The sequence below is a fragment of the Amblyraja radiata genome, chromosome 24, assembly GCF_010909765.2.
Source record: "Amblyraja radiata isolate CabotCenter1 chromosome 24, sAmbRad1.1.pri, whole genome shotgun sequence".
Classification (NCBI taxonomy): Eukaryota; Metazoa; Chordata; class Chondrichthyes; order Rajiformes; family Rajidae; genus Amblyraja; species Amblyraja radiata.
In genome coordinates, this window is record NC_045979.1 from 15,036,213 (window position 1) to 15,180,391 (window position 144,179).

The window sequence follows — 144,179 nt, forward strand, 5'->3', positions numbered from 1 at the left end:
TCCAATGAATTACCTTCACATTTATTCTATTAATTAAAATAAAAAATATGTTGGTCAGGGAAATACAAAATAAAATATCAATGACCAAAAATATGGTGTTTTACTGGTGTTTCTCACACAGATATTCAAACAACACCACTTAATAAATCAATCTTTTATAGTACCTTTAAGTATTAATTGCTATGTGGGCCCACACACTCACTCACACAAGCCGGCAACATGAAAAACAAAACAAGAATACGTTGCAGGCCTGGTCGAAGCTGGAGAGCGTCGCGGCCAAATACAGTTGAAGCCGACAAGTGCACAGTGCAGAAGCTCACAAGATGGCGGGCGAAAGGCACGTTGCTGGTGATGACGGCTGGCGGGCGAAGGGCGAGCTGCTGGCGAGTTGGCTGACCAGAGAGGACCCCATGTGGCAGAAATCTTCCTTCTCCCTCGTTGTCTCCAGGGCTCAGCTAACCGCTGCTCTCACTCTCCCCGTAATCACAAAGTTCAAACAGCGACAGTCTTTAATCCACACCTCCGAGCTGAAGGGGTAGCAGCTAGGCTACGGCTAACTACGCTAATGACGGAAGGCAGCGGCAGAGCAAAAGTCTTTGAGCTCAGCAAGCCGCTGCAGCTCACAGTCCAATTACCACGTTCTCTGTAAAAGTCTTTATCTTACCTCACCGCGAGGAAAGATATTTAAACTGTTTACTGACCGAGTAGGACAGTCAAAACTTATTCTTCTCAGTCTCTGTTCTTCGATTTCTCTCTGCTCCGCCCGAGGACTTCTTCTGGACTTCTTCTGGACTTCTTCTGTTCACCGATTACCCACAATCCCCAGCTCCCACCCCCAAACCAATCACCACACAGGAAAAATGATCTAACTCATTAACAACAAATCAAATGCATTTAAATCCATCCACATAGGTTATATGCTGTTTACCACACATGTTCACCAAGTACACTGCAGAAAACTATTTAAAGGGGCAGTAGTGCATATCAATGTGAACCAGCTAATGACATCAAAACACATATTCACAGCAAAACTTATATAAATCTCTTAATAAGAAAAACTAATGAAATAGTCATGGATATGAAGTTACACAGGGCTACATGTACATTGTGAACGGACCTTTGATGAAGGGTCCTGACTCAAACTGTCACCTATCCATGTTCCCCAGAGATGCTGCCTGACCCGCTGAGTTACTCCAGCACTTTGAGTCCATATGTGACGGGGCCCTTCTTCAGTCTGAAGAAGAGTCCCGTCCCAAAACGATACCTATCCATGCTCCCCAGACATTCCACCTGACTTGCTGAGTTACTCCAGCACATTGTGTCCTTTTGTGTAAAGCAGCATCTGCAGTTCCTCTCCTTCAATGCAAGTGAGAGCTTTTGGCGAGTCGAGACTTTAGGGTGTACGAAAAGTTATTTATTTTAGAACACAAACAATGAGTCACCCGAGTCGAATAACACAGCCAAAAATAATGTTACTTCCACAAGTGTGGGCGTTAGACTGACAGATACTAACAGTTACTGACAGTTACAGCAAAAACAATCTGCCAATAGAACACCCGTGCTCATGAGACTTCTCCAGCCAATCACGAGGGTTTGATTACCCAGAGCCACCACCGGGTGGCGCTAGAAGACCCCCCCCCCCCACAGAACCCGAGGAGCGAAACCTAGCAGGGGGCCGGACAGAGCGACCCAAACATGTGGTAACCGGGGCCAGGGCGGCCGTGAGGACAGGGCCCCGCTTACCGACGCTGGTATCCAGCCCAGTCGGGGGGAGGATGCTCACGATAGCCCCGGAGTCCACCAGGAAATGCAGTCCAGAATGACGGTCGCGCACGTAGAGGCGGTTGTTGTGGCTGATCGTGATAGCCCCCACTACCGATCGGCCGAGGCATTTCCCGAATGTGCAGGCGGGTCGGCATCGGCAGGCCTCAGCGCCCCGGCGGAGGTGATAAAGGCACCACTGGCGCTTACCCCGGCTGGGCATCTCTGTGGGGCGGTTGGAGGGTGTGCGCGTACAACCTGCTGATGGACCCGCCGTCCTGCCGCTTCGTGAGCCACGATTCGTCGGCCCGCGCGGCGAGCTGCATGGGGTCGGCAAAGATGGAGCCGACGAGCAGCAAGCGGATGTCATCTGGCATCCGTTTGAGGAATGCCTGCTCGAAGAAGACAGCCAAAAATAATGTTGCTTCCACAAGTGTGGGCGCTAGACTGACAGTTACTGACAGCAAAAACAAGCTGCCAATAGAACACCCACGCTCATGAGACTCCTCCAGCTTATCACAAGGGTTCAATTACCCAGAGCCACTACCAGGTGGCACTACAAGCTACTCACTATCTCACTTCCCCTCAAATGTGCTTCTGGGTGGCGGATTGTTATTTGTGAAATTATACACCAACTTTCACTACTACCCGAGGCTATTTAACATGCCCATTCGAATATTCTAGAATATCCAGGCTGTTTGAACAAAGAAACATTTACTGTCCAAGCTCACAGGAAATCTACAGGCTTTGTTTTCTCTGCTGCACCCCTTGTGCTACAGTCCCTGTGACCTGTTTTCTTTTCTTGGGTTCTGTCCTCATTGGTTATTCAGATATCTTCCAGAGTGCGGTCCTGAGCTTCCATCTACCTCATTGGAGACCCTTGGACTATCTTTAATCAGAATATACCTGACTCTATCTTGCACTACACGTTATTCCCATTATCCTACATCTGCACACTGTGAACGGCTCGATTGTAATCATGTATGGTCTTTCCGCTGGCTGAGCAGCATGCAACCAAAAGCTTTTCACTGCACCTCGGCACATGTGACAATAAACTAAACTCAAACAAAATGAAACGAAATAAAACTAAACTAAGCACAGCATACTCCCTTGCTCCTTGTAACTTCCAGAATTCCCCAATTTGCCATCACGTTTGTGTCTCCATGCTCTTCTCAAAACATCCACATTTCCCCCTCATAGTCTGAAGCAGGAGACCTGACCCAACAATTCACCCAATCGTGTTCTCCCAGGTGCTGCCCGCCTCTGAGTTACTCCAGCACTTTATATCTCTTTTTTTGCAAACCAGCATCTGCAGTTCCTTGTGTCTCCGAGCTTCCCCCTAAATGTTCAGTGGAAAATGTACTTGATTGGCCTCAAAAAGGACTAGCAGGTAAATTCCCCACCTGCCATGGTGGGTCAGAATCGATCTCGCTTCAGCAATGTTTAATTGTTTGACCAGTGTTATGTAAGGTGAGGCTTGCTGTCAATATTCGAGAATGTCAAAGTTTATAAGCATCAATTATCTATTGATACCATTTCAAACTCCTGTTCATAGACTACAGCTCTGCCTTTAATACCATTATAGCATCCAAGCTCATCACCAAACTCGCGGGACATGGTGTCAACATTCGTCCCTGCAACTAGATCCTCGACTTCCTGACCAACAGACCCCAATCAGTGAGGACGATGATCCTCTACACGGGTACTGCTCTGTAAGGATGTGTTCTCAGCCCTCTTCTTTACTCCTTGTACACCCACCACTGTGCATTCATGTACAAATCTAATTCCATTTTCAAATTTGCAGATGACACTACCACCGGAGGCCGGATATCAAACTATGATGAGACAGAGTACAGGAAGGAGATTTAGAAGCTTGTATCCTGGGGCCGAGACAACAACTTTTCTCTCAACGTCAGCAAGACAAAGGAGATAGTGATTGACTTCAGGAAGTGAAGCGGTACACATATCCATTTGCATTGACGGTGCTGAAGTAGAGATGGTTGAACACTTCAAATTCCCAGGAGTCAATATCACCAACAACTTGTCCTGGACCACGCATATTGACGCAGCGACCAAGAAAGCACACCAACGCCACTACTTCCTTAGGCCTAGGAAATCTGGCATGTCGCCTACACCTCTCACCAACTTCTCCAGATAAAGCATTTTATCAGGATGCATCACTGCTTGGTTTGGGAACAGTTCCATCCATGACCGCAAGAAATTGCAGCAAATTGTGGAGTCAGCCCAGACCATCACACAAACCAACCTTCCTTCTATGGACTCCATTTATACCTCATAGAAACATAGAAAATAGGTGCAGGTGTAGGCCATTCGGCCCTTCGAGCCTGCACCGCCATTCAATATGATCATGGCTGATCATCCAACTCAGTATCCTGTACCTGCCTTCTCTCCATACCCCCTGATCCCTTTAGCCACAAGGGCCACAAGGCCAGCAGCATAATCAAGGATGAGTCGCACCTTGGCCACTACCTCTTCTCTCTCCCATGAGGCAAAAGGTATTGATGTGTGAAAACACACACCTCCAGATTCAGGAATAGTTTCTTTCCAGCTGTTATCAGGCAACTGAATCATCCTACCACAACCAGAGAATAGTGCTGAACTACTATCTACCTCATTGGTGACCCTTGGATTAGCCTATATCGGACTTGCTGGCTTAACCTTGCACTAAACGGTATTCACTTATCATTTATCTATCCACTGTAAATGGCTCAATTATAATCATGTATTGTCTTGCTGCTGACTGGATAGCAAGGAACAAAAGCTTTTCACTGTGGCGCTAGTTTCCGATGGGAATGGTGATGGACGCACCGCACATCTCTGTCCTCCAGCTCCTGCGGACATCCGCCGCTGGAAGTATAGGATTTTGGTGTGTGTGCTTTATCATCATTCCTTAAAATACTATGTACGACGGTGATCGCAACTTCTACTGAAGTGTGGATGGCCGTTGGCTCGCTAGAAGCTCATCCGCCCCTTGACATGTTGTTTCAGGTCCTGCTGGGGGTCCAAAGCCCCCCTCCTCACCTGGCAAACCAGGTGGGGGAGACGGTTTAGTCACTGACTATCCGACCATAGAGCAGGTAGCACAAGATTACATGGTACCCGTGGCGGGGGGGGAACTACCCCCAACCTGACAATAAACTAAACTCAAACTGAAACTACTGTCATTGTGCTTCTAGTCGCTAGATCTTAAGGGCTGAGCAAAAGGGAGAGGTTGTGAAGGCTCAGACTTTAATTTTGGAGCGCAGGAGGCTGAGTGGTGATCTTATAGATATGTATAAAATCATGAGTGGAATAGATTTGGTGAATGCACAGCCATTTTCCCAGGGTAGGGGAATCAGAAAGAAGAGGGCATAGGTTTAATGTGAGGGGGGAAAGATTTAATAGGAACCCAAGGGGTACCTTTTCATACAGCATTTAGAGAAATACAGCAAGGAAATTGACACCTCGGCCCATGGAGTCCACACAGACCCATTGACACTTGTTCTATGCTCTCCCATTTTACCATATACTAGGAGGATTCTATGGCGACTAATTAACTGACAACCCACAAGATTTACAAACCTGTACGTCTTTGGGATGTGCGAGGAACCCGTAGTGATCGGAAGAAAGTGTTCGCAGTGAGAACGTGCAAACTCCACACAGACAGGATTGAACCCAGGTCTCTGGCACTGATGATCAGTCGGTGATTATACTATATTGTGATTATAGATTTGATCATTAGATTTGCTAAATGAGCAAAACACAAAGTGCTGATGTAACTCAGCGAGTCAGGTCACATCTGTGGAGGAAATAGATAGGTGACATATCTGTTTACACTTCTTCAGGGCAAGAAGGGTCCTGGCCAAAACACATCACCTATCCATATTCTCCAGAGATGCTGACTGACCCACTGAGTTACTCCAGCACTTTATGTTCTACGCAAGATTCCAGCATCTGCAGTTCCTTGAGTCTCTATTTTATTGTGAAATAACAAAATGGTCATGTATTTTTCTGATCACTATTTGTAACCATAACAAATATGTTCAATAATTCACCCATGTGAGTACTTACGTATGTTTATAATCAGTACATTAACGCCTGCGTTAATTACATTAATCATATATTGAAACATAATTTTAATTTGTTTATTGTATGTTATCAATGAGTATTGTGTTTACAGGCCAGTTATGCTGTTGCAAATAAGGATATCATTGTTCTATTGTCGGTATGTATGGTAATTAAACCTTCGGCAGCTGTGGCAGGGTCTGAATACAATCACCTCCTACAAGGCAAAACCAGGAGGCAGCTCGAATGCCGGTGTAACATCACTCCCTGACGAGCTCAATGCGTTTTACGCACGCTTTGACAGGGAGAATACTGATGTGCCTTCCCGATCCCCCATTCGCTATGATGGCATTTCAGTCTCAGTCACAGAGGCCGATGTCAGGAAATCCTTCAGAGGGGTGAACCCCCGAAAAGCACCTGGTCCTGATGGTATACCCGGGCGTGTTCTAAAAACCTGTGCGGACCAACTGGCGGGAGTTTTTACGGACATTTTCAACCTCTCACTTCTGAGGTCTGAGGTCCCCACCTGCTTTAAAAGGGCATCAATTATACCGGTGCCCAAGAAGAGTAAGGTGACATGCCTCAATGACTATCGACCAGTGGCACTAACGCCGGTGGTGATGAAGTGCTTTGAGAGGTTGATCATGGAGCAAATCAACTCCTACATCGACAAAAACATGGACCCACTGCAGTTCGCGTACCGCCGCAACAGATCAACGGTGGATGCGATCTCGTTGGCCCTCCACTCCGCACTGGACCACTTGGACAACAAAAACTCATATGTCAGGCTGTTATTCATTGATTACAGCTCGGCATTTAACACAATCATCCCCTCCAAACTGGTTACCAAACTCGCAGAACTGGGTCTCTGCGCATCCCTCTGCAACTGGATCCTTGACTTCCTCGTCCACAGACCACAGTCTGTTCGTATTGGTAGAAATGTGTCAGCCTCGATAACAATCAGCACGGGAGCACCTCAAGGCTGCGTGCTCAGCCCCCTGCTGTACTCACTCTATACCCATGACTGCGTAGCGAACCACAGTGCGAACTCCATCATCAAGTTCGCTGACGACACCACTATTGTGGGACGTATCACTGATGGGGATGAGTCAGAGTACAGAAGAGAGATCGAGCAACTGTCCATATGGTGCCAGCGCAATAACCTGGCCCTCAACACCAGCAAAACCAAGGAACTGATTGTGGACTTTGGAAGGAGTAGGAGGGGGACCCACAGCCCCATTTATATCAACGGGTCGATGGTTGAAAGGGTCAAGAGCTTCAAATTCCTGGGCGTGCACATCTCTGAAGATCCTTCCTGGTCCGAGAACACTAATGCAATCATCAAAAAAGCACATCAGCGCCTCTACTTCCTGAGAAGATTACGGAGAGTCGGATTGTCAAGGAAGACTCTCTCTAACTTCTACAGGTGCACAGTCGAGAGCATGCTGACCGGTTGCATCGTGGCTTGGTTCGGCAATTTGAGCGCCCTGGAAAGGAAAAGACTACAAAAAGTAGTAAACACTGCCCAGTCCATCATCGGCTCTGACCTTCCTTCCATCGAGGGGATTTATCGTAGTCGCTGCCTCAAAAAGGCTGGCAGTATCATCAAAGACCCACACCATCCTGGCCACACACTCATCTCCCTGCTACCTTCAGGTAGAAGGTACAGGAGCCTGAAGACTGGAACAACCAGGTTCAGGAATAGTTACTTCCCCTCAGCCATCAGGCTATTAAACCTGGCTCGGACAAAACTCTGATTATTACCAACCACTTTCTGTTATTTGCACTATCAGTTTATTTATTCATGTGTGTATATATTTATATCATGGTATATGGACACATTTATCTGTTTTGTAGTAAATGCCTACTATTTTCTGTGTGCTTAAGCAAAGCAAGAATTTCATTGTCCTATACAGGGACACATGACAATAAACTCACTTGAACTTCTTGACTTGAAAATGAAGTAGAATTACACAATTCAAGGAACGCACTGTTCTGGAAGTACTGGCCTGTCCCTTCTTGTCTTTATTAAACATGTCTCATCGAAGATTGGGTGTGGCAGGCAGGGATGGGTATTGAAATGTTGCTTGTAATAGTAATTATTTGTAATCATAATTGCTGAACATTAATCAAGTTTAAATCACTCCACAAACTCATTAACAGAACGATTAAAGGATGGATTTCTGAAGATTGTTCTTAAGGGTAAAATGTACACTCTTTCACAATGTCACCATAGTGTTTTGCCCAGAATAGGGGATCGAGAACCATAGGATGATGGACACAAAATGCTGGAGTAACTCAGCGGGACAGGCAGCATCTCTGGAGAGAAGGAATGGGTGATGTTTCGGGAAGAGACCCTTTGTCAGACAGAACCAAAGGACATAGGTTTAAGACATAGGTTTAAGTGTGGGTGGGGGGGGGGGGGGGGGGGGGGGGGGGGGGGGGGGTAAGGCTCGGTGCTGAGACCACAGCTATTTACAATATACATCAATGATTTAGATGAAGGGATTCAAAGTAACATTAGCAAATTTGCAGATGACACAAAGCTGGGTGGCAATGTGAACTGTGAGGAGGATGCTATGAGAATGTAGGGCGACTTGGACAGGTTGGGTGAGTGGGCAGATGCATGGCAGATGCAATTTAATGTGGATAAATGTGAGGTTATCCACTTTGGTATCAAAAACAGGAAGGTAAATTATTATCTAAATGGTATAAACTTGGGAAAAGAGGAAGTACAACGGAATCTGGGGGTTCTTGTTCATCAGTCAATGAAAGTAAGCATGCAGTACAGCAGGCAGTGAAGAAAGCGAATGGCGTGTTGGCCTTCATAACAAGAGGAGTTGAGTATAGGAGCAAAGAGGTCTTTCTGCAGTTGTACAGGGCTCTAGTGAGACAACACCTGGAGTATTGTGTGCAGTTGTGGTCAAATTTAAGTAAGGACATTCTTGCTATTGAGGGAGTGCAGCGTAAGTTCACAAGGTTAATTCCTGGGATGGCGGGAATGTCATATGCTGAGAGAATGGAGTGGCCGGGCTTGTATAACCTGGAATTTAGATGGATGAGAGGGGATCTTGTTGAAACATATAAAATTATGAAGGGTTTGAACACGCTAGAGGCAGGAAACATGTTCCCGATGTTGGGGGAGTCCAGAACCAAGGACCACAGTTTAAGAATAAGGGGTAAGCCATGTAGAACAGAGACGAGGAAACATTTTTTCACACAGGGAATTGTGAGTGTGGAATTCTCTGCCTCAGAGGGCGGTGGAGGCCGGTTCTCTGGAAACTTTCAAGAGAGAGCTAGATAAGGCTCTTAAAGATAGCGGAGTCAGGGGTTATGGGGAGAAGCCAGGAACGGGGTACTGATTGGGGATGTTCAACCATGATCACATTGAATGGCGGTGCTGGCTCGAAGGGCCGAATGGCCTACTCCTGCACCTATTGTCTATTGTCTATTTTCACAGGCTCAACTCGTAATTTAGAACCTTTTGGCTTTGTTGTTTTTGCAACCCGCAAAGGGATTATTTTCCGTGAACTTACTATCAATATCAAGCCATTGCTTTGACTTGCGGAGACATGTTTTCCTTCTCTGGCAGTCAGGATGATCCACCCAGTGATACCATTAAGAACATAGGGAAGGGAAAGACAGAATGGAAATATCAATACCATCCTTGGCATAATGTGGCACAGTGATGGAACGGTAGAGTTGCTGCCATACAGCGCCAGAGACCCGAGTTCGATCCTGACTACGGGCTATGTCAGTACGGAGTTTGTACGTTCTCCCCGTGACCGCGTGGATTTTCTCCGAGATCTTCGGTTTCCTCCCACACTCCAAAGACGTACAGGCTTGTAGATTCATTGACTCGGTATAAGTGTAAATTGTCCCCAGTGTGTGTAGGATAGTGTTAGTGTGCGGGGATCGCTGGTCGGCACGGACTCGTCGGGCTCGTTTCCGTACTAATCTATGTATAGGAAGGAACTGCAGATGATGGTTTAAACCGAAGATAGACACTAAAAGCTGATGTAACTCAGCGGGTCAATCAGCATCTCTGGAGAAAAGAAATAGGTGACGTTTTGTGTTGAGACCCTTCTTCAGACTGAGAGTAAGGGGTAAGGGAAAAACTAAACAAAGTACCAATGATTAGTGGATCAACTTTGCAGGGCAGACTGGTAGAAAACTCCTTATACTTTTCATTCCAGCTCTTCAATGGATTTCACATGGATAGAACATAGAAAACATACAGCACAGAAACAGGACTTTTAGAACATAGGACATGAACGGACCCCTCAGCCCACAATGTCTGCACCGAACATGATGCCAAAGTTAAACAAATCTCATCCACCTGCACATGATCCATATCCCTCTATTCCTTGCACTTCCGTGTGCCTATCTTAAAACCTCTTAAATGCCATTGTCGTATATTTTGGCCCACAATATCTGTGCCAAACATAATGCCAGGTTTATGTAACCTCCTCTGCCTATACATGATCACTCCATTGCTCTGCATATCCAGGAGCCTCTCAAAAAGCCTCTTAACTTATACTATTCTATCTGCCTCCACCATCACCCCTGGAAACGCATTCCGGGCACCCACCACTGTGTAAAAAAAATGCTTCTCACATCTCCTTTAAACTTTATCCCTCTCACCTTAAAGCTATGCCCACTAGTCTTTACAGGAGCATAGCAGATAGAAAAACAACATAGAACTTTTGGCAGTGTTATACCAAATAACAATGAAATGCATAAAACCTATGGATAATATTGAAATAACGCTTCAAATGTAATTGTAGAGAAAATAAATAAACTGTCAGAAAACATAAGGCCATCTTGTTACTTAGGACTACTGCAGCCTCTACTGGTGGCAAAATGTACAGCACCCTCTGAAAAAATATTGGTTTCACTCGCACATATTTACAATGATTCCTCTCAATGCGAGGGAGCAGCTGTGTGTTGGAATTAATATAGATCCAATTTGAAGTTTGCATTCTAATGCTGGGCTTCAATAACAAGTGGTGCCATAAAACAGGATTGCTTTTATACTTTCCAGATACTTCAGTTTACATTAGAGATACAACGATCATCCCATACGCTAGCACGATCTACACACTAGGGATAATTTACAATTTTACCGAAACCAATTAACCTACAAACCTTTTCGTCCTTGGAGTGTTGGAAGAAACTGGAGCACTCAGAGAAAACCTACGTGGTCACGGGGAGAACATACAAAATCCAGTCAGACAAGCACCCAGAGTCAGGATCGAACCCAGGTCTCTGGCGTTGTTAGGCAGTAACTCTACTGCCATGCCACCGTGCTGCCATCGATAATTCCAGACTAACATGTCCATCATATCCAAGGACAATTTGTGCTAATGTATTAGATACAAATGATCTAGCACAAGATTAAACGTTGCTAGAAATCTGAAATTAAAAAGGGAAAATGCTGAAAACTCTCAGGTCAATCAGCATCAGTGATGAGAGAAACCGTTGGTTCAGTTTGAAAATCCTTGTTGGAACTGGGTGCAAAACAGTGTGGCACAGTGGGTAGAGCTGCTGCCTCACAGCGCCAGAGACCTGGGTTTGATTCTGACCTTAGGTGCAGTCTGTGTGGACTTCGCTCATTCTCCCTATGACCGCGTGGGTTTCCTCCAGGTGCTCCGGTTTCCCCCACATCCCAAAGCCGTGCAGGTTTGTGGGTCAATTGGCCTCTGTAACATGTCCCAAATGTGTCAGGAGTGGAGGCCATAGTGGCATAACGCTAAACTAGTGTGAACGGTTGAAAGATGGTCAGCATGGACTCAGTGGTCTGAAAGGCCTGTTTCCATTCTTTCAATCAGAAAATCTCGAAACTCTCAGTGGGTCAGGCTGTATCATTGAAAAGAGTTAATGTTTCAGATTGAAGATCGCTTGTAAGAACTGGGAAAAAGAACTGGAAAAAGTTTACTTGGAATACTCAAGATGGAAATCCAATGAGTTCAAGATTTAGTTTAGTTTATTTTAGAGATACAGCACAGAAATAGACTCCGGCCCATTGAAGCCGCACTGACCAACAATCCCCTGTACCCCAGTTCTGTCCTAATTGCTATGGGCAATTTACAGAGGCAAATTAACCTACAAACGTGCACATCTTTGGGATGGGGGAGGAAACGGGAGCACCTGGAGAATAACCACACGGTCACAGGGAGAATGTGCAAATACAGACAGTACGCATAGTCAGGATTGAGCCCAGGTTTCTGGCGCAGTAAGGCAGCCACTCTACCACTGAACCACTATGCCGCTCTATGGATGCTCCATGAAGTAAAGGTGTGGAACTGCAAGAGCTAGAGTTACCACAGATGATTCTGATAATGTGGCAAATTTACCACGAGCAACAATCCATTACATAAGCAATAACAACATCAAACCATACGACCACCATAGGGATATCAGCTCAAGTTAGTGATGTCTGATTCAGTTGATGAAGGCAAAGGTGTGTTAGTTTGCCCTGCTTTACATCTCCACTGAGAGGCCTGGCACCAAGGCCCCAGAATAGTGATCAGAAGGCTATGGTTGCCTGACCCCTTTGGCATGTAAATATCTGGCAACACCAGTTGCAATAGTGCTCTGTACCTGGCTGGTCACTTTTGGGAGACATGGCAGATAAGAAACAGGCAGAGCTCTGGGTTTTATCAATGTGAATAAATATGGGTGACAAGTTCCATGATGTGCAATTCTATTTTAGCATTTGCCAGTACTTGTATAAAGTGAAGAAATTCCTTTAGGTGAGTTTAGTTTAGTTTAGTTTATAGATACAGTGTGGAAACAAGCTCTTCGGCCCACCGGGTCCGCGCCGACCAGCGATGCGCGCACATTAACACTATCCTACACCCATTTTTACATTTACCGAGCCAATTAACCTACATACCTGTACGTCTTTGGAGTGTGGGAGGAAACCAAAGATCTCGGAGAAAACCCCCGCAGGTCACTGGGAGAACGTATAAACTCCGTAGACAGCACCCGTAGTCGGGATCGTACCCGGGTCTCCGGCGCTGCAAGCACTGTAAGGCAGCAACTCTACCACTGCGCCACCTGATGCTACAAGTATAGATGTTGATTGCAAAAGGAAGTGAATTGAAACGGGTGTCTTTTATTTTCAGTATCATCATTGATTTTAAATCAGTATTCAAAAATCCGGAAAAGCCATCTTAAATTAGTTTAGTTCATTTTTATCACGTGTACCGAGATACAGTGAAAAGCTTTTTGTTGCATACTATCCAGTCAGCGAAAAGACAATACATGATTACAATCAGGTTTATTATTGTCACGTGTACTGGGGTACACTAAAACGTTTTTTGTTGTGTGCTATACAGTTGGCAAAAAGACGATACATGATTACAATCAATCCGTCCAGTGTTAAGATATAGGATAAAAGGAATTAAGTTTCTTGCATGATAAAGTTCAGTAAAGTTTGATTAAAGATAGTCCAACGGGCTCCAATGAAGTAGATAGATGGTTGTTCAGGACTGCTCTCTAGTTGGTGATAGGATGGTTTACCTGATAACAACTGGTTAGAAGCCCCTGAAAGGTACTGGAGGAATTCATCAGGTCTGAAGAATGATCCTGACATGAAACATCACCTGTCCATTCCCTCCCCAGATGCTGCCTGACCTGCTGAGTTCCTCCAACACTTTACATTTTACTCAAGTTTCCGGCATCTCCAGTTCCTTTTTGTCCATCCAAAATTAAGAGAGTAAAGAGTGTTTAATAGTTATATGTACCTAAAACGGAACAATAAAATGTATACTAGAAACAGCACAACTCGTCAGTAAACCAGTCTGTAAACTCATAGATAACATAATAAACAAAAAATAACTAAATAAATAAAAAAACAATATTAATGCAACACTAAAGCCCAAAGTCAAACAAGTAAGTTTGTAGTTCATCCTTTAGTTGTATTTTTCAAGAACTTGGTTGTCGGGAAGAAGCCTCGGAATGAGTAACCTCATGAGTGACTAGACCTCGGCTGTTAACAGCTGATGCCCCACATCGGAACTGCCCAAATAGGACAGTTTATAATGTCAAAGGCCTTTTTACAGATAAAGACACAAAGTGCTGAGGTAATTCAGCGTGTCAGGCAGCATCTCTGGAGAACATGGAGAGGTGATGCTTTGGGTCAGGACTTTACTTCAGACTGTAGAAGGATCCCGACTTGAAACGTCAGCTATCCATGTTCTCCAAAGATGCTACCTGACCCACTGGGTCATTCCAGCACTTATGTCCTTTTTTGTAAACTAGCATCTGTCGTTCATTGTTTCTCCTTTTCAACAGATGCTGAACATCAGAAAATAATTGAAGGGACTTGAAGTAGATGAAAAACAATTAGAAATGACTAAACATAAAAAAATTGTGTTTGATATCATTTAATTGATTAATTTGTTCGCTGTTCAATGTGACTGAGCTCCAATAGAGTTTGTGTGAGGCTGGAAATAAATAACTAGAAACCCACAACCAACCTATTCTGTCTGCAGTTTAATTTAGAGATACAGCACGGAAACAGGCCCTTCGGCCCACCAAACCTGTGCTGACCAGCGATTCCCATGCACTAACACTATCCTACACACGAGGGACAATTTACAATTCTGACTGATGCCAATTAACCGACAAACTTCTACGTCTTTGAAACGAGGGAGGAAACTGGAGCACCTGGAGAAAAGCCACGTGGTCACAGGACGAACGTACAAACTCTGTACAGACAGCACCCGTAGTCAGGATTGAACCCAAATCTCTGGCACTGTAAGGCAGCAACTCCATCGCTGTGCCAGTGTGCCACCCAGGTTAGGGCCAAACAAATGATAAGCCAGGAAGGACATACGGACAGAGGTCAGCAGGGAATTAATACTTCGCCATAAGGGATATGGGGAGAAGGCAGGAACGGGGTACTGATTGGGGATGATCACTTGACTGTCACTTGACTGTCCTAACTTGAAGGGCCTTTAGTTAGGTGTTCAAACAGCATGAAAGTGAATGCATGTCACTGATCTTGAAGAAAGTTGCTCACAAAGGTTCAATGAACGATGCTGTGGATTTCTCCCTTTGCAACGTGTATAATCGACCTCTAGCATTCACCAATCCTCTGGCAGGTTCGCAAGCTTACCCTTGAGTAAAACTGCATCATGATGGATGGCCAACACAGCACCAGGGTTTCAGCCCCTGATTATATTACATCAACTCTCCGGTCAGAGTGAGCACCTCTTCTTCTTCTTCTTCTTTCGTGTGGCGTGCACAGCCTAAAGTTGTGGGACAACTTGTTCTATTTGATCTTCCGTTGATTGCATTAGTCAAAACAGGGCGGACCACCTGAAGGTTGCAATCTTCCACCCCAGAGCGAGCACGCTAGCTGGGGATGGAAGAGAGTGGCAGGACATCATGAAGCAGATGGCACCACTCAACCTCGAGTTGGAATGAAAGAGATAGATAGATAGATAGATAGATAGATAGATAGATAGATAGATAGATAGATAGATAGACAGACAGACAGACAGACAGACAGACAGACAGACAGACAGACAGACAGACAGACAGACAGACAGACAGACAGACAGACAGACAGACAGACAGACAGATAGATAGATAGATAGATAGATAGATAGATAGATAGATAGATAGATAGATAGATAGATAGATAGATAGATAGATAGATTGATAGATTGATAGATTGATAGATTGATAGATAGATAGATAGATAGATAGATAGATAGATAGATAGATAGATAGATAGATAGATAGACAGACAGATAGATAGATAGATAGTTAGATAGATAGAAGTAATGCCACAAATGGCAAACCAGAATGTAAAATGTGCAAGACCTTTAAGAATTTATTGTAAAATAAAATGACAACTAAACAATCTCATGTCAAAGTACCATTATTTAAAGATGAAATATTATAACTTTTTCTTTAAATAAAAAAATTTGTAAATTAATCAGTACTGAAATGATCATACAGTTATACAGCACAGAAACAGGCCCTTCAGCCCAACTTATCCATGCCAACCAAGATGCCTTATCTAAGCTCTCATTTACTCGCATCTATCTATCTATCTATCTATCTATCTATCTATCTATCTATCTATCTATCTATCTATCTATCTATCTATCTATCTATCTATCTATCTATCTATCTATCTATCTATCTATCTATCTATCTATCTATCTATCTATCTCTATAGATTAAAACTGTGTGTGTGTGTGTGTGTGTGTGTTTCTGCCTGACTTGTGGGTGCCAGCCTTTGATTCGTTGCTACACCAACACCAGACCCAGAAACGCCCAGATTTTTTCCATTTCGGTAGAGATTTCACTTTTCATTCCAAGTATCCACTCCTCATTAAATGTTGTCGTGTTTATGTACACATTTTTAATAAAATCCTTATCCCCCCCCCCCCCCCAACTCACTCATTTTGTCGCCTCCTGCTGGCCAGCGACCATAATGGCTGCTGGCGCCAGCCTCTCGCCTCAAAGACGCCATTTAAAAACAGCCGCCCTGCTGAGTGCTGGAATCTTATGTTCGGGAACGGCTTGAGTTCGAGGACCACGTCTCCCGTGGGGGCTACGGGTAGGGAACGGCTGCGTTGGGGGAGCAGACCCAATATTCTTCTAAACCTTTCCAACCCACACACCTGTTAAAAAGTTGTTATTCTACCAGCCTCAACTATCTCCTCTGGTAGCTCATTCCATATACCCCCACCACCCTCTGTGTGAACATTTGCCCCTCGGGCTCCTATTATATCCTTCCCCTCTCACCTTTCTCATTTATGTGGTTATAAATGTGTCAGAGAGGTAGTTAGCCATTAAAAACAATATATCTCAGAGTACAATCTTTCAGAGAACTTTACAGCGAGAACAGTTTGTGCCCCTAGGTTTCCACTGCATGACTATTTCCTACTAATTAGAAGCTGAAGCGTGTCACACAACAGTCTCCTGTTGGAGGAGCTCCCAATCACCCCAAAAAAAATTCCTGAAACTTCGAGTGTAACTCCGCATGTGGGTTTCTCAGTAGCTCCGATCGGATATCCTCCATTAGAGATAAGGAAGACAGCTGCAGTGTTATTTATGACTGCAGGTTCTGAGCCAAAATCAGTGGGAGGTCATCCATTTTAAATTGGTGACTGCCAACATTGCAATAGGCAAACCTAAACCTTTGTGTCTTCAAGCAGGTCAATGTGCCAAGGACTTTACCTAATTGGAAGCATCAAGCGATCACAGCTGTAAGTTGGTCTTTGTGATATTTTTGCCAAAGATTACCATAACAAATTTCACATCACCCCTCGGGAATAGCAAGATATTGGAAAGAGAAATGAGGATATAATATGTCAGGGGAAAATACTATATTTCGGCTGAATGTTGACAGATAACATGAGCCTTCTCACCCAGACTAGGGGATTTTTGAATTACCTTCTCCCCTTCCTAGCTGAGTGGCAGTAAGGTTACAACAAGGGTGGAGACTGTTTGGCAGATGAGTCATTGCTGGCTTCATGCAAGACCAAATCAGCTGGAGGTAGACCCTGTCATCTCTCAAAGCCTGGCATCATTTTTTACCTTACACACTTCCCATTCGAATGCCACCATTGAATCTGCGTCACTCCCCATTCTTGGAAATTTAATTTTAGTTTAGTGCGGCACAGTGCGCAGTGGTAGCTGCCTGACAGCGCCAGAGACCCGGGTTTGATCCTGACTATGGGTTCTGTCTGTGCGGAGTTTGTACATTCTCTGTGACCACATGGGTTCTCTGGGTGCTCCAGTTTTGTCCCAAAGATGTACAGGTTTGTCAATTAATAGGATTCAGTAAAAATTGTAAAATTAACCCTGATGTGTAGGATAGTGTTAGTGTACGGGTGATCGCTGGTCAGTACAGACTCGATGTGCCGAAGGGCTTGTTTCTGCACAGTATCTTTAAAGTCTAAAGTCTAGAGTGTGTAGCGTGGAAACAGACCTTTCGGCCCAGTGAGTCTGCGCCGACCTGTACACTAGTTCGATCCTACACATTTCAGACAATATACAGAAGCCAATTAACCTACAAATCTTTGGAATGTGCTGGGAAACCAGAGTACCTAGAGAAAACCCACGCAGTCACAGGGCGAAGGTACATACTCCATACAGATGGCACTCATAGTCAAGATCAAATCCGGGTAACAGGCGCAGTAAGGCAGCCAGTGGTATGAACGTTGATTTATCTAATTTCAAGTAACTCGTACATTCCACCTCCCCCTCTTCCACCCTAACCATCCTACTAGTCCACTGTTCACATCCTTGTATCCCTGTTGTTAGCACAGACAAAGATATGATATTCCTTTTCTCCAGAGATGTTTCCTGACCCGCTGAGTTACTCCATGAAGGCAGTAACTCTACCACTGCCTCACTGTGACGCTTAGTTCTTCCCATCTCCCTAGAACACACAACATACAATGCTTTTTATCATGGGACTGTGTGTTTTTTTTAAATTGCCACCTTCACTTTATGTCCATTGTCCCTTGACCCACCCACCCACCCACAGGAACTCTGCCCGTTTTGTGTTTTTTCATGATTTTGAAATGTCTTTCTCAGAATCCCTCAACCATTTCCGTTCCTCAAACAACCACAGGCTTTCTAGTCACGTTCATACGTTATACGAGTAGAATTAGGCCATTCAGCCCATCGAGTCCACTCCGCCATCCAATCATGGCTGATCTTGCATCCTGATCCAATTTTCCTGCCTTCTCCCCATAACTCTTGACATGTTCTAATCAAGAATCTATCTATCTCTGCCTTAAAAATCTCCACCGACTTGGCCTCCACAGCCCTCTGGCAATGAGTTCCACAGATTAACTACCCTCTGACTAAAGCAGTTCCTCCTCACCTCCTTTGTAAAAGGACACCCTTTCCATCTATACAACTGCTTGCTCTTCATCCCTGAAAATAACTCTTCTGCCCGCTTCCTCTTCTTTATTTGTCCATCTTGTTACGAATGTTGACCTCGCTGTCATCGCCCTTCCTGAAAAGGAGGCAAGTCTCCGGCGACAATCAGTGGGAGCCGTCACTTGTCGCAATAGATGATGGTGGTAGCAGAATTAGCTCAGGACACTTCCAGTTTCCAGCCCTGCGACGTGGATGTTTCTGCTGTGGGGCCTGCCCGCTCTGTGAGGGCTTCACATATTTCCTGATGTGAGATGCCCAGAACTGGGCACTTAGGGAGGTTCAGAGACATTTCAAAATCATGAAAAATAATAGGTACGGCATCCATCATTGAATGGAACAAAATCATTCAGTTGTAGTCAAATCAGTGCTCTACGAAAGGTCAGCATGACTTTCTTGTATTTTATACCTTTATTTATATATCTGATTTATAGAGCACATAAGCAGTCCCATTGGCCCAACATGTATACACCAATTGTCGAGCATCTGTTTTTCCATTATTCCTACCCTGTTCTCCACTCATTCACATCAACAACCCCCCTATACTGTATATCAGGGGCATTATACAGCAGTTGATCTGCACATTTTTAGGATGCGAGAGAAACCTGAACATAGAACAGTACAGTACTGCAAACTCCACATAGATCGCACTAGCAGTTATGATTGAATCCAGATTACTGGGGCCTTGAGTATCCCATTCCTTAATCTGATATGTTTTTTCGGTGACATTTTCTCAGCCTGGCTTTCCCTAGTTAATGCACATTTTAAGTGAGAATGGGATAAAAAAATAAATTGAAATGCTTCAAGAATGAAATTGAAACATGGCAGATGTCCCGAGCACGTTAACTCTCTTTCCCACTCCTCTGATAGATTTACAGTGCAAAATGTCCTTGTCTCTCCAAACTGATCTAGATTTTAGACATTAGAGATACATCACAGGCCCACCGAGTCCATGCTGTCCAGCGATCACCCTGTACACTAGCACTATCCTATACACCAGACAATTTACAGAAGTCAATTAACCTATAAAGCTGTGTCTTTGTAATGTGGGAGGAAACCAGGGCACCTGGAGAAAACCCGCGTGGTCACAGGGAGAACGTGCAAATTCCATACAGACAGCACATGTGGTCAGGATTGAACCCGGGTCTCTGGTACTGTAAGGTAGCAACTCTACCGCTGTGCCGCCTCTATTAGTTCATCTTTGTCCACTGCTCAATATACTTTCTTAGATTTTAGGTCATAAAATAAAGTTTAGTGTACGTAATTGATTTACATAGCACAGCGTTTTCTATGCTCATGTAATACAAGTCTACAAGATAAATTGTGTCTGAAGACACCAATTGTTCTCTCTGGAGACGCAAGTAACTGCAGATGCCGAAATCATTGAGCTAAAAAACGTGCTGGAAAAACTCAGCATGTCGGGCAGCATCCGTGGAGTGAGTGGACAGACAACATTTTTGGTCGAGACCCCTTTTATAGACTGACTGTCTGAAGGGTCCCGACCTGACCCAAAACACCACCCGTCCCATCTACACTAGCCCCACCTGCCTGTATTTGGCCTATATGCCTCTCAGCCTGTCCTATCTATGTAGCTGTAGGGAGGAACTGCAGATGCTGATTTAAACCAAAGGTAGACACAGAATGCTGGTGTAATTCAGCGGGACAGGCAACATCTCTGGAATGAAGGTGTCAGTGAAGCTTCCATTCGAGGGTGAAGGGTCTCCATCCGAAACGTCACCCATTCCTTCTCTTAAGAGATGCGGCCTGTCCGGCTGAGTTACTCCAGCATTTTGTATCTATCTTCTATCTATGTAGCTGTCTAGTTAGTTCTTAAACGTTGCAATAGTCCCTGCCTCAACTACCTCCTCTATCAGCTCGTTCCATACACCCACCTCCCTTTGTGTGAAACAGTTACCCCTCAGATTCGTATTAAATCTTTCCCCCTTCATTTTAAACCTACGTCCTCTGGTTCTCGATTACCTGTTGTTCTCATCAGGAGAAATAAGGTTGGCAGCCCATAATTTCTTTTAATTATATAACTGTAAAATACAAGCAGGGAAAACACCAGCCCACAGTACAGTACCATGAAACATTACAAAATGATTTTCATATTATATGCAAAAACCTAAGCAGGTCTAGTTATTTTGAACTTTAAATGCAGGTAGGTAAATAAATTATGCATTTACAATTAAGAGAATTAAGTTTATTTAAAATTTAAATACAGAAAAAAACAATTCAATCACTTCTCTTTATCTGTAATTTTATCAGAATGATTAATATAAAATCAAGAGAGCCATCTGTCTTTAAAATAGTTTCTGAGGGTAGTAAATACTTATACAATGTGGGTCATGCACTAACAGAGCTTGTCAACAGACATCTGATTAAATTTAGTTTTGTTTAAGGGCCTGTCCCACTTACGCGATTTTTTCGGCGACAGGGTGATGCCTGTTTGATCATGAGTAGTCGCCATAAGAGTTGTACCTTTTTCTGGTCGCCGCTGGATTTTCAACATGTTGCAAATTTTCATCAACCTGCTGTGACTATGACGGGTGCCGGCAAGCCTCCGAAAATATTGCCTAAGTGGGACAGGCCCTTTAGAGATACAGCGCGGAAACAGGCCCTTCGGCCCACTGAGTCCGCAGCAACCAACGATCCCCGCACATTAACACACACTAGGGACAATTTGCATTTATACCAAGCCAATTAACCTACAAAACGGTTACAGAAGGAACTGCAGATGCTGGAAAATCAAAGGTACACAAAAATGCTGGAGAAACTCAGCGGGTGCAGCAGCATCTATGGAGCGAAGGAGATAGGCAACGTTTCGGGCCAAACCCTTCTTCTTTGGATTGTGGGAGGAAACCGAAGATCTCGGCGAAAACCCACGCAGGTCACGGGGAGAAGGTACAAACTCCGTACAGACAGCATCCATAGTCGGGATTGAACCCAGGCCTCTGGTGCTGCAAGCGCTGTAAAGGCAGCAACTCTACCGCTGATCCACCGTGCACCTGCGGCACCATAAATGATAGATATGCAGTTATATTCCTGCTGTGTGTCGCAACCAGAATGGAAGTATGAATCATCGGCCGCCTCTGGAGTACAAACATATTCACATGGACACCCATACATTCAATCGAGCTCTCATATTACATAAATCCAAAGGTCTGACTTACACACATACTCTTATTCGTACAAGCAGCAGAGCAAATCAATTCACTTTCTCTTCTTTAGATAATTATTCTTTATCAGTTTTATGCACCTTCGATGCCATTTGTTACAATACTTTGAAGACATGGTTACCATAAGATATTTTTTTGTTTATTTTCCAGCATTGTTTCAGTTTGGCTTATCAATACAGCATGGAAACAAGCCCTTCGGCCCACTGAGACAAGTAGACCAACGATCATCCCTGCACTAGTTTTATCCAACACACTAGGGACAATTTTACAGAAGCCAATTAACCTACAAACCTGCACATCCTTGGAATGTGGGAAGAAGCCGGAGTACCTGGAGAAAGCCCACATGGTCACAGGAAGAATGTACAAACTCTGTGCAGACAGCACCCATAGTCAGGATCGAACCCCGGTCTCTGGCGCTGTGAGGCAGCAACTCTACCGCTGTGCCACCCTGTTACTATCAGCTATAAAAATCTAAACCATTTGTCACCCAGCGATGGCCTCTATACAGATCAAAACACAAAGTTTCCTTAACTTCTGCTCACAATTTAAAAAACTCTTAAATAGGGTAGAGCTGATTTTGCTCAGAGCAGAAATTGTTGCAACCTTTTAACGAGGGTTGCTAATGCATTGGTGTTGGGGAGAGGGTGAGGCAGGAGCTGGAGGATGTATATTCTGAGGGCTTGATATATTAGTCAAAGTCTAAAGATGGTGTCAGGTCAGGAGAGCAGATGGGAACTGGAAGTTACAAAGGGTAAAAAAATATTGAACAGTGGTCAAAATAAGTTGAAATGAAGTCCAGCAAGAAAGCTAATACAGTGCATTTTTAAGTTGAAGAGGAACTTTGGCTGTCACTTTACACAAAGCAAATAAAGTGACGGAAACAATAAAAAAAAAATAATGGAATGTCAGCTTTTGGTGGATGGAATGCAACGGAGAGATCTTGCACAAACCCCACCTGGAGTACACTGCACTCAAAGAACAATGTAGTGGCATTAGATGAAGTGTGCGCGCAATTTCATCATGGTAAAGAGGATTCAATTATTTTGGGCTGTTGCATAAATTCCTATCTGAAGGTTAGCTGGAGGATTGAGGAGTTGGTCGAACATAAAATTACAGTGAATATTAAGGAGTAAAAGAAAATTGAAATCAAAAGCAGTATAAATGTCTAAGTTGAGAGATGAAGAACAATGAATGAAAGATATGCAAAAAAGTAACGATGATAAAGGAAACAGGCCATTGTTAGCCGTTTGTAGGATGAAAACGAGAAGCTAGTGCGAGTAGGGTGGACTTGTTTCCCTTATCTCTAACCAGTCTCAAGAAGGAACTCGACCCGAAACGTCACCCATTCCTTCTCTCCAGAGGCTACCTGTCCCGCTGAGTTACTCCAGCTTTTTATATCTATCTTCAGTTAAACCAGCATCTGCAGTTCCTTCTTACACACTAAATGTCTAAGTTGATTTCCTAAACAGATGTGGACACAGGGCCGACTAAAGGGTTTAAAACAGAGATGGATTTTTGTTGAGTAAGTGTTTGCGGAACAAGTATTTTTGTTTTAGAGAGTGGCGAGTGCCTGGAACGCGTTGCCAGGGGTGGTGGTGGATGCACATACGACAGTGATATGTAAGGGGCTTTTAATGAGATGCATGGATATGCAAAGAATGGAGGGATATGGATCGTGTGCAGGCAGCGGAGATTACCTTAACCTGGTATCATATTCAGCACAGACGTTGTGGGGAATGGGGCCTGTTTCTGTCCAGCACTGTTCTATGTTTGATATTCCAAAACCAACATCACAAGCAGCAACTTGTGGGTCATGCAGGCACTCTTCATTGTAAATTCAAATAACTCTGGGTCCGAAACAAAATAAGATTGACAATCAATAAGCACTTAAGGTCACTCAGCATTCGGATTTCCTTTCAAGTGTAGTTTTATCCTCATTTTGTGGCATATGTTTTGCCACTGACTATTTCATTGGCCTGTAAACTCAAAACGAATCCTTGAACTATGAGTGGGATAGTTATGATTTTTATATCTAACCTACACAGTTGTATGTACTTGTCTTCAAACTGCCATTTTCACTCAAATGTGACATATTTACCACTGTGATATAAAAAGACTAGTTCTATTTACAGAGGTGATGGCACATAAATGGAATAATTCATTCTAAACAAATGAACTGAATTAGCTCCATGAGCTTTAACGAGACAAGTCTTTCATACAGTGAAAACAATAGTTGTTTCTCTTAGTTTTTACCTATATTCTTGCCACTTTGTAATGGATTGTGCAAGACATTTAAACTATGCACATAACATCCAGTTGACTCTCACGGTCGACAAATTATAATTGCCAATGCTATTAATTTGGATCTTGAAGCCAGAATCTGTAACGTCCACGGTTTTCACTGTGACTCCAACTGAATCAACGGAACTGATTTCAGCCAAGCTCAGTATGATCACTGGATCCTTCAGTATGCGATGAGGAAAATTTACTTCCCGAATGTGCGGCCAAGCACAATTTTCCAAAGTTTCACAGAAAGTTCTCACTTCTCCTGACAGACCTGTTTCAAAGATAAGTGCTAAACGTTATTTTCAGCCACATAAATGCCATCCCCTCCCCTTCTGTAGTTTAGAGATACAGTGCTGAAACAGAACGTCCAGCCCACCAAGTCCACGCCGACCAGCGAGCCTCGCACGCTAGCACTATCCTACACACAAGGGACAATTTACAATCTTTACCAAAGCTAATTAGCCTACAAACCTGTATGTCTTTGGAGTGTGGGAGGAAACCGGAGCACCTGGGGAAAACCCACGCTGTCACAGGGAGAATGTACAAACTCTGTACAGACAACATCGGTAGTCGGGATCGATCTGGCGTTGTAAGGCAGAAACTCTACCGCTCTGCCACCGTGTTGCCCCAAATGCAAATGTCACTTCATACGCACTATAAAAACCACAATATAATGCTGCAGAAAAGACACAAAATGTTGGAGTATCTCAGCGGGTGAGGCAGCATCCCTGGAGTACATGGAGAGGTGACATTTCAGGTCGCGACCCTTGTTCAGACTGCAAGGGTGAAGAACAAAGTATGGCAGGTCATGAGGAAGAGTGGCGGGGCAGGAGAAAGCATGGCAGCTCCTATGTGTACTCACGCGAGGGAGGTTTTTGATAGGCAGATGTTTAGACAAAGGCCAGAGCTGATCACACACAAGGATTTGAAGTCGCAAATCGTGAAGCTAGAGGATTGATGAGGTACGAATTGTTTAGAATGTAGTTGCAGGGGGAGGGGGCAGAAAGGTGCAAGGTCAGCGAGGAGTCAAGGGAGGTGAAGGAATGGAAGGGAGGTCGGATGGTTCTACATATACAGAAAATTATTTTTTCAAATAAATCTCTGTGCAATTAATTTTGCTTCAAAAAATCTCAATTTTAATTGGTGTTCAGTGTGAATAAGATTGTTTCATTTGAACGCAAATCAAAAATGCAAGCTCCTCCAATGATTGCAGGCATTTAACGGATGAGTAGCTACTTGTCTATGCTCAAAAAGTAATTGATCTGATGCTGTTAAGGCCAGGCTGAAGTTTTTAGTAGTTTCAATTGCCCTCACAATCTGTCTCTGAATCATGCCATAATGTTTAGTTTTTAGAGATACAGCTTTGAAACAGGCCCACTAAGTCCGTGCCAACCAGCGACCACTCAAATACTAATACTACTCTACTTACCAGGAACAACTGACAGAGGCCAATTAACCTACAGACCTGCATGTCTTTGGAATCTGGGAGGAAACCAGAGCACCCAAAAAAAAACCACAGTCACAGGGAGAACATACAAACTCTGTACAAACAACACCTGTAGTCAGGATTGAACCCAGGTTTCCGGTGCTGTAAGGAAGCAACTCCACCGCTACGCTACAGTGCCGCCCAGTGGGAAAGAAAGAACTAGATTTCCACCCCAGTCAGTATCCAGCTAACCCTGTATTTGGTTTTGTGCAAAACTGGAGGGCATGTAAAATAAATGTAACACATAGATTTAAATGTGTCATCAAGGACAAGATACACAGTAACCAAAAAAGATGCAAGGTGCTGGAATAACTCAGCGGGTCAGGCAGCATCTCTGAAGAACATGGATAGGATGTATTTTGGGTTGGGACCCTTCTTCAGAGACCCGCTAAGTTACTCCAGCACTTTGTATCTTTTTCCCCCTTCAAACCAGCACTTGCGGTTCTTTGCGTCTCCACAGAGTAAACACTTTGACAAGGTAGTGGTGGAAAGATAGAACCATGGATCCACTTTGAGGGTGTCAAAGGTTACAGGGAGAAGGTAGGAGAATGGGGTTGAGAGGGAAAAATAGATCAGCCATGATCGAACGGTGGAGTAGACTGGATGGGCTGAATAGCCTTATACTGCTCCTTTGTCTTATGGTCTTGTGTGTGCACTTTTAGCATGAGAGTAAATTAGCAGAGATTTTTAATTAAAATCAAGGTGACATATTGAGATAAATGGATTACTTAAGGCCAGTGGCATTTACTATACCAGTCTGAAGAAGGGTCTCGACCCTGAAACGTCACCCATTCCTTCTCTCCGGAGATGCTGCCTGGCCCGCTGAGTTATTCCAGCATTTTGTGTCTATCTTCGCACTTACTATACCTGTGATCTAGCAATACTTACACTGCTCGACAGAACTCTTGAGATTTGTTTCAATTTTCACCAAACTTTTCTGCAGAGTATGAGATGTTTGATTCAAGGCATCTGCGAGTTGTTTATTTTGATCAGCCCCATTACTTTCAACCTGCAAAGAAACATCATATCCCTGATTCAATACATCTAGTTTGGACATAGAAACAGAGTACGGCACAGCACAAGACCAGGCCCTTTGGCCCACAATGGCCTAACATAATGCCAAGATAAATTAATCTCACAATCCATATGCCTCCATTCCCAGCACGTTTGAAAGCCTCTTTAATGCCACTGTCATATCCGACTCCACCATCACCCCGGGTAGCATGTTTCCAGCACCCACCATTCTCTGTGTAAAAAACGTCCCCCACACATCTCCTTTAAATTTTGCCCCTCTCACCTTAAAAGCTTCGCCCTCTAGTCATAGAGTAATAGATTCACAGGCCCTTTGGCCGAACTTGACCACACCGACCAACATGTCCCATCTACACTAGTCCCACTTGCCTGCGTTTGGCCCATATCCCTCTCGACCTCTCTTGTCCAAGTACCTGTCTAAAGGTTTCTTAAATGTTGCGATAGTTTTCTTGAACGTTGCGATTGTCACCTTTAGTAATGTCTAGTGTTTGACTTTTCCCCCCTGGAAAAAAGGTTCGGACCTTCTACCCTCTCGATACCTCTCATTATTTCATATATATTTCAACCAGGCCTACGCGCAACCTTTGGCTTTCTAGAGCAAACAATCTGTAGGGATTTGTAGGCAGCAATCAACACATACAACCTCGTGCCACTGTTTTCAACTCGCACTTTGAATGAGCTAGCATGATTAAAGGGCAAGATATTATCCATGCGGAGCTAGACATAAATGCTGGATAAACTCAGAGGGTGAGGCAGCATCTATGGAGCAGGATCCATAGGAATAGGCCACGTTTCGGGTCGAGACCCTTCTTCAGGTGGAGCTATACATTTTAAGGCAATGTGACCTTGCTAAGATACAAAAGGTTTTGCTTTGTCATCATAACATGAGTGTGTATGACTTGGAGTGTGTTAGTTATATTGTATATCAGCACAACCTTACAGTCAGTTCAGTTTTCTGTAATGGTTTCCCCTTTAAATATCAACAGTTAATCTTACCTTAATTAACTATTGACAGGCAGGACCTCATTGAAACTTATCAAAAGTGAAAGGCCTAGATAGTGGGTGTAGAGAGGATGTTTCTACTAGTGGGAGAGTCTAGGACCAGAAGCTATAGCCCCAGAATAAAAGGACGTACCTTTAGAAAGGAGATGAGGAGGGATTTCTTTAGTCAGAGGGTGGTGAATCTGCGGAATTCATAGAAAACATAGAAAATAGGTGCAGGAGGAGGCCATCGTCCCTTCGAGCCAGCACCGCCATTCATTGCGATCATGGCTGATCGTGCCCAATCAGTAACCCGTGCCTGCCTTCTCCCCATGTTCCTTGATTCCACTAGCTCCTAGAGCTCTATCTAACTCTCTCTTAAATCCATCCAGTGATTTGGCCTCCACTGCCCTCTGTGGCAGGGAATTCACAAATTCACAACTCTCTGGGTGAAAACGTTTATCCTCACCTCAGTCTTATTCTAAGACTGTGGCCCCTGGTTCTGGACTCGCCCAACATTGGGAACATTTTTCCTGCATCTAGCTTGTCCAGTCCTTTTATAATTTTATGTTTCAAAAAGATCTCCCCTCATCCTTCTAAACTCCAGTGAATACAAGCCTAGTCTTTTCAATCTTTCCTCATATGACAGTCCCGCCATCCCAGGGATCAATCTCGTGAACCTACGCTGCACTGCCTCAATCACAAGGATGTCCTTCCTCAATTTAGGGGACCAAAACTGGACGCAATACTCCAGATGTGGTCTTACCAGAGCCCTATACAACTGCAGAAGAACCTCTCTACTCCAATACTGAAATCCTCTTGTTATGAATTAATTGCCATAGAACTTCCAGTGATAATTGCAATGGGCTCTCAAGTTGCCGAGTGCCACCGCCCCCCCGCCCCCTCCCCCCTGGTCATTCAACCCCCCGTCCCCTCACCCGGGTTATTCATGATTTAAGTTTAAAAAAAACAAAACCACCTTTTAAAACACCAGCTAACAGTGGTGTCACAATACTTGTGCCCCTCAATGGCACAGTGAAACAGAATATTCCACCACCTTCCAGTGACGTCAGGGGGAGGGTATTCATTTCAAAAACAGCTTCATCAGCTCCCCAACGCACACCGTTGGTCTAGTTTATAATAAAAACTCCTGTGTGGGTGAAGTTGTGTGAAACGGGTGCCAAAGAAATTTGAGTGAAATTAAGATTTAGCCAGAGGGTTTTAGCAAAATCAGCAAAGATCATGTGTCTGCAAGTGTTATTCATCTTGTCTCATCTTATTCTGATCTACAATGAAGCAAACCATGATATAACTTGCACAATTCATGGGGAAGATAAAGAAAAATGACAGCTCAGAATGTAGTTGAGTTGGATTTGAATGGAAAATGTTCCACATGTCTGCACAAACACATTTGGACAGAGCCATCTTCATTGTCAGGAGGAACAACCGTGTACTTGGCAGTGAATCGCTGAAATATGCATTAATGTGGAGTCACTGCACAAGACAGTCAAAAAATCCACAAAAAGGAAATTCAATCTGAAAATACAAAGCTTACTGTAATGGTTTATACTGTTTCTAATTGGAGAACTAAAACACACTACTTTTGCTTTGCACTTATAATTTCTGTTGTTTAAGAGTGTGAACTGAAGCCAAACAAACTGTGTCTAACAAATCCACAATGCCAGGTCAGCTCATTCCAAGCGCAGTGTAGAATGCCAGATTTTCTGTTGTGCTGAAGCAAAGCAAGAATTTCATTGTCCTATCAGGGACACATGACAATAAACTCACTTGAACTTGAACTTGAACTACTAAAAATGTAATGTAGTGAATGGATGAATGAACTTGTCCTTGTTATAATTTTATATTACAGCATTAAAGTCAAAAATAAAACTCAAAACAATAAATCACAGTAGATCTCTAATGTCTAAAAATGCTGGACACAAAGTGCTGGAGTAACCCAGCTGGTCTGGCAGCATTTCTGGAGCTACAAGCCTGGCAAAACTAATGGAATGGAGACAAAATTTCAACGAGACACTGGTAGCCAGCAGCCATTTTGCTCAAAGCTACATATTCATTTCAAAATGGGGTGCTGCCAACCAACAATAGTTTGCCATTCTAAGAAGCAAAAAGCACAATCTACTGACATAGTGAAGAATTCCATCCAACAGACGCAATGGGCTCTCCTATCGAAACTACCTTAATGCACTTTGTTCATTGATTTGTGAAGAATCAGGGAGTGAATTTCGATTCCAGCAAGTTTAAAACCAGAAGAATTAAAAAAAAAAAAGATACATTTAGTTTATTTCCGGATACAGCATAGAAACAGGACCTTGACCGAGTACACGCTGACCATCAATAATCCAGCTGGCCACAGACTATTTTTTTAACCAAAAATAATTTAAAATCAAAATGATATGTACAGTACAAAAAATACAAATAAACTCACCCCCATAATACAAAATAAAGCAAATATTCTTAAATATTGCATATTAAATCACTATTTCCCCATCTTTATTGAGGGTACATATGCTGAACACAATAATCTAAATGTGGCCTCACCAATGTCTTAAAATCTTCTCTGCACCCTTTCCAGCTTGCATGCTCCTTGGAAAATAATTCATATTTTGAGAATAACAATAAATTTGAATTTATTTGGGGAATAGGTTGGCCGAATCTGATGAATAAATGCTAACGTGAATGATGTTTAGTGCAAGATAAAGTCTTGTAAAGACTGATCAAAGATAGTCGAGGAGCTCTAATGAGTAGATAGCAAGTGAGGACTGCTCTCTAGTTGTTGGTAGGATGGTTCAGTTGCCTGATAACAGTTGGGAAGAAACTGTCCCTGAATCTGGAGGTGTACATTTTCACACTTCTATATCTTTTGCCCCATGGGAGAGGAGAGGGTGGCCTGGGTGCAACATGTCCTTGATTATGCTGGTGGCCTTGCCGAGGCAGAGGGAGGTATAAATGGAATCAATGAAAGGGAGGTTGGTTTGTATTGCTGGTCTGGACTGCGTCCACAATTCTCTGCAATTTCGTGCGGTCTTGGATGGAGTTGTTCCCAAAATTAGTTCAGCTACTTCAACTGTTTGAAAGGGGTGAAAGATTGCAACCTTCACGTGGTCCACCCTGTTTCGACGAATGCAATCAACCCTGCGTGCACAATCAAATGGAACAAGTTGTCCTACAACTTTAGGCTGTGCATACCCTACGCAAGAAGAAGAACTGTTTGAAATACCTCGGCAAAGTATCGATTTTTGTAATTAAAAACTGGTAATATGTGTTCTAAAATCAACCAGATTTGAGTTACCATGGGAATATATTTTCTCAACTAACTTTTCAGCTTACAAACAGTTCATTAGGTAAACCCGACCTTTCAAGTTGGCATGCACACCTTGTTCTTCAGTCATTGCCCAAACGACTTTAAGAATCAGGTGATGAAATATCTTGATTGGCCCGGTTTCAAAGATAATACTTACTTTGGATTGGAACTTGGATCAAACACCTGTTAATGAAGATCAGTCAATCCAAGAGCAGGAGAAAGAAACCATGTTAACAACTCTGTGAGACGTTTTATCGCAACCGATCAAGCCAAGGGGTCTGAACTTTTACGTGGTGGGAGGGTTGGATTACCTTTGCGACGTGGATCTGCAGGTTGGCTAGTATTTCATCCATTTTACTAGTTCTCTTTTGCAGCTCACTGAGATCATCAACGACCGTGCTTCGAACCGCGCTCTCCAGCTCTTCCATGGAAATCTTCTCCTTCTGCAACCGCTCGCCCATTTTCCTGGAACGGACACAGCAGGGAACATGACATCACCCGAGCAGTGTACACTTTATGCACAGCACAGAATCTCAAATACAGTAAACCCTCCGTATAACGGAATGGTTGGGTTAACATACGATAAGAGAAGAGCCATTGGGTTCAGGTCTTTTCATAGAGCGCTTTTTATAAACTTTTTGGCCACGGCCTTCTTGGGTTTTTCTGATTTTTGCTTTAGAGTCAGTCATACAGTGTGGAAACAGGCCCTTCGGCCCAACTTGTCCACACCGACCCACATGCCCCATCGACCCACACTGCCTGCATCAGGTCCATATCCCTCTACACCTGTCCTATCCATGTACCTAAGAAGGAACTGCAGATGCTGGAATATCGAAGGTACACAAAAATGCTGGAGAAACTCAGCGGGTGTAGCAGCATCTATTGAGCGAAGGTAATAGGCAACGTTTCGGGCCGAAACCCTTCTTCAGTCTGAAGAAGGGTTTCGGCCCGAAACGTTGCCTATTTCCTTCGCTCCATAGATGCTGCTGCACCCGCTGAGTTTCTCCAGCATTTTTGTGTACCTATCCATGTACCTGTCTAATTGTTTCTTAAATGTTAAATTCTACTAGTTCCACAAGTCTACGCAGTCATTCAATCGTGGCTGCTCTATCTTTCCCTCAACCCCATTCTCCTGCATTCTTCACATAACCCCGACATTCTTTTACTAATCTAGAATCTGTGAATCTCCGCCTTAAAAATATCCATTGGCTCGTCTGGGATTTTGTCGACTTCTTGGCTGTCTTCACCTTTTTGACGTGGGGGGGGGGGGGGGGCATGGGCAGCCAGAGGGGGCAATGAGAGATGGGGATGGTGTGGGCAGCAGGGTCTGTAAGCATTAGGGGAGGTGGTGCGAGCTGGGATCGGCATGGGAAGCAGTTGGTAGGGCTGTCCGCCACAACCAAAATCTGTTATAACGAGGGTACACAAAAATGCTGGAGAAACTCAGCGGGTGTAGCAGCACCTATGGAGCGAAGAAAATAGGCAACGTTTCGGGCCGAAACCCTTCTTCAGACCCTTCTGTGAAAACGAGGTCCGTTAAAACGAGGGTTCACTGTATATCAAAAGCATTAAGCAACAGAGCTGTTTTCCTTCTTAAAAACATATTCCCTTTTTGAGTGCATTCAGACACAAATCTCCAAGCCAGCAGTCATAAATATTTTCCAACCTGACATCTTCCAGTTGCTCTTTGCTGGCCAGGTGCTCAACTTGCTGGAATGAAGCATAGTTTTTCAGTTCCGATAATTCGTTGCTCTGCCGTGCTAACTGGGTCTGAATAGCATCAGTTGCCTGGGTTGTCTGGTTAACTTGTTTTGTCAAATCAGTCACACTGTTGGAGAGGGAATGAAGATTATAGTTCATCAGCTCTTTGATTGTGTTGATGTCCTCAACGCTTTGTAGGTCCTGCCTCGCTGCCTCTAGGCTTGCCATCCGACTTGTTAAACTTGTCAAAGAAGCAGACAGCGAGTCTGTGTTCTCCTCAAGTTTGGTAGTTACAACTTTCATACGTGCAACTTGCTGCTCTGCCTGTGCAAGGTCAACTTCCCGAAGAACTTCAACCATATCCTCCAGGCGCTTCAGATCGTTCTTCTTCAGCAAGTCTTTCCTCAGCTCACTCAGGCTGGTGCTCATCTCCAACTGGAGCCCAGTCACCTTACTGTTCAGGTTAGCTGCCTGAATCTGTGCCACAGCCTCCGCTGCCTGATCCAATTTCCTTTTAGAATTAGTCCAAGTAATCTCGAGATCCTGCAACCTTTGTTCGTGAGTTTCTGTGATCAGCAGCTGAAATAAAAGCAGAAATATATTTTTCAGAGCAGATGTAAAAAGATACAAAGTGCTGAAGTAACTCAACGGGTCAGGCAGCATCTCTGGAGAACATGCGTAGGTGACATTTCGGGTCGGGACACTTCATTAAACTGATCATTCTGAAGAAGGGTCCCGACTCAAAATGTCATCTAATTATCTTCTCCAAATAGGCATCTCTGGAGAACATGCCAATGTGACATTTCCAGTTGTGACCCTTCATCAGACTGAGAGGGAGATAGATCAGCCACGATTGAATGGCAGAGTAGACTTGATGGGCTGAATGGCCTAATTCTGCTCCTATGTCTTATGGTCTAATGCTGAGTGTTCACGTTACTTCACTCAACCCATTGGCACTAGTTATTTTTAGTTTAGTTTCAACACACAGCGAGGAAAACATGCCCTTCGGCTCACCAAGTCCGCACCGACTAGCGATCCCTGCATATTAACATTATCCTGCACACTTGCGGCAATTTACATTTATACCAAGCCAATTAACCTGTACATCTTGGGAGAGTGGGAGGAAACCAAAGATCTCGGAGAAAACTCACGCGGTCACGAGGAGAATGTACAAAGTCTGTACAGACAATACCCGTGTAGTAGTGTTTACCATGAAGGTCGGAGAGAATCAGCAGCCAGAAGCAGCGAGAGCGAGTATTGGCTGGAAGTAGGTGAGTCAGAGAGAATGAAGATTTTTAAAAAGAACGCTCAAGGCCAGTTCAAGCACCCGTAGTCAGGATTAAACCTGGGTCTCTGGTGCTGTAAGCGCTGCAAGACAGCAATTCTACCGCTGCAACACCAATGGATCATTGAACGGTGTCTGAGGAAGTTAGAACCTGTATTGGGGGGGGGGGGGGGGGGGGGTGGGAAACAGGTGGTCAAATATAGAAGGAATATTGTCAGTTCAGATGTCAGAGCAGACATGGATGTGACGGTGGTATCCGTCACATCCATGTCTGCTCTGCCATCTGAACTGACAATATTCCTTCTATATTTGACCACCTATTTCCCACCCCCCCATACAGGTTCTAACTTCCTCAGACACCGTTCAATGGCATGAACGTTGAATTCTCCCCGGATGGCATGAACGTTGAATTCTCCCCGGATGGCATGAACGTTGAATTCTCCCTCATATTCCGCCTGGGTTGCTTGCATCCGGATGGCATGAACGTTGAATTCTCCCGTCATATTCCGCCTGGGTTGCTTGCGTCCGGATGGCATAAACGTTGAATTCTCCCTCATATTCCGCCTGGGTTGCTTGCGTCCGGATGGCATGAACGTTGAATTCTCCCAGTTTTGCTAGCCCTTGCTGTCTCCTCCCCTTCCTTAACCCTCGAGCTGTCTCCTCCCATCCCCCCGCCATCGGGCTCCTCCTCCTCCCTTTTCCCTTCCTTCTCCCCCCCACCCCCCATCAGTCTGAAGAAGGGTTTCGGCCCGAAACGTCGCCTATTTCCTTCGCTCCATAGATGCTGCTGCACCCGCTGAGTTTCTCCAGCATTTTTGTGTACCATGGATGTGACGGATTTGTCAGTTAAGATGAGCTCCATTTCCTCCACACAGATGGTACCTGACATGCCGAGGCAGTTGGAGGTTCCCCAAGACACTGCATTCAACATTGTTTGATTTAAACAGAGGATCTATCTGTATGCAAAACTCCAGAAATTACCGACGCTTCGAAAATATATTCCTTGACACTCCCCAACTTATGCAATAGGTGTCTTATGTAAACTCGCACTTATGTAAAACATTCTGTACTCATTCCCTAGCGCAATCAAGGCAGTTTGTAATTTCCACAACACTATACGATCACTCAAGTTTACATCAGAAACAAGCCGGCAATGGTGGCGGTGCTTACCCAGAAGGCCATGCACCACAGAAAGTGCCATGACGGTGAGACTCAGGCTTGCAATGGCGGTGGTGCTAACTAACAAAATAGCACATATTATTCTTTAAAATAAAGATATGGCCCAGACCCATGCCTGTTGTACAAGAATGTTGTCTGAATCATCTTAAGTGGATGGATTAGAGAAATGGGAGCTGAACTCGTTGAAACAGAAGTTACAAAGCTGAACTGATAAATGTATCTAAGATAGTGAAGGATGGATATATGTCTCCTCAGATCCTGGTGAACTTCTACCGCTGCACCATCGAGAGCATCCTTACCAACTGTATCACAGTATGGTATGGCAACTGCTCTGTCTCCGACCGGAAGGCATTGCAGAGGGTGGTGAAAATTGCCCAACGCATCACCGGTTCCTCGCTCCCCTCCATTGAGTCTGTCCAAAGCAAGCGTTGTCTGCGGAGGGCGCTCAGCATAGCCAAGGACTGCTCTCACCCCAACCATGGACTGTTTACCCTCCTACCATCCGGGAGGCGCTACAGGTCTCTCCGTTGCCGGACCAGCAGGTCCAGGAACAGCTTCTTCCCGGCGGCTGTCACTCTACTCAACAACGTACCTCGGTGCCTGCCAATCACCCCCCCCCCCCCCCCCCCCGGACACTCCTCCCACAGGAAAAACACTATGTCTGTATATATGCTAATGTAAATATTTATTCAAATCATATGCTATGTCGCTCTTCCAGGGAGATGCTAAATGCATTTCGTTGTCTCTGTACTGTACACGGACAATGACAATTAAAGTTGAATCTGAATCTGAATCTGATGTATTTAAGATTAGGGAGGAGAGATAGAAGGTAGATAAAGAAACATTATCAGCAGTGGCTGAGTGACCAAGAACTGGGAACCATTGAGTTATTTCTCTAATTTCAACATTGATTTCTCTAATTTCAAATAACCCCTGCATACCTTCGCTTTCCCCCTTATCGCACCCTAGTTGTCCCACTGTTTGCATCCTTGTATCCCTGCATTATCATCTCTTGCCCAGCCAACAATGGGCCATTATGGGCTCCACCCTTCCTTGACCATCTGTTGGTGGTCCTGCTTTGTTCTGGCATTTTCTTACCTCCAGTTTCCTCCCCTCTACTTTTAATGTGAAGGGTCTCAACCTGAAACATCACCCATCCTCTTTCTCCAGAGATGCTGCTGGCCCACTGAGTTACTCCTGCACTTTGTGATGATCTTTGGTATAAACCAGCATCTGCAGTTCCTTTCTACTCATAGTTATGCTGATTGGCAAAAGGGATGATAAGTGATACGAGGAAACTCTTTCTTGTTAAAGGCTCTAGAATATCCTTCTGAACTGTAATGAAGGATGAGGAACAGCTTCTACAATTATACCATCACATTGCTGAACTCGGAGTCCCGCCGATAGATTTCTCCGGTCCCTCCGTCCCCATTGTTTAATTATTCTGTATTTTTGATTATTCTGTATCTTCTTTTTTTTTTAATTTCTATATGCACTACTACTACGGACTGACGCAAAACTGCATTTCGTTGTACCCATACTCAGTATTTGTGCAATGACATTAAAGTTGAATTGAATTGAATTGAATCCCATGACTGCAAAGCTTGAACAGCATCCATGCCTTGCTATATCCAAACACGCCAGTTGCATTACATTATCTGCATCAAATTAGAGTAATAATCATTGAGTCTTACAGTGTGGAAACAGGTCTTTCAGCCAAACTTGTCCACTTTGGCCAATATGTCCCATCCGCACTAGTCCCACCTGGCTGCATGTGGCCCATATCCCTCTAAAGCTGTTCCTGCCTCAACAACCTCCTCCAGCAGCACACTCCATACACCTACCACCCTTTGCGTGAGAAAGTGACCCCTCAGGTTCCTATTAAATCTTTGCCCCCTCACAATGGAGGAGGCCTAGGACAAATGGGTCTGTGTGAGAATGGGAAGGGCAATGAAAGTGTTTAGTAACCAGGAGATCAGGTAGGTCCAGGCGGACTGAGTGAAGGTGTTCTGCGAATCGATCGCCCATTCCCTTCCCATTCCCACACTGACGTTCTGTCCTATGCCGTCAGAGTGAGGCTAAACGCAAATTGGAACAAATTGCATCTCATATTTCGCTTGGGCAGCTTACAACCCAGGGCTATGGTCTATTGATTTCTCTAACTTCAAGTAACCCCTGCATTCCCTCTCTCTCCATCCCCCCCCACACCAGCTTTTCGTTCTCACCTAGCAAACAACTAACAATGACCTGTTCCTTTACCAGTGTTTAAGAAGGAACTGCAGATGCTGGAACATCGAAGGTAGACAACAATGCTGGAGAAACTCAGCGGGTGAAGCAGCATCTATGGAGCGAAGGAAATAGGGTCGACCCGAAACGTTGCCTATTTCCTCCGCTCCGTAGATGCTGCCTCACCCGCTGAGTTTCTCCAGCATTTGTGTTCCTTTACCATTGTTAATTTTTTTCCATATATTTCATTCATTTGTTCTAAATCTCTCTACATCATCGTCTATATCTCTCGTTTCCCTTCCCCGTGAGTCTCAGTCCGAAGAAGGGTCTCAGCTCGAAGTGTCACCTAACCCTTCTCTCCAGAGATGCTGCTGCCTGTCCCGCTGAGTTGCTCCAGCATCTTGTGTCTGTCCAACTTCGGTTTAAACCAGCGTCTGCAGTTCCTTTCTACGCACATCACCTATCCATGTTCTCCAGCGACTCTGCATGCCTGACCTTACTCCAGCATCTTGGTGTCCTATCTCCAGCATTTGGAGCATACCTTCTCGTTCAGCTCACCCACTTGGCCTTGGATCATTTCAAGCTGAGAGAGCTTCTTCTGCAGGATTTGGATGGTGTGATCCAGGTTGTCGATGGTGCTGAGCTGCTGCTGAATGAACCAGCCGCCGATCCCACCGCCGGCCAGAAGCAGGAGGATGAGAATCCACAGCAAGATCCCCCCGGCCGGGCTGGCCGGAGAATCGGACACATCCTTGCTGTCAGCTCGGGGGGAGTTGTCCTCGCCCCGTTGGCCGCTTCTCCCCTTCCGATTTCTCATTGTTGCAAACTTTTGCAAAACTTTTTTTTCTGTTCGCTCCCAAGTTTCGCCCCTCCTGGAGTGGGAATTGATTTGATTGACAGCTGGTCCCCGGGGATAGAGGCGGGGCCACGGCTGTCGGCCAAACACAGGCAAGACGCGGTGCTTGACAGGCGCTTGTGCCATTCACAGGAGGCCACCCGGCTTTACACGAACCAATCTCAAACCTGCACTGTGACACTGAAAGGCATGGAAAATCCTAATGTGCTTTGCATGCATTTTAACTCTTATGCTGCATTAGGAATTGTGGTGGAAAGACTGAGTAAAATACACTTATATAGTCATACAGCGTGGAAACAAGTCTTTCGGCCCAACTTGCCCACACCGGCCAACATGTCCCATCTATTTCCTTCGCTCCATAGATGCTGCTGCACCCGCTGAGTTTCCCCAGCAATTGTGTGTACCTCCCTCCAAACCTAGCCTATCCATGTACCTGTCTAAATGTTTTAAAAACATTGCGATAGTTTTCTTAAATGTTGTATCTGCCTAAATGTTTCTTAAATATTGTGATAGTCCCTGCCTCAACTATCTTCTCCGGCAACTCGTTCTACACACCCACCTCCTTTTGTGTAAAAATGTTACCCTTCAGAATTCTATTAAATCTTTTCCCCTTCACCTAAAAACCTATGCCCTCTGGTTCATGATTCCTCCAACTTTGGGCAAGAGATTCTGTGTAATTACCCGATCTATTTCTCTCACGATTTTATACAGAGTTAAATCAACGTAACAAATATGCTGTATTGCTAACATGGGCTTTGCAATGTTAGAATCAATGCATGAAGAACAGTGTAATCGAGCTATACACTATGGAAACAGACCCTTCGGCCCACCTTATCCACACTAAACAATTTGGCATTCTGAGGGAGATCCATTTGCTTGCATTTGCCCCATATCCCTTTAAACCATTCCAGGTTCAGGAACAGCTTCTTAGTCTGAAGAAGGGTCTCAACCTGAAACATCACCTATTCCTTTTCTCCAGAGATGCTGTCTGATCCGCTGATTTTCTGCAACATTTTATATCTATCTTTGTCCTTTTTCCCTACAGCCATCAGGTCACTAAACCTTACAACCTCCAAATAAGCTCTCAAATATATAGACTTGGGGGAGTTGGTTTCGTCTTTTTGCATCAGGGTGAATGGTTGCACAGTGGAGTTGCTGCCTTACAGCGCTTGCAGTGCCGGAGACCCGGGTTCGATCCTGATTACGGGTGCTGTCTGTATGGAGCTTGCACATTATCCCCATGAGATCTTCGGTTTCCTCCCACACTCCAAAGACGTACAGTTTTGTAGGTTAATTGGCTTGGTATAAGTCTAAATTGTCCCTGGTGTGTGTAGGATGCTGTTAATGTGCAGGGATCGCTGGTCGGCGTGGACCCGGTGGGCTGAAGGGCCTGTTTCCATGCTGTATCTCTAAACTAAACTTACAATGTTTACATATTCTGTTGTGCTGCTGCAAGTAAGAATTCCATTATTCTTATTGGGACAAATGACAATAAAGCACACTTGATTCTTGAACCCTGCCTGTCCATACAGTCTGAAGAAGGGTTTCGGCCCGAAACGTCGCCTATTCCCTTCGCTCCATAGATGCTGCTGCACCCGCTGAGTTTCCCCAGCAATTTTGCGTACCTGTACATATATCTGTCCAGATGTCTTTTGAAAGTTGTGATCAGAATTGTATCTACTTCTCTCACTTCCTCTAGCAGGTCATTCCAGATGCAAACTACACTCTGAGTGAAAAAGTTGCCTCCGAGGTCCCTCTTAATTCTCTTCCCTCTCACCTTAAGCCTACACCCTGTGAATGCTTGAGGACCTGGAAGTTGGATTATAATGTGAGAATGTGAGTCATTTTCTCTAGTCGAAGAAATAGAAAGGCAGAGTAGTTTTTTAACGGTGGGAGATTGCAAAGGAAAGCATAAATCTCTGTATATAAATCACTGAAGCTTAATATGCAGGTAAAACAATTGGAAACACAGATGGTATTTGGCCTTTATTGTAAGAGAATTTAGTACAAAAATAAATATGTCTTACTGCAATTAGATAAGGCACCTGCAATATTGTGTGCAGGTCTGGCTTCCCCACTGCAAGAAAAATAAATTTGCAAAGTGCAAGTGTAATGAAGGATCTCTGGATTGTTTCCTGGAATAATGGCCAGGATTGTCCTTTAAGGAAAGATTAAGCACACTGGGTCTTCTTGCAGTTTAGGAGAAGGAGAGATGATCTCATTGATACTTGTCAAGTGGTTCAGTGGGATGGATGCAGGGTAGTTCCTCCTGGCTCTGGCATTGTGAACCACCAATCACAGTCAAAGTCAGCAATAAATGATGGATGAGAGAGACACAAATCTTCACACAGCCAGTTATGAATCCTTTGATTCTCAACCCAAAGCAGCTGTGGAGACTGATATTGAGTATAGGCAACACAAATATGGATGCATTTTTGCACAGCAATGGAATCAAGGGACATGAGTATAATATCGAAAAATGGCATTGGAATAAAAGATTAGACATGATCTTATTGAATGGATAAGGAAGGACAAGCGAACAATTTGTCCATTCCTGCTTCTGTTTTTATTAATTATATTGCACTTCATGGATTATTTTCAGAAACTGTCATTAACTGTCTTTGAAGCTATAAACATTCTGAGTATCAGGCACAGTCCAGATGCAAGCTGCTCTACCTAAAACGTCACAGTATTACACGATTTGTACCCAAATGTTAACGTAAACTAATGGGCAGCTTACATGTATCATTTTAATATAAAACAATTAGTATTTGTGAAATGTGATACAAATTTAAAATATTGTATGGGTCATGGACATCAAGTAGTTTTAAATGTTTTATTTATATGATTCACCAAAGAGAAATCAAGAACATTACAATTGTAGTGTAACAGCAGAATTTAAATTGAAAGGAATATTTCCTCATCATAATTGCTCTTCGTAGACTTGTTAGAGCAATTTGCACACCACAACTCAACATAAACATATATTTCCCTATAGTCTGAGTACATTTTCACTACTTTGCCTTTTGTATTTATATTTGCCCTCTTCATGCAAATAAAGACAATATCAGTAGTCAACACGGCCCAAGAAAAAGGAACTGCCTTCTTTTTAACTGATGATCTAGTGAGATGAAATGGCTAGTTTATGGCTGAAGGCTAAATTTCCGGCTTTATAAATACAGTGAACTTGAGCATTCAATGTGGCAAAATGTCATTAAGTATTCTCCAGTGTAGGTCTGCATATATTTCTAGTTTGAAAAAACACGATAAATCATGGAAATGGCAGTGCACAGCATAAAGGAAGCATTAGTGAGCAGTAATGACATTTACTTTTGCCAACTTGACACTACTGAAAATGAAATACATGTATCATTTATTGGAATATAGAACAACTCTGAGCAACTCTCTATAAAACAACAAATAATCTATAAATCAAATGATGCCACAACAAAACGCAGAACAAAGTTTGGCAATCAGGTTAAATGCAGACTTAACAATTCTCCCAGGGTAATTTACTTTTGCTCTGCCTATTCTTTGTGTTTTTTTGAAGATGAATCAACATTCAAACTCACAATGCATCTGAAGTGATTCAGTGGTAATGACACGAGCTAATGTTTTTTTTCCATCCAGGTTGCTTATCCATAAATGCAAAAACTCTTTGTAAAGTTGCTTCATTCTGTAAAGCAAAAGTGAAACAATATTTGTTTTTGCGTCTTTATTATTCACCTACATCAGTACCTGTATATTAAAATATTGGTGTATTGAAATAAACCATGTATGATATTGCGTATAGTTTATTGTCACATGTACCGAGGTACAGTGAAAAGCTTTTGTTGCGTGCTAACCAGTCAGCAGAAAGACAACGCATGATTACAATCCAGCCATCCACAATGTACAAATATCATGTATCTGTACACAGTAAATGGCTCAATTGTAATTATGTATTGTCTTTCTGCTGACTGGCTAGCACACAACAAAAGTGTTTCACTGTTCCTCGGTACACGTAACAATAAACTAAACTGAAACTGAACTGATAAAGCAAATAATGTGAATAACGTTTAGTGCAAGATAAAGCCAGTAAAGTCTGATCAAAGATAGTTTGAGGGTCTCCAATGAGGCAGATAGTAGTTTAGGACTGCTATTGGGGTGTTGGTAGAATGGTTTAATTGCCTGATAACAGCTGGGAAGAAACTATGAAAGTGGCAACCAAAACTAATTATTTGGCAAAACTCATAAATCTGCACTGAAATAACGTTCATGTATGATATAATGCCACAGGGTCATAGATTAATGTAGTGCAGACACAGTCATTTCAGCCCAACTTGCCCATTACAACTATGATGCCCCATTTACACTAGTCACACTTCCCCTCACTTGGCCAATATCCGTCTGAGCCTCCGAGGCTGTTATGTTACAGTGTCAGTATATATTATATTGTCTTAACCTAATTATGGGATTATGGCATTCTATTCTGATGGGGAGAATGGAAATGTAATCAAATTATTTCCTCTCCACAGGCTACAACACAAAATAAATGAAGCTCTTAGATTGGCTGGCAATGTGACAGATCAAAGCAGACAATGATCAAGGAAATGTAGAATGGTTCAATGTTGGCTGAGGGGAATGTGGCAATGAAGCAAGCAACCAGTAAAATTAATCAGGACAATGAAACTAGTAGGAGAACTAGGGTGGGGGAGGGATAGAGAGAGAGCAAAAGCAGGGTCACTTGAAGTTAGAGAAATCTGACAGTGGAGGAGGCCCAGGACAGAATGGTCCGTATGAGAATGGGAGGGGGAAGTGTTTGCTCAGTCCGCCTTGGCCTACGTGATCTCCCAGTTGCTAAGCACATCGGGTGCTGTCTGTGTGGAGTTTGCAAGGTTTCCATGTGACCAACTGTGTTTCCTCCAGGTTCAAAGGTGTGCGGGTTTGTAGGTCCACTGGCCTCTGTAAATTGCCGCTAGTGTGGAGGGAGTGGATGAAAAGTGGGATGAATGGGTGATCCATGGTCGGTGTGGACTCAGTGGAATGAAGGGACTGTTTCCAAGCTGTATCTCTGTATATTATCTTCCATGAACTCAAGCCACACACATATGTAATTAAAATGTGAAATCCCTGTGTTTACCTCTGATGGTTAACCTGGTGGAACAGGTAGCTTTCCCAGCAGAATTCTCTGCCATAACCATGTATTCTCCATTTTCTCTTGGGCTTGCATTAAAGATGCAAAGGGAACACACCCCACAGACATTTGTCGACCAGAAGTTTGCATAGTTCCCGATATAAGTATTATTTTTGAACCAGGTCACATTGGGTGGTGGGTGCCCTTTAACAGAGCAGCTCATACAAACATCAGATCCAGGGGTTGCAATGTGCGTCTTCAACTTCACAGTAAATTGAGGGGCACTCATGTTGTTTACGCCCTTCTTGTTTGGGACTTTTAAAGCAATATGATCTGCAAGAAGAAAGAGATCATAAACCTGAACATTTACAAACTCTGCCACTGCTGTAATCATTTCATAGAATCGAAGATCTGGAAATTAGAACATGGAACATAGAAGAGTACAGCAAGAACATAGAACATACTGTAGAACAGTACTGCGCAGGCTTAGGCCCTTCGTCCCACAGTGTCTATGCCATGATGCCAAGTTAAACTAAATTAAACTGGGTGGCACGGTGGTGCAGCGGTAGAGCTACTGCCTTACGGCGCCAGAGACCTGCGTTCAATCATGACTTGACTTGCGTGGGTTTTCGACAGGATCCTCGGTTTCCTCCCACAATCCAAAGACGTACAGTTAATTAGATGTACAGTTAATTGGCTTGGTAAAATTGGATGAATGTAAAATTGTCCCCAGTGTGTGTAGGGTAATGTTAATGTGTGGGTACCGACCAGCGATCCACACACACTTACACTATCCTACACACTAGAGACAATTTTTAATTTTACCAAGCCAATTAACCCACAAACCTGTGTGTATTTGGAATGTGGGAGGAAACCAGTGCTCCTGGAGAAAACCCACCCAGGTCAGGGGGAGAACATACAAACTCCGCACAGACAGCATCCGTAGTCAGGATTGAACCCTGCTCTCTGGCGCTGTAAGGTAGCAACTCTACTGCTGCGCCACCATGCTGCCCAGAAATATGGTACAAAACAGGAAGTAATTCTCTACTGTATTAGATTACGCTAATTTTAGGTAACTAAAACACAAACTCTTGCCCCTCCCTTTTCTCCCACTAGACCCCCTCTTCTCCCTTTCTTCCCCTCCCCTCCCTTGAAACCTGGCTGATCTTACACCACTTTCTCCCCTCCCCCTGCATCCCTTCCAATGGTTACACAATTCACAACTTTCTACACTGGAGTTACACAATTCACACCGCTTTATGTTTTGAGCTGACACCTGTCTTTTCATCCCAGGCTTTTGTCCAACAATCTGCCAATCAACCCCCTCTCCCCCAGCTCACCTAGTACCATGCAGGAAGGAACTGCAGATGCTGGTTTACACCGAAGATAGACACAAAAATGCTGGAGTAACTCAGCGGGACAGGCGGCATCTCTGGATTTCTGAAGAAGGGTCTCCATCAGAAATGTCACCCATTCCCTTCAATCCAGAGATGCTGCCCGCCCAGCTGAGTTACTCCAGCATTTTGTGTCTATCTTTACCTATTACCATCCAGGATCTGTCCTCCGCTCCTCTCTCATAGCCTTCTTTCCCGCTCCCCCACAATCAGTCCAAAGGGTCCCGACCTGAAATATCACCTATCCATGTTCTCCACAGACATTGCCCGACCCGCTGAGTTACTCTGACATGTTTTGTCTTCAAAATGTAAGTCTTTAAAATCATAAGCTTTAAGTGCCGAACAATGTAATTTAAACCTGGCAACTTTGTGTTAGGAGTCCGTTATTACAGCTTGCAACAACCTGAAAAGATCACCCACCTTTCTGCTTTGCAACACACCATGGCTCCTGTGTGTCTGAAGGTTCACTGCAACCCATGTCATTTTTTGCCAGGACCTTGAAGTAGTATTTACGGCCTGGAATAATATTTAAGACTGTAAACTTATTGTTGAAGATGTTATCCCCCACGGTGTGCCACGTTGGTCTGCCTGAATCTCTTTTCATGACGACATAATGCAGATGATCATCAAGAAGCTCATCTGTGGATGATTCCCAAGAAACTGTCACAGTGTTGGGGACATTATCATTCAGTGTCAATGGACCAGGAGGTTTGGGGATCGCTGCAGAATAATGGAAACCGGAGAGTTATTGATGTGCAGAAATAATTTGAGTGTTCTAATCATTCATTTATCCATCCACCCATCCACCCACCCACCCACCCACCCATCCACCCGTCCGTCCGTCCGTCCGTCCATCCGTCCGTCCATCCATCCGTCCATCCATCCATCCATCCATGTTGAGGACCAGGCCATCCATGAGAGCCCTGAATACCTACGAGCGGCTATTACCGTAGTTCTCCGAGTCCGAATCAGGGGAAACTTGGGAGAAATCTTGAATTAGCTCGTAGTGGGACAGGCCCTTAACTCCCATTGTCCCCTGGTGGTCTGTGTCATGTTTTGTTCAGATTGATGCTATATTTCTCAAGTTATTCATAATGTTTAACTTTAGAAATTCAAGTTTAAGACAAATTTAGCACCTAATTCCTTGCTGGCCCAGATTGCAACAAAGTTACAACAAAGTTGCAATCGAGGAACACTCAGTTCTTCCAGCAAGTTTTTAGCAAGTATCAAGTATATTCCTGGCAGCATGGAGGGAGGGTGCATTTTTTCAATATTTTAAAGTCACAGTACACTGAATAAGGCAAAATGAGCAGCCCCTGAGCAGAGGTGGAATATTGTGTTGGGGGAACGGGTTGCCTTGGGGAAATGGGTGAGTGGTGGAATATTGCTTTGGGGAACGCGTTGCATTGTGGGACCAGGCCTCCTGTTGGGGGAACGGGTGAGTGGTGGAATATTGCCTTGGGGAACGGGTTGCGTTGTGGGACCAGGCCTCCCGTGGGGGCTATGGGTGAGTGGTGGAATATTCAGTTGAGGGACCAGGCCTCCAGTGTGACAGGGACCCGCCAGTTGGTCTAGTGTCCAATAAAAATTGGTTTGGTTCAGTTCGGTTTGGTTTGGTGATACAGTGTGGAAACAAGCCCTCGTCCGTCCGCCCCGACCAGCGATCCCTGTACATTAGCACTATCCTACATTCTAGGGAAGAGTTTACAATTTTTACTGAAGCCAATTCAACTACAAACCTGCATGTCTTTGGAGTGTGTGAGGAAAGCGGAGCACCCGGGGAAAAGCCACGCGGTTACGGAGAGAACAGACAAATTCTGTACAGGTTGTATCTCTAACCCTCATTACTAACAGACACAAGAAAGTTAAGATAAGCCCCAATCTATTCTTTTAATTCAAATAAAGTAGCTTAGTGTTATCACAAATTAATATATTTTGTATTGATTGGGAGTATACATTCTATTGATTTTTTAAAATTTTGATAAACAATTCAGAATTATTACCTGCATAACATACAAAAGATTCCTGAATTTTACACACAATTAATTGTTGTCAACCACAACTTATGGATAGGATAGGTTTAGAGGCATATGGGCAGGCAGGTGGGACGTGTATATGGGGTATGTTGGTCAGCACGGGCAAGTTTGGCCGAAGGTCCTGTTTTCGCACTGTCTGGCTGTAACCTATGCTGCATTGGAGTGAAGCCCATGCAAATGGCTAATTCTCCAGGATGAATCAATTAACAATGGAAATGCTCACTAATTGCCCTCATTTGCAGGCCTTGGAGGAGGCTTTCAAATTTAAATGATTTATGTGGATGCAAACACACTAAAAGGTGCTTTCTAACTTCTAAATCTGTGCTTTGCTTTGATGAACCAAGTAACATATTATTGTACTCTAATGCAATTAGAAATAGTTTTGCATTTATGCATGGAGCGGCACAGTGGCGCAACGGTAGGGTTGCTGCTTTACTACGCCAGAGACCCGGGTTCAATCCTCACTATGTGTGCAGTCTGCATGGAGTTTGTACATTCTTCCTGTGACTGCAAGGGTTATTTCCGGGTGCTCAGGTCTCCTCCCACACTGCAAAGACGGACAGGCTTGTAGGTTAATTAGCTTTGATAGGTTGTTTAAAAAATGCAAAATTGTTCCTCGTGTGTGTAGGTTAGTGTACGGGGTAATCGCTGGTTGGTGGGCCGAAGGGCCTGCTTCCACGCTGCATCTCTAGAGTCTAAAATCCCTTTTAAAAATCGAGTTTCTCTGAACCTCTGAATTGACACAATTAGAAAAAAGATTATTTTTTTGCAATACATTATTTGGGCTGCGTTAATTAAACACATGAGTAAACAATTCTATATAAAGGCAGAAAAAGTAACAACATTTTAAGAGAATCAAATTAAAACATTGTCTGATTTTGCTGTGTGGCATGTATGTTGAGGAGGTCCATCACAACCAGGTGGGAGGCAGGAGGGTGGAACAAGTGCAGTGTACATTCTAAAATGGTGCCACCTTGTGAGCAGATTCCTCCAGAAGAATGGCACTTATGGTAGTGAACACCAGGCTTAGTTGGACAAGCTTTTTAACTCCATATCTCCACAATCCCCTTGACAACATCTTTGTACATCCTGCGAAAGTGCCTTGGAATTTTTTTTTTACTAGGTTAAAAGATAAGGGTTTCGGCCCGAAACGTTGCCTATTTCCTTCGCTCCATAGATGCTGCTGCACCCGCTGAGTTTCTCCAGCATTTTTGTGTACCAAGTAAATGCAACTTGTTTTCACTCATCCTGTTAATACATGCTATACCTTTTCATTTAATTTAGAGATACAGCGTGGAAAACGGCACTTCGGCCCCGCGAGACTGCGCCGACCAGCGATCATCCCACACACTAGTTCTATCCTACACACTAGGGACAATTTATAGAAACCAATTAACTTAGAAACCTGCACGTCTTTGGAATGTGGGAGGAAACCGGAGCACCTGGAGAAAACCCATGCGGGCACATGGAAAACCTGCAAACTCCATCCAGTCAGCACCGGTGTCAGGATCGAACCTGGGTCTCTGGCGCTGCAAGGCAGCAACTCTACTGCTGCGCAACAGTGCCAGCCAAACTTTGCTAAAGATAAATTGATTACCGCAATTCCCTAAACAACAATAGCAAACAGGGTTTGAAAGTAGCTATTAGTTACAAAATGGATTGCTACATCTAGAGATTGTGGAATTAACTCTAAAATCATGTTCTATAATTTATTGATGTAAATGGAGGCCCTTTCGTTTTCAAATGTAACAATGAATGTGAACTAAGCTAAATAAATACCTGTAGCTCTTATCTCAAAGCTAAATGAATCTTGTCCAAAAGCATTCTTAAGTATTATGGAATAAATTCCAGAGTCAGATCTTTGGCATGCTGAAATAAAAAGCTGCGTGCCAGCATTGGTATTAGTCACTGTTGCATGTTTTGACAATGGTAATCCATCTTTGACCCAAATTATTTCAGGAAAAGGTGATGCCTAAAATAAACATAAAAGCATCATTAAACCTGCAAATTATGATTAAAATAGAAAGAAATTACATAATTAGGTAAGGTGCGTTCATTATTATAATCAATTATTACATCTCAAATATAAGGAAACCCCATCAATTGCATCTATTTCCTGAGATGGTTGTGGAGATTCGGTATATCAGAGAGGATTCTCTTGAACTTCTACAGGTGTAGATTAGAGAGCATATTGGCTGTTTGCATCATGGCCTGGTTCGGCAACTTGAACGTCCAGGAGGGAAGAACACTGCAAAAAGCAGTGGACACTGCCCAGTCCATCATGGGCAGAGGCGGGAAACCCGGGGGGGGGGGCCAGAGGGGATACGCCCCCCCCATGTTTTGAGAGGTGGGGGACATCCCCCTCAAGTTTTTGTGATCCGGATTATAAAATCTCCGCTTTCCGCGAGACAGTGGAGATGGGACTGCTGATCGAGGGCACCAATTGGATGAGAGAGACGTCGGTCAGCAGGCAATGGGGGCAGGACATGATGATTCAGCGCGATGATTGGAGGAGGGAGGAGTGGGACTGAGGATAGAGTGCGGTGATTGGAGGAGGGAGACGTGGCACAGACCTGCGCCTCATCCTCAGCCAGGATCGATCCCGGCCGGGTCTCCGGCGCTGTCCCGTCCCCACCCGAGTGCCCCCCCCCTCCCTGTGTATCAGTCCGAAGAAGGGTCTCGATCCGAAACGTCACCCATTCCTTCTCCCCAGAGATGCTGCCGTTCCCACTTACTCCAGCATCTTGTGTCTATCTTCTATGTATGTATGTGTGTATGTATGTGTGTATGTATGTATGTGTTTAGACATTCTGTTGTACTGCTGCAAGTAAGAATGTCATTTCATTCATAAAACACTCTTGACGACTCACTTGAAAAGGCATCTGGACTTGAAGTGAGTTTCCTTCTTTGATGATCATAAAACTTTTAAAAGTTTCATCCATTCTAAACTTGGGGGTCACTGAAATATAAGAAAGAGACAAGGTATTAATCCGAGGAATCAAAAGAGATGCCCAAGGAACATTTTACTGACCATTCAGCTTTAAACATCACAATGTAACAGGTAGACTGACTACTTCCTCACAACATTTTCAGTCCAGATGAAGGCTCTCATCCTGAAATGCTAATGGTCCATTTCCCTCCGTAGATACTCTGTAGATGATTTTCACCAGTTGCTCTTCTTGTTTGTAATTAACAGTTGGTCTCTGGTGCATTCAAACAGCAGATATTAATTTTTGTTCTGATCCATCAAGTTAGAAGAATTTAGAATTAGAATTGTTAGAATTACCTTTATTGTCATTCAGACCTTACGGTCTGAACGAAATTTCGTGCCTGCAGTCATACATACAATAATACAATAATAAACAACAATAAACACAAATTAACATCCACCACAGTGAGTCCTCCAAGCACCTCCTCACTGTGGTGGAGGCAAAAATCTTAGGGCTGCAGTCTCTTCCCTCCTCTTCTCCCTCTGCGCTGAGGCGATACCCCACCGGGCGATGGCACAAACAGTCCCGCGGCTCACCGAACCCCGCGAACGGGCCGGCTCAAACACCGCGGCCTGGGGTGGTCGAAGCTGCCGCCCTCCAGTCCAGCGGACGCAGCCGCTGGCCCGCGGCTGAACCCCGGACTCAGGTCACCGCTGTAAAAGGCTTTGTTCCGACACACAAAGTCTCTTACCAAGTATCTCTATTTAGTCACTACACACATTGTGCTCTAGCTGTCCGTGGTCATCACTGGGACTAGAGAGCGAGCTAGAGGCGGGGAAGCTACAATTATACAGGAGACAATGGGGAGTGGTTAGTAGTGGTGAGGTCACTATGTTAAAGGAGCATGCACTGATCTACATCCTTTCTCTTGGAAACAAAGCGACCACGGCTCATACGCTAGAGGCAAACCAGAAACAGTTGGAAAACATTATGAAGCAGACTACTCGCCCACTCCGTACCGGACAGGCGGCTTGACCAAACGCCCAGAGCGGGTGCGCAACCCGCCTTCCCCTTCCACCGCAGGAGCTACAGGAACGGGGGCAGGGACAGAGATAGGGGAACCGGGAGACGAACGCCCAGGGGGAGGAGGAGAACGAGGCGAAGGAACGGGCTCCACAGCAGGTGAAGGAGGAGAAGGGGGACCGTGGGTGCTGGGCACCATGAGCTGAGAGGGAAGGGTTCGTGGCATGCGAGGAGTGACAGGGGCAGGAGGAGTCGCAGGCGGCGGTGAATGGACTGGCGGTGGGGACTGGACAGGCGGCGGGGAATGGACAGGCGGCGAATACGGGTCCGCGGGAGGCGGAGCAGGCTCGTTGACAAGCAGCAGGTGCTGGCGTGTCCGACGGTACACGGTGCCCTCGTAATTAACCAGGTAGGACCGGGGAGAGTCGGCATTGCCAACGACAACGGCCAGCCGGTGATGACCGGAGGTGGACATCATCCGGACAACCTGGCCTGGGAACAGACGGGGAAGTAGTCGGGAAGATTTATCAAAGGAGCGCTTTTGGATGACCTGTTTCTCGATGATGCGCTCCTGGACAGCGGCAGGGCTGCGGACAGCGGGCGTTAGAGATTGCTGAGAAACCGGGAGAGGGGGTCTAGTGGTGCGGGACATGAGGCGCTGGGCAGGCGAACCAAGTGCGGGGTCCCGGGAAATGTTGCGGAGGTTGAGGAGGGCAAGATAGAAGTCCGAATGGGACAGACGACAATGTTCCAGCAGCTCCTAGGCACTGCGGACAGCGCGCTCCGCAAGGCCGTTGCTTTGCGGGTACTCGGGGCTGCTGGTGATGTGGCGAAAGTTCCATAGGGCGGCGAAAGCGGCGAACTCTGCGCTGGAAAACTGTCCGCCGTTGTCGGATTGGAGAGTCACCGGGGAACCAAAGGTAGAAAAGTGGCGGCGAAGCTTCCCGATGACGGCAACAGACGTGAGGGAAGGCAGCTGGTCCACCTCGAACCAGCTGGAGTAGGAGTCCACCAGGACCAGGAAGTGTTTGCCACGCCATTTGAAAATGTCAGTGGCGACAGCCATCCACGGCAGCTCTGGAGCCGGCTGCTGCATGAGTGGTTGGCGTCGTTGATGAGGCAGTAGGCTGTTGCAGGCAGCACAGGCGGAGACCCTGTCACGAATCTCCGGAATCATGCCAGGCCAGAAAAACTGAGCTTGGGCCTGGGACAAAGTGGCCTCCACCCCGGCCGGGGTGACCGCTGTGTGCGGTTTGGTAGTAGTGGTCACGCAGAGCGTCCGGCACCACGACCTTGTGACCCTTCACCACCACGCCGCTGTGCAGCACCAATTCGTCCCGAACCAGGAAGTAGGGCACGGCACCGGCCGGTAGGGAAGAGCGTCGGTCAGGCCAGCCACGGCGGATGACGCCCGCAAGCTGTTGTAGGGCAGGATCAGCGGCAGTGTGTTCGACCAGGGACTGCATCTGCCAAGAGGGAACAATGTTAACGTTCAGTACCATCAGGTCAGACGATTCGTATGGATGGCGGGCAACGGAAGGGAGCGGCGCACGGGACAGTGTGTCGGCCACGAACATCTCCTTGCCCTTGCGGTACACAATGTTGAAAGTAAATCGTTGGAGCTGCAGCATCATCCGCTGCAAACGTGAAGAGGCCACATGGATAGGCTTGTTCAAGATAGAAACCAGCGGCTGGTGGTCAGTTTCAATGGTGAAAGTGTTGCCCAGAATGTAGTCTTTGAATTTGGAGCATGCGAAAACCACGGCAAGGAGCTCCTTCTCGATCTGAGCGTAGCGCTGCTCAGCAGGGGTCATGGTGCGAGAGGCATAGGAAACAGGCAGCTGCCGATCGTCCTGGAGCTGCAGGCAGGCAGCACCGAGTCCGAACCGAGATGCATCGCAGGCGAGGACGATTGGCCTGTTCAGGTCAAAATACGTTAAAGTCGGGGTGCGAGCGAGCCTGGACTTCAGGGCTACGAATGCCGACTGGTGATGCGGTAGCCAGACCCAGGCATTGTCCTTTTTGATTAGCTCCCTCAGAGGGGCACTCAGTTCGCTGAGGTCGGGTATGAACTTACCCCCGTTCATGGTGTCAGCGCGGTAGACTTGCGTCTCCTGTTTATCGGTTTTATTTTATTATTTGTTTCTCCCAGATGTTTCCCCACCATTGCATTTTACTATGGCTAACTCGTGCCGTCGTCCTGACAAGCTCGTGTTTGACGCGGACATCGTGCACCGCTGGACTGTCTTCCAGCGCGACTATGAACATTACATCGCTATCGCTCATCCTGGTGCCACTCCTGTGGTACAGGCTCACCTACTCCTCAACTTGGCTGGTCCGGAGGCTATGGAACATTATGCGGCGTTCGAATTCGTCCCTCCTGAAGACCGCCACGACCCGGTATGTCTCATGACCAAATTTACTGCCCTATGTGACAATCCCACTTCTGACACCATGTAAAAGTTTTGTTCCGACACACAAAGTCTCTTACCAAGTATCTTTATTTAGTCACTACACACATTGTGCTCTAGCTGTCCGTGGTCATCACTGGGACTAGAGAGCGAGCTAGAGGCGGGGAAGCTACAATTATACAGGAGACAATGGGGAGTGGTTAGTAGTGGTGAGGTCACTATGTTAAAGGAGCATGCACTGATCTACAACCGCCGCCAGAACGCCGTCCCAGCCACCGGAGCACCGTTCCAGCCCCGAGCCGGATCGCCCTCACGTGAGTGCCGTTCCTCCCTCGAGCTGGGCCGCTCCGACGGGAGCGCAATTCCACCCTCGAGCTGGGCCGCTCCGACGGGAGCGCCGTACCTCCCTCGAGCTGGGCCGCTCCGACGAGAGCGCCGTTCCACCCTCGAGCTGGGCCGCTCCGAAGGGAGCGCCGTACCTCCTTCGAGCTGGGCCGCTCCGACGGGAGCACCGTACCTCCCTGGAGCTGGGCCGCTCCGACGGGAGCGCCATTCCACCCTCGAGCTGGGCCGCCCCGACGGGAGCGCCACAGCCCTTCATGGGAGAGTCTCAGCCCCGCGCCAGGCCGCCCTCACGGGAGCGTCACAGCCCCTCACGGGAGCGCCGTTCCAGCCCCGAGCCGGACCGCCCTCATGGGAGCGAGCCCAGGGCAAGTCCTGACTGGCTCTGCCTCCGGAGTCTCGAGGTCGCCAGCTCTGCCATTAGGCCTCAGCGCAGACGGAGGCAGAGAAGGGGGATACGACAAAAAAGTCGCATTCCCCCGAAGGGAGAGACAGCAAGCCCCGTTTCAACCCCCCACCACCCCCCCCCCCCCCTCCACATAAACACAACCTAAAAACCAAAAACTTAACTAGACAAAACGAAAAAAAAACAACACAAAAAAGTAAAAACAAACGGACTACAGGCGAGCCGCTGCTGCCAGGACAGCGCCGCCACTTCCGGACCCCGTTTCCGGAAGTTATGATTGATATTTACATGCACCCAAGTCTAGCGACCATGAACATAGAACAGTACAGCACAGGAATGGGCCCTTTGGCCCACAATGTTTGTGCCGAACCTGATGCCAAGTTAATCTGAAGATAGGCACAAAATGCTGGAGTAACTCAGAGGGCCAGACTGCATCTCTGGAAAAAAAAGAATAGGTGATGTTTCGGGTCGAGACCCTTCTTCAGATTCTGGTAATCTTCAGAGTCCAAGTTAATCCGATATCGTCAGCTTTTACCGGATCCATATCCCTCTCTTCCCTGTACTTCCATGTGCCACTTTAAAAGCTTCTCAAAAAACACCATTATATCTGCTACCACCATCACCCTGCTGGCAATGTGATCCAGGCCCACCCTCTGCTCTGTGTAAACGACATGCCCCACACATCTCCCCCTATCATCTCATGGCTATGCCCTCCAGTGTTGGACATTTCCACCCTGGGACTAAAGATCTGATTGTCCACCCTGGATACTTGGTACTTCTAGCAAGAACCATTAATGTAGATATTGAAACAACAAAAGACATATGGAGTGAGTGGAGTAGTTTCCAATGGAAATAAAGTCGATATCTGAATAATTTAACCAACATTGGTGAATGGATCCAAGGAGGTTGGCAGGGATGGAACATTTCAGTTATGAAGAGAAATTGGAAAGGCTGAGTCTGTTTTCACGACAGTAGGACAGGTTAAAATGGGTCGTGATTGTATTTTGTGAAGTTGTGAGGAATACGGCTCGGGTGGACGTTGGAAACTTTTGTTTTTCCCATATCAGAAATAAATAAGACTTTAGTTTCATTTAGTTTATTATCACGTGTACCGAGGTACATTGAAAAGCTTTTTGTTGCATTCTATCCAGTCAGCGGAAAGACCATGATTACAATCGAGCTGTCCACAATGTACAGATACAGGACAAAGGGAATAACGTTTAGTGCAAGATAAAGTCCAGTAACATCTAATTAAGGATAATCTGATGGTCTCCAATGAGGTAGATGGTAGCTCAGGACCGCTTTCTGGTTGGTGATAGGATGGTTCAGTTGCCTAATAAAAACTGGGAAGAAACTGTCCCTGAATCTGGACGTGTGCATTTTTGCACTTCCATACTTCTTGCCAGATGAGAGAGAGGAGAAGACTAGAGGACCTAGTTGTAGGGTAAACTGTAAGAGATTTAGAGGAGGGAGCTTTTACAATTGGTGAGTGGCGAATACCTGGAAGAATACCTGAAAGAATAGAGTCATACAGTGTGGAAACAGGCTCTTTAGCCCAACTTGCCCACACCGACCAACATATCCCACCTACACTAGTCCCACTTGCTTGCGTTGGCCCATATCTCTTTAAACCTGTACTATCCACGTACCAGTCTAATTGATCCTTAAATATTGCGATAGTCCCTGCCTTAACGACCTCCTCCAGCAACTCGTTCCATACACCCACCACCCTTTGCGTGAAAAAGTTAAACCCTAAGATTCCGATAAAATCTTTCCCACTTCACCTTAAACCTATGCCCTCTGGTTCTCGATTCCCCCACTCTGGGCAAGAGTGAATCCACCCAATCTATTCCTCATGATGTTACTGTATACACCTGCATCAGATCACCCCTCATCCTGGAAGTGGAGTTGTTGACAGCATTTAAGAAGTGTCAAGACAAGCACTTAAATGCCTATGGGCCAATTGCTGGAAGACGTTACCGATATGGATGAATGTGGTGGGTGGAAAGGCCTGTTTCCATGCTGTAAGACTTTCAGTAATATCGTGCATACCAAACATGCTTAATAATTCTCGGCACTTATGTGGATTAGAAATATAATTACCTGGTGGCGGCATAGCAAGGACATAATTGTCTAATTCTAAAGGCTCCCCCAATCCTCCATCGTTGACTGCTCTCACACGTAAAAAATACATCCCCATTGCCTTTAGATTTTTCATGGTATATGAAGTTAATCCAACAGGAACAGTGTTGCACCTGGTCCAGGTTGTACTTCCAGAAGATTTCATTTCAACTATGTAACCTTTTGCCGCTTCATTGCCCTGGTATATTGGTGGAGTCCAGGCTAGAGTAATGGTTGAGTGGGTGGAATCTGTCACCTCGAGGTCTCTCACAGCACCAGGCAGCTCTGTACGTGGAAGGAAACATAGAAAGGAGATGAGGAACAATTTTGTTAGTCATGGGGTGGTGACTCTGTAGAATTAATTGCCACAGAAGGCTGTGGAGGCCAAGTCAATGGATATTTTCTTTTAGGGGGAGATTGACAGATTCTTGATTAATACGGGTGTTGGGGGTTATGAAGAGAAGGCAGGTGAATGGACTTGAGAGGGAAAGATAGATCAGCCATGATTGAAAGGTGGAGTAGACTTGATGGGCTGAATGGCCTAATTCTGCTCCTATAACATGAAATAATGAAGGTATAGTTCTAACACAATGAACTCATAAGCATTTAACAACAGTTGCTGCATGCCTGACAAATGTTGAAAATCTAAACGCAAAATAGATTATTTGAATGAATCATTGGTTCTTTATCATCATGTGTGCACTGCACAGTGAAATTCTTTTTGCATAACTCACATATGGTTGAGTTGTCATGTGTTGGCGCCATTTACACAAACCCAAAGTCCAGTCCACGAGCTCGATGAGCTGGAGCTGCTCCCGATCCAAGTAAGGCCCAGGCAGCTGATGGACCTCCTTCGTTGCCCTCAACTGGCTCAGCCCACGAACTGACATCTCTCACCTTACCTAACTGCCTCCGTGTCCTGGGGATGCCTCCTGCAGCCGACCTCAAAGTTGCTGGAGGCAATACCCCGGTCCCTCTCCTATTGGCCTACTCCTCACATCGGTCGTCAACACCAATTTTTCAACATTGTAGTTCCATCTTCCCTGTCCTTACTTCTTTGTAGCCCATCTATATCCTCAAAGCTCCTTTGGATTTTCATCACAATCTATCTGCCCCAGCTTGACATCAGTGCAGCTTGGTGGCAAAGCGGTGGAGTTGCTGCCTTACAGCACTTGCATCATCAGAGACCTGGGTTCGATACCAACCACAGGTGCTGGCTGTACAGAGTTTGTACATTCTCCCCGTGACCGCTCTCCAAGATCTTTGGTTTCCACCCACACTCCAAAGACGTACAGGTTTGTAGGTCAATTGGCTTGGTGTAATTGTAAATTGTCCCTGGTGTGTGTGTAGGATAGTGTTAATGAGCGGGGATCGCTGGTCAGTGCGGACTGGCGGCGCTGGCTTAACAGCTGCGGCCCACCTGCAGTCCGTCTGTTTTTTTCTTTCGTTTTGTTTATTGTCATGTTTTAGTTAATTTTGTTTTATTAAGTTGTGTATGTGTGTGGGTGGGGTGGGAGAAACATGCTTTGGTCTCTTCCTTCGGGGGATGCGACTTTTTCTTCGGTCGTATTCCCCGTCTCCGTCTGCGCCGAGGCCTAATGGCGGAGCTGGCGACATCGGAGCTGTAGCAGCAGCAGCGGCAGCGGAGACCTGACTCGGCCCCGAAACTGTGGCGGCGGCAGCAGCGGCAGCGGAGACCCGGCTCGGCCCTGGAGCTGTAGCAGTGGCAGCAGCGGCAGCGGAGACCGGACTCGTCACCGAAGCTGTGGCGGCGGCAGCAGCGGCAGCGGAGACCCGGCTCGGCCCTGGAGCTGTAGCGGCGGCAGCAGCGGCAGCGGAGACCCGGCTCGGCCCTGGGGCTGTAGCAGCAACAGCAGCGGCAGCGGAGACCCGGCTCGGCCCTGGAGCTGTAGCAGCAACAGCAGCGGCAGCGGAGACCTGACTCGGCCCCGAGGCTGTGGCGGCGGCAGCAGCAGCAGCGGAGACCCGGCTCGGCACAGAAGCTGCGGCGGCAGCAGCAGCAGCAGCGGAGACCTGACTCGGCCCCGAAGCTCTAGCGGCGGCAGCAGCAGCAGCGGAGACCCGGCTCGGCACAGAAGCTGCGGTGGCGGCAGCAGCAGCAGCAGCGGCGGAGACCCGACTCGGCCCTGGAGTTGCGGCGGAGGCAGCAACCACCCGCGGAGTTTGAACCGTCGCCTCGGCGCAGAGGGAGAACAAAGGGGGAAGAGACAGAGACTTTAAGATTTTGCCTTCCACCACAGTGAGGAGGTGTTTGGTGAACTCACTGTGGTGGATGTTAAATTTGTGTTGATTGTGTGTTTTTGCCATTTTTAAAAATTATATGTATGACTGCAGGGAAACAAAATTTCGTTCAGACCGAAAGGTCTGAATGACAATAAAACGAATCTAATCTAATCTAATCTAAACTCTGTAGACTGATGGGCCTGTTTCCATGCTGAATCTCTAAAACTAAAAAAAAAAAAAAATCAGCTGAGGTTGTGCAAGATTTTCAATGCTATTGAAAGTCTCTGACATTCAGGGACATCTAACGTTCTTTTTCTTTAAAAAAAGGGCAACACACCGCCAGAGAACCAGGTTCGATCCTGACTACATGTGCTGTCTATATGGAGTTTATACGTTCTCCCTGTGACCGCATGAGTTTTCACCGAGTGCTCCTGTTTCTTCCCAAATTCCAAAATGGCGTACAGATTTGTAGATTAATTGGCTTCAGTAAAAATGGTAAATTTCCCCTATTGTGTAGGACAGACAGGTTTGTAGGACAGTGCTAGTGCATGGGGTGATCGCTGGTTGGAGCAGACTTCGTGGGACATAAGATGTTTCCACACTGCATTTCTAAAGTCTAAAGTCTAACAACTATTAAAAATTAAATTTCAGGAAATATTTTATTAATATTAATAAATATATTCTACCTATAAAATAAATAGAATAATATTTTCCGAAATGTCAATGAAAATATTCTTAAAGGATTAGAAACATTAAATAAAACACATAATTGAATTGAAAAAGTAGTCGTGGGAGGACTTACTCATGGGCTCTCGAGCAAATACTGAATCGGTTTCACAGCTGGGCTCCCCTAATCCAGAAGAATTCACCGCAGTCACTCGAAATTCATATTCCAGTCCTTCAACAACATCAGTGACCGTCCACTTCTTTTCTGCGTAAAATAGGCCCAAACCGTTTTTAGAATCAGAGCAGCCTTGAGATGTTTTCTTTCCCAATGTTCAGCTCAACTAATAAACTCGATGTACTACTATATGTTGGCTCTTAATTTTTAACTTTTCAGATTCAAAGCATTCAGATAAATGTCCCTGACCTGTTTGTATGCCAGTAGCTTTTGTAACTAGAGTGCAGTCTGAACATTGTGATTTAAACAGAGCATTTAATATTAGATTGTGCCTACAATGGAACTTTAAGTACAAATATGGTTGTATTACCTGCATGCCAAACTGATCCCCTACTATTGGGCACCCTACTTTTGATTCTGGTTCTAGATGTTTCTTTGTATATAGAGAATCATTATTGTTCTGAATTCCTTTTAAATTATGCTAACAATGAAAAGTAAGGCCTTTGTTGCAGTCTTAGACCAAGGTACATTTTGTTCTGACAAAAGAATAAATATGAATATTTTGCCACATTCAAAATTCTTATTGTAGGTAGGGAATTCAACTATCAGCCATTTATGGTACTTCCCTAACAAGATGGCTGGAATAATTTGGAGCATTAAACTTCACTTCATTAATGAAACCATCGACATCAGGCTTAATTTGGTTGAGGTTTAGACTTAATATTGTCGCGTGATCCTGAGGTGCAGTGAGTTTGTTTTGCATGCTATCCAAACAGATCAGATAAGCCATACATAGATACAATCAGTTCAAACTCAAGTACAATAGATAGAGCAAAGAGGAAGATACAGGGTGGAGAATATTGTTCTCAGCATTGTATCTCATCAGTTCCTTGTCTGCGGTCATGTAAAATGGTGAAATTAGTTGAACGTACAGTAAAATGGCTTGTCATGGAAATTAGAAATAAAAAAAGAAAATACTGGAACCACTCTGCAGGTCGGGTAGCATCTGTGGAAAGATAAATAGAATTAACTTTGCCGATCAGATTCTGTTCATTGGGAAAGCAAGCAGTTTCTTTTCCCACAGATGCTGCCTGATCTGCTGAGAGTTTGCACAAATTGTTTTCTATGTGAAATTTATTGTTAGACATTGATGTGTGTTAAATCGTTAATAATTTTAGAGTGATTCTGCAAATGGTGGAAGTCTACATTACCTGTAACTGGAGCGTCGGTGACCACACTCCAGGTGTTACTGCTCTTCTTGCGCTTTTCAACCATGTAGCCAATTACTCTGGAACCTCCGGACTTTTTTGGGGGTGTCCATGTCAACGTGACTGACTTGCTGTTTGCATTGAGGATTTTTGGTATTGGAACAGGTCCCGGAACATCTGGGAAATACATTTATCCAAATGTTATATTTTCTAGCTATCCTCCTGCTTTATTATATAATAAAGGCCAGGACTTGGTTCAACATTACTAAAACCCACCTCTTCTACCGGCGGAAACTGCTTCAGATAACAAGGCTTCACTCGCGCCTTCAGAATTCACTGCCCAAACTTTGAATTTATAATTCTTTCCAGGCTCCATTTTGGTAAAAGAATATGTTGTTTGTGACCCATCCAATTCGCCGACTTTAGTCCATGTATTCCTTCCCACAATTTGTCTTTCAATTATGTAGTTTTCTATAGGTTTCCCGCCATCGTCTTTGGGTGGCTTCCATTTAAAGGAGATGCAGCCTTCGGAACTTTCTAGAACCTCCACAGGCCCCTGAGGTGCTTGTGGTTTATCTGGAAAAGACCATCAATAAAAACTTGAATAATTCGTTTCAAATCGCATAGGATATTTTCCCTGGCATTAAAGTGTAAGGTTTGGTTTATTATTATCACGTGTAGAGTGAAAGGCTTCTTGTTCCGTGCTATTCAGTTAGTCAAAGACTATACATGATTACAATCAAGCTGCCTACATTGTACAGATACAGGATAAAGGGTATAACATTTAATAGTAAGATTAAACGAGAACTTACCAGTTTGAAGTTTGATCTGTATTTTATGAGGAGTTACGATGAGGGATTATTTGAAGAACCCCGCCAGGACGCATGCGTGGCATTCTTCAAAGCAGCGGTGTGAAATCACAGATAACTGTAATGACTAAACATAGTAAGATTAGAGAAGAGATACCAGTTAAGTATATGATCAGGGTGGGAGCGGAGGGCACGTAATCCCTCATCGTAACTCCTCATAAAATACAGATCAAACTTCAAACTGGTAAGTTCTCGTTTAATCTTACTATTTTACTTCGGAGTCACGTGAGTGACTACGTGAAGGTTTTAAAGCTCTGTGATTTCATGCCGTGGAAACGAGTCCATGCATCACATCTGCCTTGACTGTGGGAGGAATTGTGTTAACATAATTTGGACATGAATTCGACATTGAAATCATAAAATTTGTTAACACAAATTTATAACCCCTTTTTATGGGTTTAAATTCATTTACAGAACTTAAAATTGTTTCTGCAAACGTTCCAGGTTTCATTACTGGTTTATTATAAAATAATTGGAATGTTTTCCCCTCCAGACCATCCTGCTGCCTTGAGGATTTGGTCCATTGGTACATCCAACTGTATTGCTGCCGATGTAGCTGCAGCCCTGGTGGAAAGAGATTTTAAAATATTAGTATCCACCCCAGCCTGTGTTAGCACCTGTTTCAGCCATCTTGAGATGGTCTGGACCGTCACTCTTGGTGTGGTTGCTAGTGGCTGACCAAAATGTGCCTTTTCATTGCCTCTTAGGATATTCATTTTCTCCATGTATAACGACAGAAGTCTTACTATACGCAGACGGTCATCTGTTGGGTATGACCTAATTGTATATTGAGGCCTGCTGATCCCTTTCTGTTCTGCTTACTAACTCATAAATATGAAACGTAATATTTTCTGTTGAGGAAGTCATGTTGTCCAGTCTAGTTTTTGCAGTGACTATATCCTCTGTGCCGTGACCATTAGCATGACTGTTTTAATGTCAGTCTGTGTAGGGACAGAACTGTTGCTGGAGACCAATTCCTGAGCATCTTCAGGATTATTCTTACATCCCACATTTGGGAGTATCTGGTTCTTGGGGATAGTATTAAAAATTCCCCTCATAAGTTTTGTACCAGTGGGTGAGTCCCAACAGTGTAATGCTCTGTCCCCTGCCATAGGTAAGTCGATAGTGCACTTCTGGCGCAGTTGATAGCACTGTAACTGAGCCCCTCATCATAGTGGAGGCCTGCCAGATATTCCAGAACAGACTGGATGTTCATGTCTCTGATACCATGTTTGATACCACTGGGAACCATGGTTGTGTAGGCCAATCGGGTGCTACCAATACCAGATGCAGAGTCTTGTTGTATTTCCTTAATACCCGACTGATGAGGCAGGAAAAGGAGGGAATGCATAAATAAAAAATCCCCCCCCCCCCCCCCCCCCCCCCCAATGCAGCGAAAATGCATCTGTCGCCGCTGCCCCAGGGTCTGGTTCCCATGAAACATAATTTGATAACTGGTGGTTAAGTCTGGTTGTGAATAAATCGATATCTGGTGTTCCATATTTGCTGTGATATCAGCAAATACTATTTTATTCAACATCCATTTGGTGTTTTCATTAAATTTGCATGACCTGGTGTCTGCCACTGAATTTAGTCTTCCTGGTAGGTAAGTGGCTGATATCCAAATATCTCTCTGGATACACCATTGCCAAATTGTATAGCCAGATTGTCACATGATGTCGATTTGTTTCCACCCTGTGGTCAATGTATGCTACCACGGTGGTATTGGTATTGGTGGCTCCCCACCCAAGTGCACCTGCATCAGTTTGTAGTACCATGGAAGGGTTACTGACAATGATTGTATTGGAACAAAGCCAGATGTTATCTATCCACCATTTTAGTTCCATTTTAGCTTGATTGGTACTTTCACAGATCTGTCAAAGTGACCTGCATAATTTAGAGTGCTTGTATTTTGCTCTCTGTAAGTTTTGGTAATGTAGAGGTCCAAATTGTGTGGCTGGAAAGGCAGCCATCATTATGCCAATTACTTTTGCTACCAATCTGATGGATGGTTTGCTGATGTCAGTGAGGTTATTGCAAGCCTCTATTAAATCTCTAGCCTTTCCCTTAGGCAGAGTCACCGACATGTGAACTGAGTCAATGGTGAAACCCCAGATAGTCCATAGTAGTGGAAGGCTTTAGTTTAGATTTAACTGGATGAAAAATGAATCCCAGTTTTCCAAATAACTTTTTTGTGGCTGTTACAGTTTGTTTGGCCAATTCCAAAGTTTTGCCCACAATGAGTATGTCATCTAAATATGCCATGACCATGTGTGTACGTTTCCGTAGAAACGCTAGGGCTGGTATCAAAATTTTTGTGAAACAGCCTGGGGCTGATGATAATCCATTTGGCAGTGCTTTATACTGTCAGAGTTGTCCCATCCAGTTGAATTTTAAGTAACATCTATGGTCACCTCGTATAGGCACTGAATAGTAAGCATCTTTTAAATCGATGCTGGCCATTGAAGTAACCTTTGGAAATTAATTGTTAAGCAGTAACAAAGGTATCTATTTTGTCAGATCTATGATGATGCGATAACCATCATCTTTTTTGTTTTTGATAAATATATTGGACACGAATTCTAATGGTTCGTGTTGAGTTTTCTCAATTACATCTTTTATGTAAAGCCGCTTCAGTTCAGCTTGCGCTTTTGATTTTCCTTTATCAGAAGGCACGAACATTCGGTTCAGTATATGTTGAACTGGAGGGCTGTACTTGTGTATAAACTCTATTGTATATCCCTGGATACTGCTTTGGATGTAAGTATCGGTTGTTATCATGCTCCATGCATTCAGAAAAGAGTGTAATCTCCACCCAACCTCCGTGATCCCTGTATATTGTAGGGAACCAGACCCACCTACCTCCATAGTTACCAGTGGCAGGTTTACTTTTTGTAGGTTCTTCGCTACTGTTGTCGCGCTGGGTCTGGATTTTCAGTTTGGTTGGCGTTGGAGGTCCCCGCATCTTCCAAGAAGGCCGGCCTAGGCCATGGCCTAAAAGACTCATGTTTTGGGTACCGGACCTTCGAGCTTTCACCAGTTCTGCTGGTGGGTGCGTAGTGTGCTGTCTTTGGCCGTAGTGGTTCCAGTAGGTTCTCTTGTTCCTGCACCCCCTGCACACTTGTCTTTCCTTCTGCGGACCCCTCTTCCAGGTCAGCCCAGAACTGACCCGCAGTGCTCCCCTCTGATGAGGTAGAAGCACTGTGCAGCCCTTCAAGAGGTACTGCTGTGGGTTTATCATTGGGCCCACAGTGACCCGACTTCCATCTCCCGAAGTCTGTCACATTGGAGCAAAGCTCCATACACCGTTCCATCCGGCTCCAGCGCTCTCGGGCGCTGGCCGCCCGCGGTTGTTCAAAGTCGGACTCCTCTGAGTCCACGACCTTGTTTGTTTTGTGTCTAGCCTTTCCGCCCCGCCACGTGGATTTGGCCGGTGCGGAGGCGACATCGGGCACAGCTGATCCCACTATCGGTGATCCGAGTGCCGCTGGCTGCTGCTGGCTGCCCGCTGCTCCGCGGTCCTCCCTCTCCAGCTTTGTCCTTACTGCCCTTCCGTGGAGTGGATATGGCCGGTGTGGAGGCGACATCGGGTACAGCTGATCCCATCTAGCCCACCAGCTTTGTCGCAGCCCGTTGGTTTCTCCACCTGAAATCAGCATGGTAAAACACAAAAAGACCGCAGCTCTTACCTGCAGGTCCAGGTTAAAATTGTCGCTACGGGTGAACGTCGTTCCACCCCGTCTGCAGCCGTTATTGACTTGTCCAAAAGTCAACGGCCCCATTTAAATAGTCTCCCGCCCGGCCGTGGTGTTCTGGCCGGCGCGGGACCAAAGGTCGGCACAGCTGATCCCTTACGGGACTTGTGCCTTCAGCTGCTGCTGGCTCCCGCAACTTCGCAATCCTCCCAGCCAGCTTCACTCGCAGCACTTGTGGACACTATTTTGTCCAGCTTCCCCCCCTGTGAAACCAGCACGGGGAACATTAGTTTTGCTTCCCTCTCCTGCCCGGCCCGGTGCGGGAGGGAGTCGGGAGCGAAAGTCGGGCACAGCTGTTCCCATTACGGGAGATTAACGTGCCTTTGGCTGCTGCTGCCGGCTGCCCGCAACTCCGCGGTTCTCCCCCGCCAGCTTTCCCGCAGCCTTCATGGATCCGGTCCATTACTCCACCTAAAAGGTAAGTGGAAGGAACGCAGAGTCTTCTTACCTGCTGTTCCCGACTTTCAAATTCTGGAACGCAGAGTCTCCTTACCTGCTGTTCCTGGCTTTCAAATTTTGCTGCTAGGGGAACATCGTTCCCCCTTGCTGTGACTTGTTGCAATGCGTGTAGCGATATGGCACGCATGCGTCCTGGCGGGGTTCTTCACGTAGTCACTCACGTGACTCCGAAGTAAAACGCAAGATAAAGTCCAATAAAGCCCCATTAAAAATTGTTCAATATCTCCAATGAGGTAGACGGTAGTTGTACGAAGGAACTGCAGATGCTGGTTTTAACCAAAAATAGACATAAAATACTGGAGTAACTCTGTGGGGCAGGCAGCACCTCTGGATCGAAGGAATGGGTGATGTTTCGGGTTGAGACCCTTCTTCAGACTCTAGATGCTAGGTCAGGACCGTTCTCTAGCTGCTGAGGACGGTTCAGTCACCTGATAAAAGTTAAAATAGTAAAAGGATAAAGATTTTTTTCTGATGTTTAAAATAGTGCAATTTTTTACTATTTGCACTTTCAAAAGACTATGAAATGTTACAACTACAGATGGTACATTCTGGAAACACTGTAATAGTATTACTTTTTCTTTAACTCACTCAAAACAAAAATATATAGGTACACAATTTCCAGCATCTGCAGTTCCTTTTTAAACAAAAATATATAGGTAATGGCTCTGGAAGTCATGGGTCGTGCTAATGTTATTACTATCGTTTATTTCAGACAGCTCCGTACTATCTAAAGAACTCTGTTTTTTAATGACACTCGAAGATTTAAATGAACAGCATATATTGTCTTTATTTTCAGACAGCTAAGAAATATGAGTGATTTCTGCACAGAATATGTTGCATTAGTATCTGAAATGCGACAAAATGATGCTCAGTTGTAGGTATCTATAATAATATGAATTTCTCATCATTAGTTTGCTTCGTTTGTACAGTATGGATATCGGCACTATGGTTCACCAAATCCACACTGAGTCACACTAGCTCTATGTTATCCCATTTTGTCATCCATTCCCGACACATTGGGAAGCTAATAGAAATATAGAAACATAGAAAATAGGTGCATGAGGCCATTCGGTCCTTCGAGCCAGCACCGCCATTCAATATGATCACGGCTGATCATCCACAATCAGTACCTCGTTCCTGCTTTTTCCCCATATCCCATTGTTCCATTAGCCCGAAGAGCTAGAAGAGCTAATTAACCTACATCTTTCCTAATGTCTCCCAACTCACACTTCTTTGGGATGCATGAGGAACGGAGGAAACACAGGAAGAATGAGAAAACATCACAAAGGCAGCACCCAAGGCCAGGATCGAACCTGCGTATCATGCATTGTGAGGTAGCAGCTCTACCCGCTGCACCGCTGTGGTTCTGATAATGAGAGATAACATTACACAGTAGAATAGCTTGGCATGTCCATACAGGAAAACTAAAGGCACTGTTAGCATTTTCCTGTCTCATCCATGTGGGATAAAGTCTATTTTTTTCCCAGACATGGGTAAAAAAAGCATGAGAAGCATTCGTCTCCACTAGAGCATTGTGCCAGCCACTTATCAGTAGCCAACCTACGCTGAACAACCCCAGGCTGCAAGTAGACAATGGGGAACAATCAGCACACAATAGGCTATTAATAATCTCAATATGATTTGAGGTGTTAACTGGCCTGATATGATTTGAATTTGATATAAATAGGTGACAAAGATGAAGTCAAAAGTATTTCAAAAGGAACAATAAGAAATGGATACAGTACCAGTGACACACAGGCTAATGTTTGCACTTGATGTGCCACTTTCATTCTTCAGTTTAACTGTTAACGTTCCACTGTCCTTCCTATTACAGTTGGAGATAGACAATCGCGTAAAATCTCCAATGTTGTCGATTTTGATTCTGTTGTCGATGAACAGTTCATCTCCATCCTTGCACCAAGACACCTTTATGGGTGGTTTTCCTGTGAATGGCACTTTCACTGCTGCAGACTGACCGGCCTTTACAACAATAGGTTTCTTTCCCAGCTGGTCCAGCACATCCTGATCAAATCCTGGTGGATCTAGACGTTAACCAGTGGCAATGATGAGCATCAAGGTCAATAGCTTACAATAAATGATTACTTAGAAATTTAATTTTCTTGAAATACTATGCACTCCATGTTTTTTATGAAATAGTTATGTTGCCATGATCTACTATGTGCATATATATTATGGTAAAAATGTGCACATATGTTACATATATTAACTATGTATGCAGGATGAACACACTGGATGAGTCTTTTCCCCCAGAGTAAGCGAATCGAGAACCAGATGGCATAGGTTTAATATGAGGGAGAAAAGATTTAATGGGAACCAGAGGGATAACTTTTTTTCACACAAAGGGTAGTCGGTGTATGGAATAAGCTGCCGGAGGAGGTAGTTGAGGCAGGTACTATCGCAACGTTTAAGAAATGTTTAGAGGGATATGGGTCAAAAGCAGGCAGGTGGGACTAGTGCACATGGGGCACACACAAAATGCTGGAGATACTCAGCGGGTGAGGCAGCATCTATGGAGAGAAGGAATTGGCGACGTTTTGGGTCGAGACCCTGCTTCAGACATTCTTTCTTGTACAGGGGGCATGTTGATCAGCATGGGCAAGTTGGGCTGAAGGGCCTGTTTCCACACTGTATGCCTCTATGACACTATGCCTCTATGACACTATGCTGTGAATGATTAATGCTGCTCTACAGGGAAAATGCATTTTGTTGCAATTTATGCTATTTGTATCGTAATTCATTTAGCTTCAAATTGCTGTAGGAGACATATTAATGTGACATAAGGAATCTTTCACCGAACGCATCCAAATGTTGAAACAGTAGAAACAAGGAACTACAGATGTTGTTTTACACAAAAGGACACAAAGTGCTGGAGTAAGTTAACTGGTCAGGCAGCATCTCTGGAGAACATGTATATGTGACGATCCAGGTTTGGAGCCGTCTTCAGGCTGACGTTTTGGGTCAGGGTCCTTCGTCAAACTGGAGAATCTGAAGTAGGATCCTGATCTGACCTATTCATGTTCTCCAGAGATGCTGCCTGACCCACTGAGATACTCCAGCAGTTTGTGTCCTAAATGTTGAAACATCTCCATGTGAAGTTGAAGTACTTAACAGATATAAGGTTGACTTAAATTATCACCATAGATGCTGGCCATCTGGCCAATTAGTCAAATCAATAATTTACAGTGATCAAAAAGGAACAAATTGCACATCCCAGAAAAGCAAAACTCCAGAGTTACTTAGCAAGTGAAGTTTCATTTCTGAAGAGAGAAACCGAGTTTGAATACATAATGGAAAGTTATCAACCTGATATATTAACTCTTGTTTCTCCCTCCACAGATGCTGCTCAACTTGCTGAGTATCTTCTCTCTTCATATCAGTATTTATATGTAGGTAAATCAAAGTGAAATAGTTCAGTAAATTCAAATAATTTAAAAAGCATTTGTAGTGCATTAATATGAGTAATTGCAAATGATATCCTATTAATGAATGGGATAATGGTTTTCTTATAAAGTAATATCATAGTGTATCTGCAAATGGCAAGACAAAACCACCAGGCTCATAATCTCTGAGGCAATAATAAATAAGTATTCATTTGTTACATTATTGAAAGAAAAAAAACAATGTATGACAAACAATGTATGTACAAATAAATTTAGCCACAAGGATCTTGATGAAATCTTGAGCAAAGATGCCCCAGCAAAAATACTGGAATCTTGAGTGTAACACAATGTGCTGGAGGAACTCAACGGGTCAGGCAACATCTGAGGAGCGAATGGATAGATGACATTTTGGATCAGGACCATTCCTCAGACTTCAGTCAAAAGTCATCTGTTCATTGCCTCCACAGATGCTGTCTGATCTGTCGAGTTCATCGAGCTCTTGGTGATTTGGTCAGGAGATTTAGCCACTTTTAAAATCTTATAAAGCTAACAAGTACAGTGGGTGCAAGCCTCCAGGCAATGTGTTTACGCAGTCTTTAAATATTTGACTTAAAGTGCAGTTGTAACATAAAAAAACAATTCGTAAAATAGTGATAACCTGTGGGTGAATTGTGTTAAGTATTATAAAATGCATTGCTAATCTATGAATTATATTACTGAGCAACTTGAGCCCTGAGAAGATTTATAAAGACTGCAGATGCAATTTGTTGGTACTTCTATAATTGTAAATAAACTTGCATAGAAGAAAATTAAATATATCAAGGGAAGGATTTTCATTAACAGATTAGAATACAGTCAATATTTCCTTTATTCTTCTAGAATGCATCGATGTTGGATTTGAATTAAATTTGGTGTCACAAAAGCTACTGGAAACTTCAAAAATATATTTCACTCTACCTTTAACAAAGAGTAAAGCTTCTGTTCTTCCCCCACCAGCCTCAAATGTGTATGTCCCCGAGTCTTCATCCTGTACATGAGCCAAGGTCAATTTGTGTACCGCTCCTTCCTTTGTGATAGCCCTTCCATTTCCAGAGGTAATCTATGAGCACATAAATAGAGATGTACTATCTGCCGATAGAGACAAAATGCTGGAGTAACTCAACAGGACAGACAGCATCTCTGGAGAGAAGGAATGGGTGACGTTGCGTGTCGAGACCCTTCTTCAGACGTATCTGCAAGTTCTATTGTGTTGCTGATGCATAAATAAACAAATAAGGGGGGACCTATAAACAGGAAATTCCTTGCTGAAGGTAATAACTCTCTACCAAATCTCCAGGAACATTACAACAGCAGATCATACAGATAATGACGACTTCATGGTACAGTAATAAGAATACTTTGATGTGCTGGTACACTGTCATTAAAAAATGTGATTGGATGCACAAAATACTCCAGAATTTTACATAGAGCATGTTTATCCTTGGTATAAACCAGCATCTGCAGTTCCTTCCCACACATAGAACAAGTGCAGCGCAGGAACAGACCCTTCAGCCCACAATGATTGCGCTGAATATGATGCTAAGTTTAATTGATCTGCCTGGATATGATCCATATTCCTCTATTCCTTGCACTTCAATGTGCCTATCCAAAAGCCTCTTAAACACCACTATCATATCTGCCTCCACTACCACCCCTGGCAATGTGATCCAGGTCCCCACCTCTCACTATGTATAAAACTTGTCCTGCACATCCCATTAAACTTCCACCTCTCACTTTATAGTTCTATCCACTGTCGGACATTTCTACCCTGGGAAAAAGATTCTGACTGTCTACCCTATCTATGCCTCTCATAATTTTATATACTTCTATCAACTTTTATATACTTCTATATAGTTCTTCCAATATAATTATTTCCATAAAGAGAGTTTCAGAGCTCCACAGTCTGTGTCTTTCTGAATGTAAATTATGATACACCACTAAAGTCTAGAGGTGATAAAATATATCCACAGTGCTTTATTTCCACTAGTAGACATTTTTTTATAATATGTGATAATCTCATGTCTGGTGGGTCTTGGAAAATCGTGGAATTGTCTCCCATTAAAATTGGGAATTAAAAATAGCATTGCAATGGTGTATAATGTATGGTGGCAAAACATCAAAAGCTTTTGGAGAAGCATCCAAGTTCATCAGCGGCATTTTTTCCAACACTGAAGATATAGTTATTTCAGACGCAGAGAAATAAAGTTCTGAAATCAAGCTAGAGGTTACTGATAGATGATATTATAGACCAATGTCTTTTAAAACTTTCCCCTCATACAAAAAATCCACCATACCGGAATTAATCTGGTGAATCTTCTCTACACTCCATTCATACAAGTAAAGTGCACATTGTTGTGTACATTTCGGGGGTCACCAAGTTGTAGAAAATATGTCATTAAGTTGAGATAGGTGCAGAATAGATTCACAAGGGTGTTATTAGGACTGGAAGCCTAAAGTTGTAAGAAGAGATTGGATAAGCTGGGGCTTCTTCCCCGGAGTATAAGAGGCTGAGGGATGACTTTATATATAAATCACGAGGGGCATCGATAAGGTGAATGGTCACGTTTTCTTATCCCCAGCCAAGAGGTGTCTAAAATTATAGGACATAGGTATGAGGTGAGAAGGGAAAGAATTAAAGGAAACCTGAGGGGCAACTTTTTCCACACAGAGGGTTGTGGGTATATGGAACGAGCTGGCAAAGGATGTGGGTGAGATGGGTGCAATTACAATGTTTCAAAGACATTGAAGATAAAGGCATGAAATGTGAAGGCAGAGGAAGGAATAGAGGTAGAAGGTGATGGGGTAGGGTGGAGATAGGGGAAGAGAGGAAATGACTCCAGGTGGGGCTCACAGAAGAGAAGGGAGAGAAAGGATGGGGGGGGGGGGGGGGGGGGTGGGAGGGGGGGTGGGGATGTAGATCAGTTACAATGAAAAACTTATCAAATACTAATTTTGTGTTCTACACAAATATCAATGTCATTTAGCAATCTGAATGGTTAGATCGCAGTTTCACAAACCTCTCCAACCAAGAAGTCCATATTTTAATAACTATAGGCAAAAACTCAGAAGAACAGTTAAAATTAGTTTAAGAAGGAACTGCAGATGCTGGAAAATCGAAGGTAGACAAAAATGCTGGAGAAACTCAGCGGGTGAGGCAGCATCTATGGAGCAAAGGAAATAGGCAACGTTTCCGGTCGAAACCCAAGGTTGTCTATTCCCTTCGCTGCATAGATGCTGCTTCACCCGCTGAGATAAAATTAGTTATTTCATTTATGTGATTTCTGCATGTAAAGCATTGAAATGTTACACGGGTGAATTTCAATGGCCAGAATTGGTTCCCATTTATTCCCAAGAGCTGTGAAATTATTAACTCAAATTGAAAATACATAATTATTTACGTCAAATTACCTGTACTCCATCCTTAAACCAGGAACCTTGTGCTTCCTCATTCTTCATTACGCAACTAAGTTCAGCTGCTGCCCCCTTCTGGGCATCCATGTCTGACAGACCAGTTTTGAAATAGTGAGCTCCTGCTGTATTGCAGAAGAAAATCAGATGTGAATGAACTAGCTGATGCAAGTCAAAAATTAATCCGATCTATGTTTTAAAATAAAGCTTACTATCGCATGGTATAATGTTAATCATTTGAGTCTTAATCAGATTATCTGTACTGGTTAAACATTCATATTTCAGTAATAATAATTTGAGTTATGTTTACAAAGTTAAAACAATATAGATCCTAGTGTGATCAAATATTTCCAATTTTCGTTTAGTTTAGTTTATTGCCATGTGTACCGAGGTACAGTGAAAAGCTTTCATTGAGTGATTTCCAGTCAATGGAAAGACCTTACAAGGGAATAACATTTAGTGCACAGACTTCTTTATGCATTCATAATAACGAATGGAGGATAGGGTGGGGTGCAGAATAGATTCACAAGGGTGTTATCGGATTATTTCAAGTTCCATTCATAAATGCTCTGATATATATATATTTTTTTCTTGTAGCTTAAACATAAGAATGAACATCACACATGTTGAATTATGTAAGGTTCTATCTAAATTAATGATCTAATTTGTTATTATTAAGAAATGTTGAAAGTATTATGGTCTGTATTTTTTTAAACTACAAGTTGTACAAATCACTAAAAAAAGAATCAGTTAATTTTGAATTAGATCGAGCATAATTCATGTTACTATGATCTTTTATCTCCTGCTCTTCTGATTGAAATAATAACCATGGCCATTTTCCACTAACTTGGGGCCTGTGGAACTTATTGAAATTAAACAGTTTTGTGTGGGCAGAAGGACAAAGATGGGTATGCTGCAAAATATTTTAATTAGGGTTTTTGAAATACTAATATATGATCGATGATCAACAAATGTTCTGCAATTTCCATATCGTTTTCACTATTTTAAAATCAGCTTCCTCACTAGGTGGTGTGAGACCATGTAAATGACTAAAATTCTTCGCTTCTCAGATGTATTAGTAAATGGAATATTATGAGGCAATTCTTTAAAAAAATATATTTTAAAGCACTACTTCAAGATAGATTTTAAGTTGGGGATGTCTGAGTTGATGTTTAGGAGGCAAAAATCACTTATGCACTAGGCATAATCTTATAATCTTTCACCAGAGTTGCTGTGTACTCTAAAATAAAGCTCTGTTCTAATTTCAAAAATGTTTTAGTTCAGGAAGGTAGACAAAAATACTGGAGAAACTCAGCGGGTGAGGCAGCATCTATGTAATAAATTTATTTATTTATTTATTTCTTTTAAATAAACAGTTCAGGAAGGAGTCAGATTCTAAAAGTCCATTAAGAAACACATTTTAGAGAAAGATTAGAGATTTGGCCCCTAAGCATCTACCTAAAGGTATAGTTTCGGTGGTAATATAAATCCCATTAACATAGATAACAATTTTACTCCATTATTACAAGATTTATTATTTTCATGATTAGTAAGGGTGTCAGGGGTTATCGGGCGAAGGCAGGAGAATGGGGTTTAGAGGGAAAGATAGATCAGCCATGATTGTGATAGGCTGAATGGCCTAATTCCACTCCTACAACAAATGAACTTATGACCTTCTTTACCTTTGCTCCTGTGTTTCTGGTCTTCTGCAAGGTCACTTTCAGAAAGTTTTCCTTTTCTCTTTCTAGTACTGCTGCTTTGTTGCTCCTGGGACAAATCAGAAGCCAGCAGGTCTTGTTTTCTTCCAGTCATGGATTCACCTTGGATTGACATTTGATTATCTCCCAATAAACCTGCCTTATCGGCCGCCAGTGATGCACGTCCATCTTTTGCAGCTCCAGCACTGCCACTCATGCGTGACAGCGTGCCACCCATACTAGACACATCAATGTCATTCAGATTAACCTGACCTGCACCACCAACCCCAGCAAAGGCAGAGTCACCAGGCCCTGCCAAGCCATTTTGACCTTGATTAGAATCAGTTTCTAAATTATTTTGCATCTCATTCCATCCTGATGTGTTCAATATGTTTTTTCCATCCAAATCTTTCATGCCAGTTATTCCACTGCCATCCAATCTGTCCTTTCCATCCATTCCCATTCCATCCATTTGGGCTTTCCCATCTTTTCCCATTGCATCCCAACTGTCTTTCCCATCCTTTCCCATTCCATCCATTTGGGTTTTCCCATCTTTTCCCATTGCATCCCAACTGTCTTTCCCATCCTTTCCCATTCCATCCATCTGGTCCTTTCCCACCCCATCCCAACTGCCCTTCCCATCTTTTCCCATCTCATCTTTTCCCATCCCTTCCCCACTGCCTTTGCCATTCATCCCTATTCCACCCAGTGTCCCCATTCCATTTAATCCAGCCATACCTTTTCCAATTCCATCTAATCCACCAATGCCATATTTTCCTATTCCATCCAATCCTTCCTTGCCACATTTACCTGATCTTTCTAATCCATTAATTCCATCTTTTCCCATTCCACCCAATCTGCCTTTACCATCAATTCCCATTCCTTCTCTTCCCATTCCATGCAAACTGCCTTTCCCATCTTTGCCCATTCCATCCCAAATATCTGTGCCATCCATTCCACCTAAGTGACCCTTCCCATCCATTCCCATTCCACCCCAACTATCCTTGCCATATTTACCCATTCCATTCACACTGCTCTTCCCGTCTTTTTCCATTCCACCCCAACTGTCAGCTCCATCTACACCCATTCTATCAAAATTGCCCCTCATATCCTTCCCTATTCCATGCCGACTGTCCATCCCACCTTTTCTCAGACCATCCCAACTGCCTTCTCTGTCTTTTCCCAATCCAATTAAATTCCCATCCTTATTCATTCCACCCAAACCACCTTTCCCATCTTTTCCCATTCCACCCAATCTGCCCAGGTGGTCTTTTCCATTGCCATCCAATCTACAAATGTCATCTTGACCCATTCTGCCTAATCCATCAGAACCAACACCACTGCCATCTTTTCCCATTCTGCCATCTTCCCCAATGCCATTTATACTATCTCCGTACGATCCATCTGCTTCAGAGTCCTGTAAACCTCCTCTTCCAAATCTAGATATGGCATCTTCTGAGAGATCATTTCTTCCCTTCGAATCATCCTTTGTCAAATCATTGTCATGCAGTAATCTATCCCCAGTGCCCTTCGAGCCATCTTTCTTCAAGGAATCCAAATCCTGTTCCAATTTAATATCCAAAGAGCCTTTTCCACTTCCTGAACGAGATGAAGTGCCACCGAGGTTTTCTAAAGTGAGAATTAGATTGCATTATTGTTGAATGCTGTGAATTGTATATAATTAAAATAACAGAGTAAAGAAATATTCAAATCAACATAAATTGAAATAATTATCTATACTTAAGGTATGAGAAACAAAATGGAATAATGAATGTAAACAGTGTCTAACACTTTCATGATTAAACATTTTGTATGTTTCACACTATATTGTTGGGTGCCTAAGCAAACCTCTTTGTCAATCACACACACTTATTCACTGATGTTGTTCACAGTTGCTGATATTCTCTCAGAACGAATGGGTATATTTATCTTCCATTCCCTGGTTTACAAATCTTCATTACTCCCTGCGTAGTTTATTTTATTTTAGTATAGAGAGATACAGTGCCTTACACCAAGCCAATTAACCTGCAAATCTGTACGTCTTTGGAGTGTGGGAAGAAACCAAATATCTCGGAGAAAACCCACGCAGATATGGGGAGAATGCACAAACTCTGTACACACAGCACCCGTTGTCCAGCATTTGAGGAGCATTTGAAGGCATTGGGCCTATACTTGCTGCAGTTTAGAATAATGAAGGGGGGGGGGGGGGGAGATCTCACTGAAACTTACCGGATGATGACGGCCTAGATAGAGTGTGTGGGGAAGGATGTTTTCACTAGTGGAAGAGTATAAAACCAGAGGGCCCAGCCTCACAAACAAAAGCCCTACCTTGAGAATGGAGATGAGGAGAAATGTCTTTAACCAGAGGGTGGTGAATCTGTGGAATTCATATGGAGGTTAAGATATTGGGTATTTTTAAAGTGGAGATTGATAGGTTCTTAATTAGGAAAGGGTGTTAAAGGTTACGGGGAGAAGTCAGGGGAGGGGAGTTGATTGGGAAAAATAGATCAGCCATGACTGAATGGCAGAGTAGACCTGATCGGCTGAATGGCCTAATTCTGCTCCCTTGCCTTATGGTCTTATGACCTTCTTGGCTGACCGAGGCAGAGCGAGTTAAAAACAAAGTAACATGGTCTGATAAAATGACTCTCTTACAGGTAGTTATGATAAATTGTAATGTGACTGCTGCTTTTTAAATCTTGCTTCTAATCATCGCACTTTACATGCTTAGGTGCATTGATTGAATGTAATTGAAAGAAACAGCATGAAAACAGGCCCTTTGGCCCACCAAGTCCACACTGACCATCAATCACTCATTTGCTCTAGTTTTATGTTACCCCGCTTTTCTATTCACTCCCTACACACTAGGGGTAATTTTTAGAGGCCATTTCACTTATAAACCCGAACGTCTTTGGGGTGTGGGAGGAAAACGGAGCACCTGGAGGAACCCAAATGATCATTGGGAAAAGGTGCAAATCCCTGTTTCTGAAGATATACTCCTGAAAGATCGATGTTTGCAAGGATTCAAAGGGAGTCAGATCTTGGGATGCATATGTGGCAAGGTCTTATAACAGATTAGACTTACTTCCCACTATAAGGTAAGCACTTGAGGAACCGGCTCCTGCTGTAATCACATACACTCCTTTATCTACAGGCAGAACGCCCTTTACAGTCAGACAATGTGTTAAACCATCTGGTGAGACCGTCATGTGATATTTGTCACTACTTTCCAGTGTCCTCTTTTTGAATGCCCATTCTACGGGGATGGGTACTGAAATGGTGCATTGAAAGACAGCATCTTCTGCTTCATTGCATTTACATTCTTGCAACGGCTGTTTGAAATGAACAGGGATATCTGGAATTACAAAAATGGATGAGCGTTATAATTTAAATGATAATGATAGCATGTTTAGATAGTGCAGGCATTAATTCTGTGAAAGGCAGAAATGCCACTTACGATTGAAATCAACCTCTGTTGCAAAAATAGATGCATCTTCAACATTTATCTTGTACATCCCAACATCGTCAGGCTGGAGATCTTTGATGGAGAAGTTATATTGTTTGCCAACATGGTTAAGATTATGTTTTCCATCATCAGTCATTGAATACGGGATCATTTGGTGATCCTTTAACAAACAGCAAACAGAGCAGAACACACAGAAAATGAAGAACAGTTACTCTTTGAGCTGTAAGTTTACTTTTAGCGCATTCAACAAAACCAAATTTGTTCACATTGTGAATTTGTATGGAGATAAAATTATAGACATTTGATGTGGATGAATTGCACCTGTCACCATTAAATGTCCTTGGTAAGGAAGATTAAAGAGAATCCCAAGGCATTTTATACATACATTAAAATCAAAAGGGTAACTAGTTAGATGGTAGGACTACTCAAAAGACCACTCAAAACTATTATTTCAAAATCAGAATATTCTGATATAATGTCACAGAATTATTGAAGGAAAGACATGAATACGTTATATGGTAAGGTAATATCTGAACAATCAATTTCTGGATGGAAAATTACCTTGTTTATTACCTTCAGGTTGAATGTTCTTGTCGATATCTTAAATGTTTTATATTACTGTTAACATTTCACTGAGAAAAAAAAATTTAGTTACCTTGAATAAGAAAATAGTCAGATTTGGGTTCTTGAGTTCCATATCAAATCCAAAGTTAGCTGAACCATCAGCCTTTGTTTCAATGTGTTTCAAATTGGTAATCGATTTCACATACTAGGAGTAAGATATTAGAAAACATGTGAATTAGAGGTTGCACTAATCAGAAGTACATTTGCTAAAGATATTAAAGTTTCAGCATTTGACAGATTATGTTATTTTCAATAAATAAACTCTTGAAACATTTCTTAAATTCCCCACTCATAGCAAAATGTATTTGCATTCTTTGTGTAACACTATCATCTATTTCAGAGGAAGTTAAAAATTAACTCTGCCAATACTGTTCAGCAGATTTAATGGTAGTGGGAATTAGGTGATGGTGATCCCTTTGAATGTTGAGGGAAGTTGTTTAAACATCGCCATGGTGGCGCAATGGTGGAGTTGCTGCCTTACAGCAACCGAGAACTAGGTTCGATCCTGACCACGGGTGGTGTTTGCTGGGAGTTTGTATGTTCTTCCCGTGACCGAGTGGGTTTTCCCCGGGTGCACCAGTATCCTCCCACATTCAAAAGACGGACATGATGTTTGTAGGTTAATTGGCTTTGGTAAAGATTGTAAATTGTCCCTAGTGTGTAGGATAGTGCTAGTGTATGGGGATCGCAGGTAGGCGCAGACTTGTTGGGCCGAAGGGCCTGTTTCACTAAACTAAACTGAACTAAAATTAATTGTTAAAGGCAATCAATGGTTAGTCCTAGTGTGGTGCAACTGTTACTGACCACATCAGTTCAACCCTGAATGCCATCGACGTCTTGCAACCTGCAGCTGTGAACCATTTAATTATCTAAGATATTCCAAACAACATCAAACATCCCACTTTTGACCTTCGATGCAGGGAAGGTCACTGATGAAGCAGCTGGAAATGTTTAGGTGCCTCTAATCTAGTACTCTGGTCATCTGGCATGACCAATGACCTGGAAATAAGTCATTCATCACTTGTCTTAAACAAGAGATAACAGCACAGTATATTTTTCTCTGAGCCTCATACTGCCTTGAAAGGCCACCAGCATAGTCAAGGATGAGTCTCACCTTGGACACTCCCTCTTCTCCCTGTTCCCATCAGGCAAGAGGTACAGAAGTGTGAAAACTCACACCTCCAGATTCAGGGATAGTTTCTTCCCAGTTGGCAACTGAACCATCTTATCACCAACTAGAGGGGGGTGAGCTACTATTTACCTCATTGGAGACCCTTGGACTATCTTTAATCAGAATTTACTGGATTATACCTTACACTAAACATTATTCCTTCTATCCTATAACTGTACAATGTGAACAGCTTGGTTGTAATCATGTATAGTCCTTCCGCTGACCAGATAGCAGGCAACAAAAGCTTTTCATTGTACCTCGGTATACGTGAAAATAAACTAAACTGAAACTGAAACTGAACTGAAACTGAGCAAATAGAGTATGAAGAAGGGTCTCGATCCAAAATGTCGCCTATTCCTTCAGTCCATAGATGCTGCCTCACCCGCTGAGTTTCTCTAGCATTTTTGTCTATCCTCGATTTTACCCAGCATCTGCAGTTCTTTCTTAAACAAAATAGAGTATCAGTGTATATCCACGAGATGGCTTACAGTATACTCTTGGAAAGTACTGTGAAAGTCAAGACTCTGGCACTTATAGTTGAAGTGGGGCAAAGGATTGAAGTGCAAACTGATGTTTTCATAGTTTGCATAATGATTTGCACCAGTATTGGATCACCAATGCATTACAACGACTGCAAGGCAATTGATCCATTTTGACTGAAAAAAGCTGATAAAGTTATTGGGAACTGAAAGTTTTCATTGTCATACCAATTGTGTGGAATCATGTACCAGGCTATTTGGTTGTATGTTGTACATTTGTTGATAAGAAGGATCACAAATTGGTCGTCAATTCTACAGCCACGTTTCAAGTGTGAGTTGTCATTTTGTGAAGGGCGCCAGTGTATCCACTGCCCTTTCTGAAAGTGTGGAGAGAACGTCTATTAAGATAGTCTTAAATGTTTCTGAAGTTAGATGTCTATTCAGTAACATTGTAGATGATGTTTGATTGATAATTGATTTCTTTTGGCTTTTGCAATGATTCCTGATGCTTGTTAGAGCTTTTTAAGGTGAAGAGAAAAAAGGGGTGGCCAGGAATATTAAGAGTTGCAGGTTTCTGAACAGATTTATCACTCCCAGATGTGGGATTATTGTACTATTGTCCACTTGGATAACAACACGTGGAAGAATGAAAATTAGGTGAACAGAGTGAATAGAAGAGGCAGAGGTTCTATCCTTAGCCCTGTCTATCTTAGATGCTGAAAGAGAAATTCTACCTAACCTTCAGTGATGAAAGGTCCTTGAGGTGCCTACGCCTCTGCAAGGACATCTGTGCTGACGTCTGCTGTAGTCTTGGAGCAGGGTGAAGACTGCCATGCCATGGGGCTGTCAAGGTCACTGTGACCATTAACGTTTGCGCGCTGGGTTGCTTCCAGGCTATTTGCAACAAATAGAGATCGCATTCCATGGAAGGATGTTGATGCCGATTTAGAGAGGCGTTTATGTTTTATTTCCCTCGTGCCAGGGAGCAGCAGGTTAAGAAGCACATGGCTCCTTCATAATGCCGGGCACCATTGATTGAGCACCTCGCCTTTGGTGATGTACATCAATACTGAAATGTACTGCAAGCAAAATGGATTACATGCCCTTTACATCAGAGTCGTGTGACCCTGGGTGTCATGTTGTGTTGATATGTCTGGCAGGAGATATGATGCCTTCATTCTATGGCAGTCTGTCATATCGTCTGTCACAACAAACAGAAGGGGGACTACTGGCTGACAAATACAGCGCCTTGCCAATTCATAGCTCTATTGTGCAAGTTAATGTGCATGTGGCTGAAACTATGCCACCTCACACATAAGGCATAGAATAGACCAAGAGCACGCTCACAGAGTCAAATGGTAGATAGATAGATAGATAGATAGATATAATTTAATTGCCACACAACCAAGGTCGGTGGAATTTGGGTTGCCAGCAGCGGTACAGTAATAAAGAACACACAACCACAATAAAAATGTTACACAAACATCCACCACAGCATTCATCACTGTGGTGGAAGGCACAGAGCTTGGCCAGTCCTCCTCCGTTTTCCCCCGTGGTCGGGACCTCCACCCTCCACAGCCGTTGCTGCGGGCGTCCAGATGGTAAGGGACAAAGTCATAGTCAAGGGGAGTCCAGGATCGGCTCTTCCCAACCAGAGACCGCGGCTTCAGGCTGGTGTAGGCCGCAGGCCGGCGGTCAAAGTTTTAAAGTACCTGCCGTGCCGCAGCCGGAAGCACCGCAGCCTGTAGGGCCGGCGGTCGAAGCTCCCCTCCAGGGGAGATGGTAAGTCCATGCCGCACCGGCGGTAGAAGACGGCCGCGGGCCGGCGGTGGAAGCTTTTTCTTCCCCCCGGGTCCCCCACGAGGGATCCCGGGCTGTAGATGCCGCACCAGTTGGAGTTCTTCAGGCTGCCGGCTGCCGCGGGCCAGCGTAACGGAGCGCTCCCCTCCAGCGAGCCCCAGTGAGGTCTCACCCGCTCCGCGCCGAGAGTCCACGCTGCGCCCGCCGCTGAAGCTCCGGGCGCGTCTCCGGGAAAGGCCGCCCGATCCTCGATGTTAGGCCACGGGGGAGGCGACCTGGAAAAAGTCGCCTCTCCATGGAGGAGGCGGCCAAAACGGTTTCCCCCTTACCCCCCCACACCACCCCCCACACAAAACACACAAAGAAACATTAAAAACAGACTTTTAAACATAATAAAAAAATAAAAAAAGTTGAAAAAAAACGGACACGCTGCCGACAGGCTGCTGCAGTGCAGCGCCCCCACAGGCTCTAAGAAGAAGTTGGAACAGCTTGGATTGTTTTCTCCTGATTATCCGAAACTGAGGCTGAGGGGAGACCTGACAGAAGTGTCTAAAGGGGAGACAGTCAGATGAACCTTGACACCAACGCATTGAGTCCTGCAGGTACCGTGTCACCATGAACGAGCAAAGTTCTGCACCTATTGATTGGACCTTCATGGGGGAATATCTCTCAATTTATGCCAGCTATAAATGTGTGAGGCCACAGGGCTAAAGAATGAGAAGCAAGTGTAAGTTTTACTGTAGTTATGCGTCCACTCGATGGAGACTGTTTGGCCATTAAGTGATTGGAAAGTGATGCATCCAATTATGCCTTATCTCGGTGGTACAACTGGTATAGTGTGGCACCTGAAGGTGCATTATTTGTACTTGAACATGTGTACGAGTTTCATTCAACACTGTATCCAAGTCCTTTGTGCTTGTTCCGATATTGTGACAATGCTATCTGCTCTCATTGCCTTCAAAAAAATTGGCAAAAGGACCTCTTAACACAGTGCTGATAGATCTTAACTCTTGTCAACTATTGCATTGAACCAACTCTAAACCTGTTTATTCCCAATGTCTCCCATGCAGAATGAACAACTGTTGCAACTACAGTGCATTTCCAATCAAATATGCCTTTGTGCTTTTAATAATACTGTTAGAATGGACCTGCAAGGATTAATCATGTAGACTAGCAACCAGCAAAATGTCATTGTGCCACTTAAGTGTTGGAGTAACTCAGTAGTTCAGGTAGCATCTTTGGAGAACATGGATAGGAACGGTCCCAACCTGAAACATCACCTATTCAGTCCCTTCAGAGATGCTGGTTAATACACAAATGGACACTGAGTGGCGGAGTAACTCAGCAGATCAGGTAGCATGTCTGGAGAACATGAATGGGTGATGTTTTGGGTTGAAAGTAAAGTCTCGACCCAAAATGTCCACATTCTCTTGCGACACTGCCTGGCCCACTGAGTTACTCCAGTACTTTGAGTTGCAGGCAAGATTTGAGCATCTGCTGTTCCTGTGTTTCAGTGTACTAGTTGAAGTGGAAGGAAAAGGCACCAATTTAACACGTTGCATGTTGTGAATGACCATCATTGAGGGAGTATCATACTTAGATTCATAATACCACCACTTCTCAACCAATTGTCCTAAATTCTCCAACTGTAATGATAGGATATTAACCTATTCGGGAGTTTAAGCTGTTGTTTTGCATCTCTCTTAGTTTCTGATCTTTTCCTGTAATACCTTGTTTAAATCAAAGTCACAATACACAGATCCCTGCTGTTATCAAGCACCTGAACCATCCTACCACCAACTAGAGAGCTGTCCTCAGCTACCATCTACCTCATTGGAGACACTTGGACTATCTTTGATCAGGCTTTATAGGACTTCATTTTGCACAAGACGTTATTCACGTTATTATGTATCTGTACACTGTGGATGGCTCGATTGTAATCATGCATTGTCTTTCTGCTGACTGGTTGGCAGGCAACAAAAGCTATTCACTGTACCTCGGTAAAACATGATAATAAACTAAACTCAACTCATCTTTCAAAGATACATTACCTCCGCTTGCTTTTCCTCTCTTTCAATTTTCATCTGCTTCAGCCTGGTCAACATGCCTCGAAAGTCGGTTAAACCATATTGCATACAAATCCTTTCGTAATCCTTCTTGTCAGCATTCATGAGGACTTCCCAAATTTTTTGATTGTCAACGTCATCTTCCTTCTTTACGGGTTGGGCACTGAAAAATGCCAATGTAAGATAAACATTTAACATCTTAATTAAATGTGTCACACTGAAAGACAATAAAATGAACACATTTAATATTGATAGGCACTTAATGCCAACAGACAATGACTACCTGACCCTTCTGCCAATGCCCTTGCGATCAGATATTCAAATATTTGATACACTCAGATGTTCCTGATGCCCCATTGTAAAGGAAGATTTGTTGCATTGTTGAAAATCAACTCAGTTTAGTTTAGTTTGGAGATACAGCATGGAAAGAAGCTCTCCAGTCTGCTGAGTCCACTGGGAGGAATGCAGAGTTCCCGGAGAAAGCCCGCGTGGTCACGGGAAGAATGTACAAACTCCGTGCAGACAGCACCTGTAGTCAGGATCGAACCTGGGTCTCTGGCATTGTAAGGCAGCAACTCTACTGTGCCGCCTTTAACGTTTGGAGATATCACACACATATTCAGCAGTTACCCCCTCCCCACATCTCCCCACTAATCCCAACTCCATCTCATCCTAGGTCTAGATGAAGGGCCTTGATTCCTCAACAGATGTAGCCTGACCCTTCTAATTAGTCCAGGACTTCTCCTTTCTGTTAATTGGTGACTCCTGGAACAGCAATCTCTGTGCCTCCATTTTATCATTGCAGCACCCATTCATTGGGCAGCAGCACTTTCTGTTGCCTGGAAGAGTGCAGCCTGTAACGTGGTATAACTCGAAGAATGGACTGTAGTGAAATATATGAATAGATCAATAAGACGGTGGATGGTGAAAATGACACCATTCACCGTTTAGAGTAACTCAGGAATACGTGACATTTCGGGTTGAGACCCTTCACATCACCTATTCCGTTTCTCCAGAGATGCTGCCTGACCCGCTGAGTTAATCCAGCTCTTTATGTCTTTCTTTGGTTTAAACCAGCATCTGCAGTTCTTCCTACACAGACTATTGTTACACAGGGAAACCCAACAATACTATTGTGAGCAGTCTGATGGCCATGCATCTAATCCCCAGCATGCTCCCAGCCACTACATTGCCATACGCAGGAGCTAATATCTGGAGGCATCTAGTCCGCGTTTCCCTGCAGGAATATTGTCTGGCTGTTCCAACCCAGTATGTTGATGGGACAGATAGAGATAGATCTTGGAATGAATGTAGAGAATCTCTTATCTTTCCAGTGCAGGTTGCAAATTTCAGATGCTGCCTCACCCGCTGAGTTTCTCCAGCATTTTTGTCTACCTTTGATTTTCCAGCATCTGCAGTTCCTTCTTAATAATTCAGATTTCGTTTTTTCCTCTCTTCACAAATTATATTTGATATAGTCTTCTAACAATATTAACCACATGTCAAGATTAAATCAGAAATTATATGTTGTATAAGTGATTACCATTTTTTCAACATCTTCCGAAAGTCCACAGGGTCTTGCACTTTTTCTTTGGGAAATAGAACACAAAGATCACAATATATTTAAAGCCAGTCAAAATGATTGGCAACTAATGCGGAGGAAGACATCTTGGTTTCTACCAAATTCCTGCACCATTCTGCAATTATTGTTTATTTAAAAATAAACATATATATATATATATATATGTGTGTGTGTGTGTGTATATATATATATATATATATATATATATACTGATTCTTTTTGTTGTTGGTTATTACAGCGTTAACAGAGTACTATGTTCAACATATCTGTCGTACTGCTGCAAGTAAGAATTTCACCATTCCATTTTGGAACAAAGCAAAGTTTTCTATACATGGTAAGTAACATTTATAAGAATTTTGAATAGGCACATGGATATATAGGGAATGGGGGAAAATGGATCATAAGCAGGCAGAGGAGAATAGTTAAGCTTGGCATGTTTGACGAACATTCTGGACCGAAGGACCTGTTCCTCTGATGTACTGTTCTATAGTTCTCAATCCATATTATTTTATACTCACCAAATTACATCCATGGAAATTTCTAAGAATGGGAGATCATCTCAAGTTATTGAGAGAGATCGGCTGGGTAGATGCTGAAAGGTTGTTTTCCCTTTCTGTACAGTCCTGAATTATGATCCCAGATTGAGCATTTGGCCATTTAGAGATGAGGAGAAATGTCTTGCTAGAGAGCGTTCTAAATCTTTGGAACCGTTTATCTGAGAGGGTTGTGGATGCCAAGCCATTCAGTATATTTAAGATTAAAACGAATAGGGATTCAGTGACATAAGGAACAGCTGACAAAATGGGGTTAAGACATAATATCAGCCTAGATACTGAACGTTGATGGAGACTCCAAGGGGAGTAGAGTCTATTTCTGGGCCTATTCCTTAATATCTGTAATTGCAAACAATGCTATTCGAGAGTCAGTCAGAAGATGATCTTTTGTCAATTGACCTCTTTCTTACAGTTTTATACGAATGTAACTTCTACAATTTCTTTTGATATACTGAACAAACATGTTACTCTGCAGTACATAATGAAATTCTCCCATTTCATGAATAATCCATGCTCACCTTGTATCTGTCCAGGTTTTTTCAGTTTCCTCTTGAAGCCAACTGATCATACGTATGTGAATAGAGACGATGAACACAGCGATTAATATACAAAAATGGCAATGTACAAGGAACAAACATGCCTGAGGTTAGTTACAAAAGTAAAAAATCACCTATGGGCTGCATGGTGGCGCAATGGTGAATTTGTTGCCTTACAGCTCCAGGGACTGAGGTTTAATCCCGACCACGGATGCTTGTCTGTATGGAGTTTGTACGTTGGCCCCATAAACCTGCATGGGTTTTCTCCGAGATCTTCGATTTCCACTCACACTCCAAAGACGTCCAGGTTTCTAGGTTATTTGGATTTGTATACTTGGCAAAAGTGTAAATTGTCTCTAGTGTGTAGGCTTGTGTTAATGTGCAGGGATCGCTGGTCAGTGCGGTGGGCCGTAGGGCCTGTTTCTGCGCTGTATCTCTAAACTAAACTAAATTAGACAACATCTTTTTGAATGGTGCTGAAGGCACAAGAGGTGGAATAGCTTACATCTCCCTCTACTTCTCATGTTTGAAAATATGAATTGATTATATTCTAGCCTTTATCATCAGCTGTTACTGTTACAAACAAGGAATAAGCTTTGATAATTCTTACAAAACTTGGAAAATCTTTAATTTTGGGAATGCAATCATGCAATTCTGTGGATGACATCTGACTCACTTTCAACTGATTGAATCAATTCCGGAAATTGTGATATTTATCGTCTCTCTCTGTGTTAATCTAACTACAGCTACCTCTTGTGATATTTCTGTTAACGTTTACTTTTGAAACTTTTGCCATCCATTATTTATCACTTATGCCTTGTACAACCTGGTCACTTCAGAGGATAGTTAAGTCACCCAAAGTGGTGAAAAGTAAACCAGATAAAATCTAGAGGTGCCCTTCTCTAAAGATCACATAAAGGGTTTATCACATTCAATCATGCAATAGCTTGTCATACTTTTATTTCCTCCAGGTGGCAGTAGTATTGGGAGTACTATCATAACTATCATATCATAACTAATCAACACTACACACTGTGTTTTTGATTTTCTGTTTTTGGATTGAATTCTGTTTTTAATTTGTGTCATTGTGATGTCTTTAATTACTTGTTTTACTCCGATTATATGTTTTTATTCCGATTACTATGTAAGGTGTCCTTGAGATTTTGTATGAAAGGCGCCCATTAAATATAAAATTTATTATTATTATTATAACAATGCAGCAGTATTGACAATTAGTGTAGGAAGGAACTGCAGATGCTGGTTTAAACCGAAGATAGACACAAAATGCTGGAGTAACTCAGCGGGACAGGCAGCATTTCTGGAGAGAAAGAATGGGTGATGTTTCGGGTCGAGACCCTTCTTCAGACTGTCTGAAGAAGGGTCTTGACCTGAAACATCACCCATTCCTTCTCTCCAGAGATGCTGTCTGTCCCACTGAGTTACTCCAGCATTTTGTGTCTATCTTCAGTATTGACAATTACTTGTATATACCTTGAAGTGTTAGTTCAAGCTGTTAAGTTGTGGCATTCGATGCATTCTAATAAATTCTCACCTTCTATAATATTCAGATGTGTTACGCACCTGGCTTCTCCATATTCATTAGAAAAGACACACCTGTATGAACCAGCATGCTCTGAACTCAGTTTCTTCACCTTAAATAACATAACAATGAATTACTCCATTTTTGAAATGTTTATACATTTTCCTGCATCGTTTTTAAGTGGTTTCACTGTGACTGTAAGTTAGTGAATGGTTCTCAACCTGGTGGTTTAAACCCATGAAGAGGTGATAGTACACTTGGGGTGGCACAGTGGCGCAGCAGTAGAGTTGCTGCTTTACAGCACCAGAGACCTGGGTCCGATCCTGACTACAGGTGCTGTCCCATTCTCCCAGTGTCCGTGTGGGTTTCCTCCGGGTGCTCCGGTTTCCTCCCACACTCGAAAGACCTACAGGTTTGTAGGTAAATTGGCTTTGGTAAAGTTGTAAATTGTCCCTAGTGTGTAGGATAGTGTTAGGGGTGATCACTGGTCGGCGCGGACCCGATGGGCCAAAGGGTCTGTTTCTCTAACGTCTAAAGTCCTGTCTAAAGGATTGGACAGATTATAAAATCACTGTGAAACATGTTTTTTTTTCTCAGTACAGGTGCACAACCTTTTATCCGAAAGCCTTGGGACCAGACACTTTTCGTAATTCAGAATTTGTCGGTCTTCGGAATGGAAATTTTTTAGCGTAGATTTTAATGGCTGGCTCAGTGGTAGAGTGCTCGGCTCATATCCGCAAGGTCGCGAGTTTGCGCCTTGACCCTGGCAGTTACTCGATCGCGAGTTTGAGTCTTCAATGTCGTTTTTTCTTGCAGAATAAATGTTTGTATGAAATACAGTGTAGGAGAAGTGTACTGACTGTGTGGGCAGAACTTTGGAAGTGATTGCCCACCAGTCTAAAAAGCCGCTGTGTCTCCCTGTCCCTGGGATAGCAGGGGGCGATCAAACAGCACAATACCCCCCTCCAACTCCAGAGGAATCCACTCCCCGATGGGCCGCTACCAAAGATCATAGAGGAGCTCCTCTATGATCTTTGGCCGCTACAGCGACAAGTGGCAGTTCGCCCACAGCCCGAGCTGCGCCCCCTCATCCGCCACCCCAAGAACAAGACGTACCTTGCACACCATCAGCTTCTGCCCCTACGTGTTCCTCTGGAGTTGGAGTGGGGCTGGGCTGGAGTTGCTGCTGGCTGTGGGTCTCTGGGATCTCCGTGCTTGCAGTGGGCCTGGGGGTCGGTGGGCGGCGGTGGGAGCTGTGGACCTACGGACCTACCTCCGTGGAGCTAGCCAGCTTCGGAGCGTGGAGAGTTGCGGGGGCGAGCTGCTGCGACCCGACTCCGGTGGATGGTGATACCGGGAGCTCGCGGGTCTCCGGTGGGAGACTGCTTTGCGGGGCACCGGCAGCGGCGACTTCTCCCGCCCGAATTACGGGGTTGAGAGCAAACATCATAGAGGTTGAGAGTGACCTGGAGGGGGGCCTTACAATGCCCAGCGCGGCTGTAAATTGCCGCGGACTTGCTAGCGCCCGCCGGGGGCTCCAACATCAAGACCGGGGCAGGGCCCTACATCTCCCGGCGTGGCTTTGAGTGGCCGCTCCCCGATGGGCCCCTACGACGCCCCGAGCTGCGCCCCGTCATCCGCAACCCAGGTTCCTCTGTAGTTGGAGTGGGGCTGGGCTGGGCTGCTGTTGGCTGTGGGTCTCTGGGATCTCCGTGCTTGCGGTGGGCCTGGTGGTCGGTGTCCAATTGGTCCTGGCACGGTCCTACTGCAATCGCCGACGTGAAGACAGTGCAAAGCCCCCGCGCCGGTGCAATGGGCGGGGAGCTGGAGAGGGGAGGGAAGGGAAGGGGTCACACACATGGCCGGGAAGCAGAGGGGTGTAGGTGGGGTGATACTGAAGCGAGCGACAATCTGCTGCTGCCTGCCCCGCTGAGTTAAAAAGTTCCCACGCAAGACTCACGAAACACTGTGTATCGTGAGTCTACCGTGGGAACTTTTTAATTCAGCGGGCAGGCAGCAGCATATTGTCAATTATTAACCCTCCCGCGCAATATACCCTCATCTTCTCTTTTATGAATGGGGATTTAGTTCCCCTTTCTTCGAGGACCGACCGGAGGTTCCGCTGTCACCTCTGCGGGCCGCCCTCGGTGAACGTTTTCAAGGACCTTTCTTCAAGGACCGAAAAAATGGCCGCTATTCGGAGGTTTTCGTTATTTGGATCTTCGGATAAAAGGTTGTGCACCTGTAGTTGCTTCTATCATATAGTATTGACTGTGAGCTATGGAATTTAAAAAATACTCCAAACAATTAACATCTGAGGTCAGGATCGAACCCAGGTCTCTGGTGCTGTGAGGCAGCAGCCCTACCAACAGCTTCACTGTGTTACCCAAGGAGAGTCAACACTTTCCGTACAATAGTGACTTGCTGGTAAGCCGTTTATAATTAAATAAAAGGGGTAGGAATGACTTCACCTGCCAAGTTGCAGTTAATTAATTGATAGAACAATAAAAGTCTGGTAAATATCTGCTCAACATGGATTGGCTACATATGATGTATGTGTTTTACTTTTACTAGGAGAAGATGGAAGAGCACATGAGATCCTGTAGAATTACAAGAGCTACTTCAAACAGTGTTTTAAATCTGTGTTGAAAGTGACTAGCTGACACTTAATCTGTGTAACACCAGCTCAGGAACAATACAAACTGTTAAATAAAATCTATAATAAACATCAGGAATATCTACTGGAAGTCCATCATTAGCAGCCAGTGATATTCATATTCCAGCCTAACCTAAATATTATAAAGTACTTAGACAGGCAGTACTCTCTTTGGGAAAACAGAAGCTGGTAACTCATTTTGGTTATGTACTGATAAAGTCACAGATCATAGAAACATTTATAACATTAAGTATTATTCATACCTGCAAAATATATTCATTCGTAGCCTTGTCCTGATAGATCTTGTAATTGTTCTCATCTGTGACAATGTCCTCCTTGAAGCTCCAGACTACAGTAGGCTTTGGATTTCCACGTACGAGTGCTTTAAAATTAGCAATTTTACCTTTTGAGGAAGATTGAACATATGTTAATTAAACTACTTCCAAAAGCCCAAAATAAATTATGATTGGAGTGTTATTGCAATATGTAAATAATAATTTAATTTATAGATAGTTTAGTATCAGACTGGTTTATCGCTGGTCGGTGTGGACTGAAAGGCCTGTTTCCACACTGTATCTCTAAAGTCTAAAGGTTTGCAAGTTAATTGGCTTCTGTAAATTGTCCCTAGTGTACGGGTGATCGGTGGTCGAAGCGGACTCGGTAAACCAAAGGGCCTGTTGCCACACTGTATCTCTAAGCTACACTAAGCTACACTAAAAATGTCTCCAAATCCTATTACATCACTTGGAGTGCAAGTATGGTCTCAGGAAATTTGTTTTAGAGACAATTTTCTGAAGGAGAATTGCCTCTAAAGACACTAGGACGGTTCAGAACACTTGCAACTTTTTTAAAGTTCCTCACCTTCTTGCATAGTCAGTGAAATTGGACGTCGTTCAATATCAGGCGCACTACATCCTTCAGGGATATTTTCCGTAAACTCCACCAATGTGACTCCTGGAACTGATGATTTCTTTATCTTGGCCCCTGTACATTTCAGACAAGATATAAAAATTAACAGAAATTTGTAATTTTTATTTATGTAAAGAGCTTCCCAGCATTAATTTTTAAACCACATGCTCTTTGTTTGTGCGGGTTTGTAGGTTAATTGGCCCTAGTGTGTAGTGAGTGGATGTCAAAGTGGGATAACATAGAACTAGTGTGAATGGGCGATTAATGGTCAGTGTGGACTCTAGGCCAAAGGGTCTGTTTCCATGCTGTAGTTCTAAACTAAATTAAACTAAACTCTAATTTTCCTTTGGAAAGTGGCTTTCAATTATCAGGGACACATACATGCATTGACTGTGGCACCACGGTAGAAGTGCTGCCTTACAGCGCCAGAGATCCGGGTTTGATCCTGACTACAGGTGCTGTTTGTACAGAGTTTGTACGTTCTCCCTGTGACCATGTGGGTTAATAATAATAATAATGGGTGGGATTTATATAGCGCCTTTCTAATACTCAAGGCACTTTACATCGCATTATTCATTCACTCCTCAGTCACACTCGGTGGTGGTAAGCTACTTCTGTAGCCACAGCTGCCCTGGGGCAGACTGACGGAAGCGTGGCTGCCATTCTGCGCCTACGGCCCCTCCGACCACCACCAATCACTCACACACATTCACACACAGGCAAAGGTGGGTGAAGTGTCTTGCCCAAGGACACAACGACAGTATGCACTCCAAGCGGGATTCGAACCGGCCACCTTCCGGTCGCCAGCCGAACACTTAGCCCATTGTGCCATCTGCCGTCCCAAAATCTCCAGGAGCTCTAGTTTCCTCACATTTAAAGATCTGCAGGTTTGTACGTTAATTAGTCTCTGTAAATTGTCCCTAGTGCGTAGAATAGAAATAGTGTATGGGTGATTGCTGGTTGGCTTGGACTCAATGGGCTGAAGGGCCTGTTTTTGTGCTCTGTCTCCAAAACAAAAAACAATACCACATACAAGCATTAACACAGTGCTGTGCATATTGTGCTAGTTCCCAAATGGAACTTTAGGCTTCTTCAAGGGGAATGGTGATAATTGTAGAAATCATCTTCATTAGTGTACAGGAACTACAGTAAATCAGTAGAACAGCTGACATTGTGAGTCCCCTGGCTCTGAAACCTAGACCTATTAGCGCTGGGGAGACTTAATACTAATCCTTCCTGCCAGAAATCTAGCCTTTTTAAGCTTTAAGAAGAGCGTGTGAGAAGTTACATTATGAGGTTTAGGAAAGGACATAGAGGCAAAATATCATTAAATTAAAGCATGAGAATGTGTCTTCAGATAGGAAGAGGTAATTGCAGGAATTAAAATGGTGCGCTCTACACATTGAAAGTGATGAAACATATGGAGTGAACCTGTAAGTATAATAATAGAGACACCAGCCACAGATCATTTAAGAAATAATTAGTTGCCCAGTCAGGCCATGATTTGCAGACAGTCTTTATTTGTAATTGACTTGCAAGTATTTGAAGACTTCCTCAAAGAGTTCCAAAAATATAAGAGAGTTGAAGCACAATAGTTTCTCCATTTAACCATTAAAGAAAGAACCCTTGATCATAAAAGCTGCGTTATATTCTCCCAAGCGATGAGGGGAAATTGGCTTGCGTGAATCGTCTACAGGTCTGACAGTGAATCAGTAATCGGAGCGGTCATTTGATAGCTCATAGCCGCAATGTGGAAATGGGAGATTCTCTCCACTCGAGAGATTTGCAACTTGGAGTTGACCTGGGTTCAATGTAACTCAAGTAAGCAGCAATCTCTCCTGTTAAAAATACCCAAGTGGGAGATTGTGATTCGACTTCTTCACTTTACATCTCGGAAACGCTGACCCTCAGCATAGGAGCACCGCAAGGCTGCGTACTCTCCCCTCTCCCTTACTCTCTCTACACCAACGACAGACACCTCTGTCAAGCTTCTCAAGTTTGCGGATGACACAACCCTGATTGGACTGATCCAGGATGGGGAGGAATCTGCCAACAGACAGGAAGTGTCACAGCTGACGTCCTGGTGCCATCGCAACAACCTGGAACTCAATGCTCTTAAGGCAGTGGAATTGATTGTAGACTTTAGGAGAGCTCCCCCACCCCCCCCCCCCCACTCACCACCAACAACACCACAGTCACATCTGTGGAGTCACATCTGTGGAGTCATTTAAGTTCCTTGGAACCATCATCTCCAGGGACCTAAAATGGGAGGCCACCATCGACTCTGCAGTCAACAAGGCCCAACTGAGGGTGTACTTCCTGCGGCAGCTGAGGAAACACAATCTGCCACAGGCAATGATGGTCCAGTTTTATACTGCCATCATAGAGTCTGTCCTCACCTTCTCCATCGTGGTCTGGTTTGGCTCAGCCACCAAGCATAACATCCGGAGGCTGCAGCGCATTGTTCAATCAGCTGAGAAGTTTGTTGGGTGCAACCTTCCCCCCATTGACGAACTGTACACTGCAAGGGCCAGGAAGCGAGCGGGTAAGATCATCTCTGACCCCTCTCACCCTGGCCACAAACTCTTTGAAGTACTTTCCTCTGGGAGCAAAGCACCAAGGCAAATTCCTTGTATGTTTGCATATTTGGCTAATACAATGTAATTCAATTCAATTCAATTCAATTTTGCACTGAAGGAATACATGCTATAAATTAACATGATTTACCTGGCATGGTGCTTTTAACTGCTTGATTAATAACTTTCTTGTCCATGGTTTACCTCTCACTTTCGACTTGTTCAAGAGGTTATTCTTCAAAGCTGTTAATTGAAAGAAAGTAAGAAATTCAATGCTGGATTTTATGAAACTTTCTGACAAATCCTTGAAGTGTTATTCATTTACAGTATATGGCTCTGTGTAATGTTGACAAATGTGATTGCTATGAATGCAAAGTGCTCAGATAACTTAACTGGTCAGGCAGCATGTTTGGGAAGGAACTGCAGATGCTGGTTTAAACCGAAGATTGACACAAAAAGCTGGAGTAACTCAGCGGGACATGCAGCATCTCTAGAGAGAAGGAAAGGGTGACGTTTCGGGTCAAGACACTTCTTTTGTCAGGCAGCATCTCTGGAGGGCATGGATTGGTGACATTTAGGTCAGAACCCTTGTTCAGACTCATTATTCTTCAAACTTTAATTGTTTAGATGAATACACACAGCCATATGCAGTTGAAGGACAGCACGTCCACTAACAATGCCACACTCTCTCATCACTCTGCCAAGTGGCAGCAAGGTTTCTGTGGATCTCTGCCTTTCCTTTGAAAGTTTGTTCCCTGGAATAGGATTGAGTTTGAGGGGAGAGTGCAACTAATGGTGGCATGGAACACTGCTGTAATTATACACCAGTGATTGTCACAGAGGTAAAACTACCAAATCTGTTAATAGATAAACAAGAAATTGAAGATGATGGAATCTTAATTAAAACATCACCGCTTTTTGTTTGTGCCCACAACAATGCAGTTCTCCCATTTTATCAAGCACTGATTCCACCCCCCCCCCCCCCCCCCCCCCCCACCTACCCAGTCACCCTCCTTTATCCTCCTTCGTGCACATCACTGAGCCCTCCATTTCCTCCTTCTCCTCCCCTCTGGTCAATGTTATTTTCCCAATGTCACTTATTTGTATGAAAAGGAAAGAGACTCCATTCTTGCAATGGCTATCGTCCAGTGTCAAACATTATTCATCACTTGCCACACGAAGGAACGGGTACCTGAAAGGACTTTTCCTGGCAGGTTTAGTTTAGTTTTAGTTTAGTTCAGCGACACAGCATTGAAGCAGGCCCTTCGGCCCACCGAGTCCGTGCCGACCAACGATCACCCATGAACTAGTTCTATCCTACACACTAGCGGCAATTTACGGAAGTCAATTAAACTACAAACGTGAACGTCTTGGAATGTGGGAGGAAACTGAAGCACCTGGAGAAAACCCCAGCGGTCACAGGGAACGCGTACAAACTCCGTACAGACAGAACCTGTAGTCAGGATTGACCCGGGTCTCTGCCGCTGTATTCAGCAACTCTACCACTGCACCACTGTGCCGCTCATCACTTTACCCAGTATCTAGATTACAAAGCAGATTCTTCAGACCATTCGATGTATTTGAATTTGGACGATTTCCTTAAATTCAAATACAGATTGAAATACTAAAGTTTATTTGCATGGAGAAATAACTCCATTCACTTTATTGTTTGGACTATTTAAATTATTTTATTTATCTTTCTGGTTATCTATTTTCCTCTTAAATATTGTGCTAAATTTAGAACACTGAAAAGGTGGACTTTAATTAAAAACACATTGAGAAATGATTATTGATTTCTCCATAGTTATGTTCCCATCCAAAAATCTCTTAAAGGCCACTATTGTATCTGCTCCACCACTAGCCCTGGCAGCACATTCCAGGCACTCACTAACTTCTGAATAAAAAAAAGTTCCACACATCTCCTTCAAATTGACTACTATAAACTTGCCTGTCTACTATTCTTTTCAAGACATTAAATGACAACCTTTTAACTTTGTAGCATCGCCATGCTTTACCTTATAGACATTCGCATGTCAGAGCTATTTATGAAGATTCAAGTTCATGACAGTTTTGACATCCGGTTTAGCCCAAGGACAATCCCCGTAGATTCATGATTGTAAAATCCTGTGTGGTTCTGGGCCTCGCCAATCAGATCAGAATTGGCTTGAAACCCACTCAGAGGACGAGTGAAGTGTGCAAGACGAGACACTCCAGAAATATTTCGGTCTTTAGCTTTGGCTCTTCCAACTCTGTTTCTGAGATCCACACATAATTTGGTTGACCTTTTCTTTTTATGATCTTGTAAAAACTCATAATCCTTTCAAGCAGCCGGAGAGCAACGCAAGGACCTTTATCTGAAATTTACAACAATGCTAAATACAAATTTTCAAAATGACTTTTATAGAAAATAATCCAAACAAGTTAATTTTATTGTAGAAGCAAAGAACTGAAGATGCTGGTTTATGCCAAAGATAGACACAAAGCACTGGAGTAACTCAATGGGTCAGGCAGCATTTCTGGAGGAAACGGATGGGTGATGTTTCGGATGGGTACTGAAGAAGGGTCCCAACCCAAAACATCACTCATCCTTTTTCTCCAGAGATGCTGCCTGACCCGCTGAGTTACTCCAGCATTTTGTGTCTATCTTAATTTAATTTAATTATTTGCAAGAGCACAATATAAATAAATGCACCAAGAAAATATGTATCACTTGAAAGATTTTTTTATTGACATGTTTGAGTTCAGTGAAATATTGATAACAAATTAAATCTATGCTTATGTTGAATTTATGACTCTGGAATGCCAGAGGTTACAAGGAGACCTGATAGACCTGTAAAATAAAATGAGAGGCATAAATTGGGTAAACAGTCAGAACCTTTTTCCCAGTTCTTGGTTCTTGGTTTCTTGGTCCTCCAAAATATTCCAAATGGAATTTAAACTGGAGGTGGTGAAGGGAGGGCTTAAGCCAGAAAAGGTTATTGGGAAGAAAGAGCTACTTTAAATTTAGTTGCATCTGGTTGGGTAACTATAGAAGGGTGGAGATTATTCCATGCTTTAATTGTGCGGGGGAAGAACGAATTGCTGTACACATCTGTCTTTGTAGCTGGGATCACAAATTGGATCGAGTGCCCTCGTCTGCTCCTAATTGGTTTAGGTTTGGTGTAGGTCTTGTAATCTATGTCGAGCTGACCATTTAACATTTTGTAAAAACAGGTCAAACGGTGAGCTTATATGTACATATAAAATACTAGAGGGCATAGGTTTAATGTTAGAGTGGCAAAGTTTGAAGGAGATGTATGGGGCATGTTTTTTACACAGCGGGTGGTGAGTACATGGAATGTGCTGCTGGGGTGGTGGTGAAGGCAGATATAATGGTGGCATTTGAGGACTTTTGGATAGGAACATAGATATGGACGGTATGGAGGGATATGGGTTATGTGCAGGCAGATGAGAGTTGGTCTTGGCATCATGTTCAGCGCAGACATTGTGGACTGAAGGGCTTGTTCCTGTGCTGGACAGTTCTATGATCTATGATCTATGTTATGAATTATTGGAATCCGAGCATGTTTATGAAGGGTTACTGAAGAATAAAGATATCAATAAATTACTCAACTATTTTGTAAATATCTTTTTAATGAATATGACTTGTCTGTTATCAGGTGAGTGATTGGCCTGACAGCAAAGATCATTATTGATCATTAACACCATTTGTGCCCGATAAAATGAGTAAAACTAGAAACAATCTAAGCAATAAGACACAAAATTAAGACCCAGATATTGATTTAGCATTTTTAATAATGTATAGTCTGAAGCCTCGTAAACCACATGTTCATATTACCACAACATTCAATGATCTGTTCTTTCTATTTATGTTGAGAGACAGAATATATGAATGACTTTGAGCACTTGTTCAACTTGTCCAGATGACTGGAACCACTGCTGTGTGCCAAAAACATTCAACAACATGGGCACACTAAATGTGTTAATATTGCAAATTGCTAATAGATTTTATAATGCAGTACACAAATCTTCTGATGTTTCAGAGGCAATCTAACAGCAGTAAAGGTGGATCCTACCTGGATTTTTAATGTTTCTTAATGACAAAGAAGGAAGCCAATTTGGTAAACTCACCTACTCACCTACTCACTCAGCTATCCTCTTCTTCACATCCTCCTTGCTACCTATTCTTTCCACATTTCCATCAACGCTACCCAGATTCAACCACTTGCCTACACACCTAGGGAATTAACACTTGTTCATTAACTTCCCAACCTACAAATCTTTGGGATACCAGAAGGTGGCGTAGCGGTAGAGTTGCTGCTGGACACCGCCAGAGACCCGTGTTCAATGCTGACTTCGGGTGCTGTCTGTACGGAGTTTGTATATTCTCCCCATGACAGCGTGGGTTTTCCTCGGGTGCTCAGGTTTCCACCCACACTCCAAAGAAGTACAGGTTTGTAGCTTAATTGGCTTTGGTAAAGATTATAAATTGTCTCTAGTGTGTAGGATAGTGCTAATGTGCAGGGATTGCAGGTCGGTGTGGACTCGGTGGGCCAAAGGACCTGTTTCTGCACTGTATCTCTAGGCTAAACTAAACAGATGAAATCAGTGATAGCGAGAAGAAGCAAGCTCCACGCAGAGAGCAGTGGATATCTGGATTCAACTCTGGTCACAAGAGCTGTGAATAATTGGATCTATTTACTGGGCTACTGTGCTGTCACTGTTGTTTGTCTATCCATTCTATGTATAGAGAAACAAGAGACTGCAGATGCTCGGACCTCGAGCAAAACTAACTGCTGGAGAAACTCAGCAGGTCAGATGTTAGTTTAGTTTAGAGATACAGTGCAGTTTACTCCCACATTCCAATGACCTGAAGGTTTGTAAGTTAATTAGCTTCTGTAAATTGTCCTTAGCATGTAGGATAGAACCAGTGTACAGGTGTTCATTGGTCGGCATGAACTCGGTGGGCCCAAGGGCCTGTTCCCATACTGTAGGTATGTTGCAAAACTTACCTTCAGCGGCGCTGCAGATCTGTCGCTGTCCGTGTGCGCAATTTTGGCACCTTTGAGAGGGGGGCGGGTTTAAAACACGATTTTCTCTCGGCTATTCAAATCGAGGTTGTTCAGCCTACTTAGTTGCTGACGAAAAATCGCTGCGACATTAGTTCGCTGCAGCTATTTTTAAACTAAAATGGTTTATTTAATTGTTAGAGTAGGTTAAAAATCATCCTCTAAACCCGCGACCGCCGACAACGGAACGGATCTCATGTAGGGGACAACGCAAGGTAGGCTGTTTATTTTTACATTAAAAAGGGCTTCTTCAGATCCCTTTATACAAAATTTTATGTTGCAAATAGCTGACTTGGGGGCCCATCTGAACCGGCAGTATCTTTCATGCCGACATGGGGTACAAATTCACCGTAATGGCAGCGTTCTAAACCAGCGCGTTCCACAGAATCCCATTTAATGGCTGATGGCCATTCATTTACAGCAATTAAACACTAAATCCCTTCCATTTGGCCTATAAATTAATGTCAATGAGATTTTAAAATCATGTTTTATTGTGAATTCTTGTGTGAATGTTATTTGGACACTTAGGCTATTTAAAAATGTTAATCTTTCCTTAAGAAATGGATAGATGTTTAGATCTAGTAATTGAATTTTGGAATTAGCTACAATTGGGTAACTACTAATGATATGCTTTAATTTCAGGTAATCCAAGTAAGATTGTTTAATATTTGTTTCAGAATGCTTCAATCTACAATAACTGAAAATTTATTTCAGTTCTCTTAATTTTTAATAAAGTTATGGGCTTTAGACTGTCCTCGATCACAGCTTTTGTGTTAAGTCAATGGAAAATCAATAGGGAACAAGATGCTAATTTCCGAGTATGAAAATGGCCATAACTTTTTTAATACTGAAGATATGAAAGTGAATTAGGTGTCTAATTAAACTTATTTTTATGCTTTATCTGAAGGGATAAATTGCAGACTTGATTTTTAAAATCTCAAAATTTTGTAACATTGCTACATACTGTATCTCTAAAGTATACTAAACTAAACTAAATAGTATATCAAAAACAATTACACAACAAAGACTTTTTAACTAAGTATAAACACAAAGTACTGGGATAACTCAATGTGTCAGAGCATTTCTGGAGAAAAAGGATGGGTGACGTTTCGGGTCTGGTCCCTTCTTTAGACTGAAAGATCTTCTGAAACCAATCTGCTAGTGATTCCCAGAGTAAATACAAAACATGGGAAAGCAGGATTTAGTTACTATGCAACAAATAGCTGGAATAAACTTCCTGAAGATTTAAGACTTGCCTCAACTTTGACCACTTTTAAAACAAGACTGAAAACTTTTATGTTTACTTTAGCTTTCAGCTAAATCTTAACTACATTGCACTTTTAACTTTTGCACTTTTTATAATGCATTTTTAATTTTGCTTTTCTTTTCTTTTAGTTCTTCTATTTTATTTCATTTTATTATTTCATTTATTGTATGACATGTTTTTATGTGAAGCACTTTGAGTCTGCCTCGTGTATGAAATGTGCTATATAAATAAAGTTGCCTTGCCTTGCCTTGAAAGTAAGGGGTTTGTTGTGGGGGGGGGAGGATGGTTGGGATGGTGAAGAGTTGCAGGGGAGAAAACACCAGGACTGATCAGGGCCAGCCACAAATGACCTTCGGCAGGGCATGGCCTGATTGGTCCATTGTTGGCAAAGGGAAGTGTGATCACAAGTGTTGACCACAATTTGAACGCGATTTTAGTGGGGACTCAAAGTGCAGGCAATTGTTCAGGTTTAGGTTAAGATGCTGTGAAATGGTTTGTTTTGCATGCTATCCAATCCAATCAGATAACATTATACACAAGTTTAATCAAGCCTAACTCAAGTACAATAGCTAGAGCGAGGGAAAAAATGCAGAGGTTGGAGTGGAGTTGTTTTGAGGTTTCTATTCAGATTAATGTTGTCAATAGATTTTACTTCGGAGTCACGTTCAGCAGAGCAACAGCGGCACAACGGGAGTCAGGCGCTCCCGCTACGGGGTGAAAGAACGGACCGTCAGGTAAGCTCTGAGGTCGGGTTTTTCTTTCACGTGGAGCCTTCAATTCAATTCAATTCAAAGCACTTTATTCGTCCCCGAGGGGCAATTTAAAAAGGCACATTACAGTAGCTTTTAAAAAAAAAGAGGGACACAATCAACAAACATAAGCAGCACGCATACTGCACAATCAACCAACATAAGCAGCACGCATACTGCACAATCAACCAACACACGCATACTGCACAATCAACCAACATAAGCAGCACGCATACTGCACAATCAACCAACACACGCATTTCACAGACACACTGCACAATCACACAACACACACCGCACATCAACATTCAACACATAGTAATAGTTTTAAAGTGCTTCCTTAGTGCTTCAATTAAAAAGTGCATATAAAAGGTTATTTCATTTCATATGTTCATGAGTCAATGATCAGCATTAAGAAGCTGGACAGCCCTGGGGATGAAGGTTGCCTTCCTCCTCTGTGTCCGGCAACCCGGACAGCGGAGTCTGCGTTCTGAGGGGAGCCACTCAAACTCAGGAAACAGGATGTGAGAGGGGTCCTGAAGAATCCTGCGTGTTAACTCAATGATTTTTGAGCAGACCTTGACCACATTCAACAGGCGGTTTCTGTTTTGCAGGGTGATGGAGTGGAGCCAGCTAGTGAAAGAGAAGGTTATTACATTTTCAATGAATGCGTAGTAGAATGTGGTGAGAATGTCTTTGTTAATCCCAAATGACTTCAGCTTCCTGAGTAGGTACTGTCTCTGATGGCACTTTTTAAGGATTTCCTCTGTGTTATAGGAAAACCTTAGCAGGTTGTCGAAGGCTGTTCCCAGGTATTTGTATACCTCCACTATCTCCACTGGCTCCTGCTGGATGATAGTGGTGGCTGCCTCAGCCACCTGTCTCTGTTGGGGGGGAAAGGTCACAATCATGTCCTTGGTTTTGCTTATATTTAGCTCAAGACAAGACTTTTCACACCATACTATAAAGTCCTGCAGGGCTGAGCTGTGATGTTGTGTATGGCTGGGAAGCAGAGACAGGAGGACTGTGTCATCAGCAAATTTTACAAAGTGGCAGTTTGGCTGGGTGGATCTGCAGTCATCAGTGTAGAGAATGAAGAGAAGTGGGGAGAGGTCACAGCCTTGTGGAGAGCCAGTGAAGGTGAAGAGGGTGTCGGACAAGGTGTGTCTATAATCCACAGAGTGAGTTGGTGGTTGAGGTGGAAGCGGGTGATGAGCTTCTCAGCCAAAATATGTGGCTGCATGGTGTTGAATGCTGATGAGAAGTCTGCAAACAAAAGTCTGGCTATGGTCTTGGGGATTTCCAGATGCTTATGGATGGTGTTTAAGATGAATATTTTTGCGTCATCGACACCCCTACCAGCCTGGTAAGCAAACTGCAATGGATCCATCATCGAGCCAGTTGCCTTGGTGATGTGCTCCTTGATGATCCTCTCCATGGCCTTCATGACCAGGGAGGTGAGAGCCACCGGTCTAAGGTCATTCAGGACCTTGGTGGTGCCCTTCTTTGGGATGGGAATCACTGTTGAGTTTTTCCACATCGCGGGGACTGTGCTGCTGGTCAAAGAGCCCTGGAACAGATGCTGGAACACACCTCCCAGCTGCTCAGCACAGTGCCATAGGGTCCGCCCACAGATGTTGTCTGGCCCTGGAGCTGTGTTCTTTTTAGTCCTTTTGAGGGCTCTCACCACCTCTGATGTGTTGATGTTGAGGCCGGAGTCATCAGGTCTGAGTGTGGAGACGATTGATTCTAGCTGGGTGCTGTTGTCCTTTTCAAATCTGGTGTAGAAGGAGTTGAGATCATTTGGGAGTGAAGTGAAGCTGCTTCCTGCTACCTGAATGGGCTTGCGGCTAGTAGAGACAGAGTTCACTGCTGCCATGTTCTTGAGGCCCTGCCAAGCCGCACGGAGGTTCCCTTTTCCAAAGGTCTGCTCCACTTTGTTCTTGTATTTCAGCTTGGCAATTTTTATGGCCCGCTTGACCTCTCTGTTTACCTCCTTCTTCTCAGCTTCAGAACCGGTAAAAAATGTTCTCTTTTTCTTATTCAATATGTTTTTTAGATCTTTAGTTTAGTTTATTGTTAGGGAAGATTGTGACCTTCTTGGAGGGGATAATATTGTCTACACAGAAAAAAGTGATGTATGCTGAGACTGTATCCGCTTGCTCACTGATGTTGGTGGAGGAGGATGTGAGGGTATTCCAGTCTGTGGTTTCAAAACACCCTTGAAGCCTGTCAATACTGTCCGGTGTCCACTGTTTGATGTCCTTGATGACTTTCTCTGTTCTCTTTACCACAGGTGTGTAGGCAGGAGCAAGCAGTATGCTGCTGTGGTCAGCAGAGCCTAGGGGAGGGAGGGAGACGACTCTGTGGACATCTGGGACTGACCCATAGCATTTGTCCAGTGTTTTCCCTAGACGGGTGGTGCAGTTGACATACTGGTAGAATCCTGTAAGTGACTTGTCAATTGAACAGTGATTGAAGTCACCCATGATGAATTTGGGGGCGTCCGGAGATATCAGTTCGAGTCTGTCGAGCATATTTCTTATATGTTCCGTAGCAGTGGATGCATTTGCTCTGGGCTTTCAGGCAGAGAAGAAAGGCTCTAGAACAAACCTATCCCCCGCTCGACTCCACGGAGGAGCGTTCCATCTGGGGGGGGGGGGGGCAGCAACAAGGCGGTAGGACCGCTTACCCGGCGCTCCGCTATCCCCCGACACCGCGCTGGAAGCAAACCACGAAGAGGCGTCCGGCCGGTGGCTTCGACTTGTCGAACGGGGACGTCTCTCCACCCGCACGGGGGGAAAGACAGCCGTCTGAACAGATCTGTCCCCCGCTCGACTCCACGGAGGAGCGTTCCATCTGGGGGGGGGGCAGCAACAAGGCGGTAGGACCGCTTACCGGGCGTTCCGCTATTCCCTGACACCGCGTCCGAGCCCAGCCCGCTAGTGCCTGAGCAGCGGGCTGGAAGTAAAGCCATGGAAGAGGCGTCCGGCCGGTGGCTTCCGACTTGTCGGACGGGGACGTCTCTCCACCCGCCCGGGGGAGAGACAGCCGCCTGAGCCGCATGAAGCGGCTCCTGGAGCAGGAGCTCCAGCGAGACGCGCTTGTGAGGGGCGCTCTCGCAGGGGGAGTTCAGGCACTCCCTCCACAGTGCCTTCTGCACTGTCCATTGCTTCCTCCTTACCCGAGGGTAGCTTTGGTGACCACGACTGGGCTGGTCAAGAAGAGGGGACGATGGCTGAAGATCTCGGGAGTATGCAAGGGGTGCAGGAACAGGAAGAGCTGCTAGGTGTGGAGGACCGCTACGTGGCAACCCCACGTGCAGGAGGCCGTTAAAGGCCCTACAGGAGAGGTGGTCAATGAGGCGTATACAGCTCCAGAGAACGGTGAGTCCCTTAAAGTGCCGGCTGTAAACAGCCAAAAGTGGGGGCACGTTGGGGCAACATTCGGAACCAGGAGCTAAAACTGCAGCGGATCCTCAAGCTCCTGACGTCAGCCATCACATCGTCTGCTCGTTCCGTGGACCAATATGGAGATGACCACAACCTTCGTAAACAAATCATAAGACCTGCCATAAAATCCTAAATTTGAGGGGTTGTGCAAAACCCCAGCCACTGAGCCAGACCCACTGCTCTTTGGCAAAAACCTCACAAAGCATATGAAGGATATGGAGAGGCCTTAACAAGCTTTCGGTCTCATGAGGGCAGGCCCCGGGACGAGCAAAACCAAAAACAATAAGCAGCACCACATCGCGTCCATCAGTCGGCGTCTACCATATGGGACTGATGAAAGCTCGGGGTCCGCATTCTATCACCGAAAGTCTTCTTTAGACCAGGCCCCATGGAAAATGTGCCACCCCCCAACGTCATCGCCACGTCAGACGACGTGCAACACTCGTTGGACCGGCAGGAAACAGAAGAATACCCATAACCATGGAGGTGGGTGGGTCTGGTTCCTACCAGCATATAGAGTAATACTAACACACGGGAGTCTATCACGAGTGATCAGTATATACTCAATGGCATTAGTGGATACAAATACAATTCATACTAGAAAAATTGCCACCAGGTCAACATTCACCCCAGAGGGTATTTTCCCCTCTCCGTTAAAGAAACGAGAGGGACAAACTGAACTGGTGAGATTAATTACAAAGGGTATCATGGGAAAACCTGAACCCTTGCATTTCGTATCAAATATATTCACTAACCCCCAAAAAAAGATGGTGTATGTCGCATCATCATTGACTTAACTTCACTAAATATGTTTGTTAAGTATATACATTTCAAAATGGAAACAGTTGTTACTGTCAAACAACTAAATTCCAAAGGACACTTCATGGCAAGCATTGATCTTAAAGATGCTTACTATTTAGTACCATTCACAAGGATCATCGCAGATACCTGAAATTTACCTGGATGGGGCAGCTATAGCAGTTTAAAGCGTTACCCAATGGGTTCACATCAGCCCAAGATTGTTCACCAAGACACTAAAACCAGCTCTGGCAATATTCAGAAGACAAAAACATATTGTCATGGCATATCTTGATGATATCTTAAATGGTAGGCAAGACCATGGAATTGACTATGTTAGCTGTATCAGCTACAAAACAGTTATTCGAAACCCTGGGATTGTCTTACATCCAGATAAATCTAAGTTGAAGCCATCCACAATCATGGACTACTTGGGCTTCACAATTAATTCAGTCTACGTGCATGTAACATTGCCAAGAGACAAAATAGTTGAATTGGCACAATCATGCAACAATTTAATGGTCAACAAACTACCAACTACTCGACAAGTGACAGAGTAATTGGGAAAATGGTAGCAGCATTTTCTGGCTACATAATTCAGACCTTTGCACCAAAAACGACATACAGGTCATTATGATCGTGTCATGAAGTTACCCACTGAAGCAATATCAGAACTACAGTGGTAGGCAAAAAAACGTTTGGCATAGTTTATAGCCCTATTATCATCACTAACCCTATGTTAGTTATCCAAACAGATGCCAGTGCTCAAGGCTGGGGAGCAACTAACTCTATATCTAGCACAGGTAATAGATGGTCTAACCCGGAGTCATCATTACCACTTACACTGGGCATTAATTATCTAGAGATGTTGGGTGACTTTTATGGTTTAAAGCATATGCACAAATATGCATCACTTGCATGTCCGGTTACAAATAGATAAAAACTACGGTGGTGGCCTACATTAACCATATGGACGGCATAAAATCGGTATCATGCGACAAGTTGATCAACACAATTTGGCAATGGTGTGTTGAAAGACATATTTGGCTATCAGCAACTTACCTGCCAGGTAAGCTAAATACAGTGGCAGACACCAGGTCACGTAAATTTAATGACAACATCGAATGGATGTTAAAACCCAAAAAAAAAATTTCGCAAAAGTTATCAAGCAATATGGCACGCCAGATATCGATTTATTTGCATCAAGGCTAAATAACCAGGTACCTATGTATGTCGCTTGGGAACCAGACCCTGAGGCAGCAGCGGTAGATGCGTTCGCGCTGGATTGGGGAAATTCTTCTTCTATGCATTTCCTCCCTTGTGCCTCATCAGTCGGGGACTATGCACAATACAAATGGACTCTGCTTCAGGTATTTTGATAGTACCCGACTGGCCTACACAGCCATGGTTCCCAATACTCCATGACATGGTTGTTGAAACTCCGATGGTATTCCCCAGTGACCCAGAGTTATTAACACCCAGTGTCGGGCGCAAGCCACCCGTGCCATGAAAAAATCAAACTCCTGGGTTGCAGATTCTGCACAAACCACTTCTGGGACTGGGATTATCAGAACAAACCGTCGACACCATGTCAGCATCCCTCTGAACATCCATTAAAAAACAGCACTTGTCCAGCATCAAGAAATGGGAGAAGTACTGCTTGGATACAGGAACACCTACTCAACCGCTACAGTTACCAACGTACTGGAATTCCTGGCGAACCTTCACCACGATGAAGGACGCAGCTACAGAGCCATCAACACAGCTAGAAGTGCCCTGCCTGTCTGTTTAAAACCAGCTCCAGGACAACAGGCCATGGGGTCGCAACCGCTGGTGGTCAAACTAATGAAGGGTTTTTACAACTCTAACCCCTAGACCAAGGTACACCCATACATGGGATGTCAGTGTGGTCCTGACATACCTCAGGGGATGGCCACCAGCCAGATCCCTCAACCTGGAACAATCTATGCTCAAAAACACTCATGTTGATGGCACTTGTATCTGCACAGAGGGTCCAGTCACTACACCTATTGCGACTAGACAGCATGCTCACAGCTCCAGACCAGTTTTCGTGTCGTTATCCAGGGACTGATCAAACAGAGCAGCCCAGGAACACCTAATCCAGTCGTGGAATTCTGGGCTTACCCGCCAGAACCACGGTTATGTGTTATGACCCACCTACTATCCTACATCGACACAACCAAAATATTCGTGGGAGATGAAAAGCCTTGTGGGTCAGTCATAAAAAACCTTATGGTCGGGTGACGAGCCAAACCATTGTGAGATGGCTCAAGCAGGTGCTAAAAACTGCTGGGATAAACACTAACATGTACAAATTTTATTCCACCAGGGCAGCATCCACGTCGACGGCTAAAAGAATGGACGTGCCTATAGACCACATCCTGGCTACAGCAGGATGGTGGGGGGAAAGACCGTTCAGAAATTTTATAATAAGCCGTTGGCAAAACCTGTTTTATTTGCAGGAAAGATTTTACAGACTGCAAATATTTAATTTAAACCCAGGGGAGCAATTTAATTTCTTTGTTGTTATTGTTAAAAAATACCATTGTGATTTTCTACAAACAGATTCATTGGTTGATTACGATAACACACTTCCTCCCTCAAAGACTTCGGCAGTGCGTGAAGTAATAACTGTTACACGGTTTGTAATCACAGAGCTTTGAAGTCTTCACGGAATCACTCACGTGACTCCGAAGTAAAATAGTAAGATTAAACGAGAACTTACCAGTTTGAAGTTTGATCTGTATTTTATGAGGAGTTACGATGAGGGATTACGTGCCCTCCACTCCCACCCTCAATAATATGGGTCAAACTGATAAATTGATGTCTCCTTGTCTTTACTATGTTTACTTCAATAACTGTGTCTATCTGTGATTCCACACCGCTGCTTTGAAGTATGCTGCGCATGCGTGCTGAGCGGGCTCTTCACGTAATCCCTCATCGTAACTCCTCATAAAATACAGATCAAACTTCAAACTGGTAAGTTCTCGTTTAATCTTACTATTTTATTACCCTGCACAGGAATCTCTTAATGTATAGCAGATAATAAAAATGGAAATTCCAATTACTTAGTTGTGGAAATGTATTTTAATGCCCCTGACAGCTAGTACATATAATTGTTCAATATGGTCCCTCTCTATTTTAACATTAGGTAAACAAGTATTCTTGTAATGGAACCTAGTTAAAATGTTTACCCACTTACTCAAATTCAGCTCAGCATGATCGGTTTAATTTAGTTTGCACAGATTAAGGATGAAATCCACTAGATGGCAGCAACCAGACATAGATCTCCATCCCAATTTAACTTAGTTTGGTTTAGTTTAATTTATTATTGTCATTCTGCCGAGGTACAGTGAAAAGCTCTTTGTTGCCTGGTGTCCAATCGGTAAAAAGGCTGTACATGATTACTTTCAAGCCTTCCACCGTGTACAGGTGCAGGATAATGTTTAGTGTGAGATGAAGTCCAGTAAAGTCCGATTAAAGATAATTCGAGGGACTCTAATGAGGTAGATGGGAGGTCAGACCACTCTCTAGTTGGTAAGAAGACAGTTCAGTTGTCTGATAACAGCTGGGAAGAAACTGTCTCTGAACTTCACTCTGCCTTATTGAATCACTTCATTTACTTCATGGACAACTCAAAAAGTTAATAACAGTAGAACCTACCTTACTAACTTAAATTGGAGGAGCAGCACCTCATATTTCGCTTGGGTAGTTTACACCCCAGCGGTATGAACATTGACTGCTCCAATTTCAGGTAGCCCTGGCTTTCTCCTTCTTTCCCCCTCCCCTTCCCAGCTCTCCTACAGCCCACTGTCTCCACCTCTTCCTTTCTTCATCCCGCCCCCCCACCCCCACCCCCATATCAGTCTGAAGAAGGGTCTCGACCCAAAACGTCGCCTATTTCCTTTGCTCCATAGATGCTGCCTCACCCGCTGAGTTTCTCCAGCATTTTTGTCTGCCTTACTAACCTATTGATATTTTTACAAACTCAAACTTCCTCAGTAAAATGTTGACAGAATTATATACTTACCTGAACAATTATAAGAATATAGGGAACAACTTGAGGACACTTAACCTGTCTCAAATCCACCTTTCATTTAACCAATGATAGACTCAAAGTGCTGGAGTAACTCAGCGGGCCAGGCAGCTTCTCTGGAGACCATCTGAAGAAGGGTCTCAACCCTAAACATCACCCATTGCTTCTCTACAGAGATGCTGCCTGTCCCGCTGAGTTATTCCGGCATTTTGTGTTTATCTTTGATATAAACCAGCATCTGCAGTTCCTTCCAACACATTTTAATGAACAAAATCTTGCCACCATTCTACCTCAGCACCATTTCCCTACCCTATTCCTACCCTATTCCTTCATATCCTGAATATTTTAATATCCAGAAATCCATTGATCAAAATGAGAATTTATAATTTAATTTTTCCAACAGGAGTACGTATTATTCATGAATGAAACTGAAGCGGGATGAAGTATCTTCAGTCTGAAATGGTATATCTTTACATTAAGGCTGCTTGACCTGCTGAGTGTTTACTGTATATTATATATCTTTTTATTTTAGACTTCCAGAAGTTGCAGATTTTTCTTCATTTACCGTGGTTACCTGTTACTTTATCATGCCAATAAAGTAGCATTTTTTAATTGTATAATCGCAGACTTGTATCTCTGTTCGTAGCCAGTGATTGTGGTTATGGGGCGGTACTGTGGTACAGCTGGCAGAGTTGCTGCTTCACAGCACAAGAGACTTGGGTTTAATCCTGATCTCAGGTGCTATCTGCGTGGAGTTTGCACGTTCTCCCTGTGACCGTATGGGTTCTCCAGTTTCCTCCAACATCCCAAAGATGTGCAAATTTGTAGGTTAATTGGCCCTCTGTAAATTGCCCCTAGTGTATAGGGAATGGATGCGAACGTGGTCTCACATAGAACTGTTGGGAATGTGTGATTGATGGTCGGCGTGTACTCGGTGGGCCGAAGGGCCTGTTTTAAGCTGTATTTCTACACTAACCTTATCAAGAGCACAATGAAAATAATGTACTGCAGATTAAGATCAGAAGCAACTAGCTGTAACAACAACTAATAAATTGCAGGAGGAATGGAAAAGGTATCTCAGGGTGTGGAGAACGGTTCTCCAAAAATATAATTATATCATCGCAAGTCAAATTTGTGAAGAAAAATACACTACAGCACAGAATAGTAATCTATACTGAGTATATTCACAGTAATACGACTTTTTTTGAAAAAAACTGCATCGAAATAACTTGGTATTAATGTACATTTTTTGCCAGTTTTGTCCCAATTATATAATATAATACTGGTTTTATCAATTTAGAATTTTTGATTAGTAAAGTACATCTAATTTAAGCAGAATCATGCAAAACATTGTTGAACTGAAGTTCAATTAGCAAATCAAAACTTTTAAACATATTTTACTGTATTACGACAACCCTTGCTAATACAATTAACAAACAGATGGAATTCATCATCATTGTCAGCTTTACTGTTTCCAAGGCTTGAGGAGACTCCAAAAATTAAGCATGATTTTTATATATTCTTTTTTTTTTTTAACACTTACTAAGAAAACAGCTAGTTGCAAACATTTCAATGGAGATTATTGAGTGTATTTTCAGTCATTTAAAATCAGGTGACACATTGTTATATGTTTATATGGTTATATGGTTATAGAATGTGGTCCAAACATCCTTTTAACAAAAACATTCCCATTGTATTAATCAAACTCTGCTGAGCAATCATTCTTAGATTTGATCGAACACTGTTTAAAGTAATTATTGAAATAAAAAAAAGCATGTGGCTATTAGGGCTGATTTTATCTTTAGTGACATGCAAGTTGAGTAGTGTTTTGAGAGGCAAAGCACAATCCGTTCTCAAAGCTAGAGGAACTCTAGTGTACTTTGCACCCGTATGCTGGATATATCTGAGGCAGAAACTACATTCCTTCATCTTTACTTGTTCACGATCAAAGTTTCTTATGTTATTATATATCATAACTCATGAAGATAAACAAGTTGAGCAGCGGCAGCGTAGCTTTTCATTTTGTCTGTGCATTTATTCACTGCATAATGCTATCATTTCGCCTGCAGCTTACAATGATTATTGGCTTTGTGACTGTACTTCCAATTCTCTCACAAGTTTATATTCTCTCTGCAAGTAAAAATCCAGAAAAGCACATCGTATACACTGCAAAAATAACATCATTTATCCATCTTTGAGGAAAAGATGTAAACCTATTATCCAAGATTTACAATGAAACGAAAAAATAAATATGATACGACCATTACAAAATACAAACTACTTCTTGAGATTGCAGCTTATGTTACTTTGCCACAGATAATGTTTGAAAGACGCCAATACATTATACATTAGTAGTCTTGTACATACTTTTCCATTTGAAGTGCGCAGCTCGAACCGTAGTGGATGAATGTGCTTTATCCCTGAGAGTTTCATATTTTAACCAACACCAGTGTTTCTTGGACCTTGCCAACAAATCTGTCAGACGTATGTAGCAATGTGTCATCAAATTTCTTCCAGCTATTGGCGGATGGTGATCTGTCCCTCTCACTGCACTCTCAGACGTGATGTTTTACTGATATGATTTTAAAAACATTAAAAAAAAAATCCCTGCTGCAAACAACCCAGTGTACAGAGGGAGTGTTGTCCGGTCGAAGACACGCTGCCGAGAACAAAGAGGGTCCCGGTTTGGGGGCGCTAGGGGAACAAAGAGGTCCTATTGGGGACTAGTTCTTAACTTTGTTGGTGCCCTCTTTGTGGTGGCTCTTTGCATACTTTGCGTATGGTATGCAAAATAAAGAATTTCACGGTGACATGTCACATGTAATAATAAAGCACCAATCAATTAATCAATTAATTAGAGTTCTTGTCTCCTGGTTGTGACGTTAAACAGTGGGCCTATCTGCTTTCATAGGCAAATGTAAAAGATCAGATCTCTCAGCAAAGAGAGTCATCCTCATGATCACCAACATTTAACTCCCAAGAAAGTACAAGTGTAAAAGATCAGATCTCTTAGCAAAGAAAGCTATCCCCACAGTCTCAACAAACAATTAACCTCTAAGAAAGTACATATTTCCCTTATTTCAGCTGCACTTTAACTGAATGAGGGTTTAGAAAAAAAGGATATAACTCCGTGTGAACACTTCCTAAAAAATGAATAGTTAATCAATAATGGATTATCCAAGGGTATCAAATTGTCCACAGTTGCATCGTACGATTTGCAATATTGCCACACTCTGCTTCCAAATTAGGTTCCATCGAAATCATTGAGAACAAAGTCAATGTGTGAGTCCATCGCACGGCAACAACTGTACAAACTGCTTATTGCAAGTTACCAAGTGTGAATTTCTATGGAAATTGTTCAGGCTGTGGAAGCTTGTTGAGTATGAATTGATTGCATGTTCTTGATTAGTACAGGTGTCAGAGGTTATGGGGAGAAGGCAGGAGAATGGGGTTAGGAGGGAGAGGTAGATCACCCTTGATGGGCTGAATGGCCTAATTCTACTATTTCTTATAACCTTATGACATCAGTGACACAACTTCAAAAGTCATTCAGTGGCTGAGATGTACTTTGGGATATCCTGAAATGGATTTGAAAGGTACTATGGAAATGCAAGCCATTCAAACTATTGCAACATTCACAAGTCATTATACCAAAAGTAATCAATTGTGATACAGTATATAGTATCCATCTACACGATGGCACCACCAGTGGTGGTGGAAGCAGAGATGATAGTAGCATATAGAAGCTTTTGGATAGGCACATTGATATGCATGGAATGGAGGGATAAGAATTATGTGTAGGCAAAGGAGATTAGTTTAACTTGGCATCATGTTTGGCATAGATATTGTGGGCTGAATGGCCTGTTTCTGTACTGTACTATTTTATGTACACCAGAAAAGGAAACTTAATGGGCCTGTCCCACTTGGGTGTCATTTGCGCCTCATTTACGCGTCATGTAGAAAATTGGTCAACGCATCGTGACGGGTGGGGGGGGCGCGTGGGTGACGCGCGCATAGCGCATGGTAAGGCGTGGAATTGCATGCAGTGGTGCACGGTATAGCGCGGTGTTCCAGGATTTTGCAGTGTACCGAAATCCTCGCGCGCCACCTGCGTGACGTATCGCTTATACACGCTGATGCATTGGCTACGCATGGTGATGCATTGGCGTCTCACGCTGTATCGCGTGGTGACGCATGGTTACATCACCGTGCGTCATCGTCCGTAAACATGCGATGCCGCGCGACGCCCATACGCAGTCGGCCCGCCTTTTACGCATCATGTAACCTCGTCCACACAGACCTCTTCCTGGGTTTCTTGCTAGCCTTTCTTGTTGTATTCCGGCCTGGCTGATCTGTAAGTATAAGGGCTGCTGCTAACAGAAGTCTCGGTTGGTGCTGTAGCAATAAATCTATAGTTCTTCCATGATGGTCATGATGCAGAATAGGGAAGCAGGGTACTCTAATGACGTCACGTGTACCAGACGGCTGTTCTGACGCATGATGACGCGTGATTTGCGCGTGACAGTCGCGCGACCGTCGTCTGTCAGTCACTACCGGCCTGTCGTGTAAATGACGTGCAAATGACACCCAAGTGCGACAGGCCCTTTAGTGCACACAATTTGTTTCAAAATATGAAATGGCAGATTATCTTTTTTTGAAACTGTGAACAAGGCGATACCAGTATGAAAGTAGAATGCAAATAGAGAATAAAACCACCCTCTCCATTAATAGATATTCACAAAGTGCCGCAGTAACTCAGTGGGTCAGGCAGCAACTCTGGCGAAAAAGGATGGGTGACATTTCATGTCGGGTCATGGAAGGTCACCCATCCTCTGGCTCCTGACATGTTGAGTTACTCCAGCACTTTGTGTCTATCTTTGGTGTAAATCAGCACCTGTAGTTCCTTGTTTCTGCACCCCTATCGATCATCCTTCTATCTAGGTGCTACCTTCATGTCAGTATATTTTCTCCGAATTCCACTGTTTGTAAATTATGTAGTAAATGGCAACTGGTGTAATTATTAGGTATTAACTAATGCTTGGCATTGATGCAGAGTGAATGAATGGGCAAGTTCATCCTTACTTTGTTTCAGTTGAATTTTTATTCTGGGTGTAGACTTAGAACAAGAATTTAACACTTTGTGAACCCTTCTTAAAAATTGAATAGTTAATTCACAACAAACTATTAGGATAAATAGTTTATGTAAAATTTGATCTTTGCCATATTTATTTATATTTATCCTGAAAAATAATCATCACACAATTTCTGGATTAATACCTACTCCTGACAAATTTCACAAATCTATTTTCCGTGGATTTTTAAAAAGTTTTGTCATTAGATATGTTAACAGGAAAACATGACATTATTATTATTTTATAATATACCTTTTCCCGTAGAAATTTGTTTGCAATTGAAAATAAATGTATGCTGTTTATGGTAAAATGTAATGGTTTAAAGCTGCAATCGTACTTTATTGTCATGTATGCACTGCACAGTGACATTTTTGCACCCATCGACATATTTTGGCATCATTTACAAAAAAAAAAGAAAATGTTCAAAGCCCAAATGTCCAAAGCCCAAAGTCCAAGTTTAGTTTAAAGTTCCAGTATGATACAGCATGGAGACAGATCCTTCAGCTCACTGAGTTCATGTTGACTATAAACTTGAGGACCAACACCTCATCTTCCCACTGGGCACATTGGAACCTTTTGGATTCAATATCACAACAAAAGGACTCCTTTTCTCCCTTTCTTTCTGAACAGGTAAGTTCTGCAGTGGGTTATTTAGTTTTGTTTAGTTTAGTTTAGTTTAGAGATACAGCACGGAAATAGGCCCTTAGGCCCACCGAATCCATGCCGTAGGACAATTATTACCCAAGCCAAATTAACCTACAAACCTGTACTTCTTTGCGGTGTGGGAGGAAACCGGAGCACCTGGGGAAAAGCCACACAGCCAGAGGGAGAACGTACAAACTGTGTACGGACAGCACATGTAGCCTGGATTGAACCTGGGTTCTCTAACTCTGTAAGGCAGCAACTCTACCGCTGGGTCACCGTGCTGCCCTCACCGTGTCGTAGTATTGCCTCTGTTTTACTTGTTCCAGGAGCACAGCCTGACTTACCTACATGTTAGGTGGATGGAGACAGGGAGTGGGTGTATGGGGTGGAAGAGGGGTGTGATAGTGTGGGAAATGGGTGCGCACAAGGGTGGGGGACCCAGTAAAGAGGGGGGGGGGGGGGAGGGAAGATGAGTATTACTTAAAATTTAAGTATTACCTACAGAAATGTGGGAATGGGAAGTGGAGTTAAAATCACAATGTGTTTGCAATTTAAGGCAAAGTTACTCTGGGAAACGTATACGGTCTGCAGGCTGACCTATTGTGAAGATCACAGCCAAGTATTACTACCCACAGGGCCCTTGTGCTTTCTACATGACCTATGTGGAATTTGTTATCAGCTTTTCAGTAATTGAATCAAAAGATAAATCAATAGTACGTGTGACTTTGAAGAGCTATATGTGGATTCACTACAGCACAGAAGTGCTTAATTTGAAATGAAGTTGCAATTCTGCCCTTGTGTTTGTGGCAGGTTTTCTTTGTAAATATTTTGATCATTGTGAGCTTGAGTGCAGTTAGTTTATTTGTATCATCTCAGCTACTAATTTGTCTAGAGTAAGCATAGTCAATTTGGGGCAGCACAGTGGCGATTTACGCCAGAGACCCAGGTTTGGCACTGACCACAGCTGTTGTCTGTATAGAGTTTGCACCCTGTGATTGCGTGGGTTTTTTCTGGGTGCTCTGGTTTCCACCTAAATTCCAAAGACGGCAGGTTTGTAGGTTAGTGGGCTTCTGCAAATTGTCCATCATGTGTACAATAGAACAAATGTATGGGTGATCATTGGTTAGTGGGCCAAAGTGCCTATTTCCACACTGTAGCTTTAAACTAAACTAAACTTTCCATCGGGTGGCGCCATCGAGTGTGGCAGCCTCGCCAGCTGCAGTCCGTCCTTTCACCCTTTTTTTTTTAGTGTGTCTAAAAGTATGTTTTTAAAGGTTCTAAGTCTTTTTTATGTGGGGTATGGGGGGGTGGTGGAATATGGGGAAACCGTTTCCCAGTCACTTCCTGGTCGGAGGTGCGTCTTTTCTCTGAGTCGTATCTTCGCCCCCCCCCCCCCCTCCCCCCCCCCCCCCCCTCGCGGCCTACCATCTGGATTGGTGTGGCCTTTCCAGTTGGAGACCGGCCAGAGCTTCAGCAGCGGCGCAGCACTGAATTCCATCTTGGTGCGGGCGATGCCTTACCGGGGATCGCCGTGTTTGAGCTCCGGAGTGTTGGGCCTACCGTGGAGCTGTGGTTGTGGAGCTTCTAGCTGCGGGTGGTGCTGACTTTGACATTGCGGAGGCCTGGGACCCGTTGCCGGGGGTCGCCAGTGTTGGAGCTCCGCCCAGCTTGGCCTGTGGACTTCGGAAGCCGTGGTCTCCAGTAAGAAGTGGCCGATTTGGAAACTCCAAGTCGCTGAGTGTGTTCTACTGTTCCAACGCCGGAGCTCCGATCATGCTGGCGAGAGGGCCTTAACGGTGACTGCGGAGGGCTTAATGGCCCCGACCACGGGTGAACAAAGAGGAAGATGACTGAATTTTATTGCCTTCCCTCAGTGGGAAACGTTGATTCCACTGTGTGGGGATGTTCATGTTACATTTTATCGTGTGTTGTGTTCTTTTTATTCGTATGGCTGTATGGTAACTCAAATTTCACTGTACCAATTAGTGCATGTGACAATAAATGGAACTTGTACTTGAACTTGAACTATACTTCTGTGAGTGGGGAAGATGGGTTTACAGAACCTGCTTTTTTGCATAATCAGGTGTGGCACTCATTCTTTGGTACATAGTTTGTTGAAACTGGAACCACAGGAAGATAGGGTGGTCAAAAAGGCTTTTGACACATTGCCCTTCATCAATCAGAGTATTGAGTATAGCCGTTGAGAGGTTATGTTGCAGTTACATAAGATGTTTGTGAGGCCATATTTAGTGTATCGTGTTCATTTCTGGGCACCATGTTATGGGAAAGATGTTGTCAAGCTGTAAATGGTGCAGAGATGATTTACGAGGATGTTGCCAGGACTCGAGGGCCTGAGCTATAGGGAGAGGTTGAGCAGGCTAGGACTCTATTCCTTGAAGTACAGGAGGATGAGTGGTGATCTTATAGAGATCATGGGCGGAATAGATCGGGTAGACACACAGAGTGCCTATTGCGAAGCTAAGGGAAGTCAAGAACCATAGGTTTACGGTGAGGGGGGGAAAGATTTAATAGGAACCTGGGGAGTAACTTTTTCAAAAAAAACGTTTTCAGGGTTATGGGTGTATGGAACGAACTGCTGGCGGAGGTATTTGAGGCATGTATTGTAGTATTGCAAGGTTTAAGAAACATTTGAACAGATACATGGATAAGACGGGTTTAGAGGGGTATGGGCCAAACACAGGTAGGTGGGACGAAGTAGATGGGACATGTTAATCGGTGTGGGCAAGTTGGACCGAAGGGCCTGTTTCCACAGTGTGACTCTATGACACTCATATTTTCCCCTATAATAGCCAAATCAATTAACTTTGCACCAACAGTTATATAGGATATCAATGTGTCTTTATGATTTTTCATATCTGCTTTCACCATATTCTGTAAAACTTAGTGGTGAATTATAGACTGATCTATATTACATTTCTAAGGAAGGGACTTGGCCCGAAGCATCACTTATCCATGTTTTCTCCAGTGATGCTGCCTGACCTACTGAGTTACTCCAGCACTTTGTGGGGTTTTTTGTCAACCTGCATCTGCAGTTCCTTGTTTCTATATTTGTTCCATTACCAATCTTACCACTTTCTCTATCTGAAGATATTTTCTACCAGTTTGATAGGCGTTGCTATGTAACAAGTATTTAAATAATGCATACGAAAACAAACTTGCATTTTTATGGTGCCTTTTACAAGCTTTCAAGCTGATTAAATATGTTCAGATTGTGGTCATTTAGGAAACACAGGAGCTACTTTGTGTACAGCAAATTCCCATAAAAAATGGGAAATAATCCAGCTAACAGAGGTGGTGGTGGAGACAGGTATGAGAGTGGCATTTCAGGGGGCTTTCAGTTAGGCACATAGATATGCTGGGAATGGAGGAATATGGATCATGTGCAGGCAATTCAGATTAGATTATCATAGCATAGATATGGTGGGCTGAAGGGCCTGTTTCTGTGCTGTACTTTCCTATGTTCTATCTTCTCAAAAGAGATCAACCTGAGTCAGGTTGTATAAAATCATGAGAGGAATAGAAAGGGTGAATGCATGGAGTCTTTTACGCAAGGAAGAGGAATCAAGAACCAGGGGACATAAATTTAAGGAGACAGTCATAGAGTCATAGAGTGAAACAGGCCCTTTGGCCCAACATGCACACACCCGCCAACATGTCAGCTACACTTGTCCCACCTGCCTGCATTTGGTCCATTGCCCTCCAAAGCTGTCCAATCCATGTACCTGCTTAACTGTTTATTAAACGTTTGGATAGTCCCTGCCTCAACTATCTCTTCTGGCAGCTTGTTCCATACACCCACCACCCTTTGTGTGAAAATATTACCCCTCAGATTCCTATTAAATCGTTTCCCCTTCACCTTAAACATGTGCCATTTGGTCCTCGATTCACCTACTCTGGGCAAGAGACTCTGCATCACCCGATCTATTCCTCTCATGATTTGATACACTTCTATAAGATCACCCCTCATCCTCATGCACTCCAAGCAATAGAGTCCCAGCCTATTCAAGCTCTCCCAATAGCTCAGACTCTCTTGTCCTGGTAACATCCTCATAAATCTTCTCTGTACCCTTTCCAGCTTGACAACATCTTTCCTATAACATGGAGCCCAGAACTGAACACAATACTTTAAATTCCTTATACAACTGCAACATAACATCCCAACTTCTATACTCAATACTCTGACTGACAAGTCTTTGACCACCCTATCTACCTGCGAATCCACCTTCAAGGAACCATACACCGGCACTCCGAGGTCCCTCTGCTCGAGAGGCGCAAGATTTATTAGGAACCCACCTCCCTTTGTGTGAAAAAGTTGCCTCTCACTCCACTACACATGTTCTGTGTTCTTTTTTAAATTTGTATGGCTGTATGGTGACCCCAAATGTCACTGTACCAATTGGTGCATGTGACAATAAATGTCTCATGAATCTTGAATGTCTCTTGAATTAGCCCTGGAACCTATCTCAATTACATTCATGAAAAGAACATACTTCGAACAAGTACTGTTCATCATTTTATCTAACTGCTCCTCATTCCTTGAAGTCAAGGGGTTAGAAGCACCACACATGATGAACAGCTTGTAGCTTCCTATGTAATAGCAATACTTCCCTTCAACAGGAAGCGTGTTATTTGTATTATTCTAGCAGTGGAATCACACCTGTTGTGCTGCATGCTGTGAGCTGTCGTGGGTTGCAATATATTAGTTACCGTCTAAACAGTCCAGTCTCAATCAGCAACATACGTACAGAAGTTGTCAAGAATGATAAGAATTGGAAGATGATAACATTGCCAGTGGGCAGGATGGGATCTTATCTCCCTTGGAGGCAGTCTGGCTGTTCCGTGGTCGCTGCGGGAGGTGCCCTGGGGCAGGGAGGCTGAGTGGTGGCCATGTGAGGCAAGACGTGTTGCATTCATAAGAGAGTTAGATATAGCTCTTAGGGCGAGCAGAATAAAGGGATATGGGGAGAATGGGGTTACTGATTGTGGATGATCAGCCATGATCACATCGATGGAGCTGGAGGCCTCCCCGGACTGACCTTGGGTATCACCGCAGGGCGTGGACAACATCGGAGTCGATCCCTTGCCTGGGATCGCTCCAACCGCGGCATGCGGAATTTACATCGAGAGCTCGCAGTCCCGGGAGAGGCCGAGTCGGGAGCTCCAGCGACGCAGAGGATCGACCAGCCCCGACGCGGGGTTCGATTGTCTGGCGCTGGGAAACTCACATCCCCTCCGATGTGGGGACTGATCGCCCCAACGCGGAGAGCCCGAACTCTGCCGGCTTTGGGAGTCAAAATCGTTCCATTAAGGGAGGGCACGAGGCCCCCGACTGCGGGAGAGCAAGGAAGAGAAGAGATTTGAACTTTTTTTTCATCTTCCATCACAGTGAGGAATGTGGAGGAGTCACTGTGGTGGATGTTTATGTTAAAATGTATATTTTGTGTTCCGTTGCTTTTTATTTGTATGACTGACTTGGCAAAATGAAATTCCTCGTATGTTGCAAAACATACTTGGCTAATAAAGTATGATAGTGATTGTGATTGTGATTGTGATTGTGAATGGCGATGCTGGCTCGAAGGGCCGAAATGGCCTACTCCTGCACCTATTTTCTATGTATCTATGTATCTATGTGGTCAATGCCTTTTAGATCGATGTATCGGTAGAGTGTGCCATTGGAGGCCCTGCAGGAGCCGTGGCTTGATCAGATCACAGGCTACTCCATGGCCAAACATGCACGTACTATTATGCCTTTGTAGAGTAAGATTTTTACTGAAGAAAGACACAAAGTGCTCGAGTATCTCAGTGAGTCGGGCAGCATCTCTGGAGAACATGGACAGGTGATTTTTCATTAGGTCATAAGGTCATAAGGAATAGGGGTAGAATTAGGACATTTGGCCCATCAAGCCTACTCAGCCATTCAATCATGACTGATCTATCTCTCCCTCCTAACCCCATTCTCCTGCCTTCTCCCCATGGACTTACATTGGAGTCGATCCCTTGCCTGGCATTGCTCCAACCGCGGCCTGTGGACTTTATATCGGGAGGTCGCAGTCTCGGGGAGGCCGTGGATGTCGGGAGCTTCACCCTCGCGGAAGGTTCGACCAGCCCCGACGCGGGGTTCGATCGCCCGGCGCAGGGGAGCTGACTACCCCCCCGATGCAGGAGCTGATCGCCTCGATGCAGATGGCCTGCCTCCGGCTACGGGAGTCAAGATCAACCCGTCAACGGAGGGCTCGAGGCCCCCGACCGCGGGAGAGCAAAGGGAAGGAATTTAACTTTTTTTTACCTTCCATCACAGTGAGGAATGTGGAGGAGTGATGTGATGGATGTCAAGTCAAGTCAAGTCAAGTTAATTTTATTTATGTAGCACATTTAAAAACAACTCTCGTTGACCAAAGTGCTTTACATTGGTGCAGGTACTAACGTGCTACAAACAGTGGTTCATAGATCAACAATACATACATAGATACATACATACAGCCCTCCCTCAGAGGACCTCAAGAAAGGCTTGAGAGTAGAAATAGGTTTTAAGTCTAGACTTAAAAGAGTCGATGGAGGGGGCAGTTCTGATGGGAAGAGGGATGCTGTTCCATAATCTAGGAGCTGCAACCGCAAAAGCACGGTCGCCCCTGAGCTTATGCCTAGACCGCGGGATGGTCAGTAACCCCAAGTCGGCCGATCTGAGGAACCTGGAGGTGGTGTGGTGGGTAAGCAGATTTTTGATGTAGGTGGGGGCAAGCCCGTTAAGGGCTTTGTAGACATAAAGAAGGAGCTTGAAATTTATTCGGAACCGCACTGTGAGCCAGTGGAGAAAGGCCAGGATCGGGGTGATGTGGTCCCTTTTTCAGGTGCCCGTCAGGATTCTTGCTGAAATTCAATGAAATTCCTTACTTGCAGCAGCAGCATAACAGGTTTCTAAACACAGCACTGAACAGGTAATATCATAAACTAACAAAAACAAGCTCAATAAAAAAAGCAATGTAGTGCAAAAGCCCCCAATGCAATCCAGGTGGTTTGTAGTTCGGAGTTTACTTGGAATTCATAGTGTTCTATAGCCTGATTGGGAAGACGCTGTTCCTGAACCTGGACCTTACAGTTTCCAGACTCCTAATCCAGCATTACCAGCATCATCTGATCTCCCCCAACATGGCAATCTCCCCACTATCAATTCCTTGGGGTTGCCACTGACTAAAAGCTCACTCAAAGCCTCATAAATATCATGGTTATATCAGCAATTCAAAGGCTTGTTTCCCTGTGATGAGTGACTCACTTCCTGATGCTTTTCCATTTTTTATCCTTTTTTCCACCAAATCTGGAACATGAAAGAAAACTCTCCACTTGCCTGAATAAGTGCAGGGCTAATAACTCTCCACACATTTGACACCATCCAGGACAAAGCATCTCACGTGATTGGCACTCTAACCATGAATTCCCTCCACCACACACAAACAGTAGCCACAGTTAAGCATAAATGTGATGCCTCCTTCTAGCATTCAAACTGAGAGATAGCTCTTGTGATTTTGCAGCACAGTTTCAGAACAGCGCTGAACCTTCAAACTAGATGCTGTGCTTCATCTACTGAGGCATTAACCAAGATCCCAAAGCAGAAGGTTCTCGACAAGCTCCTCAAGCCAAGCAGTATATATCTGGAAAGAGAACCTGATTACCGTTACAGGTCAAAGACCCTTCTGATTTAGAAGTGAGACTTGGAAGCACCCAAAACTAATACCATGTCCAATATGATACATGATATGTAAGTTAATACTTTGACAATTTGGAACTAAAATAGAAAAAGGAAAACAAGTCATGTTTAAACCTAGAATTTTAATAAATCTGGAAGTTATGAGAAATTGATTCAATCTAAACTGTTTTTCAAGGGCAATTGCTAAAACCATATGAAATTCTGCAGTTAGAGTCTTACTTCTTCAATGTGACAGAAAAACTTAATTTCACCCTCTCAACTATGTCTGATACTGCAGAGTATCTAATGTCTAATCGGCATGCAGTTTGCTATCTTACTTTTCCAGCTGGTTAAGGCGTGCTTGGGTGACATTTTAAAGAGATGTAAAACGATATGCAGTCACTGAATAAGCACGACACCTTATTAAACCCGAGTAAGTACTGCACTCCTGGACATGACACACGATTACTTATTTGGTGATTATGGAGCTATTTTTCCAGCTTAAGTCAGGGCTCTCCCTCACATACTCCTCCAAGTATGATTTCTGTTTTGTATTCTGCATCAGGCAAAGTATATCATGTGAGGTGGTGACATGATGACGTTCCAGAGAAACAAAGTTGTTGATTATGTTAATCTTCTGGATCTGGATATCCAGTTGGATCCTGCCTTTTTATTCATAGATCTCTAAATATGGCAAACTATACTTCGATCCACTTGTTGAAGTACCAGGCACAAGTCACGAGTTTAACTGAGGTTTTCCCTTAAAGCCGGAATGATTCTTAGGGAATGAAGGCTTGATTTAGGTATTGTATGCAGAAAGGTAGATTATGAGGACAATTCTAACATGCTTTAACACACAATTTTAACAGCTCCCATTTATTTAGTCAGAGGGTGGTGAATCTGTGGAATTCATGGCTACAGAAGGTAGGGGAAGCCAAGTCAATGGATATTTTTAAGGCAGAGATAGATGGATTCTTGATTAGTATGGGTCAAGTCAAGCTAAGTCACATTTATTTATATAGCACATTTAAAAAACAACTCTCGTTGGCCAAAGTGCTTTACATTTGTTATAAGAATAGTATAAACAAACAAACTACATACATATATACATATAGCCTTCGCTCAGTGGACGTCAGAAAAGGCTTGGGAGTATAGATACATTTTTAGTCTTGACTTAAAGGAGTCGATGGAGGGGGCAGTTCTGATGGGAAGGGGGCTGCTGTTCCACAGTCTAGGAGCTGCAACCTCCTGTCAGGGGTTATGGGGAGAAGGCAGGGGAATGGGGTTGAAAGGGAAAGATAGATCAGCCATGATAGAATGGGGTAGAATTGATGGGCCGAATGGCCTAATTCTGCTCCTAGAATTTATGAACTCCCCAAATTAGGAAGTGATTGGATTGGATATGTCCACATACATTCAGTCAGATGTTATAGTGGATGCATTTCCTACAGTTGTGGTCACCAGAGGCACTGAATTATTTGCTGATTTTCCACTGCAATAGGAATTTTGTACACTGCCTGGTTTCATAATCAATTGGTCTATAGTCTACTTGAGTTTATAAAACTTGTTTCCATCTTCCCAACCAGATAAGGGTTTCGGCCTGAAACGTTGCCTTTTTCCTTCGCTCCATAGATGCTGCTGCACCCGCTGAGTTTCTCCAGCTTTTTTGTGTACATTAGGTTTGATTTGTTGATTTAGATAAAACTATTTCCCTAAGTAGTAGAGAGAGAGGATCCTACTGGTGGAAAAAAGGACAAAAGTAGCTGATGGAATCATAGAGAGTCATACAGTGTGGAAACGGGTCCTTCGGCCCAACTTGCCCACGCCAACCAATATGCCCCATCTACATTAGTCCCACCTGCCTGTTGTTTGGGCCATATCCCTCCAAACCTATCCTATCCATGTACCTGTTCAAATGTGTTTTGAATGTTGTGATAATACCTGTCTCAACCACTGGCAGCTTGTTCCATTTACTTCCAACACTTTGTGTAAAAATGTTGTCCCTTAGGTTCCTATTAAATCTGTCCTCCTCATAAAACTATGTCCTCTGGTTCTCGATTCCACTACCCTGGGTAAAGGTCCCTATGCGTTTACCCTACCTATCCCTCTCACGCCTATATACAATCACCCCTCAGCCCCCTCCGCTCCAAGGAATAAAGTCCTAGCCTGCTCAACCTCTCCTTATAGCTCAAGCCCTCGGGTCCTGGCAATCCTCGTAAATGCTCCCTGCACCCTTTCAAGCTTAACAACATTGGGTTGTTAAGGACAATGAAGAGAGATCACATTGTTCTTGATGACTAAACCGAATCTTTCCATGTGCATAGCAAATGATTTTGAGAGTTTTGCATGCCACTGGGCTCCAAAATGTTTAGAATCTACTCAATGATTCAATGATTCAATTATACATTGTTGTCATATGCCCCTAGGTGCAGTGAAATGCTTTGTTTTAGCATACGACAGTAAAATAGTAAGATTAAACGAGAACTTACCAGTTTGAAGTTTGATCTGTATTTTATGAGGAGTTACGATGAGGGATTACGTGAAGAGCCCGTCCAGCTCGCATGCGCGACATACTTCAAAGCAGCGGTGTGGAATCACGGACACAGTAATTGAAATAAAGATAGTAAAGAAAAGGAGAGCTCAGTTACCAGCTGATCTCTATTATTGAGGGTGGGAGCGGAGGGCACGTAATCCCTCATCGTAACTCCTCATAAAATACAGATCAAACTTCAAACTGGTAAGTTCTCGTTTAATCTTACTATTTTACTTCGGAGTCACGTGAGTGACTACGTGAAGATTTTAAAGCTCTGTGATTTCAAACCGTGTAACAGTTCATACTTCACTCGCTGCCGAAGTCATTCGAGGGAGGAAGTATGTTATCGTAATCAACCATGAATCTGTTTGTAAAACAAGAAATGGTGTTATTATCAATAACAAGACAAAAAATGCTCCCCCGGGCTTAAATTATATATTTGCAGATTCTAATGCTATTTCTGCAACCGATACAGGTTCTGCCAGCGGCTTGTTACAAAGTTTGGAACGTATACTCCCTAGACCACCCCGCTGTAGCCAGGATGTGGTCCATAGGCACGTCCATCCTCTTAGTCACTGACGTGGAAGCTGCTCTGGTGGAATAAGATTAGTACACGTTAGTATTTACTCCAGCAACTCCCGGTACCTGCTTGAGCCACTAGATAGTTTAGCTCGTCACCCGACAATGAGGTTTCTAGTGGCTGACCCATAAGGCTTTTTCCTCTCCCTCGGGTATTTCTTATTGTGTCAATGTAGTTCACTAAGTGGGTCATGACACATAACCGTGGTTCAGGTGGGTATGCCCGGAATTCCATGACTGGACCTGATGTTCCTGGTCTGCTCTGTTTGGCCAGCCCCTGAATGGAAAATGTGACACTGTCTGGTGTTATAACCATGTTGTCCAATCGCAGTAGATGGAAGAACTGGCTCTTTATGCTGAGGTAAGGCCATCAGCATATCCATCTTCAGGGTAGGCTGTTCCAGGGTGAGGGACCTGGCTGGTGATCATCCCCTAAGGTACGTCAGGACCTCACTGACATCCCAATTTGGATGTACCTAGTTCTGGGGAATGGGATTGAATATACCTCTACTGAATTTGATCACCAGTGGGTGGTACCCTTGCCCTTGTCGTGGTGCCTAAGTTGAGTAGGCTGACAGAGTACTTCTGGCTATATTGATGGCGCAGTAGCTGAGTCCTTCATTGTGGTGAAGGCCTGCCAGGAACTCCAGTGCAAGTTTTGTTGTAGTTGAATGTGTAGTTCCTGAGTTTGAGCAGTATCTTCCCAGGTATGTTCCCTAGTGGATATGCGACGGAATGCTGTCATCATGTTGATAGTGCTGTCTGATCCAGGCCCAGCAGTGTTCTTCCCAATTCTGCAATACAGGCCCAGCAGTGGTTTTTTCTTTTTCTTTCCTGCAACCCAGTAGTTTATCGTGGCATGGATGGTTTATGCCTGAACTGGGTGGGTTGATAAGCCTGGGCTATAGGGAATCATGGGGTTTTGATGACCATGTCAAGGACCACTGGGAACCAAGACTGTGGGTTTAGTCCACTGTATTTTGCGTAGTACCCGACTGATGAGGCCGTAGTACCTATTGATGAGGTAGAAGAAAGGGAGAACATAGAGATTAGATTCCCCCCCCCCCCTCAATACGCGGGAATGTATCCATGCCGCTGCCTTGAGTTTGGTTTCATGCGACATACATTGGTACGTGGCGATTCAATTGGAATATATGGAATCGATATCTGGTGTCCATATTGCTTTGTAATCTCAGCAAATACTTTTGGTTTAAATGTTCGTTTACAGTATTTAGCTCACCTGATAGGTAAGTTGCTGATGGTCAAATATGTTTGACGACATACGGTTACCAATTGTTAAATAATTTGTCACATAATATCGATTTTTATTCCGCCCAAGTGGTGAGGTATATGCCACCGCTGTGATGTTGTTAATTTATAAACGAACATGCAAAATGGTGCACTATTGGGCAATATGCTTTACCAATAGTAAGTAAGTAAGTAAGTAAGTTTTATTTATATAGCAAGTTTTAAGTCAACTCGCATTGACACCAAAGTGCATTACAAAAAATAGATAATACGTTTGTATACCATAGAAAAAGGTTTTACACTAAGGAAAATGGACACAACACATATAGAGTTCAACACAAATGTCCCCCCACAGCAGAATCAAAAAATTTCCTCTGTGGGGAAAGAATGTTAAGTCCTCTTCCTCTGAAAACCCCCGAGGTCAGGCCCATTTGTGGCCTAGCAGCCAGTCCGATGAATATACTCAATAGAACATACTCAAATTTCTGACTAAGTTTAATGCCCAGTGTCTATAGTGATGACAACTCCAGATTAGTCCATTTGCCACCATAATCTAGGTATGGGGTATAGTTTGAACACTAGTATCTCAGCTCATTGGAAAGGTACAATGTTCAGTAGCTGGTAATGCTGCTACTAATCCCAATTACTCTGGCCACGTAGTTGATAGGTGGTTAATGTTACCAAAACTGATAGCATTAGGAATACCAGATAGACAATGTTGTGGATGGGTCAATGTAGAGATCTGGATAATATGACAGAGCCCAGGTTAAATAGTTAGTAGCTAATGCTGCTGATATAGCTATATCCAAGGATAGTCTGTCGTTAACATATAGACATGCCATGACGAATGTTCCTTAAAATGTCAGGGCTGGTTGAAATTCTGGGATAGCTTCGGCTCATTTTAGCCAAGTCAATAATAAGTCAACTCAATCAAGTCAAGTCAAGTTATTTGTCACATACACATGCGAGATGTGCAGTGAATGAAATGGCAATGCTCGCCATGGTTGCCCCATCCAGGTAAATAGAGGTATATCCAAATCTATATGAGAAGGTACTGAATAGTATGCATCTTTAAAGTCGATGTCTACCATAAAGTATCCTTGGAATCCATGGTAGCAGTTACAAATTCCATAAGTGGGTATACCTGATGAATACTCAAGTAGCTTTAATCAATGATGGTGCGACATTCACCATCTTAGGGTTTTTTGGTACCAAAGGCTCATATGAGATTTCTTAAGACCCCTGGTATATCTTTTCCAGTAGCTAGACCCTCATGATTTTATTAGTGGAAGGGTAGACCTCCTTGAATATTTTTTGGTATATATCTACCAAGAGTGATAGCTTCCAAACCAGGTGATTCCCCCCCCTCTGTTAGTACAAACCCTTCACCTTTATGTGATGGCAGGAACCATAGTTATCGTGAGTCTACCGTGGGAACTTTTTAACTCAGCGGGCAGGCAGCAGCATATTGTCAATTATTAACCTTCCCGCGCAATATACCCTCACCTTCTCTTTTATGAATGGGGATTTAGTTCCCCTTTCTTCGAGGACCGACCGGAGGTTCCGCTGTCACCTCTGCGGGCCGCCCTCGGTGAACATTTTCAAGGACCTTTCTTCAAGGACCGAAAAAATGGCCGCTATTCGGAGGTTTTCGTTATTTGGAACTTCGGATAAAAGGTTGTGCACCTGTACAAACCCTTCACCTTTATGTGATGGCAGGAACCATACTTATCTGTCTTCACTGTTGTTTGGTAGTGTGTTCATTTCTTCGGTTTCTGGTTCCTTGTCTGTAGGGATGGTGTTTGTTGGGGGGTGGCGCATTTTCCATGGGGCCCGCTCTGGGCCCTGGCCTAAAAGGCATACGGGATTGGCATGCAGGCCCCGAGCTTTCACCAGTACCAACGTAGATGCCTCCTGGTGGACGCGTAGAGGTACTGCTGTGTGGTTTGGTGTGATGCTCATTCCAGACCCTGCCCTCTAGCCGAATATTTTTGGACACTTCGTCCAGTTTTTTAGGCTTGGTTTGGTAACTTTGCCAGATAGCAGGATCTGTGGTTGTGAGGTCGGCGTTCTCACAGTCCTGTGAATTTTATAGGTTGAGGGCAGGTTTGTGACTTCCCTTGATAAGTTGCGGAGCATACTGTGAACAGTAGGGTCAGGTGTTTTGCCATACTACCCTGCCCTTCTGGAATGAGCATGCGAACATGATAGCCGACGTCAGGGTATCAAATGCAAATTTTTAAAATTTTTTTATTTATTTATTAGAAGTAGACATATTATAAAATGTAGTTACATATTATAGTAAAAAAACTTTTCATATACATCAGTCATACATTATTAAAATTTTCCATTATCAATTACTTCTGCTTCTAGTGTTTTTATTTTTTATAGAAAGAGGGAAAAAGAGAGGGTAGAAAGTTACAAATAAAAAAGAAAGAAAAAAAAAAAACACAACAGAAAAACAAGGGAGGTGGAATGGGTTACCTGTAATACGTCAATGGAGATAGGTTCGTAGGTTATAAAGTATAGTTTTTCATCTGTTCCTGAGTTCAAGTTTCAGTTGGGTCCTCGTGCTGTGCCAATCTATCCCTTCAGATAGTTAATGAATGGAGCCCAAATTTTATGGAAAAGATCTTGTTTGTCCATTAAGCCAAGTCTAATTCTTTCTAAGTATAGGGTCTCCGACATTTCCGTAATCCACATTTTAATTGTGGGGGTTGTAGGGCCTTTCCAAAATTTTAATATTAATTTTTTTCCGGTTATTATACTGTAGTTGAGGAAATTTCTTTGGTTTGTTGTGAGTGTTAAGCTTTGTTCTGATATTCCAAGTATTATTAATTTTGTGTCTGGGTCCAGTTTTGTATTAATAACTTCTGAAGTTATTTCAAAAGTTTTATACAGTTTGCAAACGTATGTGTTAAATTAGCCTCTAGATGTAGACATTTATCACAAATAGGAGAGATTTGTGGGAAGATTCTATTTAGTTTTATTTTAGAGTAGTGTAGTCTATGTAGGACCTTGAATTGTATTAAAGTATATCTGGCATTTAATGAACATTGATGTATTTGTTGTAAACTTTCGTCCCACATATCTTTCGTGATAGGGTGACCTATTTCATTTTCCCATTTGTATCTATATGGTTCGGTCGGTGGTACCTCGTTGTTTAGTAGGGTGTTATAAATATAAGCTATTAGTTTTTCAGTATTAGGATGCTTGTTCAGACATTCATCAAGAATTTCTGATTCCCTATTCCTGTAGACTTGTGTATTAGATTTAACATAATCTCTAATTTGTAGATATCTGAAGAAATTATTTGAGTGCAGTCCATAATTCTGTTGTAACTCTTGAAATGAAAGAAAAGTACCTTTCCCATAAAGATGTCCTATATTTTTGATTCCATAATTTTTCCATTGTGTGAAACCTTTGTCCATAAAGGATGATTTGAATAAAGGATTATTTACAATGGGAAGGCAGAGTGGTATATTATTCAATTTTAAATCTTTTTTTATTTGTTTCCAAATTCGTATTCCACTATGTATTATGGGGTTTTCTTTATAGGTTTTTTTTTGCCGTTTTGTGGGGGCAAATATGATCGGTCCAATTTCAAAAGGTAGACAGTCTTCCTTTTCCATCATTAGCCAATCTGGTTGTTGATCCATTTCTTCCAGCCAGAAATTCATGTTTTTAATATGGACTGCCCAAAAATAAAATAAGAAATTTGGCAAAGCCAAACCTCCATTTATCTTTGATTTACATAAATGTTTTTTACTTATTCTATGATTCTTATAATCCCAGACAAAACTTGTAACAATGGAATCGACTTTTTTGAAAAAAGCTTTTGGGATATATATCGGAATTAATTGAAGTAGGTACAGCAGTTGCGGTAAAAAAATCATTTTTATAGCATTAATTCTCCCAAGCATAGAAATGGGGAGTGTTTTCCAGTATTGAATATTCTTATGTAGTTTATTCAGTAAGGGTGGGAAATTTAGTTTAAATAAAGAGGTATATGTCTTAGTTACATAGATTCCTAAGTATTTAAATTTATCTTTAACTATTTTAAAAGGGGATTGTTGTATTGTATGTAAATTGAATTTTGTTATTGGCATGATTTCGCTTTTATTCCAATTAATTCTATATCCCGAAAACTGACCAAATTGAGTTATTAGATTTAATAGGTTTGGAATACTAGTTTCTAATTTTGTAATATATATTAGTATATCATCTGCATATAAGGAGATTTTATTCCTTGTTTCTCTAGTATTGTATCCAAATATTCCTGGATGGTTTCTAACGCTTTCTGCTAGGGGTTCGATTGCAAGAGCAAATAATAGTGGGGATAGTGAGCATCCTTGTCTACAGCCTCTAGAGAGATTAAATTTAGTTGATAACATTTTGTTTGTTAATATTCTAGCTGTTGGATTAGAATATAACAATTTAACCCATGTACAGTACTTCTCTCCTAGTTGAAATTTTTCCATCACCGAAAATAAATATGGCCATTCTACCTGGTCAAATGCTTTTTCAGCATCTAACGAGATAATTGCTAGCTCTGCGTTAGGGATTCTATTGGAGTATATAATATTAAATAATCTTCTCAGATTATAAAATGAATACCGTTTGGGGATAAACCCTGTTTGGTCGGGATGTATTAATTTGCTGATCACTAAGCTCAATCTATTAGATAGAATCTTAGTTAATATTTTCTGACCAGTATTTAAGAGGGCTATAGCTCTGTATGAACCTGGGTCTTCAAGATCCTTGTCCGTTTTTGGTATAAGTATGATTGTAGATTCATTTAGAGTTTCTGGGAGTTTCTGTTGAGTGTAGGCGTATTTGTACATTGTCTTCAAAAGGGAACTGCAGATGCTGGAATATCGAAGGTACACAAAATTGCTGGAGGAACTCAGCGGGTGCAGCAGCATCTATGGAGCGAAGGAAATAGGCGACGTTTCGGGCCGAAACCCTTCTTCAGACTGATGGGGGGTGGGGAAAGAAAGAAGGAAAAAGGGAGGTGGAGGAGCCCGAGGGCGGGCGGATGGGTGGGTGGGAGGAGACAGCTAGAGGGTGAAGGAAGGGGAGGGGACAGCACAGGCTAGCCAAATTGGGGGAATTCAATGTTGATGCCATAAGGGCGCAAGGACCCCAGACGGAATATGAGGTGCTGTTCCTCCAATTTCCGCTGTTGCTCACTCTGGCAATGGAGGAGACCCAGGACAGAGAGGTCGGATTGGGAATGAGAGGGGGAGTTGAAGTGCTGAGCCACCGGGAGGTCAGGTAGGTTAAGGCGGACTGAGCGGAGGTGTTCGGCGAAACGGTCGCCCAACCTACGCTTGGTCTCACCGATGTAAATTAGCTGACACCTAGAGCAGCGGATGCAGTAGATGAGGTTGGAGGAGATACAGGTGAACCTTTGTCGCACCTGGAACGACTGCTTGGGACCTTGAATGGAGTCGAGGGGGGAGGTGAAGGGACAGGTGTTGCATTTCTTGCGGTTGCAACGGAAAGTGCCCGGGGAGGGGGTGGTGCGGGAGGGAAGGGAAGAATTGACGAGGGAGTTGCGGAGGGAGCGGTCTTTGCGGAAGGCAGACATGGGAGGAGATGGGAAGATGTGGCGAGTGGTGGGGTCACGTTGGAGGTGGCGGAAATGGCGGAGGATTATGTGTTGTATTTGCCGGCTGGTGGGGTGAAAGGTGAGGACCAGAGGGACTCTGCCCTTGTTGCGTGTGCGGGGATGGGGAGAGAGAGCAGTGTTGCGGGGTATGGATGAGACCCGGGTGTGAGCCTCATCTATGGTGGCGGAGGGGAATCCCCGTTCCCTGAAGAACGAGGACATTTCAGATGCCCTGGTATGAAATGTCTCATCCTGGGAACAGATGTGGCGTAGGCGGAGGAATTGGGAGTAGGGGATGGAGTCTTTACAGGGGGCAGGGTGGGAAGACGTGTAGTCCAGATAGCCATGTGAGTCAGTGGGTTTATAATGTATGTCGGTCAGGAGTCTGTCCCCTGCGATGGAGATGGTGAGGTCAAGGAATGGTAGGGAAGTGTCGGAAATCGTCCAGGTGTATTGGAGTGCCGGATGGAAGTTGGTGGTGAAGTGGATGAAGTCAGTCAGTTGTGTGTGGGTGCAGGAGGTGGCACCAAAGCAGTCGTCAATGTAGATGTCAGCTAATTTACATCGGTGAGACCAAGCGTAGGTTGGGCGACCGTTTCGCCGAACACCTCCGCTCAGTCCGCCTTAACCTACCTGACCTCCCGGTGGCTCAGCACTTCAACTCCCCCTCCCATTCCCAATCCGACCTCTCTGTCCTGGGTCTCCTCCATTGCCAGAGTGAGCAACAGCGGAAATTGGAGGAACAGCACCTCATATTCCGTCTGGGGTCCTTGCGCCCTTATGGCATCAACATTGAATTCCCCCAATTTGGCTAGCCTGTGCTGTCCCCTCCCCTTCCTTCACCCTCTAGCTGTCTCCTCCCACCCTCCCATCCGCCCGCCCTCGGGCTCCTCCTCCTCCCTTTTTCCTTCTTTCTTTCCCCACCCCCCATCAGTCTGAAGAAGGGTTTCGGCCCGAAACGTCGCCTATTTCCTTCGCTCCATAGATGCTGCTGCACCCGCTGAGTTCCTCCAGCAATTTTGTGTACCTTTGTACATTGTCTGTAGGCGTGGGGAAAGCAAATCATAATTTTTTTAATAAAATTCCGAATTTAGACCATCGGGTCCTGCAGACTTTCCGTTTTTTAAGGATTTTATTGATTCTTCAATGTCTTTTATCGTAATTTCAGCCCCTAGCAATTCTCTCTCTTTCTGATCCGCAAGACCCGCAAACTTACAATTCTGTAAAAATGTTTCCATTCCCGTTGATTGTTCTGTTATTTTAGATGAATACAATTTTTGGTAGTATTGTAGAAATCTATCATTAATATCTTTAGGCAGTGTTAATGTTTCTCCCTTGTCTGTTCTAATTTTGTATATTGTTTTTTCCCCATCCAATTTGCGAAGTTGACGCGCTAATAGTTTTTGTGGTTTGTCACCAAATTCAAAATGTAATTGTTTTGTATGTTGATAAAGATTTATAACTTGGTCTGAATAAATCTTGTTTAATTTATATTGCAATACTGCAATTTTATTGTGTTTTATCGTGGATGGTGCTGCTGCATTTTCTGTGTCTAATTGCTTTATTTCCATTTCCAGTTTCTGTTGTTTGGCCCTATTCTCTTTATTAAAAAATGATTGGGAAGAAATTAATGCTCCTCGTACAAATGCTTTAAATGTTTCCCAAAGAAGGGAAGCAGAGATTTCAGGGCTATCGTTAGCCTCAAAAAACATTTTAATCTGTTTTACTAGGTATTCATTACATGACTTATCTTTTAAGATTTGGGGATTAAATCTCCATTGTGACTGTGTCTCTGCCATTCCGTTTACTTTGATCATAAATGTTAATGGAGCGTGGTCTGAGATTATGATGTTATGATATTGTGAGTTATAGGTAAATGGGATAAGTTTTGAATCTACTAAAAAAATAGTCTATCCTTGAGTGAGTTTTATGTACTGGTGAGTAAAATGAATATTCTCGGCCCGATGGATTTTCAATTCTCCAAACGTCCTTAATATTAGTAGTATTAATGTATGAATTTAAAAATTCACTTGATCGATATTTTAGTTTTCTTTGAGTTGATGATCTATCCAAACAAGCATCCAAAGTGCAATTTAAATCTCCACCGATTATTAAGTTTTGTTGTGTACCTTCCGGGATATTGTTAAGAATTCTCTTAAAAAACAGAGGGCTATCAAAATTTGTTCCATACACATTGAGGAGAGTCACCTTTTTTAAGTATAACTCCCCTATTATTACAATATATCTGCCTTCAATGTCTTCTATCATTGATATATGTTTAAAGGGTATACCTTTACGAATTAATATTGCAACACCTCTTGATTTATGTGAGAATGAAGAGTGGTACGCTTTAGCAATCCATTTTGCTTTCAATCTGTGTTGTGCTTCCTTTTTAAGATGTGTCTCCTGGAGAAATATTATATCTGTTTTCAATGATTTTAAATGAGCTAACACTTTGCCTCTCTTAATAGGTTCATTAATTCCCTTAACATTCCAACTACAAAATTTAATTCCCTCACCCCCAATTTTTATATTCATGTCTTGCATCTTGTGATTAAGTGGTAGAGCAGATGATTCAGCACACTCAACCCTACCTTATACTTGAACATCAGGTAGATGCATTTTAGGTCACGTCTGTTTTCCATCCGAACATATCTCCTTAAATAAAATATGCAATTCCATTCCAAATACAAAATATAATATGATATAAGATAAAAAAAGGTGATAGCAAATAGGGTTAGTAAAGTGTGGAAAGTAAAAAAGAAAAGCAACTACAACTACAATTAGTGCAGTTAGTGATAGCCACCCTAATGTGGCTAAGCATCTATGGACTTCCGTAGCTTTTGGTTTATAAAAATACTAGCTCCGTACTTTCCTTGAAAGGAAAGTTTCCAATTCGATGCATACAATTTGTGGGGGGGAAAGAAATATTGATTATATTCCATTAATGGTATAATTAGTAGTCTCAAATTGAAATGTTAGTTTTGTATAATATAAACATTTATCAAAGAATAATCAAAAACAAAAACATCAGAGAGAGAGCCACCAAACATTTTGCATTATAAAATACCTGAATCACACTTTACTTATATTTCATACTTTTAGTTAATTCTTAAATAATCTAAATAATCTTATTATCATTAGTTAGTGTTAGTTAATATTCTTGATTATTAATAGTTGTTAGAGGTTAGTACTAGAATGTTAGTATTATATATCCGTTGCAGGAAATATACCCAATTCTTATTGCGAATTTTAGGCAACTCTTAAATATAATAGTTTAAAGTTTAGAGTTCCATATCTTCTCTGCGAGATAGCAGTGTCCGAGTAGGTGTTAAGAGTTGAATATTTTTCAATCTTCGATCTTGTCCTCGATGTTCTTGGTAAATTCAAATGCTTCCGTGTGCTTGATGAAGAAGTATTCCTTCTTCTCGTAACTGACTCTTAATGTTGCGGGGTATAACAGTCCATATCTCAGATTCTTTATGTTCTTCAGTATTCTTCTTGTTTCTGTGAACAACGCTCTTTTCTTAGCAACTTCCACAGGGTAATCTCTGAATATGCTAATCTTGTCTCCTTCATATACAAGATTTCTGCTTTTGCCAATTTTCCTCATCATGTCATCCAATACATGGTCATATTGGACCTTTACTATCATTATTCTTGGTCGGTCGCCCACCTTTGGGGAACGTCTCGGCACTCTGTGCGCTCGGGCAAGTAATGGCGCCTGGTCCAGGTTCAAAATTGTTTTCAGTACTTCTGCAGCAAATTCACAGGGGTCACGAGTCCCCTCTCTGCCTTCCTGGATGCCCACGATTCTTAAGTTCTGACGCCTCTGTCGTCCCTCCAAGTCTGTACATTTTTCAGTTATTTGATGCAATAACTTTGATAGGTGTTGGTTCTCAGTGATGAGTTGTTTTGTAGTTGCGGTGCTTGTCTCAGCAAGTTCCTCAAGTTCTTTTATAATCTTGTGGTGTTGGTTTAATGTCAGGAGAATAGGTTCAAGTTTAGAATCAAATCTGGATTCCATCTTATTCAGTTTTTCATTTACTTCTTCAACATTTTGAGTCATATTTCTTTCCATATCTAATTTCCAGTCTTCAAGGACTTTGTGTACAATCTCTGTAACATCTTCTTTAATTTGTTCTTTAATTTCTTTTTTAAAAGATGTCAGCTCCTCTTTAACCTCTTGAAAGTTCTGTCTAAGATTTTTAAGTTCCTCCTTAAGGAACGTTTTTAATTCTTCCATCTCAGTCTTTTTCTTCTTCTTTGAGATGTCTTCTCGGGATGCTGTTAAACCTGAGGCCGAGGCTTCAGTTGGGCCTACCTCTTTAGTCTTGCCGTTTTTTGTCTTGCGGGGGGGAGTATGTTGAGTCGACATACTGCCGGTGTCGCGCGCCTGATGACGTCACGGGCTTACTGCAAAACAATCGGTGCCGTTTTCTGCAGGTAGGATCTGTCTTTTACCCCCGATTTTTCGTTTTTTTCACGGAGCTAGTTGGCGCGAGTCTCTCCTACTCCATATCGCCATGGTTGCCCCATCCAGGTAAATAGAGGTATATCCGAATCTATATGAGAAGGTACTGAATAGTATGCATCTTTAAAGTCGATGTCTACCATAAAGTATCCTTGGAATCCATGGTAGCAGTTACAAATTCCATAAGTGGGTATACCTGATGAATACTCAAGTAGCTTTAATCAATGATGGTGCGACATTCACCATCTTAGGGTTTTTTGGTACCAAAGGCTCATATGAGATTTCTTAAGACCCCTGGTATATCTTTTCCAGTAGCTAGACCCTCATGATTTTATTAGTGGAAGGGTAGACCTCCTTGAATATTTTTTGGTAAATATCTACCAAGAGTGATAGCTTCCAAACCAGGTGATTCCCCCCCCTCTGTTAGTACAAACCCTTCACCTTTATGTGATGGCAGGAACCATACTTATCTGTCTTCACTGTTGTTTGGTAGTGTGTTCATTTCTTCGGTTTCTGGTTCCTTGTCTGTAGGGATGGTGTTTGTTGGGGGGTGGCGCATTTTCCATGGGGCCCGCTCTGGGCCCTGGCCTAAAAGGCATACGGGATTGGCATGCAGGCCCCGAGCTTTCACCAGTACCAACGTAGACGCCTCCTGGTGGACGCGTAGAGGTACTGCTGTGTGGTTTGGTGTGATGCTCATTCCAGACCCTGCCCTCTCGCCGAATATTTTTGGACACTTCGTCCAGTTTTTTAGGCTTGGTTTGGTAACTTTGCCAGATAGCAGGATCTGTGGTTGTGAGGTCGGCGTTCTCACAGTCCTGTGAATTTTATAGGTTGAGGGCAGGTTTGTGACTTCCCTTGAGAAGTTGCGGAGCATACTGTGAACAGTAGTGTCAGGTGTTTTGCCATACTACCCTGCTCTTCTGGAATGAGCATGCGAACATGATAGCCGACGTCAGGGTATCAAATGCAATTTAAGATATTTGGGTTTTAAAATGCCCTGCTCAATGTCTCCCCCAATAATGGTGGGCACTTTGAGTAAATGCAATTTAGGGGAGGCGTGATGAAATCCAACGCCTCATGGCTACCTGTCTTGGAGAGGTTTTTTGGAAAAGACAGGTAGTAGGCTGGCCGTCAGTTGAGACTGAAAGGCCATCTCGCTCGTGGTGAAGCCACGTAGCGGCCACACCCAACAGCTCTTCCTGATCCTGTACCTCAAGCATACTCCCGATGTTCTTCAGCCAGTGACCCCTCTTCTTGACCAGCCCAGCTCTGGTCGCCATCAATCCCTCGACAAGGGAGATGACCAGTGCTGTAGCACTGGAGCGGGAGTGTTATGCTCCCTTGGCGGACTTGCCCCTGCTCCTGAGGCAAGTCTCGCTGGAGTTTTATACTCCATGACCTACTCAAGGCTTGGAGAGCAGACACTTGCTGGTTCTGTCTTCCGTGTCTGTCTCCAGCCTGAGGTTTGCTTGCTGACTTGCTCTGGAGGCTGCCTGCCGTTTTTCGGGCGGCATCCGCGGTTCTTGGGCGGCGAGTCTCCTTGTCGGGAGTTGCAGGAATTACCGGCCGTTTTTTTTAATTTCCCTCCAGTCCGCTGCTGTTGGTCAGACAGCTGTTAGCGGACTGGGCATCGGCGCAGTACTCTGCTGTGGTCCGCAGCGTGTGCGGATCCGGTGCCGCCTCTCCACTGACGGCTCCTTCCCTGTAGTCGGACGGGGGCCGCTTCCCTCTGCTGCTTTGCTCCCCCTGGAGCAACAAACAAGAGCAAAGTCCCGATATTAATCTGAAGGTAAGTACTTACCTAACGGTCCGTTCCTTCAGGCTTGTAGCGGGAGCGCCTGTACTCCCGCTGCGTCGCTGTTGCACTGCGTGAACGCAATGGCGTGCATGCGTGCTGGACGGGCTCTTCACGTAGTCACTCACGTGACTCCGAAGTAAAATCATGTAGCAGAGAACACCTAGGCTGGCAGTACACAAGTGTCATCACATTTTGGTGCCAACATTGTAACAAAAGTTCACCAAAAAGTCCGTGTTCACTTTACAATAAAGATGGATAAATATTACACATGAAACTGTAAATACAGCAATTTTGTTAATTAGTCATTAAATTGTGGATAGTGAGGATACCAAGAACAAAGATTGAGATAAGCATCTACAACATTAATAACCTGTTTGCTGAGAAGGATCACATTGTTGCTAACCTTTCTCATAGTTGATGTAATTTCAAAGTAGTCTTAAACATCGCATTACTTTTCTGAATGGAAAGTTATACCAAGCACCACATAAATTACAGCTAGCACCTCAGGAGAAAATCGCTGAAAATCAGGAGAAAATTGCTGAACATATGAAGCTGTGGTTTTGCACTATTTAGGAAGTTCTACCTCAGTAACACTGTTGAAAACACTCTTTGAATAGACAGAGCAGGACACAAATGTAAACTAGGGTTGTAAGGTCATGTGATAGGAATAGAATTAGGCCATTCAGCCCATCAAGTCTACTCCGCCATTCAATCATGGTTGATCTATTTCTCCCTCGCAGAAAAAACTGAGAAATATAAATCAGTAATAGCCCCTGTCCCACTTAGGAACCTGAACGGAAACCTCTGGAGACTTTGCGCCCCACCCAAGGTTTCCGTGCGGTTCCCGGAGGTTCCCGGAGGTTTTTGTCAGTCTCCCTAATGGTCGAAAGTGGTTTCCGCTTCTTCTATGTTCCGGCGATTATTTCAAAAATTTCAAAACCGGTTATTTTTTAGTCGAAGCCGGTTGTGATGCTAGTTGAAGGTGGTTGCCGGAGGTTGCAGGTCTTACCTTCCACTACATGCAACCTCCGGCAACCACCTTCAACTTGCAGGTCAGCAGGTCAGGCAGTCCCTGGAGATGGAAATAACTGTGTCCATTCACCTTATCTCTGCCCCTCATGATGTAAACACATCTAAAATATTATCACTTGTTCTCCAACGCTTAAAGGAATAAAATCCTACTCTGCATAACATTTTCCCTATAATAGTCCCTCAGGTCCTAGCAACATCCTTGTACATCTTTGCTACACTCCAATCTTAATGGTATCCTTTCTATAGAAGAGTAACCAAATATGAGCATATTACTCTGAGCATGGCCTCACCAATGTCTTATACAGCTGTAATATAGAGCATTAACTTCTATTCACATCACACCTTCTGCTGAAGACCATCGTGTCAAAAGTTTCTTTACCACTTGTTTACCTGTGATGCCACTCTCATGGAACTGTGTACTTGTAGTCTGAACTCCTTCCGTTCTTCAACAGTCCCCAATGCCCTACCGTTCACTGTGAAAATCCTATCCTGGTGTAACTTCCCAACACCTCACACTTATCTGAATTGATGTCCATTTGCCATTTCTCAATCCACTTACTCAGCTCTTACCGTAATTCGTGGTAACCTTCTTCACGATCTATGATGCCACCTATTTTAATGACGTCTACAAACTTACTAACTATGCCTTGTACATTCATATCCAAATCATTGATATAGATAGCAAACGGCAATGGGCCCAACACTGACCACTGAGTCATACCATTTGTCACAGGCCTCCAGTCAAATAACACTAACTGTTGTCTTGTTCTTCCAGCATCACCCTCTGCTTCCTACCACCAAGCCAATAGGTTCAAAGGATCAAAGGCGTTTTATTGTCATGTGTACCACTTAAGGTACAGTGAAATTCAATTTACCATATAGCCATACAAAAAAAACACACAACTACATACAAGTTAACACACAGCAGATTCCACATTCCTCACTGTGATGGAAGGCAATAAAGTCTAATCTTCTTCACTCTTCATTCTGGTTGGGGCAGTCGAACCATCTGCAGCCTGGGTGATTGAAGCTCCCTCAGCCGGCGATCAAAGCTCCCGCGACCCGGGTGATCAAAGCTCCCGTGGTTGGAGCTCCCGAAGTCGGTCCCTAACCAAGGGACCGTGAGCTCCACGATGTTAAAGTCCGCAGGCTCCCATGGTTGGAGCTCCAAGGTCGATCCCCGACAAGGATCCCCAGCAGGAGGCCGCCAGCTCCTCGATGTTAGGCCGCAGTGCGATGAAGATACGATGCAGAAAAAAAATTGCATCTCCGTCGAGGTAAGAGATTAAAAAATGACCTGCTGAGTTCCTCCAGCATGTTGTGTCTTTTTTTGGTAAACCAGCATCTGCTGTTATTTATTTCTAAATGTATGCCACTGTCTCAGATAAACATTGACTGACCTAAACAGAGAGCCTTTAGTTTAGTTTAGTTTAAAGATACAGCATGGAAACAGGCTCTTCGGCACACCGTGACCGCGCCGACCAGCGATCCCCGCACACTAACACTATCCTACACACTCTAGGGACAATTTACAATTTTACCAAACCAATTAGCCTACATACCTGTTTCTCTTTGGAGTGTGGGAGGAAACCAGAGCACCTGGGGTGAACCCACACAGGTCACGGGGTGAATGTACAAACTCCATACAGACAGCACCTGTAGTCAGGATCAAACCCAGGTGTTTGGCGCTGTAGGGCAGTAACTCTACCACTGTACCACTGTGCCATAGGTCTGAGCTTTTCAGACTATTTCAGAGGTCAATTAAGGGTCATTCCAATCCATTAGTCCTTGGGTAGGCATAAAAAGCTGGAGTTACTCAGCGGGTCAGACAGCATATCTGGAGAAAAGGAATAGGTGACATCTCCGGTCGCGACCCTTCTTCAGACATTCGGTCTCAAATAAATAAGCAGAGTGCACTTTCCTTGGGATTGCAATGAGCTAGATCACTCGGAAAGCAATTTATCAGTTGCATACTGTATGCATCATCATTGAAACTATGCCAGATTTGTTTGATTAATCATTTTTAACTTCCACAGCTGCCACTGTGCAACATGAACACCCGTCTCCAGAACTCCAAGCCTCTGCATATAGGTCCCGTAACTCAGCCACCGTTTTCCTGCTGTACTTCAGATGTAGAGAGTTGTTATCTAGGGTTTTACCCAAGTGCACAACCCATGCCACCATCAGCTCATCTGCTAGACTTCATAAGATCTTATTTTACAATCTATCAACATAATTTGACCAGTAACTTCACACGATTGTGGATTACAAATTGTACCTTATAAAGTATTATTATTTGTGACTGGGCCAATAGACATAATTCTTTACTGGTCTTTATACTTTGGTATTCATTGTATCAAAAATATCACCATGGATTCTTTGTAGATTCAAAGGAACTGCAGATGCTGGTTTACACAAAAGTCACAAAGTGCTGGAGTAATTCAGGCAGCATCTCTGGAGAACATGGATAAGTAACGAACTCAGCGGGTGAGGCAGCTATAAGAAACTCAGCTGCCTCACCCGCTGAGTTTCTCCAGCATTTTTGTCTACCTTCAATTTTCCAGCATCTGCTGTTCCTTCTTAAACATGGATAGGTAACGTTTTGGATTGGGATTCTTCTTCAGACTGTCCAGAGATGTTGCCTGATCCGCTGAGTTACTCCAACACTTTGCGTCCTTTTTTTCACAATTGGATTTATGATGGAGCAGAAGAGATTGATTGAAAGATAAAACATAAAAGCTGGCCCCTCGGCCCACTGGATCCACGTCAACCATCGATCATCCATCCACACAAATCCTATGTTATCCCACTTTCTCAGCCACTCCCTATGCACTAGGGGCAATTTACAGAGGCCAATTAAACTACAAGCCAGTAAGTCTTTGGGATGTGAGAGGAAACTGGAGCACCTGAAGAATACCTACATAGCTGTAGGTAGAATGTGCATCTCCACACAGACAGCATCCGAGGTTAGAATTGAACCCAAGTCTCTGGCGCTGTGAGGCAACAGCTCTACCTGCTGCACCACTGTGCTGCCCTAACTGGTAACTCAAAGATTCAGTTCATATCAGTTTAATTTTTGTGTCACATATACCGAGATACAGTGAAAACCTTTTGTTGTGTGCTATCCAGTCAGCGGAAAGACAATACATGATTGAAATCGAGCAATTTACAGTGTATAGATACATGATAACGGAATAATGTTTAGTGCGAGGTAAAGCCAGTAAAGTCAGATCAAGGATAGTCCTATGCATTTGCTCATGTATTTCTTTGCAAATTAAAAACCTGAGTACAGATATTAATGAACCTAACAGTTCATCCCTGTGGTGTCTTTGCAACTTGAATGTCTCTCTAGTGACTAGATAGCCAGAATTGTACACAGTACCAAAGCTGTGTCCAGACCAGAGCATTGTTTCCTTGACCATCACTTCCACTGACCTACTTGTTATTGTTTTGGCAGTGCAATTGAATGTTCCATTTGCTTTGTCTATTATTTTCCGTCATGAAGAGGCTCTCTTGCACTTGCCTACTTAACATGTCATTTACCAGTGCTTCAACTTGTTCTGTGATCTCACACAAAGGGTGGTGGGTGTATGGAACAAGCTGCCAGAGGAAGTGGTTGAGGCAGGGACTATCCCAACATTTAAGAAACAGTTAGACAGGTACATGGATAGGACATGTTTGGTGGGATATGGACCAAATGTGGGCAGGTGGGACTCGTGTAGCTTGGATATGTTGGCCGGTATGGGCAAGTTGGGCCGAAGGGCCTGTTTTCACACTGTATTCTTCCATGACTATGACTCTATGATCACTAAGTTGAGAGTGAAAAAGATCTGCCATGATCGAATGTAGGCGCAGAATGGCCTAATTAGCCAAAAGGCCAAGTCTGCTCCTATATCTTAAAGTCTTATGATCTTATTCACAAATTTGACCATTTACGTTGGGCTATTTAAGTTCACAAGGAACAGTAACATGAGACTAATGACATTTCATTCAAGGATTTCCCTTGGCTCTGAAAGCAAAACTATTCTGATGAGTTTTCATTGCTTTCTACATTTTCGGTCATTCTTTGTCCGTTTCTGCTTTGATTT

The 144,179-nt window shown here is 43.6% G+C and overlaps 2 protein-coding genes across 3 annotated transcripts; both read right to left on the minus strand.

Annotated features, from left to right (window-relative positions):
• Positions 1-22,043: 22,043 nt before the first annotated feature.
• Positions 22,044-38,356, minus strand: LOC116986789 (myosin-15-like). 2 transcript variants are annotated; one of them, XM_033042477.1, is made up of 5 exons: positions 37,966-38,355; positions 32,700-33,313; positions 31,345-31,498; positions 26,587-26,707; positions 22,044-24,483 (listed from the first exon to the last, which is right to left on the minus strand). In XM_033042477.1, exons 1-5 carry the CDS (start codon positions 38,239-38,241, stop codon positions 24,224-24,226), a joined length of 1,425 nt encoding a protein of 474 aa, XP_032898368.1. In that variant the 5' UTR covers positions 38,242-38,355; the 3' UTR covers positions 22,044-24,223. The 2 variants fall into 2 exon arrangements, with proteins under 2 accessions (XP_032898368.1, XP_032898370.1); XM_033042479.1 differs by lacking the exons at positions 22,044-24,483; positions 26,587-26,707 and adding an exon at positions 30,903-31,216 and having other exon boundaries at positions 37,966-38,356.
• Positions 38,357-41,099: 2,743 nt separating this feature from the next.
• On the minus strand, positions 41,100-111,769 carry igfn1 (immunoglobulin like and fibronectin type III domain containing 1). Its single transcript, XM_033042166.1, has 24 exons — positions 111,699-111,769; positions 94,091-94,182; positions 91,316-91,438; positions 90,718-90,857; positions 87,811-87,910; positions 86,241-86,282; positions 85,130-85,175; positions 83,572-83,749; positions 78,102-78,215; positions 77,438-77,606; positions 77,066-77,335; positions 73,966-75,609; positions 72,284-72,408; positions 69,794-69,935; positions 67,181-67,477; positions 60,629-60,928; positions 60,356-60,529; positions 59,106-59,234; positions 56,042-56,344; positions 49,697-49,785; positions 48,606-48,798; positions 45,211-45,510; positions 43,403-43,729; positions 41,100-41,956 (listed from the first exon to the last, which is right to left on the minus strand). Exons 2-24 carry the CDS (start codon positions 94,134-94,136, stop codon positions 41,952-41,954), a joined length of 5,256 nt encoding a protein of 1,751 aa, XP_032898057.1. The 5' UTR covers positions 94,137-94,182; positions 111,699-111,769; the 3' UTR covers positions 41,100-41,951.
• Between the last annotated feature and the right edge of the window lie 32,410 nt (positions 111,770-144,179).

Bases quoted from the DNA above. Each gene is read 5' to 3' on its own strand.
- igfn1 (XM_033042166.1), bottom strand. From the start codon at position 94,136: ATGGACAAGAAAGTTATTAATCAAGCAGTTAAAAGCACCATGCCAG. The intron at 85,176-86,240 runs GTGAGCATGGAT...TATTTCCCAAAG, and splicing joins AAAACCTGGACAGATACAAG to AAAAAGTGCAAGACCCTGTG. The intron at 78,216-83,571 runs GTAATGTATCTT...TCTTACTCCTAG, and splicing joins GAGAGGAAAAGCAAGCGGAG to TATGTGAAATCGATTACCAA.
- LOC116986789 (XM_033042477.1), bottom strand. From the start codon at position 38,241: ATGAGAAATCGGAAGGGGAGAAGCGGCCAACGGGGCGAGGACAACTCC. The intron at 31,499-32,699 runs GTTGGAAAATAT...TGTCCGTTCCAG, and splicing joins GAGCAACTGGAAGATGTCAG to GAAAATGGGCGAGCGGTTGC. The intron at 26,708-31,344 runs GTAATCCAACCC...GTTTCTTTGCAG, and splicing joins TGCAGATCCACGTCGCAAAG to GTTGAAAGTAATGGGGCTGA.